Here is a 144179-nt window from a genome sequence, read left to right as displayed (position 1 = left end):
AAGTCCTGGAACGAATTAAACTTAGAGGTACCACTTTGGTTGGTTGTCTCAGCAAGCAAACATATATGGGCCCACTAAATATTTTCATTTAATTTACCTTTAGGCTGTATAACAAATATTTAGTAATTGTGTTTACTGTTGATTAGTTGGAAACAGTGTTGTTAACAACAGCGTTAGAGTGTAACGGCGTTTCTAACATTTTTTTTTTCCAGTCGTAAGTACAGCTATCCCGCACTACTTCACCCTTCAAACTTTCAGTTCATCGCAGATTTTTTTTTCAATTGAAAAAAAAAATACAGATGAGCTGTCCCCAGCCGATCGGGTAGTCTCACCCTTCGTCTCTCCCTCCCTCTCCCTGCTCTTGGTCGATGACAATGCACTGGAATTGCTTATTAAAGTTAACAATGATTGACAGATGTTTAATGTTTGAGCTTGCCAGAGAAGCGAACTTCAAAAGCGCCGCATGCGTCAATCATCGTTTAACTTGTTAAACAATTGCTGTAGCAATTGCATTGTGCGCATTTAATAAAGCCAAGCATTTTTCTGCTTTATTCTTGTTTAAAAATAATTTGGTGGGACAGTAACATGTTTAAAACTCATCTTAATGATTACATTTGAAGTGCTTAAACCATTTATTAAAATATATATATTTATATACATAAAAGTTGTTGTTTTTTTATTATACTTTTTGGAATAAAAGTAAAAAAAAAACACAGCTTCTATGTATCTCTTTCCGATCCTAAATCTGAATAAATACATTGAACACACCAAAAAATAAACAAATAAAAATTGGTTATTTTAGCGCTACTTCACGGTTTTTCATTTCTCGCGGTGGGTTCTGGTCCTCATTAACCGCAAAAAACGAGGGCTCACTGCAATCTAAATTAATTACTTTTCCCATCTTGGCAACGCCGCTTCCGTTATTGAGGATGTGAGGAAGGGCGTTATCAAAATGTGGTTGAATGAATGCGGGTTGTCTGATTTTGTCACAGCTTGCTTAGAGAGAGCAGAGCAGGAGGGGGTGGTGACGCTGTTGCAAACGCGATAATGATTGGCAAGGTGGCTCGGAGTGTTAGCATAGCATTCACGTTCTCGTTAGCATTAGCATTTAGCTTTATCTTAAAATCTCGGACGATTTTTTTTTTTTACATACAGTTCGTGGCATCCAGGTAGGTACAATTAATCAAAAATAATGTCCTATCTTATCTATCTTCCTGCAAAGTGTGCATTATCATCACCAAGTTGGTGTTGTCCTTGTAGATGCTACGATATAATAATAATTTGTTTCTGTTTTTTTTTCTTTACCTAAAATTGTCAAAAAAATTTTCTTGAATGATGTATCCATTCACTTTGTATGATGTGTTTTAATCAAATAACTAGAGCGAAGACGGGACAGGCAGGAGTTTGAGAGCCTCATTTTGGCTATTGAAAAATATATCTATATATATTAGGGGTGTGACGATACACACCAGTCACGGTTCAGTATTTACCTTGGTACGGAGGTTACGGTTAAAAGTTCAAGTTTGTATACACTTACAATCTTATATGGGTGAATTTTTTTTTTTCAAAAAAATGTGTGACCTACATTTTTTAAAATGAGAAAATCATTTCAATTCAATCAGTTAATATAAACATCTTTGATGTGAAAGATTTTAGAGTGTGTAATCTATGAACGAGTAGAACATTAAAAGTAACGTCAGTTACTTTGCTGAGTAACTAATTACTCTTACATTGAGGTAACTCGGTTATTAACTCGATTACTTTTTGGGAGAAGTAATTTGTAACTGTAACTAATTACATTTTTAAAATGAGACTTACAATACTAGTTAGAAATGAGTTCATTTGTTATTAAACAAAGCAGATGAGTTACATTTACAATATAATTGCTTTTTTTGCTTTATATTATACATTTATTATATAATAACATTTTTTTAAAATTTTGTGGTCATTTGAGATGACCTACTTAATACTTAAGAGCCTAATAAATTTTAGTTTTTATGGTAATACACACCCACAAGAGTAGTTGCTGGCTTGCGTGACTAAAGAGATTAAAGAGTGCTTTTCGCCATATGTTTACATATTTAACATTTGAGTTCAAATGCACAAGGAGGCGAAAATCCATTTGGGAGATTATGGAAGAATATTTTGTAATGCCAGCCCTTTAAGCCAAATGTGGTTCATTGGTATTGCTCAGTTTTTGGCAGGTTCCACATCCAAAGCCTGTTTGAAGTAAATCTTTATGAAATAAATGATTCTCATAATTCCCCAAACAATTCTACTTTCTACTCTCACGTCACACGTGTGTGTCTCTCACCTGTTTGCAGTATTTCAAACCTCTCAGGAGCCAGACGTGTACTCCATTCGTACCAAAACGTTCTGTTGTTTTTTTTTTTCAATGTTAAAATCACTTAAAAACCTCAATGGTGAGGTCACAGCTTGGATAAGGCGAACGGAATCCAAAGTTGTTTATCAACCAAAGTGACACCACTTTGTATCTTATGAGCTCGTGCCTGTGGATTCGATGATTCACTGTCAACATTTGCTTAATGATCTTGTGGAAACAGATAAAAATCGCTGAAAATTATTTGAAGGATTATTTGGTTTAGGATTAGCAAGCCGTTTTTGTCATCTTTCTGTGAAATCACAGTGCTGAATGTTCTTTGCAATATTTTGGAAGCACTGTCACTTGACTGGAAAGCTTTTTTTGTGTGTGAATATACAGTATATATATAACACAACCTTGAAAATCAGTGTTGTTTTCGTCTCGTTTTTGTCGATGAAAACTCAGACCAATTTTGTCTGGTTTTAGTCGATGTTTACTCAATATTTTTGTCTGTAAAATTAGGAAGTTTCATTCTGAAGGTTCCAACTACATCTACAAATTTATCATGTGATAATCAGTGTTGGGCATGTTACTTTAAAAAAGTAATTAGTTATAGTTACTGACTACTTCTTCCAAAAAGTAACTGAGTTAGTAACTGAATTACTCTATAGTAAAAGTAACTAGTTACCAGGGAAAGTAACTATTTCCGTTACTTTAAAAGGAAGTTGTTGTTTGTCAAAGAATTTGAAATTTTCTGAGCAGTATTCAAGTCAGTTGAATAGAGAAGAACAGACAGGTAGTTGTGTTATAGAACCTTGTAATATTTATTGCACCCCACTGCCAACAGATTTATCATACATTTGAAGTGCAACAAAAATAAACAGTAAACAATATAATAAAATAACAATCAGCAGTAAACAATATAAAGTGAGTTTAATCAATTAAATCTAACTCTCACAACCTGAGACAACTGGTCAAGTAGACATAGCCTACTTCAAGTATTTTGACTTGAAATAGTGTTTATATCTCCACCTCGTAAAGGACAAATTTTCCTCTGAATGCTCTGCCATCATATCCCTCTGCATCTGTTTTGCGTGTGTCTGTTTGCCGCACGCGCTGTTCCAGTTTGTGTGTGAAAACACTGGCTCTGATTGGCTTACCATGACACATGACTCTAACCCTCAGCCAATCACAATCACTTCCATCGCATCTATCCAGGTGGTGCATTCAGGTAGCCTCGTCCCACTACTCCTCCTGTCACCCTCAAAAATGTCTGCCGTCCTCAATATGGAAGCAGCATTCTTGCTGGCTGATAGTGGGGGATGGGAAAGAGGCTAGCATTCAGGTGTAGCAAACACAGAAACGTTAGCAAGCTTTGGAAAGCATTTTCTAATTGATTTAGCAGGGACAAACAGCCTGGAGTCATAAGAAGTACGTTCTGTAATATTCTGATACAGAATTATCCGAGGCATCTTAAAGTGCACACAGCGCCAATATTGTTTTGCTCACATGATGCGGGAGTGAGTTAGAGACACGGCCTGCCGAGAGCCGTACGTTTGTGTTAATGTTGAAGTTATATGTGCTATTAAAGAAACAGAGTGCCAGCACGTCCTGTGTGGTATATCTTTGCTAAGAAAAAGCACAAAACAAACCACGTGCGCTGTTCCCATGCGCTGTTAGTTATATTACCCCGTTACTGAAAAAAATAACGCCGTAATGTAACGCCGTTATTTATAACAACGTTATTCGCAACACTGTTGATAATACAGTACAGTACATTATCTTCAATTAATTTTACCCACCTGGACACCACGAAACTCTCGGACATACGGTTCAATGTTAAAGAAAAAAAGTAGTTTGTGAGTTTAAGAGGAAGCTCGCCTTTAGCAATAGCCTAATGCTAAAGTGAATGCTATGCTAATGTTACGAATTACATTTACTGTGTGATGATCACTCAGCACAGACCTTTACAATACAGCCATTACTATATAGCATGCAGAAGGACTGCGGATTCAGATGATTTTGCAGATTAATTTGTTTATTTTTTTGCAACACACCAGCCCAATCTGGGGCTTTTGTTTCTGCACCAGGGTGAGGCGAGTGAGCGTTTTTGGTTTTCAGAAAATTCCTGTTCACTGCAGAGTATGGCCAAAACAAGTCCGACAACTGTGGGACCATTGGACCGACGAGGAAGTGAGTAAACTACATGTTTTGTATTATGTCAAATACTGGGATCATGGATCATGTTTTAACAAGGAGGTGGCTTGCATTTTGAGGGTTACAGTACTCCCTGTCCACCGAGAAGGCCAAACGACTTGTCGCACACCCCCCCTTGGCCCTTTTCCCGGCCTACATAGCGGTTTCCTTGGCTTGGCCCCAAGCAGCCCCCCGCTCCGACATCGAACGGTTTGTCCTCCGAGAATGCGCTATTTTCGGCGTTCATTTCCCTCTCTCCCCTCTCTGCCTACCCGCCCGGACCGCAGCAGAGCGACAAGCCGTAACTTGGTCGCGGCCGGGGGCTGGCCGATCGGTGAAGACAATCAACCCGGCCACCGTTTTGTGTGATGTTTCGTTTTCGAAAGATGAGAAAAAGACTTGGACAAGCCGCTCGGTTCGGGTTAGCATGTCAGCTAGCTGTCACGCCTCATGTTTTGTTTGCACTCTTTCCTCCGTCTCTGAAGCCGGGGTACGGAAATGACAAAACCCGGACTAACTGGCAGGTAGGGAGGTGCAAGAAGTCGGCAGTTTTTACCATTATGCAGTAATGTTGCCCTGTTGTACTGAATAAATAAATTTTGAATATTTTATATTCCATTTAGCACAAGACTGTTATTTGTCATGACCATACCATTTATACAACAATTGGGGAAAAAATACTTAGATAAAAAGAACATCCTGTAAAAATATTGGAGGAGAGAGATTGAAACGATCATGACATTTTGCTGCTCTGTCGCATTTTCCTCGTTCTAAATCTTCCCCCTCAATGGGCTGGATTCTAAATCAGCTGAAATTGTTACCCTGCCCACGTCATCACTCAACTGGGGACGCTAGAGCACTATAATGACAGGCGGGGTTAAACGACAGATAAAAAGACTTAATTTCTCGTCATCTGTGCTTAACCAAATTGTTGTATATAGTATTCTGCATTAAAAAAAAAAAATGCTGTCACAGGCACTATAAATGCTAAAGCAACATTGCATAATCTGTGTGTGTCTCAAAACAAGCAATGGGGGGACTGGAGAGGAGGCTAGTCAGTGAATTGTGGGGCGCAGCACGTCACATGAGTGATACAACCAGATGCTGCTACAATGCAGGCTAACTACACATAAAATGTCACACATTATGAATATGTGACGGAAACTGGCCCATTTTGGTCTCGTTCTCAACAAAAACTGGCATTCGTGTGTTATGTTTATGTTTTATGTTTTAGTCTCCCAAGACACGTTTTTAGCTCGTTCACGTCTTGTCATGAAAAAATTGTTTATTGACTAAATATTTTTGTTTTTGTCATCATTATTGAGACCAAAAATAAGTAAACAAGCACCTAGAAATGGTTCAGAATTGGCCAGCAACATGTGGTCAATGCTCAAGAAACGAAAGATTATAAGATTGTGTATTATAATGACTTCTGTGTCTTCTGAAACAACCAAAACAAATGTACCGTATGTAATACTCCTGGTACAGTTGTCGCCATTTAACAGAAAATGTCATGTATACAAAATATTACAGGATAATCACATTGTTAAATTTTATTGTAAAACATCTATGAGTTCAGAATTTTAGTGATACAACTTTTTATTGTTCACATCCCTTTTTAAAATTTCTCACTCCTTGATGTGGAATGTTTTTCGTCATTTATTTACTCACTACTGGTTTGAATTTGTGTCACTGTAATCAATCCAACTAGTTCAAAGACAAGTAAGAAACTGTCCGTACTTTATTTTGTTCCCTAAATGGAATGTACATTGGCAGTGACGTTCACCCTTTTTGAGGTAACCCGTCACGCATATCCATGTCCAGCCCTTGTGGTTTCTCTGCAGGGCTCAAAGAATGAGAAGCAATATCAGCTTTTCTTTCTCTGACACCACAGAGGGAAGCCTTGGCAAACCCTTGACAATCTCCAGACACAAGATGCTACTTTTAAGCAAAGGGGAAACATCCAAAATATCTTTTGTATCACATTTTTTCCTCTTTAGTCCAGTCTCACAAGGCAGACATCGCAGCAATTTGGGGGATTTAAAGCTTTTGAAAAGCTTTTCAGTTGAAATATGTTCAAGTGCACTGTTTTATCAAATAAGCCATGTTATTTTTTGTGAAGAACCAATTTTGTGTTCTGGATGAATATTTGAAGAACACACCTTCCATAACACCAGCGGCAACATGGCTACAAAACACCCAGTCCATGGTAGTAGCACTGGCTTGATTCCACATCTGCCTTCATGAACATGTTGTCCTCCCATGTCGTGATGATGACAGATGGATGCAGTATTTTCAAATTGCCTTTTTTGAGCGATATTGATGTTCGATGCCACTCCAGCTCCACTGTTGTTTTGGATGGAGAAAGTGTAAAACAGTAGTCACGAGGAGAAATGCGGAAGTACCTCGGAAACTTGTCTATAAATGAAGTTGTGCTGAGAAATATATATATATGGCGGAAAACACAGACAAGGCTGAAAAGCAGTTTCTGCTCTTGCTCCCCTCTTTAAAATAAATTGCTGTATTTTAAGCCAAAAGAACTGTTGTGTTTCATAGAACAATGTGCCTATATTCTGCCATAGCAGATTCATGGCGCAATAAGCCCCCAAACTAATTTTACTTTGTCTGTTTTACCCTGGAAACCGCCGTTTACAGACATCGTCCAACCACTTTTGTTTCAACCCAGCCATAAAAAGAAGGTAAGTAATCGTATTTATTATTTGAAATGCCTGTCATTTTTAGTTTATAATCATTAATTGATGTCTAATATTTAGTTTAAAAAAAATACTTTCAAAAATTATTCACTCGCATATTTTAAACTTTTAATCAAATTACGTCACAATGAAAAAATTGGCGTCTGTAAGAAAGTCACGGATATCTACCTCATAACTATTGCGTAATGGTATTTTTTTCGTTACTGTTGCATTTTCCCCAATATTTTAGATGATAAATAATCGACCCAAACAAAGAAAAATGGGGAAAAAACTATATTACCATGTTTCACCCTTAAATTCCCCAAAAATCCGGCTGTGGCCATTCACAGCTGTGTGATGACACTCGGTGATACATGCTACACGGAGTTTTTGGATCGAAACCTCCAGTTAGGGTTTTGGTGTTTATTTTTTTTTTTACTTTTTAAATGCCCTCCTGTTCAAAATTTTTCTTCCCCCGAAAAATTGAGATTTTAAGCTTTCCAATGATGTATCACACATGCATATAGGACAATTTTGAAAGTTGGCCAAATTGGGGGTCTGAGAGCGGTACTTCAAGTCACCTGAGTGTTTTCCGCCATATATACATATATATATATTAGGGCTGTCAAAATTATTGCGTTAACGGGCGGTAATTAATTTTTTTAAATTAATCACGTTAAAATATTTGACGCAATTAACCCACATGCCCCGCTCAAATATTAAAATGACAGCACAGTGAAATGTGTACTTGTTGTGTTTTTCGGAGTTTTGTCGCCCTCTGCTGGAACTTGGGTGCGACTGATTTTATAGGCTTCAGCACTCATGAGCAATTGAGCATTGTGTAAGTAATTATTGGCATCAACAATGGCGGGCTACTAGTTTATTTTTTGATTGAAAATTTTACAAATTTTTTGAAAATGAAAACATTAAGAGGGGATTAAATACAAAATTTCTATAACTTGTACTAACATTTATCTTTTAAGAACTACAAGTCTTTCTGTCCATGGATCACTTTAACAGAATGTTAATAATGGTAATGCCATCTTGTTGATATATTGTTTTAATAAACAAATACAGTACTTATGTGCCGTATGTTGAATGTATATATCCATCTTGTGTCTCATCTTTCCAATCCAACAATAATTTACAGAAAAATATGGCATACTTTATAGATGGTTTGAATTACAATTAATTACGATTAATTAATTTTGAAGCTGTAATTAACTCGATTAAAAATTTTAATCGTTGGACACCCCTAATATATATATATAGATACCATTATTTAAAAATAAATAAAAATAAAACAGACATTGTAAGCAGTTACTCACAATGTTACTCGTTACTTGAGTATTCTTTTCAACTAATACTTTTTTACTCGTACTTGAGTAAATTTTTGGATGTCTGCTTTTCTTTTACTTGAGTAATATTCTTTATAAGTAACGCTAGTCTGACTTGAGTAAAATTTTTAGCTACTCTACCAGAAATAGAGCGATTATGGGCCGGGCCGATTATAGGTGCCAGATTCGGTATCTGCCTTCTTTTTTAATCCAACCGGCCAGTATGAAAAAAATCTATTTTAAAACGTGTTATTTCGGCTCAAATGCAGCCGATTGATGTAATGCAATCATATGTACACATTAAACAGTTACATTTCACCTAAAGCAACAAAAAATACAAATCCATTTTGAGGTATGCAACAATTTTGTCGCTGAAACTTTTTTAATCATTGGAAAGTGTTGATTAATGTTTTGCGTGTTGATTGAGTTCCATTAAATTTTGCTTAATCGATCAATATACAGTTTTGATTCATTTGTCAAAGTCCAATGGGAAAAGTGATGAACTGCTTTAAAAACGTAAGAGTGGATGTATGTTACTGAGTTGTTTCATTGAAATTATTTGTCATTATTTCTCAGAAAGTGATTTTTTCCCCCTAATATGAACAAATCAGTTGTCGATGAAATTATGCCGTTTTTTACACAGCATGGACACTCATTGTAAAGTACTGTTGTAAATTACTCAAACACTTTTTCCATCTTATAATGAATTTAAGTGAATGGGCTAATGAATGCCAAGAGGAGGGTGGGCATGGGGGAAGTGTCACGTGCTGGTGAGTTTTTGTGTGTGTATGTTGGGGTGGGGGGCAAACAAATGACGCCATTGGAAGGTAATTATGTAACTCTACGAGTAGCCCATCACAAACGGGTCACAGTGGCTAAATCTGATTGACAGCTCCCTCCCACCCTGCGGGCCCACTATAAGAAGCTGGAGGAGTGGCTGGGTCCTTCAGTCAGTGGATGTAGTCACTCGGAGAGGGACTCTCCTGCGCTCCTGTACTGGAGGTGCCGCCTGATCATATCTCCCAAACGTTTTTTTTTTTTTTTTTTTTTAAATTTATTATTTATATTTCTTTTCTTCTTTTTTTTTTTACAATAAGGCTGGATTAATTCAACATTTTAAGGTAAGTTTTTTTTTATCACGTGGAGACGAAAATTTATTTTTTAAAAGAGAATTAAATTGCTTTATTCAAGGAATAACTTTGTTTAATTAATATTGTTGAAACTTGTCAAGGTTGTAAACTAATAAGGCAATGTCTGTTGTGTTGAAAGGCATAATGATACTCCGATACTTACTACCATTATCCTTCCTCTTCCTTCACACGTTCGCGCAAGGTAATCATTTTATTTCCATTAAATAGCTCGTTAAAAGTAAGACATGTTAAACGAAAATTTGTGTTGAATACGTAGACGGCGAGCAGGAGGACGACACGTCTTTCGACTTGTTCGAAGTTAGCCGCATAAGCCGCAAGACACTGGGGGCCAAACAGTTCCGAGGCCAGAACTCGGATGCCCCCGCGTACCGCTTCATTCGCTTCGACCACTTGCCCCCTGTGAGCCCCGTCATCCTGGGGCAAATAATTGGCCAGATCCAAAACAACGAGGGCTTCGTGTTCGTGGCCAGTATCCGCCAGGATCGCAGCTCTCGGGGGACCTTGCTGGGCTTCGAGGGTCCCGACGGACAGCGCCAGTTTGAGATCGTCTCCAACGGACGTGCCAACTCCCTGGATCTGGTCTACTGGTTGGAAGGTGCCCAGAACATCGTTTCGTTCGAAGACGTGGACCTGTCCGACTCCCAATGGAAGAACATCACGCTTCAGGTCCACGGGGAGAACGCCAACCTGTACGTAGGCTGCAACCTGGTGGACAGCGTCATCCTGGACGAGCCTTTCTACGAGCACCTGCAGGCAGAGGGTAGCCGCATGTATGTTGCCAAAGGAGCCATCCGGGAGAACCACTTCAGGGTGAGCACTGGTTCTGCATAAGACTTTTGTTTTGGAATTATGGGTTAAGTTTCATTTTAACCAATAGTTAGAGTTTGTACATTCCAGAGCAAGTCATTGTTCCCCATTTAGACTCTAAATTGGCACTTTCCGTGTACCAATGAGTGAACGTGAGTGAAGAGTGCAAGAATGAATACTCCGTTGGTTTAATCAGGCGTGTAGGCATATAGGCAGAGTTTGACTTTTGGGGCATGGGGGGCACAACATGTTGATGACCCCGAAACGTAGTGTCAGCAATAAAATTAACGTACATGAATATTTATAATAATAAGTTGACAATGAGTGTTTTTTGTTGTTGTTGTTGTTTTCCTGCATCATTCTTGAGGGGAATTCTAAATCAGGCTGCTAAGGCAATACTTTTCGCCAAGATGGTCATCCATCGAAAATGGTACGCCCGCCGGTGTCATGCCAATGTAGTTACCCCAGTCAAAAATTGTATCCCCTGGGCGGAGCCTAATGGAGATAGATTTGTGTCTTTAGTATTCAATCAAAAAAAAAAGTTGCTTCCGTCAAAATATATTTTCAACAAATAAAACTCATTTCAATTAAAAAAAAAATGTGTTGAAATGCAAAAATAAATTAGAAACTCATAAAACTAAAAAAATGCATGTGAAAGCTATTTTTTTTTTTTTTTTTTTTTCATTGAAGTCAAGTTTTTTTTTTGATTGAAGCAACTTTTTAGACTGATGTAATGTTAATTTGTGTTTGGGCCACATTTTGGCTAATACATTTTTGTCTTTATTATTCAATCAAAAAATTAGTCGCTTCAAAAAAATATATTTTCAAAAAGAAAAATCGCTTCTATCAACAAAAGAAAAATTTCAATCATAGAAAAAGTTTTTGAATGCAAAAAAATATTTGAGATTGAAAATTTTGCATTTGAACACTTAGTTTTTCCTCGAAAAAGTTTTCTTTGAAGCAATCCTTTTTGTGTTTGGGCCATATTATGGGTAGGACATTTGTGTCTAATACGTTCAATCCCAAAAATAGTTGCTTCAATCAAAAACAATATTTTTTTTAATCTAAGAAAAAAATCATTTTAAAAATAAAATTGCCCTCTCCTAATATATATATATATATATATATATATATATATATATATATATATATATATAATTCTATGCAACGCAAATGACTGTAAGGTGCTAGTCACGAGATCTGGAGATCTGTTCGAAAAATAATTTTGACCCATTAAAAAAATATTTTATTGGTAGGGACGATATAACCTGCATGTACACTATTTGCTGGGGACGGGACATTAATAAAATCAAAACAGATTGGGTGAACGGGGGTCTGGGCTACATTTCTCACCAATATGAACCTCATTTTGAAAACTTCAAGAGTAAATGTCTAGATTTTATTAGCAAATTTAAATTGCAATATTTGAACACAAATTATATTACGTACACAAAACTTGTTAATCATCTCGACTATCCAGGAATGCAAAAAAAAATGTCTTAATACCACTTGAAATTGTCTGTCTAAATAAATTAGATATGACAAAAAAACTTCTTGGTCAGGGAATAACAAAAATAAATAGAAATGGAGCCTTCCTTCAGGGAAAGCACTTCTGTTTTTGTCCACAAGCACAGCCAAAGTCAACAAAAAATGAAAGCTCCTTTGGGCTGCTTTAAGACCACATAAATAAAATTAAAATGAAAACTGGGGAGAAGGGGATAATCCTTGGTTCACTAAATTTTTTACAGTTTAGTTAAAGTTAACAGTAGAAAACGTTAAAAAGGATATTTCTCTCAAAGCAGCTTCTTCCTCATGTTTGAAGAATTCGCACAGATTAATGTTATGCTAACTCTGATGCAGGTCACACTTTCAATAGCAAGATTTGTGGTGCGTTCCCCATCTCCACAACATTGACATTTTTACAATAATTACAGTGGCTGCTGAGGGCGGGAAAAAAATTCTAATATCCCTTCTAATATGTCTTCGAAGGGGGCGGCGAATAAGTGTGGGGTGGGGTGGGGTGGGGGTCAAGTCATCAGCCAATCAAATGTGCGTTTGAGGGAGAAAAATGGACTGGCACATTCAACAAGTGAAAAAGGGTCAATTTAAGTCAATTCTATCCTTACAATATATCGAAACTAAACAATCTAAGTTACCTAGATAACTGAACTCATTATATAATGCAAATAAGGTTGCTTAAAAGTTGGTGGGGACAATTTGAGCATCCTGAAAAGTTGCTCGTGTTATGTCCCTACTGTCCCTTTGCAAACCTATGCTCTTGGCTTTAATACATTTTAGAATGAATTGAAGCGAGACAGAATTTCAACAATGCTGGGTCTATTCTTACTGGCACCCACCCCAGAATTTGAAGGGTGTCATAAGCTCAAACAAAGAAGACCTGGCTCTGAAATTGGAAGGTTAAACTCTTGCTGTCGAAGTGCCCTTGAGCAATTTGTTATAGGCCATGAACGTTACAGTTTTTGATCTCTTTTCCCTGCGTGCTTCTGTGTAATATGAGTTTGAAAGTGCTGTCACCCTTTCGTGCAGTAACTTTTATTAAAGAGCGGGGTTGAAATTGTGTAAAGCCTGTTTTTACTTCATACTATGTCAATTTTCTAAACTTCTAAAAATAAAGACATTTTAAGAAGAAAAAAATCAACATATTCTTTAATTGACATACGGAGCCACCGTTCTGCAAAACCAAATTAGCTGAAATGGACAGATGAAACATTTTTTAATCATAGGTGGAGTTTGACTTTTGTGGCAGGGGGGGGCAAAATGTTGATGACCCCAAAACGCAGTGTCAGCAATAAAATTAACTTACAAGATATATGCTCAGATAGTAGTTTAGCCCATGCTCGTTACTACAAACATCCCAGCTGTGGGCGTGTGTGCGTGTGTGAGCATGCGCGTTCTTCTCTCTTACCTAGTGGAGAAGTAGAGGCTGCATCGTTTTTTGACTGAATATTCCTGCCAGGAACACATATAGCGCTAATAATACATTAAAAAATAGCATTTTTACCCCCTTTCCCTTCATTTTTGAGGGTTAACGTCTTTAATGGAGCAAACTAAAACTCCGCTCACCATTTTGGATGTGCTCTCCGGTACTTCATGGTGCACATCTTCAATCCCTGGTTCTCTCAGATGTTTTTTTTGTTTGTTTTTTTTTTAAATTGGTTAAGCAAAGAAAATGACCGTCTCTAAGGTCCTAGTCACATAATTCGTTTGAAAAATAATTTTAGCCCATTAAAAATATATGTTTTGTTCATTTCATTCATTTTTGTTGTTTGTTTTATTCCTTTACAACTTTTGTAGACAAAATTTTACCGGCAAAGTCTTAATTTTAAATTCATATATTGGAATGCAATGCAATGACATTTTCAACCACCCGGGGGAAGGCTAAAATGAAAGAAAAATGAGCAAGAGAAAATGATATAAACAAACATTTCAAATCTTTTCACTATTTTAAGTTTTGAATGTTGTCTTTAAAAGCTATGGATGGATGGATGGATGGATGGATGGATGGATGGATGGATGGATGGATGGATGGATGGATGGATGGATGGATGGATGGATGGATGGATGGATGGATGGATGGATGGATAATCATTTTATGTCTGTGTCACAAAACAGGGTCTTCTGCAGAATGTTCGTTTCATCTTTGACACCACAATCGAGGATGTCCTGCTGAGTCGAGACTGCGAAGTTTCTAAACAAGGTAAATATTTCTCTTTTCGTTTCTTTATTTTTAACCCCCATTAAAAACTGTACTGTATTTATAGTGGGCGTGAATTCAATAGTGGTTTCTATCTGTGACCTTGAGAAGCTATTTGCACATGTGAGTCAGTCTCTCACGTGCGCCTGTGCAGTGTTAGAACAGAACCGCACTAACTTCCCGCACCAAAGTTTTCATTGCATGCGCTCAGCTGACTCGCCATTAAACTTCCATTTTAAAGTGGGTCAGAGGAATTGCAGATGAGATGTGTGGCAAGATTTCCCAGCATTACTTCCAAGAAAAAAAAGAGTTAATGGCTGAAGTTCATGAAGGTGGTGTGGCCTGCAAAAATGCATGCCCACACTATTATTTCCCCAGCACAGTTACCGAATAAAGCCCTGGGAAAGAAAATACGAAAGGGAATACCACAGTGTGGCGTCTGCCTCGACTTGCAGCTGCACCAATGCACGCACAACCAATGAAGTCACAACGTTGGCTGATTAGGTTTGCGTAACTCAACTCAATCAAATCTCTCTTGAGAAATAGAAGCTGCTGATCTTCAGCTGCTCAAAAAGACTAAATATGTATCTAATCATGTTGCTGGTCACCTGATGTGGATACGGTGGGAGTGAATCCATATGAGGCCTGCTTCACATGACAGTTGCCACAAGCAGAATTCAATTTTTAGAGCTTGCCTTACAAAAATGTCAGTCTTACACTGACAGAGGAAAAAAATGTAACAAACTCATCACTGGCGGCTGGAGGAAAAAATATAGTGAGTGTGTGTGTCTAGGGAGGGAATGGTGTGTGAATCCTTTCATATAGCCATGGACACACAGCCTGAAACCCTCAAAAGATTTGAATGAATCCAGCAGACGAACCAGAAAAGAAAAAACAACTTTTAGCTTGGGCTGATTTGTTGTAGGACTATTTTTGGGTGACTTCTTGATTTAGACTTCGGTCAGTTAATTTATATTCTTGATCAAAAACATTTGCAGCTTTGTTTTTTCAGTCCTGCATTTAAGTCATCATGTCATAACTCCAGTTTTGCGGCTTTAGGAAGAAAAACAATCTTAAACTGGATGGAAGTTAAAGAGGAAAGTTAAAAGCTTAAAATGTCATGTGGTTCATTGCACTGTAAAGATGTCATAAATATGTATGGCATCTATGGTCTTTTTGCTACGGAGGTTCCATGAAGTATTGCAGTTACGTACTATCACAATTTATCTCACCATACTCGCCCCAAGAAATACAGACCAGGGTTTATGCGGGCCATTAAAAGCATTAAAAGTCATTAAATGGAATTTGTCAAAATTCAGGCCCTAAAAAGCATTAAACGAAATATTTGAGGCATTTAAAATTGTAATGTAAATTTGACGGTGAAATTTGAGGTTAAAAACAACTTTTTTTTTTACATTATTTATTAAATTTGTCTGATATTATCGGGTAGCCTTAATAAGTGAACATAAGATTAGATCATTACGGGATAAGAGAGCCGAACCGTAATGAGTGAACATAAGATCATTACGGGATAACAGAGCCGATACTATCTGCTACCTGATAATATCACCCGATAAACGCATTTTAAAATGATATTGGATAATGCCGACATTGATTTTTCATTGTTAGTTTTGGGTCTATATGCATGTTGCCTTCAGCATAAATGCAGAAGCCTTCTGCCTTTGTTTGATGCAGTACAGTGATCCCTTGTCACGTCGCGCTTCAGACATCGTACTCTCGGTCCATCGCAGATTTTTTTCAATCAAAAAAATAAATAAATAAACTTAGATGAGCTGCCCCGATCCGATCACGTAGTCTCACTCTCCCTGTTGCTGCTCTTCTTGGTCAGGCAGTGCATTGGAGTTGCTTATTAAAGTTAATGATGATTGACAAACGTTAAAGTTCGATTTTGCCAGAGATGCTTGGACGCCGAAACTTCAAAGCGCCGCATGCACCAATCATCGTTTAGCTTGTTAAACAGTTGCTGTGGCAACTCATTGTGTGTGAGCAGCTTGAGCGAATTTGAGTGGACGCACTCGATGAAGCATTTAATAAAGACAAGCATTCTTCTACTTTATTCTTGTTTAAAAATATCTCGTTGGGACAGTAACATGTTAAAAACCTATCATAATTAGTACATTTGAAGTGCTTCAAAAGCATTTATTAATACATATATATATATATATATATATATATATATATATATATATATATATATATATATATATATATATATATATATATATATATATATATACTGTATATGTATATACATATAATATACACATATTTATTAGTTTTTTTTTTTTATTATACTTTGGGGGAAAAAGTGAAAAAACATGTCTTATATGTATCTCTTTCCAATGTTAAATCTGAATAAATACATTAAAAACAAAAAAAAACATTTTTTTAAATTTAAAAAAAAAATCTTTGCGGTTTTCCACTTATCATGTTGGGTTCTGGTCCCCATTAACCCCGAAAAACGAGGGATCACTGTATTTCTTAAATAGTGGGGCGTAGAGCAATGTGACCATGTGACCTTGGGAAACATACTTTTTTTTATTTTTTTTGTCGTACTAAAATAAAGTGTAATTGCACATTCACTCAGTGGGTGGCAATGGTGCTCTCATTTTCAGAGTGTGCGCAGTATTTTTCAACCAAACAAGAGCACATACTTTAGCAAAGAGCACTGGAGATACGAAGAGCTAAGACGAGGAAATTTGACGAAACACATGCAGGGTTTGACTTTTGGCTTAATAACCACACAGCATAGCAAATTTTAGGTTTCACTATCAAATGGTCAAAACAATGTACATTGAGTGTATTTTTAGTTTGGATGTGACATTTTTTTCTTTTAATTCAGGCAAATTGATGCGCTTAAAGTCTTCTCTGTTACAAACAAAGCAATGCTCATAAAGTTTATTGTAAGTTGATCTATATTACTTTTTTCCCTTCAATTTGAAAAAGGACACAATGTCATGCAGAGGTGTACTTATAATAATAATGATTTTATAAACAAATGATACTTTTTACATTAGCGGTAGAGGGTTGGGGGGGTGCAAAAGATTTACATCTTCCTGAGGGGGAGGGTAAGAGAAATAAATTGATAAGCATTGGTACAAGGGTTGGTCACAGTTTAGCACAGCTGTAATGCTTATTGACTATTAGATGTCTTCAGACAAAAATGCTTGGGATTTGTTATGTGAGCAGACCATTTGCATTCATGGTGCAAAAATTAAGTGAACAATAAATGATTGAAAAAAAAAAAAAGAATTATAACCTCATTCAAACCCCATTAACTGTACTGAAGTTGTGTGCCTTTATTGTTATTTTGAGCCAGAAGCACTGTGCGAGCCATAAGTGGTATGGCAGTGCCTTATTGGCACTTTGCACTTGAACTTGATCCAAAAAAATGATGTTTGCTCTATTTTAATTTATCCATAAAAATAATGGTGCAGTATAGGCACTTTTCCTATAGCTTCAGATGAAAATGTTATTATTTTTAACAGAATGCCTATTGAAAAACTTAAAAGTTCTCACATTTATCATTATTAAAGTATTTAGTGTGGACTTACAGTACAATTAGCCATAATATGTTAAGTCAACGACCGCATTCATCGGTATCGATTTGATATCAGTATCAGATTTTTGGTGATGGACGATATCGGAATATTGGTTATTGGTTAAAAAATCATTACATTACTAAAACTGTATGTGTGAAACTATCTGCATTTGGGCGTGGGTATCAAATTATTTTAAAGGGGCATTAAAAAGCATTAAATGAGATTTGTTGAAACCTGTAGAAACCCTGCAGACACAATGCAGTATATAACAGTGATTACTAAGTGCCCTTTCTTTGTCAACTGTCTTGGTTGCACTGTGTTAAACCGATATGATGTCACCATTTACTTGGCTGAGATTTATGACAAACATGGTTTTCTCATCACATAAAAGAACACCCACTTTTCAGAGTTCGCTACTGCTGCCCTTGTCCATCTACCTCACCTTTTCCCCCACTCCCCATCAACTAACCTTGCTGTCATCATGCTGTGGAAAGACTAACAGTCTCTCAGAGCTGATGGAGCATCTGTTTTTCAGAACACAATAAACACTATAATACTCACATTGTCGCAATCCTTTTGTACTTGACTTTAGCAGAATTGGGAAATCCTTGTGTACTTCTGTTTTCCATCCCTCTGATGTCTATTCTCTTCCAGATGATGCCAATATTGTGAGCGAGAGCACGGAGATTGTGGACGTGAGTCCTTCCATCACCACCAACATCATAGGCCAGAAAAGAGTTGATGCAGGCTCAGACATGTGCGACCGCTCCTGCGAGGAACTCAGCACCATGTTCCAGGAGCTCAATGGCCTCCGAGTGGTAGTCAGTAACCTCATTGACGGCTTGCAAAAAGTGGTAAGTATCAAAGGATCAAGAGTTGTTGCCACATTCTTTCCTGAATGATATATAGACGAGTATTTGTAATTTTGCAGGAAAGAATCCACTGTGTAAATGTAGGAAGAAGACAATGTCCTGTTATTGTAGGAGGTCAAAGGTTATGAGCTGACCTGTATTGGTTTTAAAGCAAACAGAGAGTGACCACAGCTTTTAAAAAAAAAAAAAAAAATCTATTTGACATAGCTCAAACCTACACAATTCTTGTGATCTGTGGCATTGTGTGTGTCAAACAGATTTTATGACAAGCTACATGTGGATATAGGAAGTGTTCCCCTGGCTGTGTCGGGGTCCAGTCTAATGTCTGCCTGTGTTTAAACAGCCCATGTGTTTCCTTTGAGAGCCTCCTAGCAATAAGAGTCTGGGCATAAAGCTTGGAAAAAAATGACTGCGATGAGAAGGGTCCCTGAGGCTCTTCCAGATCGAGTGGTGTCTTAGATTCTAGCACCGCACGCTACTGACTCCCTCTTCAGCATACAGACACAAAATGTTGGCAGCAGTTTATCGACTGACACTTGCCAAGTGTGCGGGAGTCCAGCCACAGACTTCCTGCTCTCCAATTGGGTTGGAGGTTACAATGAAAATATCTGAACAGTTTGTTATTTATAGTAATTTGAACCGCATTTACAAATATTTACGCTATTTTCATCAATCATTGCTTGTGATCTATTCACCTTTCCTCTGAACTTTTAGATGAGTTAGTTGGTAGAGTTCTTTCTATATAAATTTCCATTTTGGGTCATTATCAATATAAAGTGCCTTTTGGTGTCCTCATCAGAAACACCCAGTTATCATGAAAATGTATACAAATAATTAAAATCTTATGTCATATTATGGGAGAACAAAGATTTTCACACATATCTGGACAACAATATGTCTCTTAAAATCTGTTTCCTTTATTTTATGTGTACATTTTCCATTTGATATACTCCATTTTGGCATGTCCCACACACTGCACTGCTAACTTCAGTGTGTGTAATAAATGGTTAAATGATAAAAAATGAAACGTTTTTACATATTAACTTATTGCCACAGCAAGTTATTTGATAGAATTGGTCATTTTGACCATGCATATCCTTACTTTCATGAAAATATTTAACATTTTCCCCCAAAAATACAATGTCCCTGAAAAAATTGTCCTCCCTGTCATTTAGGGAAAACTGCCTCTTTAGAAAACCTGCTGATTTTTTCAGTGATGTCACAAGACCAATTTTGTCTTCCTTTATCGGTGACTAAAACAGAGGCTAGTTGCTGAGTATGTATTTACACTTATGTTTCGCAATTTATGTCCTATTAGGTGTGTAGTCAGATGTTGTCAAGCTTAACCTGTCCACTCTGTCATTATAAAATATCAATTATTATAAAAACATTTGATATATTTGAAAGCAGTATGTAAATACGTCCACAGTCTGCTTGCTAATTTAACCATTTTGCGCACTGAAGGTCCACCATGTGGTTAATAAATACCAATATTAGACAAAAATCTCCACCCTGTCATTGTCCTCCCTGTCAGCAAAGCTTCCATGACAGGGTGGACAGGGTTCTTAAAAGTTTAAGCCACATACTGATAATGTCAACGTGCTAATATGATAAGAGTTATTACGTACATTTTATAATGGGTCATGCTAGACATGGTAAAAATGGATCAGAGCAGCATTACAGAAAGCCTAGTTTGATTGGGCAAGGCAGATTTACTCCCCGTTAAATTGGTTAAGTTACACTTTTTGTGTTGAAATTTTCAAGGTACGAGATCAAAAGGAGCTAAGACAGTAAGGAGATAATCAGGAAAGTCGTGGTGCTGACACTGAAAGAAGAAGAGAATATCTGGAAAAAGAAAGGGCTTCCAAATGACCCTTCGAAAGACATGATCCCTTGTCAGTCTGGGCCCACCTCGATCCAGTTTTGAAGGTAGTGAGAGAACGACACCTACACGTCACAATAATTTTATCAGTTATGGGCCTGCTATGCGGTATCGACAAAGGACATATAACTTCCCTCTCAGCAAAGCCCTACTAGTATGGATTCAACGAAATGACATGGAATTACTTTGCGGCAAGTCATGGCAAAGGGGCACCAGATGCTGTGGGTGGGGTCCTCAAGAGCTCAGCAGATACAGATATCCCTGATGCTCAGACCTAGTATGACAAGCTGAAAAGCCTTGACACATCTGTCGAGTTGCTCTTCATCTCAGAAAAGGATATTGTATCCAAAAGTGAAGTACCTGCAATAGCTGCCATAAAGGACACCATGAGAATCCACCAAGCATTTAAGAGGTCACTCCTGCTGATTCATCTAACGAGTCCCCATCATGTGGAAAGACATCAGAAAATACTTGGAGACCAAATATGATTGCGGTAAAACACATTGGAAACTGGTGTGTCGTTAATAATGACAATGAAGCATATTCAGATGTCATCAGAGAGGTGTAAGGGCACAGTGTGAAAGTTCAGTGCATGCACCGCCATGGCATAAACAAGTTCTATTGGCCAAGTACCTGGGATGACATTTGTTGGTACCATGACTGGCAGGTACTTTGCCGAATACCAGAACCACAGGGTGTGAACAAGCGCTCTGTACAGATTGAACCATCTTGAGCCATGCCTCTGCAGAAATAAAATTTGTTTATAGATGTGCCTCATTGGTGTTCAGTTATGTTCATTTGTTTCTCTTCAGGTCAATCATTATTCAGCAATTTACCATCTCATTGTACAGTTCAATGTTTGGCTGATTCAGCAGATTCATCCATGGAGTTAAGTTGTAGAATGCCACAATTATGGCTCATTTTGGTGTTTTGGTAGGTTCTGGTAGTTCCATCTGAAGGGGATAGGACCTCTGGTATATATATTTACATTTAAATTATTTGATTCATTCAACGATCTTTCACAATTTGTCCACTCTGTCATGCTAGGTCAACCCTGTCAGTTTACTGTCCACTCTGTTATTTTTTATATTCTAGGAAAATAATGCATTTTTTTCACAAGTTAGCAAACTTTTTGTGCGATTTCTGCATGAACAAGTAAGGGCCTTATAGTATCAGCTGAAAATTTGACCACATATCTTTGTTGACAGATTTTATTAAGAAAAGAATGTAGAATTTTTGCTGATTTTCAGGAAAATCAAATAATTTCCCCTAATTTAATTATTATCCAAATACTTTTCCAATTAAACAAAACATAGGCTGTAGATAAGGACAAAAAACCTTCCTGAAAATATACATTTTATAATCACTATGCAATTAGAATATATTTATTCTGCTTTGAATTTGTCCATGACAGAGTTGACATAATTTGCTGTTTACGTGTACTTTGTCTGCTTGTAGTTATTATTAAAAAAGTGTGGGAGCTTGACCGATGTGCATTCCTAACAGTACAACAGGTAATTGATACTATAAATGTGAAGTTGAATGGAAAATCTCAGCTTTTTTTTGGGCAAGTTGGAAGTTCTCAAAGGCACCGTATATTGATAATGACCCTTTTGCTTGATGGTTTTCTGATGCAAGGGTTAATCATAAGGGTTAATCCTGTTGGAGTATTATTGATCGCTTAATACAATTGCAGATGCCTACTGTAATGAAACAATGCAAGCCTTCAATTAGCATGACTGTGACGTCTCTAAATTCTAACTCATCTGTGCTTGTATGTCAGACAGAGGAGAACACCGTCATGAAGGAGGCCCTCGGAAAGATGAAGAACACCAAAGAGAAGAACATGTGTTGGCAGGATGGCCGACTGTTCGACGACAAGGAAGACTGGGTTGTAGACAGCTGCACCAAATGTACCTGCCAGGTAGAGCCTATTCTAATGCATCCAGAAGCCAGTACAAAGTTATTTGAAAACCTTAAGCACTGTGTTATGTTGATGAAGGATTATTTTTCTAAGAAAATGAGAACAACTGCAGTTCTGTGAGGTCCAATTACTTACACAGCATTAGAGATTGACTGATATGGGTTTTTCAGGACTGATAGAGATATGATTATTAGAAGTTAGAGGGGCCGATAACTGATTTATGGAACCGAAATTCATTTGCAGTAAAAGAGAAAAAAAAATGGATCATGCAAACACTGAACTTCACTGGAATGCCTAAGCATGTTTGTTGAATCACACAAATAGAAAATAATAGCTCCAGAAGTGCCTGAATTTCCTAGACTCAGAAACATCTCTTTTACAGTGGAATAAAAGGTTAAATAAATCGCTCTCGGAAATGTTCCCACAGAAAATACAATACAACAAAAATACAGGCTCAGCAGCATCTCTTGTAAAGTTAAATAAAAACTTAGATAATAGCTCCCTGATTTTTTTTTTCACAATAAATAAAGTAAAATTTCAATAAAACTGAAATAATTTAACTTTGTTTTGACTTCAAACAAAAACAAAAAGTGCAGCAATTCTCAAGCTCAGCATTATTTCTAGTAAAAGCAATTAAAAACTTGCCTCCAGAGTTTTTTTGAAGTAATAGTATACAAACATAAATAAAATTTGCAAAGAAATGTGTCAAATCAATCAGTGGTTGTGGGTTCGATTCTCCGCCCTGATGACCTCGTCTAAGTATCCTTGAGCAAGATACTAAAACCCCACATTACTCCTGGTACTGCATCACCAGTAGGTAGAAGAGGATACACAGAATGCTGAAGCGCTTTGAGGGCCTTAAAAAGGTTGAAAGGCACAATACAAGTTTATAGTATATACAGTACATCAACAATATCCCCAAAATATTGAATCAACACTGCCCCACAAAAATGATATGCATAATGAAAAGGGTAGGGTTTTTATGTCACCGAAATACTACATTTCACAGTTCAATAATATAAAAACCTAAGTGTTAAGGTGACATTAGAAAAACTTCCTAAATAAATGTTTTATACAGCTGTGTGGGAACATTTTACATGACATATCATAAGAATGCCAGTAATTATTGCTGATTTAAATTGTCCTTATTTTGCAATAATTTCATATTTTCTTGATGACAGGAATCCAAAGTAGTGTGTCACCAAATTACCTGCCCCGCAGTGGCCTGTGCCAGCCCTACATTTATTGATGGCGAGTGTTGTCCTGTGTGCCTGCGTAAGTACTCAGCAGCAACTATTGGCCTGAACTCCACTTTCCTGCTGCATACCATTGAAGTAATATGCATTCAATTGAACTTGGTTTCCTGTAGAATTTGTATTTAATAACAACCAAGTATAATAAAAAGGCGTACCAGATTTGATTCATCCACAGTGTTAACAGACTTTGAGTTTCTTTAGAAACTTCAATAACCATATTTTCCGCACTATAAAGCGCATCGGAATATAAGGCCAATGGCCTTTTTAAAAGTTGTTTTCATATACAGTGGTTCCTCGACATACGATCGCTTCGACACACAATCTTTTCAACATCCGACGTAAAATTTGAATCGTCATTTGTTTCTACGTCGCAATTTCATTGTTGTCCCGCAAGACGCACACATGCGGGTGAGTAAAATCAAAGTGGGTTCCAAGAATGTTAAAGCAGGTGGTGAAAAAGGTGAGGCTTACCAATGGAAAAATATGAGCGTGGGGTGTGCGTCTGTGAATTGCTTGACAATGCTCCTCCGACCTCCGTTTGCCAGTCATTAATAGTAAAGGTGACAACCATCACCAAAGAGATCGCCGGCTTCGTCAGGCTTTTAATCATTTATTTCAGAACTTGTGCAAAAAAAAGCGACAAACAGCCCGAAACAATAGGACGTTAAAAGTGAAATTAATATCTCAACTGCATTCTCTCACTCTCCCGTCAGCCCCGCGGTGGGTTCAGGTACACCACACAAAATACGACTGCCGCATTAGAACCCGATTTGTTACATTATTACAGGTTTTATTATAATCATTATTACTATTATTATATTATTATTCTGATTTTTATTCATAATGCATTTGTTTTGCTCTTTGTAATTGCTATTTGCAATAGTAAGAGCAGTATTTATTAAGGATTTGGTGTAGGTTTTCGGGCTGTGGAACGAATTAATGGAATTATAATGTATTCTAATGGGAAAATCCTGCTTGACATACGACCATTTCGACCTACAAACAAGGTCCTGGAACGAATTAACTTTGTATGTAGAGGTACCACTGTATAAGGTGCACCACATTATAGGCCGCAGTCATGGTAGCAGTTGTGGTTGGGGTTGCGTTATGCATCCACTAGATGAAGCTGCGCTAAAGTGACTGTCATGCCATGATTAACTTTCGCCGTGTTATGAGCGAGTTCCTACGCTTTCAACGTAGCCCAGATTTCCGCATAAATCAGAAATAACCCTTTAGGTACCTCTATATACCCCCAAAATCTAAAAAAAACTTTCCAAAAACATATTTTACGGTATACGTCATATTAATAAAGTAAAAAATATAAACGATATTACTTTCCTCTTCCTTCTTACGACTCACATTTATTAATTTGTCACCGTCAAACTATGAACACACTATTAGAAACTAAAATACAATTATGCAAAGATGCTATGGAGTAAATCAATAGAGACATATTTGCTTACAAAAACATACCTTAATGGCTGCACAATAATACCGAAGGAAATAAGGTCCAAATCTTGGGCAATTCAACATGAAAAACGCCAGCTATTAGTTGTACCGGTCCAGCAGTGAAAACGAATGCAGCTCAATAAGCTAGCAAGCTAATAGTGAGCTAACAGGATGGGGGCATCGCCGAGCCCACGCCGTTTACCGTTTCTCTGCCTTCTTGAAATGTTAACTGGTGTTCACCCCCGGTTCTCAACGCGAAAGCAATGCTCGAAACTAACAGAAAATAGCGTGACGTCAAACAAGTCAGAGTGCAACAAAGGAAAGCGGACATCACATATACTGTAGTATAATGTTATACAAGATGTGCATAGCAATTACTATAGAGATCAAGCATTTAGATTAATTAGAGCAAATAAAGAACTAAATTAAATGACAAATAATATACTATACTTACCATCAATGCTGAGAGGTGGCGGACGAGACACGCGACTTAAAAAAAAAAAAAAAAGACTTTAGAAAAAACAGCGAACGAGACACGTGTCGTAAAGTCGAAATCACGTAAATCGGTTACGTCATAACCCGGGGACGACCTGTATATAAGGCACATCGGATTATAAGGTGCACTGTTGAGTGTTGATAAAATTAAAAGCTTTTAGATGCGCCTTATAGTGCAGAAAATACGATACTTCAAAAATCTAAATTTATGACAAAACAGACCCTTCTCAAAAATGCTTACTGTTGTGTTGTGTAATGTAATGTTTAACTTCAAAAAATTTTTGAAACATCATTAAAAAACGTGTTTTATCATGAAAATACATTTTCATGATGCTAATTTGTTGATATCAATTTTTGGGGGAAAGGGTCTTCAGATAGTTTTAATAATGTTAGCGCATAAAAATTTAAGAGTACTGTTGCTTATTGGAGTTGTGCTTCTAATTTATGCAGCTAAAGGCAGTGAACATGGCTGGTCCCCATGGTCTGAGTGGACGGAGTGCACGGTCACTTGCGGGACAGGAACTCAACAGAGGGGAAGGTCTTGTGACGCCACCAGTAACCCCTGTACAGGACCTTCGATCCAAACTCGCAAGTGCAGCCCAGGAAAATGTGACAGTCGTGGTGAGAATATGAATAATCTTTACGATTGTATGTATTTTACCAATGTCCACAAAATGAGAACGAGGGTTGTAATGTAAATTTGATTAAATTGTCCTCCAGATCACCTACAATTAATGTTGTTTAATCACAGTGTGGTTGGGCTTCATGGTTGGTTTGTAGGCTATCATGTAATACTAGTGACTCTAGTCATTTTATATACAATAAATATAATCATTTGAGGATTTTTGCTACATAATGTTGGGTAAAATGAACATATCGACTTCTCAAGAGATTGTAGATTGAGGGATTGTCCTGTTATTGGTTGAGGCTAACATTACATTACACTCCGTTAGTGTGAATGGCTGAGTCAGTCTCACCGCTTGATGATAGCTTACACATTGTGATGTAAACACTGGCGCAAGATCCTTGGAACATCTTTGAAAGTGAGCCACGGCCTCCAACATCACATAATACTATATTTACTTGTGGAAAACGTGGTTGCCATTTTTGTTAAATGTTGGCAGATTAAATTGCTTTTTTTCATTTCCACAAAGAAAATCTTGGAGGATAATGTGCAATACTGCTGCTCGCGTCCTATGTCTGATGTTTTAGTTCGCCAGGATGGAGGATGGAGCTTGTGGTCGCCTTGGTCGTCCTGCTCGGTGACCTGCGGAGATGGCCAGATCACCAGGATACGACACTGTAATGCCCCCATGCCTCAGCTTGGGGGAAAAGACTGTGAAGGCAATGGTCGAGAGACTCAGCTCTGCACTGCAGAGCCTTGTCCGAGTGAGTATCGCAGCAGCGTTACCTCTTTGCACCTTGAAGCTCGCCTGATGCAACATGTGTTTTGGACTAGCCTCTTTCAAGAAATGTTGACCTCAATTTCTTTGTTGAAGTGTTAAGCCTGCAGCTTCCGACTCACTGGCTCACCTACAAGAAACTGGACTTTTTTTTTTAGTTCCCTCAAGCAATTTAATCAAACTTTTTCAGAACATATACAGTGGGGCAAATAAGTATTTAGTCAACCACTAATAGTGCAAGTTCTCCCAATTGAAAATATTAGAGAGGCCTGTAATTGTCAACATGGGTAAACCTCAACCATGAGAGACAGAATGTGGAAAAAAAAGACAGAAAATCACATTGTTCGATTTTTAAAGAGTTTATTTGCAAATCATGGTGGAAAATAAGTATTTGGTCAATACCAAAAGTTCATCTCAATACTTTGTTATGTACCCTTTGTTGGCAATAACAGAGGCTAAACGTTTTCTGTAACTCTTCACAAGCTTTTCACACACTGTTGCTGGTATTTTGGCCCATTCCTCCATGCAGATTTCCTCTAGAGCAGTGATGTTTTGGGGCTGTCGTTGGGCAACATGGACTTTCAACTCCCTCCACACATTTTCTATGGGGTTGAGATCTGGAGACTGGCTAGGCCACTCCAGGACCTTGAAATGCTTCTTACGAAGCCACTCCTTTGTTGCCCTGGTTGTGTGTTGGGATCATGGTCATGTTGAAAGACCCAGCCACGTCTCATCTTCAATGCCCTTGCTGATGGAAGGAGATTTTCACTCAGTATCTCTTAATACATGGCTCCGTTCATTCTTCCCTTTACACAGATCAGTCGTCCTGGTCCCTTTGCAGTAAAACAGACCCAAAGCATGATGTTTCCACCCCCATGCTTCACAGTGGTATGGTGTTCTTCGGATGCAATTCAGTATTCTTTCTCCTCCAAACACGAGAACCTGTGTTTCTACCTAAAAGCTCTATTTTGGTTTCATCTGACCATAACACATTCTCCCAGTCCTCTTCTGGATCATCCAAATGCTCTCTAGCGAACCGCAGACGGGCCTGGACGTGTACTTTCTTCAGCAGGGGGACACGTCTGGCAGTGCAGGATTTGAGTCCCTGGCGGCGCATTGTGTTACTGATAGTAGCCTTTGTTACTGTGGTCCCAGCTCTCTGTAGGTCATTCACTAGGTCCCCCCATGTGGTTCTGGGATTTTTGCTCACCGTTCTTGTTATCATTTTGACACCACGGGGTGAGATCTTGCATGGAGCCCCAGATGGAGGGAGATTATTAGTGGTCTTGTATGTCTTCCATTTTCTAATAATTGCTCCCACAGTTGATTTCTTTACACCAAGCGTTTTACCTATTGCAAATTCAGCCTGGTGCAGGTCTACAATTTTGTCTCTGGTGTCCTTCGACAGCTCTTTGGTCTTGGCCATTGTGGAGTTTGGAGTGTAACTGACTGAGGTTTTGGACAGGTGTCTTTTATACTGATAATGAGTTAAAACAGGTCCCATTAATACAGGTAACGAGTGGAGCCTCGATAGACCTCGTTAGACCTTGTTAGAAGAAGTTAGACCTCTTTGACAGCCAGAAATCTTGCTTGTTTGTAGGTGACCAAATACTTATTTTCCACTCTAATTTGGAAATAAATTCTTTAAAAATCAAACAATGTGATTTTCTTTTTTTTGTTTGTTTTCCACATTCTGTCTCTCATGGTTGAGGTTTACCCATGTTGACAATTACAGGCCTCTCTAATCTTTTCCAGTCGGAGAACTTGCACAATTGGTGGTGGACTGAATACTTATTTGCCCCACTGTATGCACTGTTACAGCTCTCAAAAATCTTTGGAACCTACCTTTTGGAGCCTCCAAATGACATGTTTTTAACTTTTTATTAGCATTATTTTATACTGTGGGAAAACATGCTAACACTGCGTTCTTTATACGGCTTCCAGTCATGGAATTTAATGAAATAAAAGTACCTCATTACTGTATTTAGGTACATTGATTGTATATGTACTTTACTTGAGTACAAATATGAAGTGATACTTTTTACTTCACTACATTTTACAACACATATCTGTACTTTTTACTCCACTACTTTTCAAATTCTTGCCTGCGTTACACATTAGTTAGTTAGTTAGTTTGTTTCCTTGCTTGTTTGTTTGTGAACATTGTGAATTGATATTTTTGTTTTCATTCCTCCGGCACAATCAATAAGCCCTGTGCAACTATACCGTAATTGAGCACTAGAGGCAGCAGCATAAGTTCAAGCAAGATTAGGCCGGTGAACAAGATATTGACTAATAAAAACCAACAGTGAGAGCAGCGCGAGTGCGCTTTCAGATGGGTACTCTACTACTCTTGTACAGTAGGTGGGGGTATGCACCGGATATTTGCTTGCAATCCACCATTAAGCTAAAGAAGAAGAAGAATTATAAGTACAGTGCCTTGCAAAAGTATTCGCCCCCCTTGAACCTTGCGACCTTTCGCCACATTTCAGGCTTCAAACATAAAGATATAAAATTTTAATTTTTTTGTCAAGAATCAACAACAAGTGGGACACAATCGTGAAGTGGAACAAAATTTATTGGATAATTTAAACTTTTTTAACAAATAAAAAACTGAAAAGTGGGGCGTGCAATATTATTCGGCCCCCTTGCATTAATACTTTGTAGCGCCGCCTTTTGCTCCAATTACAGCTGCAAGTCGCTTGGGGTATGTTTCTATCAGTTTTGCACATCAAGAGACCGACATTCTTGCCCATTCTTCCTTGCAAAACAGATCGAGCTCAGTGAGGTTGGATGGAGAGTGTTAGTGAACAGCAGTCTTCAGCTCTTTCCACAGATTCTCGATTGGATTCAGGTCTGGACTTTGACTTGGCCATTCTAACACCTGGATACGTTTATTTTTTAACCATTCCATTGTAGATTTGGCTTTATGTTTTGGATCATTGTCCTTTTGGAAGATAAATCTCCGTCCCAGTCTCAGGTCTTGTGCAGATACCAACAGGTTTTCTTCCAGAATGTTCCTGTATTTGGCTGCATCCATCTTCCCGTCAATTTTAATCATCTTCCCTGTCCCTGCTGAAGAAAAGCAGGCCCAAACCATGATGCTGCTACCACCATGTTTGACAGTGGAGATGGTGTGTTCAGGGTGATGAGCTGTGTTGCTTTTACGTCAAACATATCGTTTTGCATTGTGGCCAAAAAGTTCAATTTTGGTTTCATCTGACCAGAGCACCTTCTTCCACATGTTTGGTGTGTCTCCCAGGTGGCTTGTGGCAAACTTTAAACGAGACTTTTTATGGATGTCTTTGAGAAATGGCTTTCTTCCTGCCACTCTTCTATAAAGGCCAGATTTGTGCAGTGTACGACTGATTGTTGTCCTATGGAAAGACTCTCCCACCTCAGCTGTAGATCTCTGCAGTTCATCCAGAGTGATCATGGGCCTCTTGGCTGCATCTCTGATCAGTTTTCTCCTTGTTTGAGAAGAAAGTTTGGATAGACGGCCGGGTCTTGGTAGATTTGCAGTGGTCTGATGCTCCTTCCATTTCAATATGATGGCTTGCACAGTGCTCCTTGAGATGTTTAAAGCTTGGGAAATCTTTTTGTATCCAAATCCGGCTTTAAACTTCTCCACAACAGTATCTCTGACCTGCCTGGTGTGTTCCTTGGTTTTCATAATGCTCTCTGCACTTTAAACAGAACCCCGAGACTATCGCAGAGCAGGTGCATTTATACGGAGACTTGATTACACACAGGTGGATTCTATTTATCATCATCAGTCATTTAGGACAACATTGGATCATTCAGAGATCCTCACTGAACTTCTGGAGTGAATTTGCTGCACTGAAAGTAAAGGGGCCGAATAATATTGCACGCCCCACTTTTCATTTTTTTATTTGTTAAAAAAGTTTAAATTATCCAATAAATGTTGTTCCACTTCACGATTGTGTCCCACTTGTTGTTGATTCTTGACAAAAAAATTAAATTTCATATCTTTATGTTTGAAGCCTGAAATGTGGCGAAAGGTTGCAAGATTCAAGGGGGCCGAATACTTTTGCAAGGCACTGTACAACTGGTAATCAGCTGAAGAAAGGTCTGACCTGTTTATCAGTTTGCCAGGAGATATTATTTTGTTTAGTTTGGGAGTTTTTTGAGCTTGCTAAGCTTCTGACCTCCAATTTCGCCAAATTTCAAAATTTTCCCATATGCATGTGTGATACATCATTGAAAAGCTTAAAATCTTAATTTTCTGGGGGAAGAAAAAATGTGAACAGGAGGGCATTTAAAAAGAAAAAAAATTAAACAGCAAAACCCTAACTGGAGTTGAAAGCATGAGAGAGCATAATTAAAGACGCCATGATTTTAACGGGATATTATCGCGTACTTACTTCTTTTCGATCTAAAAACTCCATGTGGCGTGTATCACCGAGTGTCAAGAAAGTGCTGTGAATGGCCACAGCCGGATTTTTGGGGGATTTTATGGGTGAAACATGGTAATATAACAAGGGTGGTCAAGATTTTCTTTTTCCTATACGGTATTTACCCTTTTAAATGATTAAAAAAAAATTTTTTTTCTTTGTTTGGATCGATTAATTATCATCTAAAATATTGGGGAAAAGCGACTAACAAAAAAAAAAATAATAATAAATACAATTAAGCAATAGTTATGAGATATCTGTGATTTATTAACAAACACTATTTTTTTCATTGTGACGTAATATGTTTAAAATAAATATTAGACATCAATTAATGATTTTAAGATAAAAATGACAGACATTTTGAATAATAAATATAATTACTTACCTTTTTTTATGGCTAGGTTGAAACAAAAACGGTTGCGCGACATCTGTAAACGGGGGTCTCCAGGGTAAAACGGACAAATTTCAAATAGTTTGCAGGCTTAATGCGCCATGAATCTGCTACGGCAGCATATAGACATAATGTTCTATCAAACACAACATTTCTTTAGGCTTAAAATACAGCAGTTTATTTTAAAGAGGGGTGCAAGAGCAGAAACCGCTTTTCAGCCTTGTCTGTGTTTTCCGCCATATATACTAGTATACTTTTACTTTTTACTTGTAAATTTTAAAGCAAGTTCTTTTGTACTTTTACTTGGGTATTTTTTTTTTTTTACCCTTGTATCTGTACTTTTACTTAAGTCAAAAAAAGTGAGTACTTCATCCATCACTGCTAACTTCTAACATAAAATCTTGTTTTGTTTTATTAGTTGATGGAGGTTGGGGGCCTTGGTCTCCATGGGCAACCTGCTCAGCAACATGTGGTGGTGGAATTAAAAGCAGAAAACGTGAATGCAACAGTCCTTATCCTCAGTATGGCGGCAGGAAGTGTATCGGAGAGGTCAACGACAGAGACAGCTGTAACAAAAAAGACTGTCCTGTTGGTAAGGTCTTGGTTATCGATGGCAGAATCTCTTCTAGATTATGATTTTGCTAATGCCATATACTGTATTTTAATACTTTTAGAATCAGTAATAGTTGTACAATCTGAATTTAATTGACTCAAATCTCAAATTCATCCTGTCTATCCCGTATAGATGGCTGTCTGTCTAACCCATGCTTTGGAGGGGTGGACTGCAACAGTTCTCCAGACGGCTCTTGGGAGTGTGGGCCATGCCCTGCCGGCTTCCGTGGAAATGGTACCTACTGTGAAGATATCAATGAGGTAAATGTTCTATGTACTATGACATAAGCAAATGAGCTGGATGTTTAAGACTAATCAATGTAATGATAATCTTTTTTATTTCTATTGCACCTTTTCCAGTGTGATATGGTTTCTGACATATGCTTCAACGTGGGCGGACAGCAGCGCTGCGTCAACACCGATCCAGGGTTCCATTGCCTGCCTTGCCCTAAACGCTACAAGGGCACCCAACCATTTGGGATGGGAGTGGAGGAAGCCAAGATAAACAAGCAGGTAAGATATAGATCTTGCCTAAAAGTGGCAGAAAATGTTTGCCCATGTATATATTGCTTTATGAAGTATAGTCAACACATTCAAGGAGTGCTGGAAGTCATTCACAACAGAGTGTGCTGGGGATCTTACTTTGTTTTTCCCATGCAAAAACAGCTGTTTCGTTATTATTTCGTCATATTTGTCATGCTCGCACTTTTTCTCCATACAAGGCAGTACACACACATGCTGGATAGTGTGCATACTGCTACTAGGCTACTACAAAGTTCTATTTCACCTACAGTGTGTGTTGGAGTTTTTGTATTGGAAATAAAAACGCCCGTGTATTATAATACAAATCCCCGCAGCTATACGGCACGATGACACGCGAACTCATTTGAAAACTAAAAGGTCCAATAAGCTTCAGTTTAACACTCACATTTCACAACACTCAAATAAATTGCTCACAAATATCCAACAGCGCTCTGAATGGTGGCAGCTCAACAGAAACAACAAACACTAATATGGCTACAATGCAAACTATTTGAAGTTCACCACGGTCTAAATCTGCAGCTAACTTTTCCTCGCTGGGCACTATTATAAACTATCATAATCATCTTTATTTTCAACCTCAAGTTGAATTTTAGAAAATGTTGCTATTATTGTAAAGAAAAAATGGCTAGTTTGTTTTTGCGCTATGTTAACACCTCCTCTGTCAACAGTTAACTTTTCCGTTCCGATATAGAGCTTCATCCAACATGACCTGGTAGCAAGCAAGGTATCAAGTGGTGATTATGTTATTAAGGAAAAAAAAAAAAAATCAACATACTGTATATATTTAATCAGCAAAGTTAAATAGGCTATTGTTTCAATATGTTTTATTGATTCATTTATTATTTTTTTTAAATAAAAAGAATCTACCAAAACACTTTTTTTACTCCCCAACACCAGGGGGTGCTGCAGCACCCTCGGCACCTTACTTCCCGCGCCACTGCTGCATTCCATCTAATAAGGTTAAATTACAAGAGTTGTATTCTATGAACATCTTTTGCACACTTACTCTGAAGTCTTATGTTAAAAAAAAAAAAAAAAAGCTGTTTTGTATATTTTTTCAAACAGCATCGTATTGGAATGTTATTAGCACTAGCTTATTACCCTTGTTCCAGCCATGTAACAGGTGATAAAAAAAATGGTATCGGAACAACACTTTCCGATTACTACTTTGAATAAAAACTAGGGCTGTCAAATTTATCGCGTTAACGGGCGGTAATTATTTTTTTAAAATTAATCACGTTAAAATATTTGACGCAATTTACACATGCACGGAACGACCTGTTCATGCGTTGCCTCAAACAATTTACATTGACGCCGTTTTAGCACAGTGGGAGTGACAAGGCAGAGGAATGCGAGTGGACACAGGCGTTCATTGACGATCAGACCATCTTTTTCTTAACACACTTAATTGAATGTAACGCAGAATATATTGTATACCATTTGCAGCCACTACTGACAGTCATGGTTGCCCAGTTTACCAGCATGCATTTGGGCGAAGAAGGAGATGATCTTTTTCTTGAAACGCATAATTGAACACAACGCAGAACATACTGTACACCATTTGCAGCCACCACTGACATTTATGGTTGCCTAATATCCCATCATGCATTTGGGCATCTTTTTCTTAACATGTTTATATGAACACAACACAGACCATATTGTATACCGTTGGCAGCCACTACTGTCAGTGATGGTTACACATTTTCCCAGCATGCTTTTGGGCGGAAAGGAGACAATCTCTGTTCTTAAAACACTTAATTAAACACAACGCAGGCCATTCTGTATAACATTTGGAGCCACTACTGACAGTCATGGTTGCACAACTTCCCTGCATGCATTTGGGCGGAACTTTTAAGTCGCTACAGTATCATTTAGTGAAAGCACAACAAAAATAATGTTCACAAAAAGAAAAGCGCTCAGTGCAAAGAGAACTGGCATTCCCAATCAAAATAGCTATGCAAAATACACATCAAACTTACTCAGACATTGACTTGGCTAGATCCCTAATTAATTTAAAACTCGGCATTGACACCTTGTGGTGTATTTTCAATTACTACTTTACTTATCTTTCCATTCCAACAATAATTTACAGAAAAATATGGCATATTTTAGAGATGGTATGAATTGCGATTAATTACGATTAATTAATTTTTAAACTGTGATTAACTCGATTAAAAATTTTTATCGTTTGACAGCCCTAATAAAAACATATCTAAAGCTCAGTAATCCACAACTAAAGCAACACATAATTATACTCCTTCTATGACGAAGCTACTTTTTGCCCCTCTACTGGCCTTTGCAGTCGCTCGTCTAAATTGCCATGCCCCAGTCGCAGAATTATTTGATTTGAGGATACTGGAATTGTCTCACCGCTGGCAGTGAATGGTTCCATTTCAGGGTTTTTGATCAAAGGCCTGCTCTTACTGCCACTTTCTACTCTTTGAGCTCATGGAGTAGCTTTCAAAGCCAAGTCATATTTTGGTCCGCCGGTAATGAGTGGCAGCTGTGAGTACCTTATGACGCAGTGTTGAGCCACAGTGGGATGTGTGATGCATTAAGTAGGATTCTATCAAATCAGCAACGCTTTCAAATACTTTGTCCAAAATGTATTTCTTAACCGTTGAGAGCTGCCCATATTTTGAAAAGTGATTTCCAAATAGAACCATAAAAATTTCAGACCATTCCAAGTCTCAACCACATTTGTTTGTAATACAGGTGTGTGAGCCAGAGAATCCCTGCAAGGACAAGACACACAACTGCCATAGATCAGCTGAATGTATATACCTGAGCCATTTCAGTGAGCCTATGTATAAGTGTGAGTGTCGCACCGGTTATGCTGGCGATGGCTATATCTGTGGGGAAGACTCAGACCTTGATGGCTGGCCTAATAACAACCTCGTGTGTGGAGCCAATGCAACCTACCATTGCAAGAAGGTACGCCGCTCGATTTCCTTTCCTTACATCATTTTTTGTTGAAACCAGTTAGTAATTAGAAGTCTTTATTCTCCTTTTTCAGGACAACTGCCCCAACCTGCCCAATTCTGGACAAGAAGACTTCGACAAAGATGGTCAAGGAGATGCTTGTGATAAAGATGACGACAATGACGGGATCCTGGATGAAAGGGTGTGAGATGTTTTTGACATATTAACGTAGCCTTATTCGTCCTCTAGACATGGAGAATCCTCTAACAAGCTTGCTTTTTCAACTTTAGGACAACTGCGCCCTTCTCTACAACCCTCGCCAGTCTGACTTTGATAAAGATGAAGTAGGGGACCGCTGTGATAACTGTCCTTACGAACATAATCCTAACCAGATTGATACGGACCACAATGGGGAAGGGGATGCCTGTGCTATAGACATTGATGGAGATGGTAAATGAACCCTAAAAATGTCAGGATTAATGGGATATGACTGCTGTGTCTTCTACCCACAATCCATATTTGTTTACCGTAGAAATCCTAAATGAGAATGACAACTGCCCTCTTGTATACAATACGGATCAGAAGGACACAGACATGGATGGAGTTGGTGACCAGTGTGATAACTGTCCCCTGCTGCACAATCCTCTGCAGGTACTGTAACACACTGCTCCTGAAAGGTGCCAAAAGTCATCAAACACCTAATTCTTCATCAGGGTTTATGCTGGTCATAAAAAAAAAAAGCATTAAAATTCATTAAATTACAGCTTATCTCAATCAATGGCTTCGGTACGTTTCTCAGATCATAATGGAAATTCTCAAAACTTGTTCAATCCTCTCAACGTGTCGCACAAGTAGCAAAACAACATGGACTACCTGCAAAACGCCAGTTTTTTGTGCAAAATACTTAGTCTATCGCTCAAAATTAAATGTCTGTGTTAATGAACATGTCAGTGCTGTCAGAATGACAAGTTCTAGTTTCATTGTTTACAGACAAGACAGTCAAATTGCTTTGTCATGCTCTCAATTGAACAGTTACTCTGGTGGATGGTTTTGATGCTGAAGGTGGTATACTGTACATAAGTTATGATGAATATTGCAAGTTCCACCTTTCTGTGTGGGAGACTGATTGCAAGAGACTGGAAAAGATTAAGTTTACACATTTACTGTTTTTACAATTTCATGACAAACCATCTCACTGCGATACAGAAAGAAACGAGAAACTGCTTTTTTGATGTGCACAAGTGATACAATGTCGTGAGGATTGAACAAGTAGCTGTTAGAATTTCAATTCCGATCTGAGAAACGTACCAAAGCAATTGAGAAAAACAAATATCCTTTGCAGGTACTTTAACACACTGCTCCTGAAGGATGCCAAAAGCCATCAAATACCTATTCCTTCATCAGTGTTTATGTGGGTCATTAAAAAACATTAAAAGTAAATAAATTAATTTTGTCAAAATTCAGGCCTTAAAAAGCATTAAACTAAATATTCGAGGCCCTAAAAATTTTGCAATTGTAATGTAAAAACTTTTTTTTACATCATTTATTAGAGTTGTCCGATATTATCAGGTAACTGATTATATCGACCGATAAAAGCATTTTAAAATGATATCGGATAATCTTGACATCAGTTTTGATTATTGGTTTTGGGCCGTAATGCATGTTGCCTTCAAAGTGAATGTAGAAGCCTTTGTACAACGGCTGGTCACAGCTTAGCACAACAGTTATGCTTATTGACCATTAGATGTCTCCAAACTAGATCTGTTACGTGAGCGGGCCATCTGCATTCATGGTGCAAAAATTAAATGAACAATAAATGATTGAATAATAATTAATTGTAAAATCATTACATACCTCATTCACTGTACTGAAGCTGAATGCCTATGTTGTTGTTTTTTTGAGCCAGAAGCACTGTGTGAGCCTTATGTGACATGGCAGTGCCTTATTGGTACTTTGCACTTGCACTTGATCCCAAAAAACTGATGTTTGCATTATATAGGTACTTTTTCCATAATTACAGTTGAACTTATTCTGTTGTTTCACATAATGTTTATTGGAAAACCCTGAAGTTGTTGCATTTATCATTATTAAAGTATGCAGTTGGGCATCACAATACAATTAGCCATAATATTTTAAGTCCACGACTGCGTATATCGATATCTGTTTGATATCGGTATCTGATTTTTGGAGTTGCTCAATATCGGTTAAAAACTCATTACCGTACAACTCTACTTTCAATTTGTGCGTGTGAAACTATCTGCAGTTGGGCATCGGCATTAAATTATTTTTAAGTGGCATTAAAAAGGATTAAATGAGATTTGCTGACACCTGTATAAACCCTGTTCATGTTGTCCCAACAGTTGGACATAGACAACGACTTAGTGGGAGATCAATGCGACAATAACCAGGATATCGACGAAGACGGCCATCAGAACAACCAGGACAACTGTCCTTATGTGGCAAATGCCAACCAGGCAGACCATGATAAAGACGGCAAAGGAGACGCATGTGACTTTGATGATGATAATGACGGTATACCTGATGATAAGGACAATTGCAGGCTGACCCCCAACGCAGACCAGCTGGACTCTGACGGTGAGGATCATCAAGTTGTCTGGCTGGTTGTCTGTTTCGGTCATTTTCATTACACATAATGTTAAAAGTATATGAAAGTACCAAAGCACTCACTACATAGTAAATATTATACATTTATACATACAGTTTTAGGGCTGTCCCGCTCCGATCATGTGATCGGAAATCCTTTTTCAGAGGATCGGAATCTGGTGAAAAGGATCGGATTCTTAATTTAAAAAATATATTTATGTTTTTCTGCTTCATGCTCGTACAGCCTCTCATTCTCCATCCTGCTGCTTTTCTTGGTCAGCAGTGCCCTGGAGAATGGTAGCTTTACCATCAAAGCCCCAAATGTGTCAATCATCATTTAGCTTGTTAAACTCTATAGCGGTGTGGCAACTCATTGTGTAAATGAGAGGCTGTTCTCAGCAGCGTGAGCGTCAAAGCGTGAGTGGATTTTAGTGGACTCACTCAGTGAAACATTTAATAAGGACAAGCATTTTCCACGTTATTCTTGTTTATAAATAATTCCCATTTTGAAGGTGGCACGGTGCGACGGTAACATGTTTTTTAAAAATAATATTTTTCTAATAACACTTTTTTCTGTATCAGATCGGGACTCAGTATATAGGTGTGAAAATATCCGATCGGGACATCCCTAATACATATAACATACTGATAACATACTGATTACAAAAGTACTACAATGACTTATTTTGTACCCCACAGAAGGGTATACATCCAATTTATTGTTCAACACGGTCATTTCTATTTTCAGAACTCAGCTTTCAAAGCTGATACTTAAACATACTCTATTAAGCTAATGAGCAATTATTTAACTTTTTATGGATCCCTGTTTTGACGCCATGTATTTAACAAACCTTCAATGTAAAATGGGAAGAACGCAACATTGTCAGAAGTTGGCTAAAGAATAGTTGTCAGTGCTGTGCATTACAAACTGGTTGACATTTGCCCAAAAAATCCAGAGGAGGAAAAACAATGTGTAAATAGATATTAATTAAAAGTACCAAATATGAATACAACTGCTAATAAGCAGAATACAGTATATATATATATTTTATTGTCTGCGATGATAGACTGCAGTTCCTAAACATTATCTGTGGATCTAGTACAGTGGTTCTTAACCTGGGTTCGATCGAACCCCAGGGGTTCGGTGAGGAAGTCTAAGCGGTTCGACAAAGGTTCAGACACACAGGGCCCTGTTTTTGTAAACTGACTAAAGTAAAAGTTTCGTTTTAGATGTTTCGTTTTTTTTAGTTTTCCCCCAATTTACAAGCTTACTGTAATCTTCGGACTATAAGGCGCACCTGACAATAAGCCGCCACCCACCAAATTTTACACAAAATGGCGTTTGTTCATAAATAAGCCGCACCGGACTATAAGCCGCAGCAGTCCTGATTAATGAATACTTATCACAGATCGCATTTCCCGTCATACGGCAAATGGTGTCACTTTTGAATGAATGTAAATCATCTGAGCTGGATATAAATGGAGTTAGTGACAAAATTTATCGGATTGAATGACATCTGTCATAATCATTCATTAATGCCCATGACAGTGGCATGTCATAATGATGACGGTCTTATGACAGTCTTATGACGCCGCTGTCAAATAGTCTTACCTATTAACCCAAATAAATCAACAAATAAGTCGCACTGGACTATAAGCCACAGGATTCAAAATGAGGAAAAAAACTAGCGACTTGGAGTCCGAAAATCACGGTAATTCAATTTCTTTCAACTGCTAGCCCTCTATCTAATGGGAGCAGAAACTGGTTTGCTCAGTGGAAGGTTGACCCGCACTTGGTACGAGGATCACATTTTACACTATGAAAATAGTATGTGATGCGAGAATTCAACACTAAAATGAGAATGTAGACATGAAAATGAAAAAATCATTTTCCAATGTGAAAGTCAACAGCAAAGGGCACGATTATTTGTAGTGTATTTGAAATTTGAAGTAATTTGAATAGGGAATCACTCAGATATTAGCTTTCTATAGCTTAGCTACACTACCATTCAAAAGTTATCATATGGGATTTTTCATTATGTACACTATGGTTGAACGGTAGTGAATATCAGTTTTGAATTTGAAAAAAAATGCCTTACTATTTAGTTCCGAAGGGTTCGTTGTACGCACATGTGAAACTTGTGGGGTTCAGTCCCCTTAGCAAGGTTAAGAATAAGAACCACTGATTTAGTATCTTCAGTGAAACACTCGAAGTTGAATGTAATTATTAAAAGGGAGTCGAAAGGAAAAGTGCAACTTTTGACATCCATCTTGAGAACAATAAAAGAAACTACTGTAGTTACACTTTGTTAATACACAAATCTTGTACAAACTGACAGTTACTGTAGTTACACTTTGTTAATACACAAATCGGGTACAAACTGACAGTTGTGTTTGCACACAACAATCGCACCTGTGATGATGCCAGTCCCGCTCATCTGCTGTTCAAATTTTCCTGATGTTGTGTGTCAAATGTGGCAGTGGAAAGTGTTGAGCTCCGTGTTGGCATGGATGATGTCATTCCACATGACTTCGGTGAGCGGCCCAAATGGGCACATGCCAGCTTGTTAAGCTTTTATTTGTTTTAGCTTAACTCTTGATTAGTTTGCTGTACCAAAATTGCGCAGGGTTACCTGGAGTTTATACAGCTGTGCCTAACTGGAAACAGACTGCTGCGGAAGAAGGCCCTGGTCACCGATGCGTTCACTCTCTTCACAGCATGTCAGATAGTGTTTATTTGACAGAAGTGTAGCTTCGTGTGCCATAACAAACATGATGACAGAAAGCAGCTAGCTACTTCCATGCGGCGGCCTTCATGACTCACGGCAACCTTTCCACTGGGAGTTCCAAGCCTGCTTTCTGGCTCAAGTGGACCTCGGCTATCATCAGTGATAGTTATCACACCATGACAAAAGATGGCTGCTCTAGCTTCAGTCATTTGGGAAATGTGTTTAACTGCACTCATTGTCCACTTCATTAAGTACAACTCAGAAATTTCTCCTATTGTCAGTAGGTCAAGTGACATCCACCAAAGGACCATTCACAAATGTAATTTTGTACCCATCTGTACATTAATAGGGTGTCCCTTATTATTATTTTCAGTGCAAATGAGGTCAAGCTTTTCTCTCTGTCTTTCTTTACCAGGTGATGGACGAGGTGATGCTTGCAAAGATGACTTCGACAACGACAATATCCCAGACATCCTTGATGTGTGCCCAGAGAACAGCGCCATTAGCGTCACAGACTTTAGGAAGTTTCAGATGGTACACTTGGACCCGAAGGGAACCACTCAAATCGACCCCAACTGGGTGGTTAGGCACCAGGGCAAAGAGCTTGTACAAACTGCCAACTCTGACCCGGGCATTGCCGTAGGTGAGCATCACTCAGTAAAACCAGGGAAAATTACATTCAGTCAGGGATGCGTGATGTGCTAAAATTCATGCTTTTCCCTCTCGCCATCAGGCTTTGATGAATTCAGTGCTGTGGACTTTAGTGGCACAATGTACGTGAACACAGACAGGGACGACGACTACGCCGGCTTCGTTTTTGGCTACCAGTCGAGCGGGCGCTTTTATGTAGTGATGTGGAAGCAGATCACACAAACCTACTGGGAGGACAAGCCATCCAAGGCCTTCGGCATCTCTGGTGTGTCACTCAAAGTAGTCAATTCGACCACCGGTACTGGAGAACACCTCAGGAATGCTTTGTGGCACACGGGCAACACTCCCGGAGAGGTAACCTCCATTTCAAACAATTTGTCATCCGCTTTAATAGCTTTGACATTTATTTTCATATTATTAATTCAATATAGGTACGCACTCTTTGGCACGACCCCAAAAACATCGGCTGGAAAGATTACACAGCTTACAGGTGGCACCTCATCCATAGACCAAAAACTGGTTTCATCAGGTAAAAATTTCACTTCATTTTGTTTATAAAAACATACCAATAGAGACACTTAAGACAGGTATTACCGTATTGGCCCGAATATTAGACGATGTTTTTTGCATTGAAATAAGACTGAAAAAGAGGGGGTCGTCTTATATTCGCGGTCTAGACATTATACCCATTCACGACGCTAGATGGCGCCAGATAAAATTGAAGCGATGTTCTGTCATGACAGATCTCAGCTACTCTCCCCATTCACGATGCTAGTTGGCGCCAGATATCATTGAAGCGATGTTCTGTCATGACAGATCTCAGCTACTCTCAAGTTTAACCAGTTTGCATTATTTTATTGCAATGTTTTTTCTTATTCAAATTTGTTTCAAGACTAGTTACAGTTAGACTTCACTTTGATGGTTAATGCAGTTATTGCAATTTTGTTGTTTTATCACAATAGATTGGTTTATTTACATTTCAAAAACCAGAAGCCATTCATTTACAAATGTGATTGCATTTTAGCTTGCATTTTTAAATGTTCAGATATTAAGATTTGAATGAGGCAAAATAACATGCTTTTTCTCTCAAAAATATTGTTATAATCATTTGTTTCGAATGTACTGTAATTATTTTCTGTATAAAAAGTAATTTGGTGTTCAAAAAGTCTTCATTCAAACTTGAGTCTTGAAAAAGAGGGGGTCATCTTATAATCAGGGCAGTCTTATATTCGGGCCAATACGGTAATTTACTCACTGAAAACTCTAATCAGGAAATTAAACATTATTCAATTAATAACTGTGGCATGGTGACAGAGTGGTTAAAACGTCCCCTTCACAGTTCTGAGATCAAGGGTTCAATCCTGGGCTTCAGCCTTCCAGTGTGGAGTTTGCATGTTCTCCCAGTGCCTGTGTGGGTTTTCTCCGGGTACTCCGGTTTCCCCCCACAACCCAAAATCATGCATGGTAGGCAGATTGAACACTCTAAATTGTCCTTAGGTATGAGTGTGTGCGCGAATGGTTGTTCGTCTCCTTGTGCCCTGCGATTGGCTGGCCACCGATTCAGGGTGTATCCTGCCTACTGCCCAAAGTTAGCTGGGATTGGCTCCAGCCCCCCAGTGATCCTCGTGAGGATAATCAGCTTGGAAAATGAATGAATTAATCATTACCTTTCAAATACTTCCCACGTTTTGCTAGACGTGCAAATGTACGTTATAAAGAGCCTTGCAACAGACACAACCAGTGCAATATGTTTACCACGTTGTTTACAGGGTTGTTGTGTACGAGGGTAAACAGATCATGGCTGACTCGGGGCCAGTTTATGACAAGACGTTCGCTGGCGGAAGGTTAGGATTGTTTGTCTTTTCACAAGAACTGGTCTTCTTCTCCGACCTCAAGTATGAGTGCAGAGGTTAGTAGAAACCATTTTCACATATGTTTCATTGTTATATGTACATATTACTTTTACACTTACATTTTCATAACTTGTAGAAAGTCTTTCACAGTCTAAAAGGACAGTGGGTCACATTTAAACCTAAATGGAAATGCGTATCTGGTTTCCAAGGACGTACTGTAGGTTTGGTCTCAACATTGGTAGGGACGATATAACAGCATAACCTTCATGTACTCTTTTTGCTAGGGACGGGACATTAATTAGATCAAACAGATTGGATGAAAGGGGGTCAGGGCAACATTTCATACAAATATGAACCTAACGAATTGATAGGCTAACTGATCAATGCAAAATACATCTGTATTGACTTATACTCACGTTCATGTGTATTGGTTCAGGAGATACACCATTAAATTTAAATCTTCGTTTTCAAAAACTACTACTAAAGAAACATTTTTGAAAACAGAAAAAATGTCTGCATTCTATTAACACATTTAAATTACAATATTTGAACATACAGTAACCTAAATTATATTAGCATAAACAATAAATACAAACCGGTTCATAATCTCTGAACTATCCAGGAATGGAAAAAAAATAAACCTTTGTCTTAAGACCACTCAATTAAAGTTGTTATTTTTATTTTCATGGGAGAAAGTCATTTATTTATTTATTTATTAGCCTACATTGTCCCTCACCACAAGAGTAATACAGTGCTTTAAATAGTTGTCTCTTTCATCGTCTTCTCCTTTATTTTCATCTCTAAAGTGCATCAGTGGGTTGAGCAATTATGAAAAAAATCTAAATCAGGATTATTTCAACTTTTTACCTCAATTATGATTAATATATGATTATCTGAAAAAATGTCTGCATTGAAGAAAAGTATGTTTAAATAAATAATGTATAAAATAAATAAATACATTTTATTTAATAAATAAATGCACTAATAGGTAATTGGTTTCAAAAGTGTAAAGTCACAACATGCACCAGCCTTCTTAACTTCTAAACCAGGCCGTTTATAACACGAAAAGCAGCAGCATGTGTTTTTTTTTTTTTTTTTTTGACTGTCAGCACTTTCCTGTGAAACACGGACTCTCGAGGCAGCTTCCTACTCGAGTTTTGCAGGTTAGCGAGTTCACCCAATTTAATGTTATGCTAACTCTGATGCAAATTTGGACTTTAAGTAGCAAAATTAGTGGTGTGTTCCCCTCCTCCACGACATTGACGTCTTTTTACATTACTTACAGTGGCTACTGCTGCTGCTGGCCGAAAATTTTTTAATATCGCTCCTCTTCGAAGGGGTCGTCGACATGTAATTCTGTCGGGGCTGTGTGGGTGTGCGTGTGTGTGTGTGGGGTGGAGGTGGGTGGTTCAAGTCATCAGCCAATCCAACATGCATTTGAGAGAAAAAAATGGACTGGCACATTCAGCAAGTGAAAACGGGTAATTGTAAGTCTGAACATATTGAAAATACTTCAATTAATAATGGTAGGGTCTATTCTACCCTTACATGGGAAGACAATATAAATTACCTATTTAACTGAACTCATTATATAATGCAAATGAGGTTGCTTTAAAGTTGGTGGGCAGGATTTGAGCATCCTGAAAAGTTGGTAGTGTTATGTCCTTACCGTCCCCTATGCAAACCTACGCCCTTGCTGGTTCCACTTACTTTTTCAGAATCAACATTTTCATGGAAAACCGTGATTCGAAATAATTACACATGTTGACAAGTGATTCCAAAAGATATTTGTCAATGTGAACACACATAGTTAAAGATGATAAGTTCATTCAAGACCATGTTGTAAAAATGCCAATGAAAAGCAGCTATGAATACAATTGGCCCGACGGTGAATGTAATCATCGTAATAATTCTGGAATATGCTCTTGTGTTGACTGAGAACCGATGAAATGTTGTTGTGGATCCAGATCATGGGGTGAATTCAGGATTTGCTTACGTCTTGTTAACATCACAGAACTCGTTTCAACAGAATGGGTGAATATTTTGTTTAAAAACAAGCATATGCAAACTCTCTCTGCCTTCCAAGAAGCCTTCAGTTGTTTAAACAGCTCTATTAAATGGTAAATGGACAGTACTTATGTAGCGCATTTAACTACACGGTTAAAGTGCCTAAAGTGCTTTACATTAAAGGCTCAGTTAAGACTGGCAGGTGTATACTTGCGTATGCAGATTTTGGATATTAGCAGACCTATTTTTTTCATGCTATATGAGAAAATTCTCAAAAGGTCTTCAACATGTCTTTTGATATTCAGATGAGCTGGAGTTGCCGACAAAGTTGACAAGGTAACGTTGTGTGTGTTCAGTGTTGTTTCGTCGGCCAAAGCACGTTTTTTTTTTTTTTTTTTTAAAGTGAATGTCATGCTATGTTTTGCGCTTGTCAGCTTTTTTTGTGTACTATACAATGCACCAGATGCATTGTGGAAGACCTTGTGAGTGTGCGTGTGCGCCTGTGTTTGTACAGTATGTGTTTCAAGGACTTCCAACTTTCTGTCCGGCATTGACGTGCAGAAAACGATGCCCGTGTGCCACGTGCACACATTTGTTTGAGCGCTTTGGACTGCAAGGCTCCCACCCAGCATTTGTGTTGTTGTACATCTTGATTACAAACACGCAACTAATCGCCACTATTTCCTCCGTGTTTCTGCAGATAACTGAATCAAGATGGCAAGCGGGGATCTCAAAGTAAACATCACATCTTCACTGAATGCATTTTCAACGTAAATGAGACTTTCCGTACTCCTCCATTTCTACCTGCTGGAGAGGATAACATGACTATGATTTCATTTTCCGGGTGACTTGTATGTATGCGGTACGTTCCCTTGACTGGAGGGTGCACGGGAGGATGGACATACAGTGAGTGGACGGGTAGCAGAAACTACACAGAATATTTCATTATAACTAATGTAATTATGACTACATTTTTAAAGAATTCATTGTACAACCACTTAGATTCTGTATGTTTTCCTACACTATGTGACCCAAAATGTACTCTGTTTGAGGCTGTTTTTCTTGACGCTTGTACAGTTTGTCATAATAACAGTATCAGTAACCAAAACACTATTTTATTGTTCCAAGTCATTTCTTTGAATCCTGAATGTTTTTAAAAAGAGGACTTTTTGTGAACAACTGTTTTTAAAAAGCCATTTTAGTAAATGCCAAAGATGTTTATACTAAGTCTGTATTATAATTACTTTTGTAAATTATTTATGCTTGTTGCTTGTTTGGGGTATTTTTACTTTTTTTTTTCTTTTTTTTCTAGAGTTTGTAAATATTATTTATTTGTTAACACTGACAAAGCACATAATTGAGAACCATAAATGTCAAGAAGAAATAAGCACATGTTTACATCTGCTCCCATATTGGCAAAGTTTTGAAATGTTCCACCATTTAATTTGTACGTAAAATTGCACCGTTTCCTGAATGCAACTGTAAGACTTGGTGGTAGATTTGACAGTACCATTTGTCTAAACAGTGGTAAAATAATCTAAATATGTGATTTGGAGGCTTCTTTTCACCTTAGTTCTTTGGATAAAAGTTATGGTACGTGCTACACAGTGAGACATTATCACATTATTGGCCAAGAGTCAGAGGAATAATATGCAGCATTTACGGTATGTGCAATGTTTCGTTAACAGAAGAGAAATATTTATCTACGAAGAATATAAGTTCTTCCAGGATATATTTGCAACATGGTCATTCCCTTGCACAAAATGTCAATGTTTTGTACTTGTTTAAGATTGTTCTTTTTCATAAATAAATCACTAGTACACCATTTTGTTCGGAATCTTATTGAAGCAGGACCACGGTGGCATGGGAATTGGGGTGCTTAGGGTACTGAAGCATTCCCTGGTGTTCGTGAGAAAAAAGTGTTTTGGTTGATTTTTTTTGTTTGTTTGTTAGTTAAAAATAAATCAATAAATAAAACATATTGAATCAATAGCGTATCAAATATTTGTGTTGAAAAAGTTTGTTGTTGTTGTTGTTGATAACATGGTCACTGCCTGACACCTTGCTTGCTACCAGTTCACAGTGAATAAGGCGCTACTGGAACGGAAAAATTGTTGACACAGGAGTCGTTAACACAAGGGCATACAGTCATGTGAATAAATTAGGACACCCGAGTAAATATTCAGTTCTTTATTTGTAAATGTTCACATATCAATGACTGATCTTAACACAAGGGCATACAGTCATGTGAATAAATTAGGACACCCGAGTAAATATTCAGTTCTTTATTTGTAAATGTTCACATATCAATGTCCGATCTTGTTTTTCTTTATCTCTGGAAAAGAAAGTGATTTAATTGCATGTATACAACAACAATTAACATGGTTTTACTCATTAAACCAAATATACCAACAAAAATGCATATTCTAACTGAGGAAAAGTTATGACACCCCACCACCTAATAGCTAGTGTTACCCTAATAGCTAGTGTAAGACGCTTTTTGTAGCCATCTACCAGTGTTATGACCCTGTGGGTCAATTGTTCTTTTTTACTGCTTTTCCCACTGTGTGTGTGTGCGTGAGTTGGGTGGCTGATTGAATGAATTAGGTGCAGGTGCTGCTGATTCAACCACTCCTGATTGGTGACCCCTCATTGGCCAAGGTTGGGACTTCCTGGCCTACTAAATAAGCTTGCCACAAGCACTCTGCCTCCTCGCCAGCCAGACCAGCATTCAGAAACGCCAGTTCGTTTGTTCGGTCTTCGGTGATTCCTGCTTCGTTTGCTCTGAGCTGTTCTGTTTTTGCTGGCCTTTCTGGATGACGGTTGGTCGGGAGGAGCTCGCCCCAATCTTAACGTGATTTGGGGGCTCGTCTGTTGCATTTGTCGTCTATCCTGGTGAGTCTGTTTTCTACCTCGATATCTGCTTTTGGTTGGCAGTTTTTTCTTTTTGGTGGTGGCTATGGAGTTTAAAATAAAAAAATTTGTTAGTAATCAGACTGTAGAGGTACTTGGTGAATGTAGAAAGGATGATCTTGTTCTAATTGCACACACTTTTGAGGTGGTTGTGCCTCCTAACATCAGGAAACCTGAACTACGTGAGCTCCTGTTTAATGTGTTAGGGGTTTGTTTGGTGATCCAGCCCCAACAGAGGGGCCAGGTGCTGTGCCTGGTATTCCCCCACTCCATACCTCCACAAGTTAGGCTGCTATGTCGGCTGAGGATAACGCTTTGCATAAAAGCGGTCGAGGTGAGACAAAACGAGTTAGAGGTGGAAGCCATGCATCTGCGGGTGAAAGCTCTGGAGCTAGAGCGTGGTGCGGGTGCTACAGCCGGTCCCACAACCCCACAGTCACCGCTCACAGGTATGCCTTATGAAGGGTATGACGTTAGCCGGCACATTGCATTAGTGCCGCCTTTCAGAGTCTGAAGTGGACTCGTATTTTAATTTGTTCGAACGTGTTGCAGCTACATTGAATTGGCCCAAAAATGTGTGGCCCTTATTGCTTCAATGCAGTTTAGTTGGTAAAGCCCGAGAAGTGTGCGCCTCGCTGTCTTTAGAAGACGGCCTAAATTATGATATTGTGAAAGCCACCATCCTTCGCGCGTATGAGTTAGTGCCAGAGGCATATAGACAAAAATTTTGAAAATGTGGAAAAACTGCCACCCAAACGTTGTGCTGGGGGGGGGGGGTAAATGTCCGATTTTTAGGTGGTGGGGTGTTATGACCCTGTGGGTCAATTTTTTTTTTTTTTTACTGCTTTTCCCACTGTGTATGTGTGCGTGAGTTGGGTGGCTGATTGAATGAATTAGGTGCAGGTGCTGCTGATTCAACCACTCCTGATTGGTGACCCCTCATTGGCCAAGGTTGGGACTTCCTGGCCTACTAAAGAAGCTTGCCACAAGCACTCTGCCCCCTCGCCAACCAGACCAGCATTCAGAAACGCCAGTTCGTGTGTTCGGTTTCCAGCAGTGATTCCTGTTTCGAATAATCTTTGTACATATTCTAAATAGTTGAGCAGTAATGTAGGAGGGAGATGCCTTTTTGTTTTGCAGTTTTCTCCTGTTTTTGGTTGCTAGGAGTTAGGTAAAGGAAATGTCTTTAATTTGACCTTTTTTCTTTTGTTAGGGAAGACAGGGTTTTCATCGGTTGGTTTGTTATTTTGGAGATTGTCTCCCTCTGAGCCAAATAAACTGCTCTTGACTTTTTTTTCATTTTCACTGGCTTTTCTGGGTGAGGGTTTGACGGGAGAAGCACACCCCATGTTGTGTCCTGAAACCCCTAGACCAGGGCGTAACACCAGTCTTTGGCATCGGTCTGAAGAACGTTTGCCCCACTCTTCAATGCAGAATACGTTCAGCTGTGAGATGTTTGAGGGGTTTCTTGCATGTACAGCCAATTTCAAGTCACCCACAGCATCTCAATGGGATTAAGATCTGGGCCTTTACTCGGCCGTTCTAGGACTCTCCATTTCTTCCTTTACAGCCAGTCCTTGGTGAATTTACTGGTGTGTTTTGGGTAGTGATGGCAAACTGAAGCATCATGAAGCAATGAGGCTTTCCATCAAAGTGGTTCGCTCCTGGGCCAAAGCATCATGACGCTTCAATTGTTCTATTGCGCCTTCATGTGGAAAATAAATGTCATGACAGTGATTAAAACGATACCATGGATTTGATGGGGCAGGGAGTTGGGATGTGAATGAACTTGTCTGTGTTACTTGAAAGTAGAGCCTAGATCAGGCCTAAGAAATCCAGCCCGACCCGGCCCGAGCAATTAACTTAACTTGCAGGCCCGAGCCCGAAAAAACCCAAAATTGTATTTTTTATTTGTATCCCCGAGCACGAAAAAAAAGCCGAAATTTTATGTTTTAATTGTGAGAACCCAGAAGGAGGAAATGCGAGGATGCAATGCGTCAGTCAGACCTGGACACAACACTGCTTGGAAAATGGTTGCGTTTTGTGTGATCACATTTGTGACGATGCCTATATGTGCATAATGACAAATTAAAGCCTGTCTTTTGTAACAAATTTTCCCAGTTAAACAAGACTGTAAAATGCACATTCAATAAACATATCTTTTATAAATCTGTGTCTGTTCTATTAGGTGGATAGTTCATGCGTCATTTCCTTGGCAAAATGCAGCAACAGACATTTATTTTAATTTCAAGTTGGCAGAAAAAACGCAATTTTTCTTCATGTTTCAATAGTCTACATATTTTTATGATCATTATAAGTGCATGCACACAATGAAATAACGCTGGATAGGTTTGTTAAATATATTTCTCTGTGTGGGATATTGTGCTCTCATGGACGCACCTCTCTGACAAGGAGAGGAACAGCAGCATATACAAAAATAAACTAAAAATACTTTTAAATAACTTTATTTTAATGACTCGCATCAGAACACGCAAAAGAATAACCTGCCTTAAGGAGCACTGAAACAAAATAACATGTTAAGGAACACCACGAACTCCACGATGTCCTGCTTTGCACGAAGAGGTGCGGCCCTCGAAAACAAATGATCATAAAGATGTTTGACTAATATCATATCCATATCGAAATTCGAAAAGGAAATATCAGTTTGCAGACGTGCGATGAGCCCCAGAGCCTTCATGTGCGCAAACAATGCACTCGCCAGCTGAGGCTCATGTTTGGGATTACCACAGCGCCCTTTCTCTGTTTTATACAATTTATTTATTTTCTAATATGTATTCCTCAGTTTAACATCCATATACAAATATATATATTTTTTTTAAAAAATTAAAAAGCGAAAGAAGAAGTCCGGCCCGACCCGACCCGCCACGAACGAAAATGATTGACATTTTGGGCCTGACACGAGCTCAAGATCTAGGCTCTACTTGAAAGAATGATTGCTGTATTTTAGACATTGACATATAAACAAGGAACAAGACACACCTTTCGTTCATTTTTATTGGGGATAACTAGCATTTCCAAAGTTTTTGGCTTGAAACGGTTTCTTTTTTTTTTTTTTTTTTGATAGAATTTCTCCTGCTTTTGAAAATAGTCTTAAGCAAGGGACGGATGACGCCGGGGTACAATACCTCAAAATAGATGAAGTGTTCTCTTGGTATCCAAGTTCTTTAGAATAAAGTTTACACTTCACCTTTTGAAATATCAGCAAGCAGAAAAAAGACATTAAAACACTGTGTTGTCACAATAATTTACAATATATATTCACACTGGTTATTATACTTTGTACCATTTTAGGAGAGCTCTGCTCAAAATGATCCCAGACAGTGGATGTTCTCTTCTTTTTCGTTGTGGACGGTGTGTCCATTGCAAAACGAATCCGATTGAATTGAGGTTTGAAGATGCGAGTTGGGTGTGTCAGTGTCACCTGTCAGCTCATTGTTGTCTCGGTGCACCATTTTATTTCGAATCACCCGCGAAACCATGTGTTGGCGATGACTAGGAAGCCCGTCTCGCGAGGCTTTGGACGTAGCAACGCAGGTTCCGAGGCTTCGGGCGTGGCCACAAGCGTAATCAACACATGCTTCGGTGCGCGCTTTGCAGATTTTTTTTCCGGTTTACTCGGCACACGCATCGGCGCCTCGGCACAGGAGGGCACATCGCTAGTTTTGGGTCATTGTCATGTTGCAGGGTCAAGTTTCGCTTCAGCTTTAATTTTTACACAGATGATCTCACATGTTCCTCAAGCACCCTCTCATACAAGATAGAATTCATGGTGGATTCTATGATGGTGAGCTGGCCAAGTCCTGCTGCAGTAAATCATCCCCAAACCATGACACGTCCACCCACATGCTTCACAGTTGGTATGAAGTTCTTTTCCTAGAATGCTGTATTGGGTTTACGCCAACCATGTCCTCTGTTCTGGTGTCCAAATAATTTAAATTGATTTATCTGTCCAAAAAACATTATTCCAGAAGCCCTGGTCTTTGTCCACATTCACTCTGGCAAACTTCAGTCTGGCCTTCATGTTCTTCTTGGACAGCAAAGGTTTCCTCCTTGCACACAACCCATGAAGGTTAAACTTGTGAAGTCTCTTTCTGATTGCAGAAGCATGCACTTTCACATCAATAGTAGCAAGAGCGTGCTGTAGGTCTCGTGATGACATTTTAGGGTCTTTGGAGACTTCTTTTAGCATCTTGCGAACTGCTTTCGGGGTGAACTTGCTTGGACGGGCAGACCTGAGCATGTTGGCAGTTGTTTTGAATGTCCTCCACTTGTAGACTATTTTCCGGACATGGGAATGGCTGTTGGCTTTTTATATTCTTTTGAGATCTTTTGAAATCCCTTATCAGACTCAAAGCATCTACAGTCTTCTTTCTGAAGGCCTCAGACAGCTCCTTTAATCTCACCATGGTGTTTTCTCTCACTTCAACAGTCAGGGGCAGACCAAACTAAACGTGGGGTTTAAATAAAGCAAGCCTCCTTCAAAACACTAGGTAATGATGATGTTCAATCATGTGCACCTGATGTGATACCCCTGTGAGTGATTGTAGCCATTTTAAGTGGGATTGAATGTGGTGTCCTAATTTATTCCTCAACAGAAAGTGCATTTAGTTAAAATTACATTTTGCAGCAAGTTATAAAAATTATTTTATTCCGTTTTAAATCTTTAGTTCTATTACTTTAATTTCCTAAAATTGTTCAAATTGATATTAAATATCCATATGACCAAATATGTTAGAAAACAGTCTTCCATATTGTCAAGGAAATTCAACTTTAAACTCCAAGACAAGTGTCAACTCGATAGCTTGATGAGAAATGAATCCGACCAACCAAGGATTGCCAGCTTCAAAGACTTTATACACATGATATATCAAGGGTACCAAATGAGGTGATTCAGCCAGGAGCTGTAATCACCCAGAAGTACAAAGAGGCAACATCGAGCAAGTCTGTATATACTGTATCATTGAAAGGGCGGTGCCGAAGCCCACCGTGAAATGAAACTTACTAAGAAACAAAACTCATGATCTCACAAACCTGGGTATTTTTCCATACAAAAACATCTTTGAGCTGGAACCTTGAGCACTGGTTCCGGCTGGTATAGAGTGAGTCATATCTGATAAGGGGGTCCGCAGACACCAATTGTGGATGTTCAAAGGAATGTTTGGTTCGTGAACAACGTATCATTATGCTATGATACAGTCTCACAAATGAAAATATTATTACACCAGTTATGAGTTTTATAAGCATGAATAAAATGTCTTTCACACATATGGTGTCCTAATTTTGTCACATGACTGATAGGTTTGGGCTCAACATTGGTAGGGACGCTTAACCTGCATGTACACATTTTCTGGGGACGGGACATTAATAAGACCAAACAGATTGAGTGAACGGCAGTCAGGGCTACATTTCTCATTAAAATGAACCTATTTAATTTGTAGGCTAAATGATCAATGCAAAATAAATCTGTATTGACTTATACTAACTTTCATGTGTATTGGTTCAGGTGATACACCGTATAATTTAAACCTTTGTTTTCAAAAACTACTAAAGAAACATTTTGAAAACTTCCCAAATGTCTGGATTTTATTAGAAATTTAAATTGCGATATTTGAACATAAATTATATTAACATACACAATGAATACACACTTGTTAATAATCTCATAACTATCCAGGAATGCAAAAATTAAACATTTGCTTTAAGACCATGCAACGTTGTCTGTCTAAATAAATGAATTAAATAGAATAGAAATGCGTGTCTCAAAATTGATACATTTGGCAGTATACTGTAGTTAATGTGCACTTTGGACTTATCTTTGTTCATTTACCTATGTTAGGCCAGTTATTTATTTCCTCATAATGAAAAAAAAAGTCAGTGTTTGCGTTATCTTCAAAATATATTCCGTTTCACTGTCTATGATGTAAGTCATTTGTAGTTATTTTTGTTTATGTTACTTTTTTAAATAATATATACGTACGTCAATATTTACATTATCTTCAATTTTAATGTACAGTACATCCTATCTTCTTAAGTAGTTAAAATTGAGGGTTTGCACTTAAATGTGAGGATATTAGGGAAAATAAAAATTAGATGGAGAAGGAGGTTGGGGTTACTGTATGGCGTTTTTGTTAACTTTTATTTTGTACATAGTCCAAAAAAATACAGTTTTGAATGAACATCAGTTTCTCATGTATGTATGCCTTGCTACAGTAGGTGTAATGGAGAGCCTAATGCATATGTAAAACCTGTTGTGTTTTATTGTGTGTTATATTCATAACAGCCAAAAGCAGTTTTCCTTGCATTTATGTGGTTTAAAAACAGGGGTCGGGAAACTTTTTGACCAGGAGAGCCAAAAAAACCAAAATATTTTAAAATATCCACGGGAGCCATACAGTTTGTGTATGTGTTTATATACTGTATATCTTATCATGCGGGAGAGTGAGGGCACGCTCAGCTTTTACGAGCAGTCGCCGAGTTGTGATTGAAATAAATCTTTAGAAAACAGTTATTTCTACAACTCTGATTTTTCTCCGATAGAGTGATTGGAACAGATACTTCTTTGTCACAAAAAACATTCATGAAGTTTGGTTCTTTTATGACTTTATTATGGGTTAACAGAAAAATTGATCAAATCTGCTGGGTCAAAAATATGCATACGTGGATCTGAAAAAGCGAATCATTGACTTGAACAAGTCAGGAAAGTCACTTGGAGCCATTTCAAAGCAGCTGCAGGTCCCAAGAGCAACAGTGCAAACAATTGTTTGTAAGTATAAAGTGCATGGCACTGTTTTGTCGCTGCCACGATCAGGAATAAAACGCAAGCTATCACCTGCTGCTGAGAGAAAATTGGTCAGGAGGGTGAAGATTCAACCGAGAATCACCAAAAAGCAGATCTGCCAAGAATTAGAAGCTGCCGGAACACAGGTGTCAGTGTCCACAGTCAAGCGTGTTTTGCATCTCCATGGACTGAGAGGCTGCCGTGCAAGAAGGAAGCCCTTGCTCCAAAAGCGGCACCTTAAGGCTCGACTGAAGTTTGTTGCTGATCACATGGACAAAGATAAGACCTTCTGGAGGAAAGTTCTGTGGTCAGATGAAACAAAAATCGAGCTGTTTGGCCACAATGCCCAGCAATATGTTTGGAGGAGAAAAGGTGAGGCCTTTAACCCCAAGTACACCATGCCTACCGTCAAGCACGGTGGTGGTAGTATTATGCTATGGGGCTGTTTTGCTGCCAATGGAACTGGCGCTTTACAGAGAGTAAATAGGATAATGAAGAAGGAGGATTACCTTCAAATTCATCAAGATAACCTAACGTCATCAGCCCGAAGATTGGGTCTTGGGCGCAGTTGGGTGTTCCAACAGGACAATGACCCCAAACACACATCAAAAGTGGTAATGGAATGGCTAAATCAGGCTAGAATTAAGGTTTTCGAATGGCCTTCCCAAAGTCCGGACTTAAACCCCATTGAGAACTTGTGGACAATGCTGAAGAAACAAGTCCATGTCAGAAAGCCATCAAATTAAAAGGGCAACTGAAGACCTCTCCGGATTTTGGTGTAATTTTACGAATATAAACTTTGGAGGAGTTCGTCAAAACAACCATGACATTATCAACACGTAATTGCAAGGATAATTTGCGTTTTTTTAGTTTCTTTGCACTCCGTTAATGGTCCCTTCGCAAACCCGGAAGTGTGACATAGATTCCCCGACGCAACAGAGAAGACTATCCACAGCTAACATAGCAGCAACAACGATGTCAGTGATATTTCCACCAAAGGTAACCATTCAGGATCGCTCTTTCGTGACACTACCGATGGCAAAGGCTCCCAGGAAAGATGAACTACAATTAATCCCTACATGTTTGAACCTGAGGCGTCAGATGACGGCAATTTACTTGGCACAGCAGATGGCGTCATGACGCCAATTGACAGCTCGACACTTCACGAACGGTAGAGTGAGTGGTAAGTCCAGCATCGTGATTTTTTTATTAGAGAGAATGCGATTACATGGTTGTGTATTTTTCCATACTCTACACATAGCTAAAACTGGATATTAGGTAATGGGACAGCTCCTACCATTCTAAATATAATAAAGCTAGCCCAAATGTGGCTTAATGAATGATATGTTATTGATATTTCAAAATAAATGACAAAACGATTTTATTTTCCGGGTGTTGCTGTAAACCGTCAAGTAATTACCCTTCCAAGAGTATGCTTGTGTCGTCAGGAGATCCCAGACGTGAGAGCCAAACTTGAGGAGGCTGAAGCACTGACAGGGGCATGAATTACATTAAAAAAATAAAACCATAAATTGTAAAAAACATTGACACATTTTGTTGACTGTTTAATGTATTCTATTGGTATATAATATATTGTAATTGTATTACATTCTGAAAAAATATTCAATTGGCCACACTAATAAATGATACCAGATTTATGTTGAATCAGCATCAGCTTTCGCTGTCAGATTGTGACACAACATATAAGATAAGTTATAACAAGCACACACTGGCACACATCAAAGAGCATAATTTTAGTAAGCAACACAAAAGTTAGGATAGCAACGGACTAGCGCAGCATTGAAAAATGATAATGGCAGTGGGAAATATGTATTTACTCTTTTCTGTAGCATGAAGTGTTCTCTATACAAAGATAATGCATTATCATTAAAATATGAAGGTAACTAGATTTTTCTTTTAAAAAATGTGTACTGTATATATGACTAGTTTATGATTTCATGTCATCAAAATTTGCTACATCTATTTCTCCTAAGTCATCGTCATCTGATGTCGCAGACAGAAGAAATTCAGCATCTGGCAGGCCTCATAGGATCTCTTCAGTCGTCATCGCTGGACACCGCATCACTTGGGTCATCATATGACTCGACCCACTCTCTCTTGATTTTGGGAAACCGGGTGGTGACTGACTTGCAACGCTTTTTTCATCGTGTTGAGGGTTTCTGCCGCTTAAATTTTTATGTTTGGCTTCCTGGAGAAAAAAAAATCATAGCAGCATGAAAATATTGGATTTTTTACATTTTAATTTAATAATAATTTCTTGGTGATCAAATAATAATGCCCTAGTCAAAGCAGCATCTATTTGATGCTATTGTTCCCTCTTCAAATAGGCAGACCTTGATGTTGAAGTATAATAGTTATTGTTTTATTGAGATGTATTTGATGCATTAGGCATTGCTTTGTATATAGGCTTTATATTTACCCTGTGACAGGCCAAAAAACAACAAGCCAAGGACCTATTTGGTGCTGGGAACATTTGAATTTACATAATACCTATTGATATAGTAATAAAATCACATGAGTAGATGACATGTCAGCCAACCTATCTACTTATGACAGGCCAACAGCAACAACAACAAAAATGTGGCACTTCAACAAACAGGCAGTAGGAGTCCCCCTCGTTTATCAAAAAAACCTAGTAATGTTCTACTTACGTCTTTGTAAAACCAAGGTTGCATTATTGTAGGTTTTCAAAGCTGTCGTCGCTGAAATGAGGAAAATAATGAGCCGATTGGGGACCTGTATGCATACTCACAAAAATGGTCCAAACCTTTGCAGGAGAAGTTTTTTTGGACCACTCCTAGAGTATCGAGTCTTCCTGTGCGCAATTTATCGCTACACATCGAGATGGCATGACGAATCCCGCGAGTAAAACCCAGAAAATGTTTGCAATATATGGCGAGGATAGCGTGGTGCTATATTTCCGTGTTCAGAGTGGTGGCGAGGCTTCCTGGAAGTTACGTCATGAGGTAGCGGTCGGCAGGACAGCGCGTCCCTTGTTGCTACGGTGTTGCTATGGCCATAACTCAAAAACTACGCGGTCAATTATTATTTTTTTTTTTTAATGTGACTTTTTGAGACAGCGAATGATGCATTTAATACAATTCAACTGAGTAAAACACTCAAGAGCGAAATCCGAAAAGCTCTTCAGTTGCCCTAACTGCACCAATTCTGTCAAGAGGAGTGGTCAAAGATTCAACAAGAACCTTGCCAGAAGCTTGTGGATGGCTACCAAAAGCGCCTAATTGAAGTGAAAATGGCCAAGGGACATGTTACCAAATATTAGCGCTGCTGTATGTATATTTTTGACCTAGCAGATTTGATCACTTTTTTCTGTTCACCCATAATAAAGTCATAAAAGAACCAAACTTCATGAATGTTTTTTGTGACAAAGAAGTATCTGTTCCAATCACTCTATCAGAGAAAAATCAGAGTTGTAGAAATAACTGGAAACTCAAGAGAGCCATGACATTATGTTCTTCACAAGTGTATGTAAACTTTTGACCACAACTGTATATACTAACAATGGAACTGTTTCTTCTATAGAATTTTTGATATGCCCTCACAGAGTCACGTGCAGGCCTTCAATGATGAAGTGTAAATTATGTCCTCTGATTGGTCAACTTCGACTAGAAACAAACACGTGCAGCCATCTGCACAGTACATTTAAAAATTAGCATCACAAGCAAGTATTTTATTTTGTTGTTTTGTCACATTTAGAGGAATATTTATCACAGACTTCTCAAGGAGATGCTCGACACATGTTGTTTGCTTTTATTTGGTGTGTTTGTATAGTATTGATTATTTCTACTAATGTGATGGTGGTCTTTAGAGGCGGAATTCACCCCTGCTGATGGCCTAGAAACCAAATTCACAGTCTAACACAGGACTGATGTTGATGTAACGATGTCCCCGTATGCATTGGGATTCATTATTCATCTGATGTAATTCTGCCTACAGTCCTGGAGAAAACATTCAACAAAGAATATTTACGCAGTTCACCAAAGAGGCTTTTGTCACTATGAATGCATTGATTCATTTATTTTCTGTAGCTTAGTGCAATTCTATCTGTCCTACAGAGGAGTAGAGGGATAAGTAGTGGAGATCAAGCCAGGAAAATAGCGTGCGTCTGGGGAAAATAGGGAAGTCAACATTCAAGTAGTGTGGCATGCAGAGAATATTTAGGTTGAGGCTTTTGGAAAGGTCCACGTGGCTTGTGCACACAAAACATGGGCTTCCATAGCTCCTGGCAATGAACTGCTGCTTTGCTGTTTTGAATGAGTTCGTTCCAGCCATGTTGGTTTGGTGGTCTCTGCCAGAGGATGTCAATGTGTGACCCAGTGAGCCGGCGGTTTCTGCTGAGACACCCCAATCAAACATCCTTGAGTAATGGGCCTTCACTTTTATCGGCGTTCACGACCTCAACACAGATAGACAGATGATAGAAATAGTGCTTGTTATCTCGAAAATCCAGAAATGGCGCTCGGCACCATCTTGCCACTTCTAACAGCATTGAGAAAAATACATAAAACGGAGAGTGACTACGCAACGCTCTCATTTAAACACAAGTTTGATGTTCCACTTTGCTCAGAGAGGTGTGAAATACCAACCAGCGATTCCCGGTTGCTTCAAATAATATTCTACCGACAGAAGTTCTCGTCTTAATGTTACATTTCCGTTTTCCGTCGTTTTTCCCACCATTGTGCAGTGCTCATTGAGTAACCACATGAAACTTTCACAAACAAAAATAGTTTTCAGGCAACAAAGCAATATGAAATATACATACAGTAGTAGTTGTAGGGTTTGATCATTTAAAGGGAATCACGGATAGAAAGACATGTAGTTCTTAAAAGATAAATGTTAGTACAAGTTATACTAATTTGATATTAAAACCTCTCTTAATGTTTTCGTTTTAATAAAATTTGTAAAATCATTTTAACTAGTAGGTCGCCATTGTTGTTGACGTCACAGGGCATTGACGTCGCATGGGTACGCTGCCGGACTTCCACAGTGTCACTCTTTAAGTACATATAAATGTCGTCTGTTCTGCCCTTCCAATTTGAACCTGAGTGGAATACGAATGGGAAGGACAGCCCTGTCGATACTTCACAAAATGAGCAGCAAAAGCAAAATGAACAGGAAAGACGGGATGAGACGAGTAGCTGCACCTGTCAAGTTCGCTAGTGACAGATAGCACTCTCTTGCTCTAGTGACGGAGCACGAGAGTGATGTCAAAAAATGTTTGCAGATCTTGACGGTAAACTATTGGGTGATCCAACCTATTCCAATATTATTATGGAGGTAGTTACCATCCAGAGCTGTCGTGTGCTTTACATATGATTAGGGTATACAGTGAAACACAGCAGTTTAATTATTTTTAGTATCACACAAAAACATTGATGCAGTTTGCCCTACTGAGACGTCTAATGACGGCTTACCTTATTTTTGTCACGTAAAACAGCTGTCCATGTCAATGATCATCCTGATCATCCAAACTAAAGTATTGTATTATAAAAGTGATTTAGGGAAAAAATAATGAAAAAAAGATATCAAAGGACCGATCTACATCTGACGCATACCCTAAGACTTGAACCAAGGCACTCTCATAAAATTCTGATGTGTGATTTAATTTCACAGATTTTTTTTTCATGTCAGTTCATTTTCAAGTTCATGTCAGTGTCCCCCTGCAGTGGACCCATTCTTGGATAGCTCTCCTTTTTAAAATAAAGGTACTTGCTCTCTGAAACCACCACGTTCCATTACCGTAATGCACATGATGCAAACAATGATCCAAATGAGGGACGGCTAGCTTGACTTCGTTGTTCCTTGTGTAAGATGATCTGACCGCAGTAGTTTTGCAGGTAAGCAAGTTCACACAGTTTAATGTTAATTCTGATGCAGGTCGGACTTTTAGTAGCAAAATTAGTGGTGTTTCCCCCATTTCCACAACATTGACGTCTTTTTAAATTACTTACAGTTACTGCTGCTGGCCGAAAATCCCTCTAACATCCTTCCTCATTGAAGGGGGCTGAGGAGGTGGCATGTTGTCGACATGAATCTGTTGGGGCTGTGTGAGTGTGCGTCTGTGTGGCAGGAGGGGGAGGAGGGGTCAAGTCATACAACATATGGGAAGACAATCTAAATTACCTATATAACTGAACTGACGATTTGACCATCCTGAAAAGTGGATAGTGTTATTTTCTTACCGTCCATCTGCAAACCTCTGCCCTTGAATATATATACAGTGCCTTGCAAAAGTATTCGGCCCCCTTGAACCTTGCAACCTTTTGCCACATTTCAGGCTTCAAACATAAAGATATAAAATTTGAATTTTTTGTCAAGAATCAACAACAAGTGGGACACAATCGTGAAGTGGAACAAAATTTATTGGATAATTTCAACTTTTTTAACAAATAAAAAACTGAAAAGTGGGGCGTGCAATATTATTCGGCCCCCTTGCGTTAATACTTTGTAGCGCCACCTTTTGCAAGTCGCTTGGGGTATGTTTCTATCAGTTTTGCACATCGAGAGACTGACATTCTTGCCCATTCTTCCTTGCAAAACAGCTCGAGCTCAGTGAGGTTGGATGGAGAGTGTTTGTGAACAGCAGTCTTCAGCTCTTTCCACAGATTCTCGATTGGATTCAGGTCTGGACTTTGACTTGGCCATTCTAACACCTGGATACGTTTATTTTTGAACCATTCCAGGTTTTCTTCCAGAATTTTCCTGTATTTGGCTGCATCCATCTTCCCGTCAATTGTAACCATCTTCCCTGTCCCTGCTGAAGAAAAGCAGGCCCAAACCATGATGCTGCCACCACCATGTTTGACAGTGGGGATGGTGTGTTCAGGGTGATGAGCTGTGTTGCTTTTACGCCAAACATATCGTTTTGCATTGTGGCCAAAAAGTTCAATTTTGGTTTCATCTGACCAGAGCACCTTCTTCCACATGTTTGGTGTGTCTCCCAGGTGGCTTGTGGCAAACTTTAAACGAGACTTTTTATGGATATCTTTGAGAAATGGCTTTCTTCTTGCCACTCTTCCATAAAGGCCAGATTTGTGCAGTGTACGACTGATTTTTGTCCTATGGACAGACTCTCCCACCTCAGCTGTAGATCTCTGCAGTTCATCCAAAGTGATCATGGGCCTCTTGGCTGCATCTCTGATCAGTTTTCTCCTTGTTTGAGAAGAAAGTTTGGAAGGACGGCCGGGTCTTGGTAGATTTGCAGTGGTCTGATGCTCCTTCCATTTCAATATGATGGCTTACACAGTGCTCCTTGAGATGTTTAAAGCTTGGGAAATCTTTTTGTATCCAAATCCGGCTTTAAACTTCTCCACAACAGTATCTCGGACCTGCCTGGTGTGTTCCTTGGTTTTCATAATGCTCTCTGCACTTTAAACAGAACCCTGAGACTATCACAGAGCAGGTGCATTTATACGGAGACTTGATTACACACAGGTGGATTCTATTTATCATCATCGGTCATTTAGGACAACATCGGATCATTCAGAGATCCTCACTGAACTTCTGGAGTGAGTTTGCTGCACTGAAAGTAAAGGGGCCGAATAATATTGCACGCCCCACTTTTCAGTTTTTTATTTGTTAAAAAAGTTTAAATGATCCAATAATTGTTGTTCCACTTCACAATTGTGTCCCACTTGTTGTTGATTCTTGACAAAAAAATTAAATTTCATATCTTTATGTTTGAAGCCTGAAATGTGGCGAAAGGTTGCAAGATTCAAGGGGGCCGAATACTTTTGCAAGGCACTGTATATGTTGAGAAAGGCTTTTTTTTTTTTTTTTTTTTTTTTTTTTTTGTTGTGTTATTAACATGATCACCACCTTGTACCGGGTCATATTGAATGAGGCGCTACTGGGTATGTTAACTGTTGACAGAGTAGGCTTTAACATGGCACAAAAACGAATTAGCCATTTTTTTGTTTACAAAAACAGAGAAATTTTCTAAAAATCAATTTGAGGTCAAAAATGAAGATGATTATGATGATAGTTCTACCTTTGGATATTCGTGTGCAATTTAATTGGAAAATTGTGCTTTATTTGTAGAACAATTGTATACTCGTATGGTACTTTTCAAGAATATGTAGGGCTTACCCCTTTCTGACCAATGAGCTGACAGACTAATGACAATCCCGCTCATCTCATTGGTCGAGAAGGAAAACGAAAGATAACATAAGAGTATGGGAGATAAGAGGTTTAGGTGAAGCGCGTTCAAGCATGTTCAAAATGATGTTCATTTGTTTTCTTGCGCTCCTCTGCGTACTTTATTTTCACTTTTTGTATTATATTTTTGTATTCTGTCAATTTCGTTTGCGTTTTCAAAATATGTTTGAGGGATCATTTGCAAAACTTATTACTGACGGGGAATTTGAACTTACTCATAATAAAAATAACAATATTAATAATAATTTAAACAGCCAAAAACACACACACAAACACAGAAAAAGGCTCAGGACATTAAGGGTTAAATTATACAATTTAAATTTTAGCATGGCAGATGTTAATTTTATTCCAGTATTTTTTTGTATTAAAAATACTTTGGCGATAATTATTGTTTTTCATGTTTTTAAATCAGTCAAATATATACCTAAACAATTCAGCTTTGAGTAAAATTATCATAATATTATAATGAAAATAAAATTCACTTTTCACATGCAAAAAAAAAAAAATTATAGGCACACCTCACTGGTAGAACCCCCCCATTATTTAATGTAGTGATAAAAAACTTTTTGCCCTCCCAGTCCAAGTTTCATGGAAATGGGTTAAGTACATCTTGTGTAATCCCACAAACTGACACACAAACCAGACAAAAAGGTGATGAAAGTGTCTTGGTTCAAGTAAACCATGAAAAAAAAGCTTATATAATTGATAAATCAATAGCTAGCTTTGCATAACAGTCATCACTCTTCTCCTGCGCTGGGACATTATTTGTATGAAAGCGGCAGAGCACTCACTCATGGGAAGAGCTGCATTTTCCTGTTTCACAGAATCTGAGTGAAATCAGAATTTACTGTTCCCACTGGCTGCCTTAACGAGTCGACCATTGCCGCCACTGAACAAAGTGACTCCTACGCCTGCCAAGGCAAAGAAGTGGATATGTCACTTGGAATCAAGTAAGTCATTTATTTCAGGGCAAGAGTTTCTGTAGTCAGTGGGAAAATATCCATTCCTTATGCCAGTCTTTGGTCGCCTGACAAACCAGAGTTGTCAAAATTTTGGACCGCAAGCTATGCTCCAGCAACACAGAGAAAGTCAACTTTTAAGACATGACAAATGCTGTTAAGTGGTGGGTGTTCGGTTTAAGTCGAAGCAAATGAGGAAGGAATTTCCCAACAACGTTTTGAACAAACCTTTGCTCATTTTGATAGTATAAAAAAGAACAACGTCTTGGGCCTCCATTCAATTGCATAGTAGTTTTAAAAGTACGAGTCAACATACTGCTTGACCTCAAATTTGTTCATTTGACCTCTAAAAAAAGTTTTGATAATGAATGCAGGAAAGGTAAACTTCCTGGATAAGTTCATATGATGAAAAAACTACACCATCGAAAAACAATGAAATGGAACATTTTGTCCTTATGAACAAAGTTGTTTTCCTACAACACTATGTATTGCCTTATCTGCTAATAGTAAGATTCATTAATGTTTAGTATATTTTTAAAGGTGAATTTGAAATTGCAATTACATTATAAAAATTTTCAGAATCTTGCCATTTGAACAGGACTGTGAAAATGCCAACGTGCCCAGTGATTGTACTGCTGATTAGAAGTACAGTTATAAACTAGGCCTACAAGCAGCATTGAACGGGCCCTCACAGTTTAGTGCAACTCGGACGGCACGCAGGTCAGAGTGGTGGCAGATCGTCCCCCTCTTATTATCTCATTAGAACCTAACATGCTCGAAACTTGCCTCTTTTCTTGGAATCAGAAATACATTCACACACCTAGGGGAAAAAAATCCCTTTTGAAGCGGGGTCCTACAAAAAAGGAGGTGCTATTGAGATGGGCAGCCAAGCCCTTATTCAAAACCAAAATCAATCTTCTAATTGGGCCAATTCCACCGTGTCAAATTTTGTGGCTCTATAAGCTGCCTAAGTCCCTGAAGAAATCTACTTCCTTTTCCTACTTCCTTTTAATGGTGAACAAAGGATGGTCATGGCAACAGAAACATGTGGACATGGGCCTTAAAATGGAGAATTACAAAAGGTTTTGTAACTATAATGACCAACCTGAAAAGAACTGGACATGTATAAGTAAAATGAGTGCCTTTTTGTTGCTACTAGTTGGCACTGCAGGACCCCTAAGGGTACAACTATCACCAAGCACAGGAAGTTTGGCGCAGATATGTTGTATGTCTGCCAAGTTTTGACCGTTAAAAATTTGTGGTGAGACAAAATGGCGACAGTATTTTTTACTTACCGGTTTGGACCCCTCTGCTTCAACGAAACCTCAATACTTTTCATCAGGCACCTGAACACATGTCTTAAAGCTCCCCTGATGCAGTTTTGAGATCAATCGATTTTTTTTTTCCCTTGGAGGAGCCTGTCTTGTTCAAAAGTGTGTTTCCTGTTCCCAGCAGGGGGCACCAGGCATAATGGGTAATATTTTAATGCAGGGAGTGTCCTGTTCCCAACAGGGGTGCCAGGCGTAATGGGTAATATTTTAATGCAGTCGTGTTCAGGCTGAGATACCTCGCATACATGCCAGATATGAAAAACACTGAACCTTGTATCAGGGAGTCATTAACTGAATTTGGCATTTTGCTCCACAAAAAAAGGCCAAATTTGGCAACCCGCCCAGGCCAGGCCCGTGAATGGAAACTCATCATTTTGATAACTTAAGATCTCATATGTCTCATAAACAGTCTCACCAATTTTGAAGAGGAGTCAACTAACTCTCTTGGCGCCACGGTCTCAAACGTGCACCCTGTATATCGACTAATTTTGCATATTTTTTCACATTCAATCCAAAATACTCGATTTCCTGTTGAGTTTGGAATATGGGTGCAAGAGATTTTTTGGAGCAGTTTTGCACAAGGTATTGATTCCCCAAATTTCATCGCTGTACAGTATGTTGAAAAAACCTAATAGGAGAGGCATTTTTGAAAATTTCAAGGGGGCGCCATTGAGCCATTTTTTAAATGTTTTTTGCAAAGTCGCAAAATTAGCTAAATTTATGCCAAATGTGCAAATTTTGAGTTTTCATGCATGTTAAGGCCTCCAAATTGGCCATTTTCATTTGCCATAAAAAAAAAAGATAATAATCCTTTGCATTACAAGAGGGCTCTCACGCCAGTTGGTGCTCGGGCCCTAATAAGAATTAGAAAGTATGCTTGATTAAAGCCTGTGATGAGCTTGGAATCAGTTTACGGTGTACCCTGCCACCTGCTCACAGTCAACCGGAATATGCCCCAGCACCCCGCAGCCTTCATGGGGATAAATGGTTCAGTATGAATTATTCCATGAAACAAGGTAACGTCAAACGGAGGCTTGTTGCCTCTTAGGTTTGTGTGCAACAGAGAGCAGATATATTTGTTCTCATTAAATCAGTTAGTGAAGTCTTGGCCTTACAGTAACCTCGCAGAAAACCAAACCAGACAGTGTGCAAAGCTGCAAACCCTTTTAATATCAGATTTATCTGACATTAAGCTTGAAAACAGGATTACATTATATGCAGCATGTGTCGAAGTCAACTTTCCACTTACACTGAAATTCTAAATGAGCTGTTGAAATTCAAATGGACTGACGCGCTTCACATTGACAATTTTACACAAAGTGCACAAGTGCATTTGGTTGTGCTGACCTCTGGAGTGACCAAACCTTTTGGCTGAAGTGAACAATTTACCACGGCACTATACAGCACAGTTGATGTAGCCTCTTGATTTAGTACTCGGTCATTAGAAAACAGTCAAGGTACAGTATTTAACCCTTTATTGCCAAACGTTATCACATTTGATACACCTAAAATTTCATAATTTTGAGACTAATTCAGAATGTTGCCAATTCTTTTTGTAAAAAAAATGATGGATGCAAGTCAACACATGCATCTGCAGGTTCCATGAGAAAACCAAACAGGATTTAGCAAGGGTTATAGATATCAGAGCGCTTATTACACATATTCATTTTGACTTTTCATTTTACAAATTTGAAAAAAAAAAAAGGTTTCATTAAGACCTTATTTTTCAAATTTTGGGATTCTCCGATAATTGCTTCATGTTGCAGGTATTTAAGGGCTAATCAGCAAACCATGCTGTAGGAAGCAGACACATTCCCAGATTGAGTGTCACCTGCTGAATCTGGTATATGTACCATAAGGGTTTTCACATTGGAACATGACATGCCTGTACTGTCGTCATAGAACCATTATATAGAAATGTTATCATTGCCATCTGGATAGCACAAATTCCTGTTGTTCCCACTCATGTACAATGACCAGCATTAAGCTCTGTGCGCATGTAAACCAATGTTGAACCACTTGCCCCCTACCTAGGTAAATCCCAATTTTGGCATGTTTCAAAGGGAACAATATTGCAGAACCAGGCTGTTTTCTTCTGTACCTAGGTCAAAGGATTACCATATTTTAAATACACTAAAGATGTTCTGGCTGTTGTAAGTCAAAGAGCATGCGATACAAATGAGTGTCCAGCACCAATTAGCACAAAGTGAGGCCCACATCAGTATTTCTAGAAGGATTGGGCTTTGGTGCGAAGTCCCCTGTTAGAGATACTTCAGAATCTCACTTTGGCTTTATTAGACTTATACATGATGTCAAATGAAGTTTAAGCCCAAGGTTTTGTTGTCATAATTTCATATGTGTACATTTTTTTAATACGTCTAAGCTGCATTCAGAAAAAGTGAGCACATCCTCTTGCTTGATGATGTTTAAACAATCACTGTCAAAAATGCCATATTAAGATTTCACGCCTGATTTACTGATGTTCGCATGAATAAGTACACGTTTCCATGTTCTTGCCTAATTTGTGCAGGTCACTCACACTAAAGTTGAATGTGCCTCAATTAATTAGCGTTAAATGTTTTTTCCAATTGGGGTTTTCTGTCCTAGAACACTACTGTGCTCTGCTTTACTGTACTGTATCTATGTCCGTCTCACTGACTTTCATCTAATAAGCTCATCTATGAAAAAAAGATTAATTTTGTGGTACAGCTCTTTGTTAAAGAACAAGAACCTGTAGAGGTAATAAAACTTTGAACAGTTTTGAAACATGCATTCAAGTTTATTGGAGATTGATAAATTAAAACTCTGCAGGTTACAGTGCATTTTAGGGACATCCTGAAATTTCACCCAAAAATTCAAATGCAGGTATTCCCCGGGTTACAAACTAGTTCCGACGTGACCCGAATTTCCATCACAATTTACCATTTAAGTACCCCTAAATACCCTCTAAATCTTAAAATAACTATCCAAAAACTTGCATTGTACTGTCCTCGCCAAGACTTTGGAGCCAAATCCTAGCTAGACAGCGAGCTGAAGGAGTACCTTTTCTCGTTGGCACCGTCTAACTGTTTGTATTACTTTAACACACCCAATATAAAATAAATAGCACTTTACCATAGTTCAAGCAAAAACAAGCAGAATATAGGGCATAAAAGATAGGCCTACACGACGCCTCCTTATCACGGAAGCCCAACGTGTGCGTCATGAGCAAGAATGATGCACCAACTCTCGCAATCAGTTCTCCCGGCGGGACGCTCTGTACCAACACAAGGAGCACCGGAGAACGCCCGTTATCAAACTGATAACACGACTGACAAGACTCCAAGAGCCCCTTTGATGCTGAGGTGGCAAAATCCACAACTCTCGTTGCCCGGACAACAATAACTCTCGAATTCTCCTGTCCAATCCACAGACAATAATCCCAAACACATCCTTCTTCCTGCCCTCGGCCCGCCCTGCGAGAGCCTTCAAAAGACTGAATGTTTAACAAAGTGTTGTCATTTTTCTCAGGTACCTTTTGTTGACTTCTAATATGGTTACCTTGGAATGAGTTTGCCTCCTCCTCCTCGCCTGAGTGTTTCTGTTTCGCCTTGCCGTTTTGATCTCCGTCGACCTGAATAAAATGTCGTCTTGTTTAAGGGGTTAACACTGAGGTGAACGCGTGGAGTTTGCCCTTATGGCCGGATTACCGGGGTCCTGCCGTCCCGGCTCGTTGGGTCTGCGCCAGCACGGGATTCTGGTGGTCTGGCTAGAAGGTCAGATTCCTTCAGAGCTAAGCTCCGAAATGACGATGTCAGACGTCCATGTGTTTGCTGACTGTATTCAGCTGCTAATGACATTAACACTTGCAGAATTAAATTAAAATATAATTAATAATTAAATCAGTTTCATCTTTAATAACAGCAATTCAAAGTTGCGTTTATAACTCGCTGCTGATACAGCAATAACAATCCACACAAACGATTAGCATGTATCAGTTAGCATCCGTACATCATCAAAAACAATCACATAAACTCGCCCCAAGTATTCGACCACAATTGAAAACGCACAATAAACAGTACAAAAGGTGTTATATACAGATGCGCAGGCTTGCAGCTTTAATGTTTCCCCTCTCTCTCCCACTCAGCTACGTGACTTCTTCATGGGAGCAAATGCGCTCTTTTTGGTGTGCGCAAATACCTTCTTCTTTGTGTGTACATGCGTTCTTACTTGCGAGCAAAATTACTACCTGCCTTATGCTTCCTGCACCAAAATAAAAGCATGCATCACAAACAAAAGTTGACACAAAATGGCGGACGAGACTCCGGCGTCGTAAAATCGAAGTCGGGTACGTCGTAACCCGGGGACTACCTGTAAACACCTTCCTTTTCCTGGGGACTGTATCAATTTTTTCTGACATTAGGTTGTTTGTCAGACATAGGTTGTAATTCAATCAAAAGTCCCTCAGCCACCTCGTGCATTCGATGTAGCTTGACTTGAACTTCTAGACATAATCAACCAACAATCAGTTCCACACAAATAACAGTGTTCTTCTCCATTATGTAAACATTCAATAGGATAGTATGATCATCCCTAGGTTGAACTTTAAAATTAAAAACAACAAGTATTTTTGCATAGGACAGATTTACAATAAAATGGGAATTAATGTTACCAATTTTGAATTAGGCTTTTGGTTAATCTAGAGTGGTTAGACCAATGTTGGATAAAGTTGATAGAGTCTATTAACACATACTTGTGCAGTGAAGTCAAATCCTCACAGTGCTCTTAAGAGATCACACTCATCCAACTTCACTCCTGTGATGCAGTGCCAAAATGATACATCTTCCTGGCTTTGGCTCTAAGATGTTGGCTGTGGGCAATCACATCAGGATTATTGTGAAAAATGTCTGCTGCCGACATTTTACAAGGGTTATACATTCCTTTCAGGGAAAGCATAAAAGAGGACTTAATGTCTAAGTAAAATATATTTTCCCTGGACACTGAATAGGCTGACAAAGGAGAGAGAGGCTTAACAATACCTCAATTATGCTTTTCTCCATCTTCTCACCAGATGTTTCACGTAACATTAAAGATCACCAATAACCAAATACACAAAAACAAAAAACGATTTTATCACTCAGTACATATTACACGCGTCACTTGGTTTTAAGAACGGGGGGCTTAAACCCCAGGAGTTGACCAGGAGTGAACGTAGCATACAAAAACAAAACTTCACCAACAGCTTACAAAGACTGATAATTTATTCATTATTATAATAATAATTGTTGTTGTTTTAGTCTTATTTTTTCAATGCAGTGGAACAAGGGAAATATGGCTACAATTGCAAGTTACTTGGTAAATGGAAGCATCAAAGAAAACTGTTTGTTTTTAAGGGTGGCAAATCGGTCAATCGCTCTGCTCTGACACCTCAAAAAGGTGGTGAAGCGATTATTACTAGTATATTATTATGACTATCCACTGTTGATAATCATATGTGAATGAGCTCAGCTCCTGTACTCATCTTTGCGTAAAGTGAGAAACACAGCTGATACTCCAGAAGGAAGTCACCCCAAAGATAGTGGTAAAAAGAGTGCACACTTAACTATATAAACAACCAGGACCTTCACAATGCATTTCAGAATAACTACAGTGCTGGCCAAAAGTATTTGCAGCCATGCAATACTGTCAGATACTGCTCAATTTCTCCCAGAAAATGATTGCAGTTACAAATGCTTTGGTAGTAATATCTTCATTTACTTTGCTTGCAATGAAATAACACAAAAGAGAATGGGGAAAAAATAAAATCATTATTATTTTACACAAAACTCCAAAAATGGCCCGGAAAAAAGTATTGGCACCCTTTGGAAAATCATGTGATGCTTCTCTAATTTGTGTAATTAACAGCACCTGTTACTTACCTTTGGCAATCAACAGTTGGTGGCAATAACTAAATCACACTTGCAGCCAGTTAAAATGGATTAAATTTGATTCAACCTTTGTCCTGTCTCCTTTTGTGTACCACATTGAGCATGGAGAAAAGAAAGAAGACCAGAGAACTGTCTGAGGACTTGAGAAGCAAAATTGTGAGGAAGCATGGGCAATCTCAAGGGTACGAGTCCATCTCCAAAGACCTGAATGTTCCGGTGTCTACCGTGCGCAGTGTCATCAATAAGTGCAAAGCCCACGGCTCTGTGGCTAGATGTGGATGGAAAAGAAAAATTGACGAGAGATTTCAACGAAAGATTGTGCGGACGGTGGATAAGGAACCTCGACTAACATCCAAACAAGTTCAAGCTGACCTGCACTCCGAGGGTACAACAGTGTCAACCTCTACTATTTGTCGGCGTCTGAATGAAAAGATGGTAGGGTACCCAGGGAGACCCCACTTCTGACCCAGAGCCATAAAAAAGCCAGGCTGGAGTCTCCCAAAATTTACCTGAGGAAGCCAAAACGTTTTGAAAGAATGTTCTCTGGTCAGATGAGACAAATGTAGAGCTTTTTGGGAAAAGGCAACAGCATAGAGTTTACAGGTTAAAAAAAAACAAAAAAAAACGAGGCCTTTAAAGATAAGAACACAGTCCCTACAGACCGAGGTTCCCTGATGTTTTGGGGTTGCTTTCCTACCTATGGCACAGGACGGCTTGACCGTGTTAATGGCATTATGAAGTCTGAAGACTACCAACAAATTTTGCAGCATAATGTAGGGCCCAGTGTAATAAAGCTGGGTCTCCCTCAGAGGTCATGGGTCTTCCAGCAGGACAATGACCCAAAACACACTTAAAAAAGCACTAGAAAATGGTTTGAGAGAAAGCACTGGAGACTTCTAAAGTGACCAGAAATGAGTCCAGACCTGAGTCCCATAGAACACCTGTGGAGAGATTTGAAAATGGCAGTTTGGAGAAGGCACCCTTCAAATCCCAGAGACCTGGAGCAGTTGGCTAAAGAAGAATGGTCTGAAATTCCAGCAGAGCATTTTAATAATCTCATTGATTAATACTGGAAGCGGTTGTTTGCAGTTATTTTGTCCAAAGATTGTGCTATCAAGTATTAGGCTGAGGGTGCCAATACTTTTGTCCTGCCCATTTTTGGAGTTTTGTGTAAAATTATAATGATTTGATTTTTTCCCCCCATTCTCTTGTGTGTTTTTTCATTGCAAGCATAATAAATGAAGATATTACTACCAAAGCATTTGTAATTGCAATCATTTTGTGGGAGAAATTGAGCATTATCTGACACAATTGCAGGGTTGCCAATACTTTTGGCCAGCACTGTAGCTAGGAGCAGCTAAGTAGCAGAGTTATTTTAGAGCTGAGATGTAACTTATGACCGCAAAACAGCAAATGTAAGACGTGCGGTGTGATTGTCTGTAGTGAGCAAGTACAGTTTTTATTTGTCAAACACGGAGTAGGTGGTTTATTAATTACATACAGTGCCTTGCAAAAGTATTCAGCCCCCTTGAATCTTGCAACCTTTCGCCACATTTCAGGCTTCAAACATAAAGATATGAAATTTAATTTTTTTGTCAAGAATCAACAACAAGTGGGACACAATCGTGAAGTGGAACAACATTTATTGGATAATTTAAACTTTTTTAACAAATAAAAAACTGAAAAGTGGGGCGTGCAATATTATTCGGCCCCTTTACTTTCAGTGCAGCAAACTCACTCCAGAAGTTCAGTGAGGATCTCTGAATGATCCAATGTTGTCCTAAATGACCGATGATGATAAATAGAATCCACCTGTCTGTAATCAAGTCTCCGTATAAATGCACCTGCTCTGTGATAGTCTCAGGGTTCTGTTTAAAGTGCAGAGAGCATTATGAAAACCAAGGAACACACCAGGCAGGTCCGAGATACTGTTGTGGAGAAGTTTAAAGCCGGATTTGGATGCAAAAAGATTTCCCAAGCTTTAAACATCTCAAGGAGCACTGTGCAAGCCATCATATTGAAATGGAAGGAGGAAACTTTCTTCTCAAACAAGGAGAAAACTGATCAGAGATGCAGCCAAGAGGCCCATGATCACTCTGGATGAACTGCAGAGATCTACAGCTGAGGTGGGAGAGTCTGTCCATAGGACAACAATCAGTCGTACACTGCACAAATCTGGCCTTTATGGAAGAGTGGCAAGAAGAAAGCCATTTCTCAAAGATATCCATAAAAAGTCTCGTTTAAAGTTTGCCACAAGCCACCTGGGAGACACACCAAACATGTGGAAGAAGGTGCTCTGGTCAGATGAAACCAAAATTGAACTTTTTGGCCACAATGCAAAACGATATGTTTGGCGTAAAAGCAACACAGCTCATCACCCTGAACACACCATCCCCACTGTCAAACATGGTGGTGGCAGCATCATGGTTTGGGCCTGCTTTTCTTCAGCAGGGACAGGGAAGATGGTTAAAATTGACGGGAAGATGGATGCAGCCAAATACAGGAACATTCTGGAAGAAAACCTGTTGGTATCTGCACAAGACCTGAGACTGGGACGGAGATTCATCTTCCAACAGGACAATGATCCAAAACATAAAGCCAAATCTACAATGGAATGGTTAAAAAATAAACGTATCCAGGTGTTAGAATGGCCAAGTCAAAGTCCAGACCTGAATCCAATCGAGAGTCTGTGGAAAGAGCTGAAGACTGCTGTTCACAAACACTCTCCATCCAACCTCACTGAGCTCGAGCTGTTTTGCAAGGAAGAATGGGCAAGAATGTCAGTCTCTCGATGTGCAAAACTGATAGAAACATACCCCAAGCGACTTGCAGCTGTAATTGGAGCAATAGGTGGCGCTACAAAGTATTAACGCAAGGGGGCCGAATAATATTGCACGCCCCACTTTTCAGTTTTTTATTTGTTAAAAAAGTTTAAATTATCCAATAAATTTTGTTCCACTTCACGATTGTGTCCCACTTGTTGTTGATTCTTGACAAAAAAATTTTAATTTTATATCTTTATGTTTGAAGCCTGAAATGTGGCAAAAGGTTGCAAGGTTCAAGGGGGCCAATACTTTTGCAAGGCACTGTAGTACCATACCTGTCAACCCGAGACTGTTGGCAATCTTACAAATAGTGACGTATGCCCTTACAAATTGGTGACTAATCTTAAAACGTCGTATATCGCGTCCAATATGAAACAAAAATAAAACCCAGTTTTTAAAATAATATGAATTTGGCGTGCTGGGGGGCTGCGGCGGCGGCTCGTGGCCCGGGTGGGCGGACGGGGTTGGGGACGGGCGTGGGGTTGGTGGTGAGTCCCCTCTTGCCATCCCCCCGGGCCCGCCCTCCCTCCCGGGCTGGCTGGGTGGGGGCCGTTGCCCTGTGTCGGCGCCCGCGTGGCGTCTCCGCTCGTCTGCGTGGCTGCTGCGTGCCCGGCAGGGCTCGCGTGCGGCTGGATGTTATTGGGCGAACTCGGGCGGGGGGTCCCGGTGCCAGGATTGGCGATGGGGTGGCGTAGGGTCGGTCGCCAACGGGTTTACACTCACAAGGGATTCACACAATTACTGGGTTTTAGATCACAGAGATGATTTGTGTACACTCTACCCCTTTCTATCACTTAGCTTAAAGACTCCCCCACCTTCTTCCCCCTCTTTCCCTGGTCAACAGGCCCCCCACATGGTGTCAACCGGAAATACATTTAGCTGACGATAGCACCAACATATTGGTAGTTAGTGTAGTTAGGCGTTCAATGTATTTCTTGTTGTTGTTTGTGTTTCTTCTCTTTCTTCTCTTGTGTTTCTTTTCTTCTGTTCCCCCATACCCCCTTCCTGTTCGCTGTTTTGTCACAATAAATTAGGTATGTTGAATGATCACAAAGGGAGTCTGTCAGACTCTCAATGTGAAACATTAAAACTGTTCAGACTATCCTTAGACTTAGACTTGCATTCTCTGTGTCAAACAGCTGAACAGGACAGGCTTAAAATAAATAAATAAATAAATAAATAAATAAATAAATAAATAAATAAAATAATATGAATGTATTGGTAATTTTGTAAAATATAACCTGGTGCAATCAAAGAACAATCAATATCTTCAGCTACATCATGATTACTAAAATTTAACAGTGACTTTTGTTATAATTGTTTGTAGCACTTTTGGCCATTTCTATCATGTCTTTTGATGGCTGCACTTCATGGCACTTCAGCTCGCAATTCAGTTTGACTTGAAGGTAGTTCGTTAGTGTGCCCAATTATAAATTAAAAAGGTCAATTGATAAAATTAACTTACCAATGCAATCTTTGAGTCAGGGAACATTTCTTTTGCTAATTCTGAGAAGTGATCACCAATAGTTGCGGGCAAATTGTGTTCGGCAACAAATTGGCAGAATAAAATCTCCGCTTTCGTCACTTTTCATTCTGCAGACCTTATCTTTATGTCTTGTTAATCCTACTTTTAAAAAGTAATTAATTACAGTTATAAATGACTTTTCCCAAAAAATTATTGAGATAGTAACTCAGTTACCTGAATGTAAGAGTAATTAGTTACTTGGCAAAGTAACTGGTGTTACCTTTCATGTTTTTTTTTTCATTTTTTCATTAAAAAAAACAAAAAACAAACAAAACATAGTAACCTTTGCTATGTTTGGAAGTCATTTATTGTTGTGAACCAACCGTTAAGGTTTTTGCATTAGTTCCCTTCGACATGTGAAAGTTTCAAAACTGTTTCATCATGGATGGATGGATGGATGGATGGATGGATGGATGGATGGATGGATGGATGGATGGATGGATAGATTAGAATTTGCCGATTTAGGAGTATTTTAGATAAAAAGTTACTTAGGTTAGCAAGGAAGGGTTACTACAACAGAGCCTTTCTGAGAAGTCTACTACTTTAAAATGGCAGCTGTTTACCAACGCCTCCGAGTCTGTCATTTCGCATGTAGTTCTATATGCATTTGATATCTGGGCGTAGATTGTAGTCTGTCGGCTACAGTCAGGAAATATTGGAGCCCCCTAGCCTAGCATCGCGTTTGCCACAGCGTCACAACAAACACTCTTCTCTCTCGGTGTCTCTGACTTTTCTCGTGTCATTCAACAAACGTAACGCATAGTAACGCACATTGTCTCGTTGCCTAAACGGTGACAACATCAGAATGGAGAAAAAACCTGTAATGCACGAAAAATGTACAGATTTTAAACGTACGGCGTACACATTTAAAAATCAGTGCTCACTTGTACTAATTACACAGAAACCGTACAACTTGACAGGTATGTGGTACTTTCTGTAGCTAGTCGGGAGCTGGAGCTAACTGTTTCTACCAGCAGTGATATATGCTCACTTTTTTGCAAAACCTTCTTATTTCCATCCTTCATCCGTCTAGTCACGCTCTGCTCTGTGTCAGAGGTACACAGACACATGCTGCCTGTACCACTGTTGTTAATCTTACTTTAAAAAAGTAAATAGCTACAGTTACAAATTACTTGTTCCAAAAGTAATTGAGTTAGTAACAGTTACCTCATTGTAAGGGAAATTAGTTACTCAGCAAAGTAAATGGCGTTACATTTCATGTACTACATGTTTTTACATTATGCATTCTATAACATCTTTCACAACAAATGTGTTTAATTAACTGATTGAATTGAAATGTTTCTTTCACCCCCCCCCCCAAAAAAACGCCGAAGGTAACAGTTTTTACTTTTACTTTTTTTTTTTTTTTTTACCTATACAAGAATGTAGCAGTACAAACTTTAACTTTCAAATGCTGTGAGAAACAAAGCTCCTGTTTGTTCTGTTGTACTGAACCTGCACCGCACGTACATACTGAACCGTGTCCGTGACTTGTGTGTAGGCATGTGCCGGTATGAGATTTTGACGGTATGATAACCTTAAGCAAAAATGCTGCTGTTTCATAGTATCATGGTATTGCAATTATAGCTATAAAATGTGTTATTTTAAGATGTATGGGTTAAAAAAAAAAACATTTTTCCACTTAACAGGATTTTTTAAAAAATAAATAAATTTCACAACATATTTGCAAATTGGCAGATGTTTACAATGGCGGAAGACTTTACGAAAGTAGGCTAATGGTAGAGAGGAAACTAGCTAGCCGTCTAGGCATGTGAACTAACCACGTTACTTGCCTCGTTAACAAGCTTACATTATAGTATTCGTTTTATCATCGCTACACAATCTAAACCAGCTTGAGTGAACTCTCGTAGCTGGTGGGAAATGTTCACGACAGCGTTTACATACCTTAAATTTTATGTAAAGTGACGGATGATACTCACGTAAATGTGAAATCATGTTGGAGGTGTCGTCTGCACGTCGGCTGACCTTCCTCCTCTATGCCGCGGGAGTCTGTTTTTTTTTCGGTCGCCGAAGTACTCCACTACTAGCGACTTTGTCTACTTGGGAAAAAACTACTTGGAAAAAAACCCAGGTGTAGCATCACTGACAGACACAGGACAGAGCAACAATTGGAAGGGGATGGGTGTGCACTGCCGTTCCAAGCCACGAATTTCTCGTTACATTTTTGGGACCTCAAAAATGGCTAATACCGTAACTACGGTATGATGGAAAATTTTAGTACATTTTCATAACATGGTATACCTTGAAACCGGTAGCCGGCAAATGCCTACTTGTGTGTATCGTCACACGCCTAATATTCATAGCGGAAAACACTCAGGTGACTTGAAGTTGCGCTCTGAAACCCCCAATTTAGCCAACTTTCAAAATTGGCCGATATGCATGTGTCATACAAACTTTTGAGGAGGAGGGCATTTTTTGAAAAAAAAAAGTTTTTTAAACAGCAAAACCCTATCTGGAGGTGAGCGAACGCGAGAGCCATTACAGACGCCATGACTTTAACGAGATACTATCGCGTACTTACCTTGTTTAGATCCAAAAACTCCATGTAGCATGTATCACTGAGTGTTAAGACACAGATGTGAATGGCCACAGCTGGATTTTTTGGGGATTTTATGGGTGAAACATGGTAATATAACAAGCGTCGCAATGCAGAAATCGCGGACATCAAGGAGTGGTCAAGATTTTCTTTTTCATATATTTCCCCTTATAAACTTTTTTTTTCCATTTGTCTTTGTTTGGATCTATTATTTATCATCTAACATATTGGAGAAAATGCGACAGTAAAAAAAAAATACAATTAAGCGATAGTTATGAGGCAGATATCTGTGACTTTTTTACAGACGCCATTTTTTTTTCATTTTGACATAAGTTGTTTAAAAGTTTAAAATATGTGAGTAAATAATTTGAAAGTCGTTTCTCTTTTTAAATGAAATATGAGACATCAATTAATGATTCTAAGCTAGAAACGACAGACATTTTGAATAATAAATACAATCATTTACCTTCGTTTTATGGCTGGGTTGAAACAAAAGCGGTTGCGCAACGTCTGTAAACGGGGGTTTTCAGGGTAAAACGGACAAGTTAAAACTAGTTCGGGGGCTTAATGCGCCATGAATCTGCTATGGCAGCATATAGACATATTGTTTTATCAAACACAACAGTTCTTTTGGCTTAAAATACAGCAGTTTCTTTTAAAGAGGAGTGCAAGAACAGAAACTGCTTTTTCAGTCTTGTCTGTGTTTTCCGCCATATAGTTATATTTTTCAATATGCAGGTGAGGCTCTGAATCTCCTGTCGTTGCTCTAGTTGTTTTGATTAAAAACATCGCAGAGGGTTCATGAATACGTCATTCAAGAAAAGTTTAGGGCAAGTGACTATTTTTGGTAATAATAATGAAATATATACTGTATACATATATAATATCATTATTATTATATTGTAGCGTCTACAATGCAAAGCTAACTTGGTGATGATAATGCACACTCAGCAGGAAAACAGCACATTATTTTCAATTAATTGTACTCACCTGGAAGCAACGAACTGTATGTAAAAAAAAAAAGATGCCCGAGAACTTAAGATACCACGCTAAATGCTAATGCTAACGAGAATGTTAATATGATGCTAAAGCTCCGAGCCAACAATCATCATCATTGCGTTTGCAACGATGTCACCACCCGCTTCCCTCCTGCCCCCTCCCGCTCTGCTCTATCCAAACAGCTGTCAAAATCGGACAACTCGCCTTTTATACAACCAAATTGTAGAAACGTGCCCCTTCACATCCTCAGTAACGGTAACGGCGTTACAAAGATGGGCAAAGTTATTATTTAGATTACTCACAACTGAAAAAAAAAAAAAAACGTTGTTATACGCTAACGCCAGCCCGGTACTGACTCCAAGCAATGTTACAGGGAAAACGCAGTGAGGATTTTTTTAGTGATGTGGGCATTCTCTATATGAACAAGTGGAATGGATTGGATAATTACGCACTGAAGGGCTCTCTCTACCTTACTCTATGAATTGAGGGGAAACTGACAGATTTATGGTCATATTTAAGTTAATAATGTTAGGTTATATGATTATTTATTTAAACTAATATTCTGTCAACTTCATTGTTAATATGTCAGCATATTTTTGTAGTTTTTTTTGTGTGTGTTTTAAAAAAAACAACACCAAATTATTTAGGGGGGCTTGAGAATATTTTAGGGGGGCTTCGCCTAACAATGATAATGGTAAAACTTGGACTTTTGTTCACTCAAACTATTGAGCAGGGATAAAGACCCGTTTAAACACGTGGAACGTGTGAGCATAGTAATGTCGATTATTAGAGAGAATTGTGTATGTGTGTGTGTGTGTGTGTGTGTGTGTGTGTGTGTGTGTGTGTGTGTGTGTGTGTGTGCACGCGGGGATGCGCGTGTTTGTGTGTGTGTGGGGCTGCGTGCGTGTGCAAGCTCATTTATACTGTAGTGTTGCACTGACATTTGCGGTAGTGGAGACTCATCTTGTCTGTCGCACATTGAAGATGTAAATACAAGTCAAATAAGGACACCGTATGTTGTGCATTTTTCATGTTTATATTCTCTCCACAATCTATTTAGCTGCCAGCAAGGAAGCTTTTTTCACATCACATTTAATACCCTTGATTTATTGTATATGTTTAATATTAAACAGCAGTGGAATGTCATTTGTACTCATGAAACCCAATGTCAGCTGTATGTTATAAAATGTTAATAAAATAGAATACGGTGATTTGCACTTTTTTGACCTATATTGAGTTGTTTTTTTTTTTTTTTTTTGCAAATATGCTCTAATTTTGAATATAATGCATGCAACAAGTTCCCCAAAAAGCTGGCAAAGGGACAATGCAAGACTGGGAAAGTGGAGGGCTGGTTTAAAACCAAGCACACACACGCACATAAAAAAAAGTAATTGTTAGGAAGTTTTATTTAAAGTACAGTATTTAGACCTGCGCGATCAGCATGCACGTGCATTGGGGGTCAGCTGCCCCTTTCCCCCTACATGCCCAAAGTGCCCCTTTTGACCGGGCTTTCCTTTTTTTTTGTATGTACAGTGGGGCAAATAAGTATTTATTCAACCACCAATTGCGCAAGTTCTCCTACTTGAAAAGATTAGAGAGGCCTGTAATTGTCAACTTGGGTAAACCTCAACCATGAGAGACAGAATGTGAAAAAAAAACAACAGAAAATCACATAGTTTGATTTTTAAAGAATTTATTTCCAAATTAGAGTGGAAAATATGTATTTGGTCACCTACAAACAAGCAAGATTTCTGGCTTTCAAAGAGGTCTAACTTCTTCTTCCACTCGTTACCTGTATTAATGGGACCTGTTTTAACTCATTATCGGTATAAAAGACACCTGTCCAAAACCTCAGTCAGTCACACTCCAAACTCCACTATGGCCAAGACCAAAGAGCTGTCGAAGGGCACCAGAGACAAAATTGTAGACTTGCACCAGGCTGGGAAGACTGAATCTGCAATAGGTAAAACGCTTAGTGTAAAGAAATCAACTGTGGGAGCAATTATTAGAAAATGGAAGACAAGACCACTGATAATTTCCCTCGATCTTGGGCTCCATGCAAGATCTCACCCCGTGGTGTCAAAATGATAACAAGAACGGTGAGCAAAAATCCCAGAACCACACGGGGGGACCTAGTGAATGACCTACAGAGAGCTGGGACCACAGTAACAAAGGCTACTATCAGTAACACAGTGCGCCGCCAGGAACTCAAATCCTGCACTGGCAGGCGTGTCCCCCTGCTGAAGCCAGTACACATCCAGGCCGGTCTGCGGTTCGCTAGAGAGCATTTGGATGATCCAGAAGAGGACTGGGAGAATGTGTTATGGTCAGATGAAACTAAAATAGAACTTTTTGGTAGAAACACAGGTTCTCGTGTTTGGAGGAGATAGAATACTGAATTGCATCCGAAGAACACCATACCCACTGTGAAGCATGGGGGTGGAAACATCATGCTTTGGGGCTGTTTTTCTGCAAAGTGACCAGGACGACTGGTCTGTGTAAAGAAAAGAATGAATGGGGCCATGTATTGAGAGATTTTGAGTGAAAATCTCCTTGGATCAGCAAGGGCATTGAAGATGAGACGCGTCTGGGTCTTTCAGCATTACAATGATCCCAAACACACAGCCAGGGCAACAAAGGAGTGGCTTCGTAAGAAGCATTTCAAGGTCCTGGAGTGGCCTAGCCAGTCTCCAAATCTCAATCCCATAGAAAATCTGTGGAGGGAGTTGAAAGTCCGTGTTGCCCAACGACAGCCCCAAAACATCACTGCTCTAGAAGAGATCTGCATGGAGGAATGGGCCAAAATACCAGCAACAGTGTGTGAAAAGCTTGTGAAGAGTTACAGAAAACATTTGGCCTCCGTTAGTGGTTGACTAAATACTTATTTGCCCCACTGTATGTGTGTGCTGGCCGACTGCGCAGGCACGCCACCGCGTACTTTACTTGAACACCGAAAACACATTTTAAAAAAAATGTTTTTTAAAAAGTCGTCTGTGTGCCGCTCAATCGGCGCATAACAAGCCCCCTCCTCCCCTTGCTTCCTCTGTGATCTGGGTGTGTAGTGAGGGGTCTGAGGACATCTGGTGGTTGAAAACAGTGTTACCCTTGCCTGGCACGGCCAGACTGTTCTCCCTGTATTTTTCAAACACTGTGAGAATATTCTGAGACCCAGCCCATTAACGGCCTCTCGAACACTTACAAAATCAACCGTCCAATCAGATTCGTTTATTTGCATGACGTGTTTTGAACGAGCAACGTCACTCTTCAGCGTCGGACGTCATCTCCAAAACAACACAGATGGCGAACAGGAGAGCCGAGAATATGTTCCAATCCACGGTAAAATCAGTTTTAAATGACCGAAAACACATCGACACGAGTCATTGACAACAGTCTGTCTCACACTAGCCATGTTGAATAAACTCCGCTCTCCTCATATGTTTACTTCGGCGCGCAAGTCCCTCGTCCTGCTCTCGTTGCTTTACTAATGTCACGTCCACCCGTTGCTGATTGTTCCACTCCGCTGTCTGTTTGCTGTGGCTTGCTCCGCCCTGGAAATTCGCTGAATGCTATCCGCTGAATGGTGGCCAGACTCAATAGCTGGAACAAGGTGAGTCTGGTGTACCAGGCTAGTGTTACCCTATTGAACCGTGTTTGAGCAAATACTGCAGTGAACATTCTTACAACAGGTTTATTGTGGGGATTTTTAAAAATAATAATTTGTAATTTTCTCTTATATTATTTTCTACTTTAAAAATGAATCACCCCCCACCCCAAGGCTATTTCGATCCGTGTGTCTCTACTCTCTATAGGCAACCATATTTCTCTTCACAACATTATCTAGAAAGGTACACATCTTTAACTCATTCACTCGCAGCCATTTTCACCAGAGCAAGGCCCTTCGCTCCCGGCCGTTTTTCTGGATTTTGACTGATTTTGCAAGGCCCACAGAAAATTCTGTTCTATTGGTATATAAACATGGAACCCACCAAAGAAAGATTAGACTCTCTTCTTTCAGCAGAAAAAAAAGTAAGTTCATATCTTTTTCCATTCTTTAGAAATCAACATTAGAAAATAGCTTAGTTTGAGCAATTTTCCAGTTTCTGATGAAAAAACGGAGAAAAAAAGCTTTTTGTAAACGCATACATTTTAAACATAACTTGACTTTAACACAGCTATTTTTTGCATTAGTTACATCCCAAACCTCTGAATAATGCTTTCCTTTTACAAAATATCATAATGAACAAGACAAATAGAGCTTTTGATTGCAAAGTAACAATTTATTTACACATGACTACTGAGAGATGAGGCCTGTTGTCGCCGAGATGACGCCGTTGTCGCCGCGTCTGCCGTGTAAACTTTTCCCTCATCGTTATCCGTCTCACAAAGATGGATTATTTTTTAATCTCTGCGGAGTCTGCTTGGCGAGCCCGCTGCACGGTGGTCTCAGTTGTTTTGCTCCGTCGTCCAGTGCCTGGCATTCCAGGCGTCCTCTCGGTTGTTTTGTTCGGTCGTCCGCCGCCTGGCATACTGCCGCAGGCGCTCCGACCGTGCTGCCAGGCCTTTCAATGCTGTTGAATCGGGTTGCGGGTCTTTACAAAATGCGCTACTGCCCTCCAGTGGCCAGTTTTATTGCTTTAAAATGGGTTTGGAGCCTTGTTTTTTGTTTCTCAGATAGATCGTAAGCTATAGATTCTTCTTGTAAAAAATTTTTTTTAAAAACGCAAAAGAAAAATAAATACGTTTTTGGGACAATGAAGCATTAAAAAATAGAACGTATTTATACGTTTCTGGGAGAAAATGAGTTAAGTTCTCTAATAATGAAAAAAAGTTTTGAAAAAACTGTCTGATGGTGGCTCGGTTAACATCTAATTGGGTTTGTTCAAAGATGAACAACAAATTGAGAAAGGAAGTTTTGATATAGAGGTTGAAGGAAGAAATGAGGCAAAGACTGACTGAGTCCCAGTCAGAAAGTGTTGATGACAGTGTTGATTTCTTTTTACTGTTCCCCCCTCCCAATTTAAGTCTGTCAAAGTCACAGCTAATTGTACTGTAAGGCTGGTTAAACTGTAAGTTATGTTGTTGTAAGGTGTATTCAATTTTTGTTCATGTGCCCCTTTTGATCTACCAGCACCTCCCCCTCCATCGGTCTCTGCACGACCCTGGCGATGACCATAACCATTGGCATTTTTTTCATTTATTGAGCTGCAGTACATAGATAAACTCTGAATGATCTTGTGGAATGAAAAATGACAACGTTTTTGAGCACCACAAAAACCTCCAGCATGGAGGCCTCAGGCACTTCGCGTTTCCCTCGCAGCCGCCCGAAGCTCACTATTTTCGGGCAGAAGGACAGGGAGGATCTGGGTGAAATCCACGTTCAGACAAATCGTAACTTTCATTTTTTAACTCAAAATGTGGCACTCTGAGGTGGATTGACTAGTGAAACCCATTTCACATTTCATTGTTTTGACATTTTTATTTAATAAATAATAATTAAAGCAATGATAAAAAAATTACATCTTTAATGAAAGTATATATGTAGATAGTCCCCGGGTTACGAACCAGTTCCGTTCCTACACTGGCGATGTAACCCGAATTTCAGCGTAAATCGGCATTAACCCTTTAAGTACCCCTATAAACCCCCTGAATCTCAAAATAACTATCCAAAAACATGTATTATACGTTACATTAATAAAATAAAGTAAAAAATAAGATACTGTGAGGCGCATTGTGTTAAATGCAGGTATATTTAATGACAATTCGGCTTTACTTGCAAGTGAGTCTCCTTGTTGAGAGAAAAGGGAGCTGTGGAACGAGTAGGACGGCGATAGAGGGGGGATATATCAAAGCTGCTCAGGTCGCCAGCGTCGCCTCTCTCATCACAAGCCCGCCATCTGAACTCAAAAGAACGAATAAGGACTCGCAAGAGGAGTTGGCGCCGGTGGAGAAGCAGCAGCAGCATGAGAACAAGGAAGTGGGTCCTGGCGCTGTCAAGAACTGCAGGACGGTGGCGACCCTGCTTGGGGAGGAGGGGATCCTGACATGAAGAATGACAACATTTTAAAGTACTAACGCAATAATTTATTTCTGTACAATAATTCTTATGAGAAATGAACATGAGAAGAAAATGTATTTCATGGAGTTTTATGTTGAGTTCAATATGGACGCCAGGACTAGCCACCAGTTTCTCCTGCCGCCTGGGAACAGCATTATCTGATTTTATAGTAGGCTTTAAAATTTTAAACAAAAATACTAAAAATAATAGCCACCAGATTATTTATACCGGCCGCACAATATACGTTTTGAAAAAGCATTGCCAATTTCAAAAACGGGTGGGAACACAGACAACATGATTATCTTTCCCGATTATCCGAACAGGTAAAAGAGTCATTTTTGGCCAGTTGTATTCCCTGCCCATACAGCATAGGCTATTTCTGAAGCCCATTAATGAAGTGCCATATTCAGCAATGCCAGAATATGGTTTGGAGTATCATCATCATCATCATCATCGGCGGTCACTCGTGGTCGAGTATGACTATCCTCCTTCTTGGTTCTTGTGGGTCTTCAGGTGGGCATAGAGGCCGATTCTGGACCCGATTATTCGCTGCAGTGTGGGCAGGGGAAATTAGTTGTGGTGGGATTGGGTTGGTCCTGTGTGGAGGTCGCTCTCTCCATCCTGAGTCTACGTTTGTCTTGATCAGCACGATGGAGGTCAGCATTGTACTGTGCAGCACCCTCACGGACGATGTTTCTCCAGGATGACCTGTCAGCTGCCATGTCTTCCCAGCCTTTTACGTCAGTGTTGCACTTCTTTAGGTTTGTTTTTATGTTGTCCTTAAACCTCTTCTTCTGGCCTCCAGGAGCCTGCTACCCTTCAGCAAGCTGTAAGAAGAGGACTTTTGGGAGGTGAGAGTCAGGCATTCGGACAACATAGCCAGTCCATCTCAGCTGGTTTTGTGCAATAATGGCAGTGATGGTGGAAATATGTGCTTACTCCAAGACGCTGATGTTGGTGCATCTGTCCATCTAGCTGATCTTAAGAATTTTCCAAAGGCATCTTTGATGGTGTGCCTTAAGTGCCTTTAAGTGCCTGCTGTACGTGGTCCAGGTCTCTGATCCATATAAGAGAGTTGGGAGTACCACTGCTTTATAGACCAGTATTTTTGTTGTTGCATACGTGGAAAGCGGAGAACGGAGATGTTTATTCAACATGGCTAGCGCGAGACAGACTGTTGTTTTTAGCGACACAATGTGTTTTTGGTCATTTAAAACTGATTTTACCGCGGATAGGAACATATTCTTTGCCGTTCGCCATCTGTGTTGTTGTGGGGACGACTTCCTTGCAAGAGTGACGTTGTTCATTAAGAACACGTCACGCAAATAAAATAATCTAATTGCACGGAGGAGCTGGGTCCCAGACTCTATTGCTGGCACAGCGGTGAGTCTGGAGTTCTAGGCTAGGCTCATGCAGCCTGTGTGTGTATGTTTATTTGAGATGAGTTATGTTTGTAGGATTATATATATCTATATACTTGATGTATTTTCTTTTTATGCATGGTGCATCCTCAGACTTGCTTCAGGTGGAAATTTCATTGAAAGTTCCACCCTTGATTTTATGCATTCCTGTACTCGTCGTAAACTTTGATAAATGTATATAATTTAAATAAAATGTGCAGCTGTATCCTCTACTATGTATCTGTGAGTGCTGATTCTCTTCGTATGGTTATCAGCACATTTTCCTCTTTGCCCACAGTGGAGTGACATAAATTTGTGTTGCCATTAAATATGCAAAAGTATCTTTTGAGTTTTCATATTTTTTGTCAGAATATTGTGAGCTTTTCACACACAAATACCTTCCCGTTATTGGGTGTTAAAGAGTAGAGCAGTAAAGCAGCGTGATGCCAGTATTAACGATCTTGTAAACTAATGAGGACTAAACAGATTTGTGGTGGATATTATTGGCCTCCTTTTAGTGATCTGCCAACCTAGACTTTGTGCTGTTTTTAACAGCCTTAAGAAAAAAAAAAGAAAAAAAGAAAAAAAAAGTCTAAATCAGGAGCCAAGTTCGTATCCTTGCAAAATACAAAAAAATACAAGACGGAGATCTATCTAGTTTAGCCATTAGATTCAAAACAATCTCTCAATCCATCTTTGTTGCCCTCTGGTGTTAGAAAGAGGTATTTTTGAATTTTCCTGTACAGAACTGAATATACCAGGGGTCCCCAAACTTTTTCCTGTGAGGGCCACATAACTTTTCCCTTCTCTGATGAGGGGCTGGGGACAGTTTGTAACAGAAAAAGTGTGACAATTGCAGGAGTGCCTAAATGTAAAAATTTATTGTTTTTTAAAAAGCCACAATAAAATAACACTTTCTGGATTCTTCACGGAACAAAAGTAAATAAAATAAAATTAATAATATCATATCATATCATATCATATCATATAATAATACCAAATAATCCTCTCTGGGTTCTTCACAGAAAAAAGCCAGGAAATAAATAACACCATTGAAAAAAAAAAAAAAAAAAAAAAAATCAAAATGCTCTCTGGTATTCTTCAGGGGACCCCTGGTATAGACCTATGGAGCTTGCTCAAGGTACCAAACCCCTTGAGCTTCACACATGCATTAAGTGAACCCTTTGGAATTCGACGAATCTTTTTTTTTTTTTTTTTTTTCAAAAAATCAAAATTGATATATCTAAGGCAAAAATACCAAGCTAAAAGCCCAAGTGAATTTCAATCCAATTTTCCTTTCATTTAGACAGCATGTTTTGAAACAGAACAAAATGTATGTTTTTATCTTTATGCCTGCAGCATCATCAGACCACTAAACCAATACTGACCTAAAGCGCATATCCTAGACCAGGGGTTTTCAACCCAGTCCTCAAGGCACACTGTGGGTCCTGGTTTTTGTTCCAGCCGATCCAGCAGAGACAGTTGAACCAATGAGGCTTCTGCTAAAACAAGCCACACCTGACTGCAATCAACTGATTGCACTTGTAAAACACCAGATTGGGGAAAAAGTGTTGTCATCTTGTTTGGTAAGAATGAAATCCTGCACCCACAGTGTGCCTTAGTGGAATAGGTTGGGGACCCCTGTCCTAGACCACAATTGTCAAACCGATTCCAGAAAGGGCCAAGTGGGTACTGGATTTTGTTCCAACCGATACCGTGCATAGAGTTTAACCAATGAACTTCCTACTGAAACAAGCAGCACCTGACAAAGTTTAACTGATTACACATGTAAAAGATCTGATTGGTGAAAAGGTGTCCTCTTCATTGGTTGGAAAGCAAACCTGCACCCACTTGGCCCTTTCTGGAATTGGTTTGACACCTACAGTGCCTTGCAAAAGTATTCGGTCCCCTTGAACCTTGCAACCTTTCGCCACATTTCAGGCTTCAAACATAAAGATATAAAATTTTAATTTTTTGTCAAGAATCAACAACAAGTGGGACACAATCGTGAAGTGGAACAAAATTTATTGGATAATTTAAACTTTTTTAACAAATAAAAAACTGAAAAGTGGGGCGTGCAATATTATTAGGCCTCCTTGCGTTAATACTTTGTAGCGCCACCTTTTGCTCCAATTACAGCTGCAAGTCGCTTGGGGTATGTTTCTATCGGTTTTGCACATCGAGAGACTGACATTCTTGCCCATTCTTCCTTGCAAAACAGCTCGAGCTCAGTGAGGTTGGATGGAGAGTGTTTGTGAACAGCAGTCCTCAGCTCTTTCCACAGATTCTCGATTGGATTCAGGTCTGGACTTTGACTTGGCCATTCTAACACCTGGATACGTTTATTTTTGAACCATTCCATTGTAGATTTGGCTTTATGTTTTGGATCATTGTCCTGTTGGAAGATAAATCTCCATCCCAGTCTCAGGTCTTGTGCAGATACCAACAGGTTTTCTTCCAGAATGTTCCTGTATTTGGCTGCATCCATCTTCCCGTCAATTTTAACCATCTTCCCTGTCCCTGCTGAAGAAAAGCAGGCCCAAACCATGATGCTGCCACCACCATGTTTGACAGTGGGGATGGTGTGTTCAGGGTGATGAGCTGTGTTGCTTTTACGCCAAACATATCGTTTTGCATTGTGGCCAAAAAGTTCAATTTTGGTTTCATCTGACCAGAGCACCTTCTTCCACATGTTTGGTGTGTCTCCCAGGTGGCTTGTGGCAAACTTTAAACGAGACTTTTTATGGATATCTTTGAGAAATGGCTTTCTTCTTGCCACTTCCATAAAGGCCAGATTTGTGCAGTGTACGACTGATTGTTGTCCTATGGACAGACTCTCCCGCTTCAGCTGTAGATCTCTGCAGTTCATCCAGAGTGATCATGGGCCTCTTGGCTGCATCTCTGATCAGTTTTCTCCTTGTTTGAGAAGAAAGTTTGGAAGGACGGCCGGGTCTTGGTAGATTTGCAGTGGTCTGATGCTCCTTCCATTTCAATATGATGGCTTGCACAGTGCTCCTTGAGATGTTTAAAGCTTGGGAAGTCTTTTTGTATCCAAATCCGGCTTTAAACTTCTCCACAACAGTATCTCGGACCTGCCTGGTGTGTTCCTTGGTTTTCATAATGCTCTCTGCACTTTAAACAGAACCCTGAGACTATCACAGAGCAGGTGCATTTATACGGAGACTTGATTACACACAGGTAGATTCTATTTATCATCATCGGTCATTTAGGACAACATTGGATCATTCAGAGATCCTCACTGAACTTCTGGAGTGAGTTTGCTGCACTGAAAGTAAATTGAGTAAACTGAATAATATTGCACGCCCCACTTTTCAGTTTTTTATTCGTTAAAAAAGTTTAAATGATCCAATAAATGTTGTTCCACTTCACGATTGTGTCCCACTTGTTGTTGATTCTTGACAAAAAAATTAAATTTCATATCTTTATGTTTGAAGCCTGAAATGTGGCGAAAGGTTGCAAGATTCAAGGGGGCCGAATACTTTTGCAAGGCACTGTATGTCCTAGAGTTTTTCATTTAAATTTGGATGAATACGTATATCTTAAATTCTTCAACATTAAACCTGCTTAGTTGCATTAACCTTGATCGTGCAGTTTCTGTCATGTTTGTGGGTGGGTGGATGGATGGATGGATGGATGGATGGATGGATGGATGGATGGATGGATGGATGGATGGATGGATGGATGGATGGATGGATGGATGGATGGATGGATGGATGGATGGATGGATGTTTAGCCTTTTAATTAATTAGGTTCATATTAGTGAGAGATGTAGCCCCGACCCCCGTTCACCCAATTTGTTTAGTCTTATTAATGTACTGCCCCCAGCAAAAAGTGTATATGCAGGTTATGCTGTTATATCGTCCCTTCCAATGTTGAGACCAAACCTATGCCTTTGCAGTTCAGCTGTATTTGACTTGTACTTTTTTTAAGTACAGAACAACACATTTGCATTTAATCTTGAATTCTCTAATCCAAAGGAATATTTGTTTGTCTATGTCCAAGTACATTTTGTTATTCTCATATTAATGTGCAATATTGGTGTCCAAACTGTTTTTTCAGGTTTGAGTGGTATAAAATAATGAACATACACTACACTAAGTTTGGGGTCGTTGGGGCCATTATGAATAAAACATCTATGGGGCGCCGTTTGTAAAGCAGCACATGCTGAAAATTACAACAACATTTTCTCACATTTAGCGCCACACATTGTTGAAAACGTGGTGTGAATTTTTTGAGTCACTTTTTTTTTTGCACATTTACCAAATTATTTAGTAACTTAAATATTCATTTTTAGATAAGAGGTTTTTTACCTGAATGTTTAAATCCAGAACTAAATATTTAATTAAAACGTAAACAGACAGTCTGAGCTGCTCCACCAGCTTTTATTTTGTTACTTCCGATCTCCAGTCATTTGAATTTGAGTATTAAGCTAAATATTTATTTTAGAACGTTACCTGATTTGACAATTAGGATATAGGATATGAATTTAAGATTTAAATTAAATATTTAGTTCTGGATTTAAAGAATCAGGTCCAAAACTTCTTATTCAAAAACAAATATTTAAGTTGCTAAATAATGTTGTAAATGTGCAAAAAAAAAAAAAAAGTGACTCTAAAAATTTCACACCATTTAAACACTGTGTGGCGCTAAATGTGAGAAAATGTCGTAATTTTCAGCATGTGCTGCTTTAAAAACAGCGCCCCATAAACATCTGCCTGATTATGATGACCACTTGGGTCTGTTAGGCCACTGTATTTTATTGTCGGTCCCTTGGGGTTACTCGGAAAGCAACGTGTTTTTGAGTCCACCATTGGAGGTCACTGTTTTCCAACAATTACACTGTTGCCATCCAAAGCAGCACTTTGACAAATGTTTAGTCTTGGAAAGAAATTACAAACTTATAAAAAAAAATTAAAAAATTTAAAAATCAAAAAGCAACTCGTCTTTTTAGGTTTCAAATCAAGGTAATTACCATAGTAAATTAAAGTACAGTAGTTAAAAACGACCTGTATTGCGCATGCGCCTCATTACGTTCAACAAAGTATGTATCCTTTTACCAAAATACGCCAAAGCAGCGACCAATGAGATGTGAGAAAATAAAGATCAATTCATATTTGAGCGTACATGGACTGCTTGGGCGTTACTGTATTTTTTGCAAGCCCAGAACAGTGTAACTGGAAGCTCAACTTGAATGTTATATTAAAGTCGTTTTTTTTGACCGGGAAGTTTGGGTTTCAACTTAAATCGAAGTAACTCCACTGAGTCATATCTGTACATTTGCTCTAGGCGCGGCTGCGAAATGGGTGTGGTGGGAAGAGGAACTTTGACGCTGGCAGAGAAGAGCTGTGAAGTCACACCTACACGCCCACGCTAAACGAACGTGCAGAAAAAGAAGAAGAACAAGATATTCAAGCACGATGCACCTCTAATACACACTGTTGTTATTATTATTATTTTTTATTTCTAAAGCTTGGAAGGTGTGGAGGCAGCTTTCTGGTGTACGGAACAAGGTACAGTTAAGTTTGTTGACTGACGTGGGTGGAATCATTGTTTCCCTCGCAAATGCTTTACTTGAATGTGTGGTGATATTTCCGTTTCCTTATCAATTGAGTTGAATTGACCAGACTCAGTGCTCTCACCTTGCTGCTAAAGTTATTTTACTCCGTTTTTTTGCAATCCAACATAAGGGTCTTACTGTCTGGCATAGACATAAACGCCACATTGTTCAGCTTTCAAAATAAAATAATGCATTGAGCAATTGACACGTTGTAACGGTGCTTTGTATGGGCGATGGGTGCAGTCATAGCACACGCTGTTACTTGACACGACTACAGAGATTGTTCAAATATTCCAGAACAATGAGCCTGGTGCAGCTGCTGAGAAGCCACATCTTTGGCCATCTGATCATCTGCTACGTGTTCCTGGTCAGCGGCATCATCATCAACGTGCTGCAGTTATGCACCCTACCTCTGTGGCCGCTCAACAAACAACTGGCCCGAAAGGTCAACTGCAGACTCGCGTACTGCATCAGCAGCCGTAGGTCCTGAAATCGTGCGGGTGGCATAAGGCAGCCAAACTAATGAATTTTCAATATCTTCTCTTAGAGATGGTAGCAGTTTTGGAGTGGTGGTCTGGAACGGAATGCATCCTCTATACTGACCCAAAGACATACCCTTTGTATGGAAAAGAAAATGCAATTGTGGTTCTCAACCACAGTTTTGAGATAGACTTTCTGTGTGGCTGGACCTTCTGTGAGCGATTGGGAGTTCTCGGGGTAAGACAGTTTAAAGTGCATACGACAGGATAAAAGAAAGTCTTGAATAGCATTATTATGTGAATTAGAATCATATTTTGAGACGATTCGACTATATACAACAATTTGGCAAAGCGCAGATGACGAGAAATGACCTTTTAGCCACGCCTACCATTATAGACCCTACCCACCGACGTCACAAAACCACGTGCTCGCTGTGTCGTTCCGCCCACTTGTCCGTCATTTTGTCTCTGTATTAGCATTGTTTTCAATTGATCGAGGAATTTAAAATGCATTTCATGGAAGACCCGGTGCTTTCTGATGCCGTAAACTCACTGGATGTGTTGCATAAAAGGCGTTATGTGGAAAAGCTTCGTTCTATACAGTCGCCAGATCCATATTTGATGCCCAAATCGATGTTTTTCGACCCACTGTCTTCGCCCTGTCTGCCTGACATCTGCTACGCTGATAATTACAATTATCTTGTCCACACAAAATCAGCCTATTCCCACGAAAATTTGAAAAACTTCAAGAGCTTGGAGGCTTATAAATACTTCGTTGCTGGTTGGGTGAAACAGGTCCTCGTTCGGCAGGAAAGGTGAGTTACGAAATTTTCAATTCAAAATCTTTTGTTATTGCTAACATCCACTGTCAAGTCTAATGTATTTCATGTCGTTTGTCAATGGAGTTAAGGCTTTTAATGTTTATATGGTTTAGCGATAGCACTCTCACTACATACATACGTGTATGTTGTCGGCGATTAGCCTAGCAATGATCTTAATTGTGGTTATTTGTCAGCCCCGTAGACGAGGCCAGTTTCTTTCACTTGGTACCAGCTAAATATTATTCAAAAAATAACGATGGTGGAAGAAAGGGAAGTCACAAACATCTTGAATTTGAAACTATGCCGTACTACGTCGTATGTTGTCGGCGATTAGCCTCGCAATGATCTTAATTGTGGTTATTTGTCAGCTCCGTAGACGAGGCCAGTTTCTTTCACTTGGTACCAGCTAAATATTATTCAAAAAATAACGATGGTGGAAGAAAGGGAAGTCACAAACATCTTGAATTTGAAACTATGTCGTACTACGTCGTATGTTGTCAGCGATTAGCCTCGCAATGATCTTAATTGTGGTTATTTGTCAGCCCCGTAGACGAGGCCAGTTTCTTTCACTTGGTACCAGCTAAATATTATTCAAAAAATAACGATGGTGGAAGAAAGGGAAGTCACAAACATCTTGAATTTGAAACTATGTCGTACTACGTCGTATGTTGTCAGCGATTAGCCTCGCAATGATCTTAATTGTGGTTATTTGTCAGCCCAAAACCCTCTAAGTATATCTTAAATGCATCTTACCGTATATAAAATGACTACTACATAGTCTGTGGTGATTTTTTTGGTGCCCAGTTTTCACGTCGAATTGCAGCCGTCCATTTCGCTCTCCTCTTTGGATCCCTCGGAATACGGTAAAACTTCAAGTCTCTCCTTCCATCTTCTCTGTTAGTGCAACTAACAGCCACACACGCCTTCACCATTTTGATTATTAATGTTAAGGAGCAGAAAAACACGCCGTAAATAGGAGAAATGTACGTAGCCGTAACAGGTTAACACTATGTTTTGACGGACTAGTGGGCGGTACCATTCAGGAGAGCGGAGTTGTGACGTCACGTGGGTAGGGTCTATAGGGCTCTAGCGTCCCCAACAGGAGGATGACGTCGGCAGGGTTATGGTTTAATCTGATTTAGAATTGAACCCATTGAGGGGGAATTATTCAGAACGAGGAAAATGCGACGAAGAGAGTCGCAAAATGTCATTGTTTCAGTCTCTCTACGCCAATATTTTTACTGAATATTCTTTTTATCGAAGTATGTTTCCCCAATTGCTAAATAAATAGTATGGTTATGACAAATAACAGTCTTGTGCTAAATGGAATATGAAATAATGAAAATGTATTTATTCAGTACGACATGGCAAAATTACTCCATAATGGTCAAAACTGTCAACTTCACCTTTACTGTCGTACCCACCGAACCATATTTTATGCCATTGTAGTTAGTCAGGCTTTTGTCATTTCCCTGCTTCAGACAATGTAAACAAACCAAGAGGCATGACAGCTAGCAGACATGCTAACCTGAACCGAGTGACGTCTGAAAGTCTTATTTTCGCTTTTCAAAGCGAAAAATCACACAAAACTAGCCCGGATCAATTCACACGGCGGCGGGGTTGCCGCTTGTCTTCGCCGATCGGTAACCCGCCCGGCGGCGAGCAAGTTACAGCTCATGTCCCTGCTACAGACAGGAGGGCTCGCAGGGGAAGCAGCTGGAGAGTACCGCCGTACAAACCGGCAGACGTTGGAGGAGCGCGTAGCTGCCACATGGTCAACACGATGGTGTAAAATAATGCTTTACTACACGGCGAAGACGTAAACAGAGAGTGGCGTGCAGTTGTTGTGCAGCTAACATAGCAGGATGTGTCTGAGGAGAACTTTTCTACATGTCTCTCCATAATCAAACATAAGGAAATCATCCTTTATTTATAAAAGGTTTTTTAGTGTTTACTTTGTAATCGCTGTACTCGCGCCCATTTTTAACTCAAAGTTGCAATTTCTGTTGGGGTTGAAAATAAGCCAAGGATAGCGCTCTCCCGGCCGCCTGGGGGGGGGTGTTGGCTGGGTTGGTGCGACAAGCCGTCGGCCAAGTGGCATTTTCAGTGGACAATCAGCCACAAAATGCAAGCCACCTCCGTATTAAAACGTATGCCATGATCAAAGTATTTGACATAATAAAAAATACGATGTTTACTCACTTCCTCGTAAATTCAATAGTCCCACAGTAGTAGGACTTGTTTTGGCCAATATCCGCGGTGAACGGGAACCTTTTGAAACCCAAAAAGGCTCACACGCCTCTCCATGGTGCAGCAACAATTTTCTGCAGCCGTTTGCCTGGCGTGATGTGAAAAATAAACAATTTAATCCGCCAAATGCTCTAAAGCAAAGCTGTGTTGTGAGATGCTGACCCGGATGACGTCACGTTCGCAATCGTCCTAAACCCGTGACTGAAGCCGGAAGTCACTCATTTTCATTGGGCGGGATTCAAAAATTACATTTATAAAACAATCGCTTCCACCCACATCCAAGCAGTTCTTTTCATTCAGGGGCATAAAATACCACGTGAAATATGAAATAAACATGCTTTTTGGTGTCATACGCACTTTAATGCAGTGCTTCTCTATTATTTTCTGTTATGCCCACCCCCAGGAAGACGTGAGAAATGTTTCGCGCCCCTAATATGTAATGTAAATAGTATCATTTGTCTATAGAATTAGTGTGCACAATGGCAGTACATACACATGCTGGATAGATTACATACTTCCGGGTATGTTGTCCCGGGCCTCAGGACCATAGGGGCCCCTGAATAACCTTTAATTTATTTTACTTTACACCATTTGTTTGTGTAGGGGTGGGGGGGCTGATGACTGATTAAAAAGAGACGTTATTAGGCGAGGTGGACCGTACACAATCAGCAATGTGAGGTGTAGAACCAAGTATTAAGTGAATCACTTGTCATTTTGAATATGATGACATCCTATTCTATGCTACCTGATCACTAATCCTGACACTGATAGTTTCTTTTCATGAGTGTGTCTAATTGCGCCCACTCGTGAATCCCATCAGATTTGTAATAGTCCTTCAGACAAGTGGAAATGCTGCGCGGTGGCCGCCCCAAGGCCACAGTCCTTCCCCAGCCAATGAGGGGATGAGCCAGTGCAGCCCATCCCTCCTCTTGCAGCTCCGGCAAGGGGGCCACCGCCATCCCCCTGGACCCAGGGTGGTCCCCCGTACCATCTGCGCCCCTATTAACTGGCCTTCAGGGAAGGGATAAGGGAATACGCCACCTTCCCCACGACAGCCCCCACCCCCGTACCAACCACCACCGCAATCCCCAACCTACACGGCACACCATGGGACCCCCACTGCCCGCTAGGCACAGAGCAGGATAGGATCCCCACCCAGAGTTGGTCACACCCCGCCAACCCACCAGCACTCAGACGGCGACCCACGCCGGGGCCCAAGGAAGATACCCGAGTAGACAAGAGAGTGGAAGGTGAAAACAGCAGAGAGCTAAGAAGCCGCATGGGGGCGGCGCAGGACCAGACCCAACCCTCCCTAACCCCGCCACTGGCGGCACAGGCGAAAAGGAGCCCCGCCTCCGGATCCACGCAATGAGGAAAAGTGTGTGACCCACCTACCACCCTATTACTGTGGTTGCCAGGTCCCCAACTGGCAGCCATTACCCAGCACGAATAGGATTGTGTGGGGACGGTAGTGCAGTGTATGCATTAAAACAGGAGAGCCCAGCTGAGGGCAGTGGGACCGCCGCATGGGAGTTCTTCCCAGCCGCACATCCCACCGCCCCTCGTCAAAGCTCCTCAGTTGGGTTATAATGTATGTGTTGCGTTGAAAGAGGTGCGGTAATGGCAGGGCCGGCAGCGGGGAGGCAACTGTCACGTCACCCACCTACCCAACCGGTCCCAGCTGCCCCACATCCTCGGTGTATGATACATTAAAATAAAGGGGGAGCCGGCCTGGGACCGTATGGCCCTGTTCCGACTCACCCTGAAGACCTGAATGAGTGTGTAGGAGCCAAAGGTGAAATATATTTACAGTGCAAAGGTTAAGAGTCTAAGAGGTAAGGCTCCCGCAGGCGGGGCCCCGCCTGCCAGAACCACCGGTCGCAGGGTGAGAGAAACACCAGGGCCCCGACCACTCCCTGCTACAGACCACCCCCAACGCACCCCTCTCAGGAACCAACCCTGCATCCCCGAACGGGCGCCACACCACACACTGGTGACCAGGGGACAGCCACCTTCCCAGCAGGGGACAACAAGCCCCACCCCAGATCCCACGGACCGTTGGAGGGCCTGGCGATGACCCCGCCAACAGAAGAGCGGCAACGGCCTCCGCAGGCCCGGAGAGGTGGGTGGAGCTGGAGACAGGCCCAAGGAAAGGAGGAGCATTCAATGCCATCCATCTCAGTTAAAATTCATTGTCAAATTGATGTCAATGGCAATAAATGTACTAAGCCAGATTAACATTTTTTTCCTGTTTGTCAAGCAGAAACAACTTTCTTATAAAGAATCTTCAATGTAATTTTAATGTTTGTTAGAGTTCCAAAGTACTTGCCAAAAAGGAGTTGGCTTACGTACCTGTCATTGGTTGGATGTGGTACTTCCTGGAAATCGTGTTCTGCAAGAGAAAATGGGAAGAGGACAGAAAGACAGTGGCTCAAAGTCTTCAGAACCTAAGGGACTACCCTGAAAACTATTGGGTATGTGTGAGAGTTGTCTGTCATTATTGTCGTCGAATAACACCGTTGAAAAATAATTTTTTGGGTGCTAGTTTTTGCTTTACTGCGAAGGAACTCGATTCACACCAAAGAAGCATGAGATCAGCATGCAGGTAGCAGAAACCAAAGGTTTGCCTAAACTTAAGTATCATCTTCTACCAAGAACCAAAGGCTTCTGGGTCACAGTTCAAAATCTCAGAGGAACCGGTGAGTTTCAGTCACCATCAGTACTACACATCGCTTACTGCATGCTTCTTGTCAGTCAGTGCACATTTAAAACCCTTGTGTTTGTCTGCATAGTCAAAGCGGTGTATGACTCTACACTTAACTTCAGAAACAACGAAACACCAACTCTGCTTGGAATTCTAAGCGGAAGGAAATACCATGCAGATTTATATGTGAGGTATTGCATTTTGCTGGTGTAGTGTGCTTTCACTTACCAGTCAAAGTAACATATGTATTTATTCATCCTGTTTTTGAAAGCTGCTTTGGCTTACTTCCAGGAGAATCCCACTTGACGTCATTCCAGAAGATGAATCTGAGTGTGCTGATTGGCTCCACAAACTCTACCAGGAAAAGGTGACAAGTGCTTTTAAAATGTAGGAGGTTAGGCGTAACACTTAATGAATTAATATGGAACTTAATGAATTAATATGGAAATACCATACAGCCATGTGTATGTTTTGTACCAGAACGCCGCATACTGTATCTTAATAATTAAATTAATAACAGACCTCTGCGAATTTCAAACTCTCATTCTCTCTGTGCGAAGCATGATGTAGGATGATGTACCCGTGACATTTTATATGATGAGGCAGACTGTTGTTCCACTGACCTAGTCTAAAGAGGAAATAACTTTTTTATTATTCCTTTCTTCTCCTTTATGTTTAAATGTGCAGGATCATTTTCAAGAGGGCTACATGCAGACGGGGAAGTACCCCGGTCCTATAGTGAACGCTCCACGCCGCCCCTGGTCCTTGATCAACTGGTTGTTCTGGTCCTGCCTGGTCCTGTATCCACTTGGCCTGCTCTTAGTACAGCTCATCATTTCAGGATCAGTGGGGACCATCTTGGTTTCGACAGCGCTCTGCATTGCAGGTTGGTTTCACGCAACATAAACTGCAGCGACATTACCCTGTCATGAGGGTTTTACAGATCCTTCTTGCATTTAAGCTACTCCTCTTTGTTTTACGTGGCAGCAGATTTTACACCTGGTGATATAAATTCCATGGTTTTCTACTTAACCTTAGAGATATAAATTCGGCTGAGCACAGAGAGGTTTCAAAGTCCCTCTCCCAAGTAAGAATATTTATCAGGCAGTCTTATGTGCATTCGGATTAAATTTTATATAGTATACTGTAGTACAGGTAATCCCCGGATGACGAACGAGTTCCGTTTCTACGCTGGCGATGTAACCCGAAATTACCCGTAAAAGGAAATTTCCCTTTACGTACCCCTAAATACCCTCAAAATCTCAAAATACCTATCTAAAACATGTCATTGTACTGTTCTCGCCAAGATGTTGGAGCTAAATCGTAGCTAGACAGTGAGCTAAGCTCCGAAATGACAATGTCAGATGTCCATGTAGTTTGCTGACTTCATTCAGCTGCTGATGACATCAGCACTTGCAGTATTTAACTAAAATGAAAATGAAATGTATATCTTCCTTAACAGCAATTCAAATTTGCGTTCATAACTAGCTGCTGATACAACAATAACAATCCACACAAAAGATCAGCATCTATCAGTTAGCGTCCGTACATCCGTCCATACCCCCCACCTCTTCAATCTCTGCAGCAATGCTGATAGCACCCCTGCGACGATCTTTCAAAGAAAGCATTTGGATGTGACGCTCAGCACGTGCGCTCAGTTTCTTTGGACGACTAACCCGAGGCCTGTTCAGAGTGGACCCTTCTCTGCTGGATGATCTTAGCCACTGTGTTGCAGCTCAGTTTCAGGGTGTTGGCAATCTTCTTGTAGCCTTGGCCATCTTCATGTAGCGCAACAATACGTCTTTTAAGATCCTCAGAGAGTTCTTTGCCATGTGGTGCCATGATGGAACTTTCAGTGACCAGTATGATAGAGTGTGAGAGCTGCACTACAAATTTGAACACACCTGCTCCCTATGCACACCTGGACCTAGTAACACTAACGAGTCATTTTGGAGGGAAAATGACAAGCAGTACTCAATTTGGACATTTAGGGATGTAGTTTATAAGAGGTGTACTCACTTTTGTTGCCAGGGGTTTAGATATCAATGGCTATATTTTTTGTTATTTTAAGGGGTTATTAAATTATCTATTACATAAGCTGCACACAGAGTCACAGACTACTTTTCATTGTGTCAAAGTGTCATTTTGTCAGTGTTGTCCCATGAAAACATATACTTAAATATCTGCAGAAATGCAGAGGGTGTACTCACTTTTGTGATACACTGTATAATTACATTTGACATTTGAAGTATATGAGTAGATAAGAATACACAGTTTTAACAGTAGCGTTTTTAGCCCTGACTTAAAGGAGCTAACGGTTTGAGCTCACTTCAGTGCATCAGCTAACTTGTTCCAGAAGTGAGGAACATAGTAACTAAATGCTGCCTCACTCTTTTTGGGTAGAGTATTCCATGATAGTTGCTTTGCTTTGTTTCTTTGTAATAGTTTACAGCACAAAGGGAGATGAGGATGGAGAAAATGAAAGATCAAACAGATGGGAACATGCAGGTGGTCAAGACCATAATAATGATAATAGTAATAATGCTAATGGACAGTATATCGTGTACAATAAAAACTTTATGAAGGTATATGTCACTTCCATATTCCAATCTCAGCAAAAACAGTCATAGTTGTGAAAATCTTTTTTTTTTTTTTTTTTTTTTTTAAACAGTTAACAGTCTATAGTTTACAGTCAGAAGAAGCAATGTTTATATGTAGCCAATAACCGTTTGAAATGTGTGGTCTTGGCAGTAACAAGATTACGCACTGTCATATAAGCATGTTCAAAGTTCTGGCCATTTTTTAGGACGGCTATCACGATATTACCTTTGAAAGGAGCATTCATAAGGAGCATTCATTTGTGTTCTGTTCCCACGCTATTCTCATTTTGATGTTTTGAGTACAAGATTTTTTTTTTTTATGTGCAATAGCCGAAAAGCGTTTGGTGTGACAACTCATGACTTCGTTAGTGTTATGAAAAAGTTGATTCTTGTCTTTTATTGAGGGTAGTAAGGGATAGCAAGACTCATCTTAGATCCACCAGAACGCGAGCGAAAAGTTCAAAGAAGCGCGGTTCAGCAGAAATGACATGATCTCTTTGTGTGTGACAATTATTGCATTGGAGTTTGAATCACAGTACAACCCTGTGAACACATGATTCCAATGGTGTTAAAAAATGAACATTGACCTTAACCCGAAAATTCTCTTCCATTTAATCATTCCTTCATGCAAACGGTCTTTCTATTCTTTTGTAAATTGTGGTTTATAACTCCTCTTAGCTCGAACTTCCATCTATTTGCTCAGAGATGAACAGCATAGTAACTGAATAGGTCACGCAATCTTGCAACGGACAACAGGAAATTTATGGGTATACATTACATTTACAACCGTGTTGTCTTATTACTCAAATGAAAAGGTTATGTAACACATGAGTCTTCTTTAAAAGAACTTGAGACTTGCCAAAATGTGCTTATTCTTTTCCTCTGGGAAATATTGTACTAATAGGTTTAACTTGCGGTAAACTGTCTATTATCAAAGGTCTTTGCTTTTATGGCAATAAAACAAACTGAATAAAATGTACAATGTACTAGATAGCTGTATAAACAAATTTATTATTATTATTATGTATTATTAATTGTAGGAATATTCACACTTCCAGGTCACTAGGTTCAACGTCTCCTAACAGACGCACTATCACGTCATGTAGCGGCTTTGAAAAAATATTTTAAAATATATTACGTGACATGGGATGACAGGAAGACCTCAGTGTTTATAGCCGGACCTCACTTTACCATCATATAAAGGTTGAACTATCGGCCTTTTGTTTTTTTTGTTTTTTTGTTTGTTTTTTTCTTTTGCGGCTTTTTTTTTGTGACGGTAATCTCAAAATGAACATGCAAAGAGAACAGGATTAAAACCACTGTGATACAAGTGAAAAAGGAAGTATGCGTAATCACAAAGTCGTATAAACACTACCGAGATATCTGAACACTTAAGTTAGTGAAGTGAACGTAGTGTATGACATATTTTTGCCCTTTTCGGAATGTTGTTTGAAATACTGTGTTACCTAAGTCTTTGACAATGAAATAGATTTTGACTATTTCTAGTGGGAAAGTTTGTTTCCAGCAGAAAAGTTAGTTTGACTTCCAGGTTGGACTGTGCTGTATAGTTTTGCCCTTGGAGGAGTTTTAACAGCATGCCATCATGACGAGCATATGCTACTTTTACGATAATAAGTATACCTATGTTTTCAACTCTTACTTCACACTTACTATACTTTAAATGTACAATTAATATTTTCCTCACAGGTTCAGTGGGAGTTCGTTGGATGATTGGCCAGACTGAGATTAACAGATCTTCAAACTATGGGAGCAAGACAGCTACTCAGAACAACAACCGAGAAAACCAAAATGCACTTGTAGATGCGTCATAACCTAGTTCCTGCAAATTGAAGAATTTATGACTCCACTTCTGTTTTCTAAAGCACAATGCAGCAGTGTACTCCTGAGGATGATGTGGCGAGTGCTTGAAAGAATGTTTTTTAGTTTGCTTGGAAAAATGTCATTTTTGAGCAAGCATACGTAATACTGTATGACTTACGTAATACTGTATGACTTTCAAATTAAAAGTCACAGCAAGCTCAGCAACTACTTCAAATGATGTAAAATAAACAAATAACCATAACAATGTTAAATCACATATGAATAAAAACAACTATATTATGTTTGGAATAGTTCCATTAAATGACTACTTTTAAGTTTATATTACTGTTGACTTCTAATAGGGTATAATATGTTACCCTAATTGTAAAATGACGGTACAGTATACAGTATGTTTGACAATCATCCACCACAAGCACACTTTGTCTCTGGGAAATTATTTAATAATCCACATTTTGTATTGAATTACTGTGCAAATACTATAATGTATCTAATAATCCTCCATCTTGCTTCCAAGCAACCTTTTTTTTCTTGTGAATAGAATAGGAATGATCAAAGAGTCTGTATCATTATTTGACATTTTTCCCTTATTTCCAGATATTTTTCTGAAAGCTGTAAGAAAGCTTTTAACAAGAAATAATTGATATTCATTGAGGAAGTTCGAGAAAGAAATTCAAGCTTTAACCGATACAGATACCCTACATGTATAGTTGTGAACAGTAAACTATGCACTGGTCATATCCTCACAGAAATGTGATAGGAAGTCCTTAATTGTTGCTATCAGATACCGAATGTTTGCAGTTGTACTATTTATATTATATTCAATATGACTAATTTAATACCATTATTTGAACACTGCCCTACCACCAGAGGGGGGTAGAGTAGCCACAAAGTGCTCAAGCAAGAGCAGCGTTACTTCAAAATAATATTACCTAAGTACAAGTAGAAGGTATTTGGTGAAAAGAATACTCAAGAAATTAGTAACATTGTGAGTAATTGCTTAAGATGTTAGATTTTTTTAAAAAAATTTTATATAAATACAATGCTAATTTTTTTTTTCAGCACAAAGTTAGCTATATGACGCTAACGCGGACAATCAACCGTGCCATGACATTCTCCCTCTGCTTCTTCCGGAAAATCGTGAAGGCGTTAGGTGTCTCTTTATTGTACATGTTTTCATCATCTCTGCCTTTGTTTCCTTTTTTATTTGAAGAAAAAAAAAGCTAAACAAACCAAAACATCAAAATTGACTTGGCATAAGTGAACTCTTTCTACTTTTCCTCTTTAAGCATACCTGAATGTTGAGACCTTTCTCGTAGGGGAATCAGAATCTGTGATGCTCCTAAAAAAAAAAAAAAAGACACAAAGCAAAGGTGATATAGCAATAGTCTTTGTATTAATTAGAGGTGGGTAGAGTAGCCAAAAATTTTACTCAAGTAGGAGTAGCGTTACTTCAAAATAATATTACAGTACTCAAAAAAAAAGAGTAAAAGTAGTCATCCAAAAATAAAAATGTATTTGGTTAAAAGAATATTCAAGTTATGGGTAACATTGTGAGTAACTGCCTAAGATGTGAGGTTTTTTTTGTTTTTTTTTTAAACAATGGCATTTTTATCTCAGCACAAAGTTATCTATTTGAACTGTGATTATTACACTGTACTATAACATATTACATAACCACATTAAGCCAAAGAAATGCGAGAAAAAAAAAAAAAAAACAACAACAATGAACTCCGGCGTGGAAAAAAAAAAAAATCTGTGAACCACTATTCATCCAAAGAGCATGAGTGCCCTCTAGTGGAGAAAACATATTTCCTATTATGAAACTAAAAGGATAGTATCTCCGGGTTTCCGAGGTCAATCGGTGCCAAATAAAAACAGGGAGGGAGATTAAAATCAGCACTTTGGAGTCATGTTGACGATGTCAAATACTACATTTTTTACCGTGCATTAAATTAGACGCCACATAATTGAACAGGCTGGCGTGATCATAGAGCAGCAAACTTAGAATAATGGAGTCATGTGAGTATTGTTGCGTCTCTGGCACAAAAAGACAAGTAAAATCTAATATGTAGTATAAAGAGGAAAAATGTAACGACTAGTGTATCCCTAAGTAGCGGAGAAAGAGTAGCAATACTTCTCCACATTTTTTCTCAAAAGGTTACTCAAGTAAATGTAACAGAGTAAATGTAACACATTACTACCCACCTCTGCTTACAACCCATGTCTTTTAAGATCACAGGGGAGTTGACTTTGAGCAACAATAGCCGAGGAGTCAAAGGGCAACTCAACGACAAGAACAATTTCATTTATTTTTTATTGTTGCACAAGAAACCTGTGACTTTTATTAGTTGGGTCAAAGGGCAACAAAATGGCAAGCACGAATGCATTTATTTTCAATTGTTATACAAGAAAGCTGCGGCTTATAATTGGGGTCAGGGGTTAAGGGTTATCAAGGCGCAATCATTTAAACAACTATTCACACTGAGGGCCAATTTAAAGCATCGACAGCATTGTAATGTGTGAGGAAGTCAAAAGCACCCCTCATTTTAACCCATTTGTGCAAATATAGTTAGGATTTCCTTCATCATTATGGCATATGTTAATGGTCACAATGTAACAGTATGTCATTACAAAGTGTAATATCTTACAGTGTTGCAAATATTTTTTTTTAATTTAAAACATATATTTTGTATCTCACAAATTCAAGATTAACTCCTAAAATATTGTCATTACAATGTACAATACATTATAAAGTGTGTTAGAAATATATTTTTTAATTAAAACACACGTTATATCTGACTAATTCAAGATTTAACTCCTCACAACTAAATTCATTTCACTGACAGTATTTCCTATATTTGAGACAATTCTGTGAAAACTGGGCAAATCATTTCATCTTGTAGTAAACTTTTTTTTTTTTTATTATTGAAATGCTTCAAATATTACTCCGTATATTTGTCATAAAATAAAATGTCCTGATCGTTGAAATCGCAAAAAAAAAAAAAAGACCGAAATGGACACATATCAACATAATATACTTTTTAAATTATTATTATTATTATTATTTTCAATAATAGCACAATTCTCATATTCTAATAGATTACGGATGTTTTACAGTCACCGTTTTTCTTTGTTCATTTTCACTTTTCTACTCGTCCCTGGTTTCTGCAACAAGTTTCTCATTACCTCTTGTCTGCGTGATTTTTAACCTGTAAAATGAACAACTGTGTAAATCGTTTTGTTTAAACGACCTCAAAGTTACATTGATAAACACCAAAGACAAAGCATACATATAGCAGCCTACAGCTGCGGTTGTTAAACTCGCTTTTTGTATAGAGTACCTTTCTTCTCTCTTTTTTTAATAAATACATAAATGCGCTACTTACAGCGAAACGTTGGCTTTATTGTTTTGGAAAGATGCCCTATTTTTAACCAAAAGAATTGATCAAAGAGAATGTGGACGTGAACGACGCGGCGCACACTGAAGATGCGCACGAACGTAACTCTAAAAACAAGAAACGTGACAAAGATGTTCTTTGAAAACACGTGACAAACGGCGTTCACCATATGCTTCTTGGTAGTTCGCCTAACGATGTGCATGGGCACAATCTGTACCACTAGTGTACTTTCACGATCTACATGTACACATGCTGTTCTCCTGTTCATTTAATATTGTGTTAATTTATTAGCCACGCTTGGTGAGTATTGACGTGATTTTGCCTATCAAATAATTCATGGAAGTCTTCAAACCCACGCAAAATTATGGATTAATATATACCGCTAATGCATCAAATGAATTATTAAAGAATTGGAATGTGTAACAAACGCATTGTAATGTATTGCTACATTTTATTGATATTTGAAAATGTTTTAAATTTAGGCAAATTTATTGTTGTAGCACAAATCAACACGCTTGACATCACATGAAAATAATAACAAAAAATTTTGCATTAAAAAATCCCCATTTAATCATCAAGATGTTAAAACAAAAGAACGAGAAATAAAGCAAAAAACAAATGAATAATGAAAAACAAAAGTCTTGAAACTTGGAAGTTTGAACTATTTGGGCAATGGTAAACAATATTTAAAGGAGCTAATGCTTTATGCAAACTTGAGCGATTCAGGTAACTTGTTGTGGAGGTGAGGGGCATAGTACCTGAATGCTGCCTTACTGTGCTTGGGTAGATTATTACTTTTACACTTAAAAAAAAAAAAAAAAATTAATTAAATAGATAAATAGCTGGAGTTGTTCTTTTACCCAAGGGTCAGCGCCGCGGCTCGATATCCTGCTACGACTGCTCACTGTCGAAGTGCCCTTGGGCAAGGCACTGAACCCTAATTTGCCCCCAATGGGTTGGCAGCGCCTTGCATGACAGCAGCACCATACGTGTGTGAATGTGTGTGTGAACGGGTAAATGTGTTGTAATGTAAACCACTTTGGGCATGGTAACCTTGTTGATAAATGTGCTGTATAAGTACTGTCCATTTACCATAAAATTGATTTCTTAGCAGGGAATATGGCAGAAAAATAATTTTAATTAGAATCTTATAAAATGTATTTCCTGTAAGAAAGTGCTGACATCAACACCAAATAGGAAAACAGAAAGTAGAGCCATTAGTCAAATTTTGATTATTTTATAAACACGTTTTTTTTTTTTTTTTAACGCAGTCCTGAATATTTAACTTTAACCCTGCTTCATTAGCTCAATGGCTGAGTCTTAATTTTGCTCCCCAAAAATTAACGATAACATAGTGCATTGTGCAAGTGTCTAAAAATGGGATGTTGTCATTTGAGTATCAGTAGTGCATTGTGCAAGTGTCTAAAAATGGGATGTTGTCATTTGAGTATCAGAGTAATTGTTTTATAGGAAGTATTGTGGATAAAAATGTAACCTAATTCTTTCATTGACTATGATGACTGATTGACCTCTCATTATCTTTTAACTCTGTCATAAAACCTAACAGTTCACAATTTTCGATGTTCAAAATTTAACATAGCTTATTTGCATATTTAAAAAGGCATACCAATTTAAAAAGAGACAAAACTACTGGAAGTGAATTAAACTTGAAATGTGTCGTTCAGGAATCTCTATTTTTGCAGTAAAATGGAACCGATGCCAAGTGGGACTTTGGTGGAGGGGATGAAGTGGTATGAGCTTCTTCAGCCTATTTATGAGCCCCAGGAAGATACAGACGACCAGGGCAAAGCTCACACCCTACCTCCTCCCACACCCACTGACCCCACCAACAACACCCAGCCCATGTTCACTGGCCATCAGAATACCTTGCCATCTGACAATTCCATCCACGGAGACAATGTGATGAACATGGGCCACATAGCTTCGCTGGATCATGGTCCCATGCATCCAGCTCAGCTGAACATTGGACCAGCTGGTGATGCCACCAACGAGGTGCGCATTCATTATATTGTACTTACAGAGGAGGTAATAATTAAGGTAATAATTCATACCATACTGAAATTGTAAGTTTACTCACTCAAAGAATTGTTATCTTTGTATGCATTATTGTCGTAGACAGAATATCACAAATGACCAAGGCCTATCTCGAGGCCTGTCATGTTGGGGAATGAAAACAAATGAGTATTGGCCCAAAGAACCTCATTGTGTGCAGCAAACCTGGTGGCTACGAATACGAAACAGCTCATCTGTGAGTGCATAGGTCAAGTTTGGTTTTGCATAGGGATCAAATATTTAATGTATTTCTTACAATAAAATGCACCACATAACCTTAATAATGTTCATTTTCTGTATCACTGATCCTGGTAAGGGTTACTTGTGTGCTCGAGCGTATCTTAGTTAACTATGCAGGAGGCAGGGTGCACCCTGAAATAGCTGACATAGACAATCACACCTGAATGTGGAGTTTCCAATCAGCATACCTTATGTTTTTGGGATACGAAGGAAAACAGGCAGTTTTGTGCATAAACGTGTTCAATGAACGATTGTTCATATTTTGGGCAAACGTGAACTGAACGCATCATATTTTTGTCTCCTGAACATTACTCTGAACTTGCGGTTGTGAGCAGCGTTCATAACCTCGTTAATTTCAAGTACTGGTGTTGTGCTGCAAAGAACATAGCGACTACTGCAGTATATGTGATGTCGACTCTTTTTTATGCACCGTAAGTCTCGCACACATCTCACTAGATATCATATAACACTGTGTGAACCCAGGGTAATCATGGGACACGCAGGCCGTATACCACATTCATGAACTGCTTGGGGCTGTCACGGGTATGTTGTTTTAGCAAATATGGCAGCTTATGCTCCCGATGGGGTGAATAACCATTCTTTTACATTGAGTTAAACTTGCATCATAAACATACTTCTGCAACATGAATACGGCGTAAATAACCAAACGAAAGTACATAGAAAGTTTTCGGTGTTTACTTTGGAATCGCTACATTCAAAGTCGTTTGTAATGTTGCGCACATGTGCAGAACCGCAAAATTGCAATTTCTGGCCCAGTACCAACATTTAAGTGAGTTTTACGAACAGCTCAGGGCCAACACAGATTTGAAATTAAATATGAAGATGAATCTGACACATTTTTGGTGTTTAAGTGGAGAAAATAATTGCTGTTTTCGGTTCTAATATCAACTCTGTCATTAATAGTTCACAGCAGTTTTTGGGGAGAAGAACTACAAAAGTAAAAAAAAAATAATAATAATAATAATAAATAAATTAGAAAAAAAAATAACTACAATAGAACAACAAAAGTTCATTTTTTGAACCATGACCTTTAGTTCAAAATTTTGAACTATGAACTGAACAGTTCATTTTAAAATTTGTGAACTGCAATTTGAACTAGTTCATGCAGAAAATGAACTCCACGCAGAAATGTTGGCCCCTGAGATTCAACCCTTAATGTCATAATTGTGAGGCGGACATGCTTATTACGGTACTTTTCTGCTGTGCGGCTACCTCAATATTTTCTTTTTACACAAATTTTGATTTGGTGTTCCGTCTTTTATTATAAGCAAACAGTATCTAAATACTGTAGTTCGTTTTTTCAATCTGTGAACTACAAAATCAGCAGTGAATCAAATAATTCCCCTACTTAATACAATATTTTTGGGAACAGTAGGAAGACAAGGAAGTCGAAATGGGATGTCAGGAAAATCCAAAAATAAATTTTTAAAAAATCCAAGCTCAATGCGCATGCAATATATGGAGCATAATCAAGCCCTAAATAGTAACTGTGGTTAAAATAAATAAATAAATAAATAATACAGGTAGTTCCCAGTTTGACGGACTTGATTTACATGATTTCGACGTGACGATGCTGGAGTCTCATCCGCCATTTTTTCTACAGTCGTTTTTTTTTTTTTTTTTTTTTGTCAGTAACAGTGTCTTTTCCACAGTTTTATCACCAGTCGTGATCTTATTTTTTTACATTATCTTAATATTATGACGGATAATCCACGTTTTTAGGTAGTTATTTTGAGATATAGGGGGTCTTTAGGGGTACTTAAAGGGTTAATTCTGACTTGCGTATGTATAAAGTACGAAACGGGTTACGTCGCCAGCGTACTCGTAACCCAGGGACTACCTGTAATCATAAATTCTACAGATGTAATCAGGTAACTTGTAGCAGCCACTGCAAAGAATGTGTTATGAAGGGAAAAAATAGGTAATACGTATTTTGTAATGAAAAGCTACTCTTTCTGCAGTATATGAACAATCAGCACAAATCGTTCGAGTGGCCTGTCAATGACCCAATCGGTCCTTCTCCTCTGGTGAGAAAACACACTGGACAACAACAAAAAAACACATCCTAAAGGAAAATAATTTATAATACGTTTTTGTAATGAACGGCTACTCTTTCAATGGCATCTGAACAATCAGCGCCTACACTTTGAGCGGCCTGTCAATGAAACGAATGCTCCTACCACTCTCGTAAGAACACAGACAGTGAACAAAACTCTTTTGCAGAAAAATTACAGATGTGTCAAATGTTGGGTCATTCCACAATTAGGGCATTTTACATCCCACTCATCAAATTAACCTAAAATGCATCTTTTTGAAATGTGTGAGGAAACCAAAGCACCTTTCATTTTAACCCATTTGCACCAATATAGCAATGATTTGCTTCATGAATATGACATTGGTAAATGCTCACAATATAACAGTATAATGCTATTTTTAAAAAATATAATACCTTATAGTGTGCTGCAAATAATATATTGAATTATATTGTTTGTTAGTATTACTGATAATATAATTAAAGGCCTCTTACAGTAGTCATAAATGCAACCACTCACAGCTAGATTAATTTCACTGACAGTAATTATCGAGACAATTGTATAAAAATTGGGCAAAATTCTTCATCAAGTGGTTACTTATTTCAGTTATATATTCCTTTGTTACTTACAGTGAGGGAAATACGCATTTGAACACGTGGCAGTTGTCCTACTTAAAATGAGGCCGGGTTTGAAATTTGCATAGTAGATGCAGGTCCACCGTGAGAGACAATTTAAAGACAGAAAAAAAAATCAAAAAATCAGAAATCACAGTGTATGTTTTTTTTTAAACCAATTATTTGTATTATACTGATGAAAATAAGTATTTGAACATCTGAGAAAATAAATTTCAATATTTGGAACAGTAGCCTTTGTACAATTTATTTGTATTATACTGCTGCAAATAAGTATTTGAACACCTGAGAAAATCAATGTTAGTATTTGGTACAGTAGCCTTTGTTTACAATTACAGAGGTCAAACATTTCCTTTAACTTTTCACCAGGTTTGCACAGACTGTCGCAGGGATTTTGCGCCACACAGATCTTTTCCAGATCTATTAGGTTTCTGGGCTGTCACTGAGAAATATGGAGTTTGAGCTTCCTCCAAGGGTTTTCTATTGGGTTAGGTCTGGAGACTGGCTTGGCCCTTCCATAACCTTTATATGCTTTTTACGAAAAACTCCTTGGTTATTCTGACTGTCTGCTTCATGCCATTGTCATGTTGGAAGACCAAATCACGACCCATTTTCAATGATCCGAGGGAAGGAGGTTATTCCCTAAAATCTCACAATGCATGGCCCTCATCATCATTATCTCCTGAATAGAGTGCAGTCATCCAGTCCCATGTGCAGAGAAAAAAAAAACCAAAGCATGATGCTACCATAGGCGGATTATGGGTAGCATATGGCAGAAAAGTGTCATTGCATGTAATTGACTTTCCTATTGGCTAATAGGCTATATGATTTTAATATATAGTTTTCCTGTAAAATATTGTCTATAAAAGTTGCAAAGCATTAACACAAACAACTAAAATGAATGAAATGAACAAAAAAATATATTTTTTATAATGGGTCAAAATTTGTATGAGCCATATTCCTGATTTGTCTTATTATTGTCATTTTACTCCTTGCCACTAGGGGCTGCTTTCCACTGAGCTGGAGTCAGCCCCGGTACACTTAAAATGACAACTAATCATGACACGGGATGGTAGGAGGGCAGAACAGTTTTTGACTGTGGCTTAGTGCATTGTGCTCGAAAGGAATGCACTAATTTTGTTTAGTCCGTTGTGAATACGTTTTTGAGTCTTTTGGTTTGTTACTTTTATTTGGTTAAACAGCATTTGAGAATTTCAACATTTAAACAACAATAATTGAGTGTGCAAAAGTAACGTTGATTCAACGATGTAAGCTCGATAGCGGAATGTTGATCAAACATCTTTTCAATGTCGTTCCGCTATCTGGGTTGGCAGGCCACCAGCGGGCGTACCATATTCAATGGATGACAATCTTGGCAAAAAGTATTGCTGTCCCAAGGGTATTATTATATTTTTGTAAGATAATTCTATTGCTGACACTGCGTTTCGAGGTCATCAACATGTTGTGCCCCCCTGCCCAAAAAGTCAAAATCAGCCTATGGATGCTACCACCCCCATGCTTCAAAGTAGGGATGGTGTTCTTGGGATGGAACTCCTCATTCTTCTTTCAAACACTAATAGTGGAATTAAGACCAAAAAGTTCAATTTTGATCACATATGATTGGCAAACTTAAAACGGGCCTGGACATGTGCTGGTTTAAAAAGGGGAACCTTCCGTGCCATGCATCATTTTAAACCATGACGCCTTAGTGTATTATCGTCAGTAACTTAGGAAATAGTTGTCCCAGCTCCTTTCAGGTCAATGACCAGATGCTCCTGTGTAGTTCTTGGCTGATTCCTCATCATTCTTAGGATCAATGAGACCCTACGAGGGAGATTGACAGTCATGTTTAGCTTCTTCTATTTTCTAATAATTGCTCCAGAGGTGGATCTTAATCACCAAGCTGCTTGGCAATTGCCCCGTAACCCTTTCCAGCCTTGTATAGGTCTACAATTCTGTGTCTGGATAGCTCTTTGGCCTCCTTGGCCATGTTGGTCACTGGAGTCTTCTGGATTTTATGGGGTGGACAGGTGTTTATGTGCAGCTAACCGCCCCAAACAGGTCAAAAAGTCAGACGTTTGGACTTTTTAAAGGCAACTAACAGGTCTCTGAGCATACACATCACTATTGACGTTTCACGTCGTCATTTTTTGTGTGACGCCTTATCAGAGGGGGCCGAGCTTCATTTAGTAATGGCCGAAGACGGCACACGCTCATGTCGGATTTAACCTTAGATTTACTTACGATTGGATTTAACTACGAAAGTTGTACCGCATACAAGAGGAGTTATTTGTTCGAGGATTATTATAGGAGGAATATTATATTTTTCGTACCGTGCATGCGTGATTGAAGCATTTATTCGCAGGAATTTTCTTCTTTGTTTACACATGGAGGCGGCTAATTTTTGTAACTGACTAGCCTCATAGTTTACTTTTAACCAAGAATCGACTGTTTTATGTCCATATCTATAAAGTAGGGCTGTCAAACGATTAAAAATTTTAATCGAGTTAATTACAGCTTAAAAATTAATTAATCGTAATTAATTGCAATTAATTGCAATTCAAACCATCTATAAAATATGCCATATTTTTCTGTAAATTACTGTTGGAATGGAAAGATAAGACACAAGATGGATATATACATTCAACATACGGTACATAAGGACTGTATTTGTTTATTGTAACAATAAATCAACAAGATGGCATTAACATTAACATTCTGTTAAAGCGATCCATGGATAGAAAGACTTGTAGTTCTTAAAAGAAAAATGTTAGTACGAGTTATAGAAATTTTATATTAAAACCCCTCTTAATGTTTTCGTTTTAATAAAATTTGTAAAATTTTCAGTCAAAAAATAAACTAGTAGCATGCCATTGTTGATGTTAATAATTACTTACACAATGCTCATGGGTGCTGAAAACCTATAAAATCAGCCGCACCCAAGCACCAGCAGAGGGCGGCAAAACTCCATAAAACACAATTAACAAGTGAGCGTTTCACTGGACTGTCATTTAAATTTGTCTGAGCGGGGCATCTGCGTTAATTGCGTCAAATATTTTAATGTGATTAATTAAGAAAATAATTAGCGCCCGTTAACGCGATAATTATGACAGCCCTACTATAAAGATTTCAGGGATTGAAGCATTTATTCACAAGATTTTTCACCACAAAAGCTGTTTACGCCAGGCGGCCGCTAGCCTCATTCGCTAACATAGTAGCATAGTATTTCGTCAATATATGTAAAATAAATGCTAACTGCACGGTTTCTTTGCTTTTGACCAAGAATCGAGACTGTTTTACGTCCATATCTATGAAGAATTCAGGGATTTAGGCATTTATTCACAATAATTTTCGCCAGAAAAGCTCCTTTTATGCCAGGCGGCCACTAGCCTCATTCGCTAACACTATATAGTGTATAATGATAATACAGGGCTATTCTATCTAGTTATGATTGTACATAGAATTTATTAATAATCTATTTACATTTTATTTATAATTGATTCTGCATGTTTTCCTCAAGTATTAAGTTTCTTATGTTAAATTGAGTGATTTATCAGCTGTTGAAAACTTGCAAAAAGTAAAATATGATATGTTAAATATTGCAATTGATCCTGAAAATGTAGGTGATTATCTCTGCATTTGGTGATTTTTGTGCATCTGGTGTAAAATCTGAGACTGTTATAGCCATTTTAAGTTGTGTTATACTTGTATAAAAATAATCGGGATTTTATAAGGGAACGACTTTGAATTTTTTGATGCCGCGCTGCTCATGGAGACTCATATCTAAGGTATCTCTAAGGTAGGTGCTTATTTTGGTTTTAGGTCAGTAGCAGCTTTGGTTTTGTAAATATTTGAATTTAAGAATTGGCCCCGTTTCCTGTGTCATGTCAATAGGTTATGAAGTCTATGCCCTGAGGCTCACAATTCTAGCTAATAGACAGGTGTTCAAATACTTATTTGCAGCAGTATCATAAAAAAATGTTTTAAAAAAAAATCATACACCGCGATTCCTGGATTTTTTTTTTTAACCTGTCCTGTTCAGCTTTTTGACACGGAGAATGGAAGTTAAGTCCCCGGTTGGTCTGAACAGTTTTTTTTTTTTTTAACCTGTCCTGTCCAGCTTTTTGACACGGAGAATGGAAGTTAAGTCCCCGGTTGGTCTGAACAGTTTTAATAAAGTTTATAGTAATAAGTTTATTATGACAAAGCAGTTAACAGGAAGGGGTTATTGGGGAACAGAAGAAAAGAAACATAAGAGAAGAAAGAAAGGAAACACAAACAAACAACAACAAGCAATACATTTGAACATCTACACTAACTACTAATATGTTGGTGCTATCGTCAGCTAGATGTATTTCTGATTGACATAATGTGGGGCGCCTGTTGACCAGGGAAAGAGGGGGACAGGGGTGGGGGAGTCTACAGTCCCTGACAAAAGTCTTGTCGCTTGTCCATTTTGTAGAAACAATTGCTAATAACCTGACTTTTAATTATTCAATTGGTTTCAGAAATGGCTCATATGAAAGCTAAGACCCTCCCAAATGATGTTGAATATACAAAAACATATTTGTATAACTGAAAAAAGATTGATCATTTAATGAAGACATAAAGGTCAAATTTTGGCAAGACAAAAGTTTTGTCGCCTAAAGAAAGTAGTGTGAAAATTGAACAAAAAATGTACTTCAAATACAAAAATATGTTACATAACATAAGCAAATTAAGTAGTGCTGGAACCCAGTAATCGTGTGAATCTCATGTGAGTGTGAGCCCGTTGGTGACCGACCCTACCCCGCCACTCCTGGCACCGGATCCCCCCACCCGAGCTTGCCCTGTCACATCCAGCCGCATGCGAGCCCCACCAAGCGCGCGACAGCCACGCGGACCAGCGGAGACGCGCCAACCCAGGGATGGCACGAGGGGACGCACCACAAACCCCAAATTTCAGACCCCCACATGATTTCTAAGTGGGAGTTGGCTACTTGTAAAATCGCAGGGTGTTCAAATACTTATTTTTCTCACTGTATGTCATAAAATATCCTCTTAGCTTTTAATAAAACGAAAATGAACACTTCGATTAACATTTTATAGACTATTAATTGAATTATTATTTTCAATAAATGCTCAATACTCTACTCATATTTTGTTAGACTGCGGATGTTTTAGTCACTATTTTCCTGTCTGTATTTTTACATTTTTTACTTGTTTCTGGTGTCTGCAATAAGCTTCTCTTTACCTGTTGTGTGTGTAATGATAAAGCTGTAAAGTGAACAATTGTGTAACTCGTTTTAGTTAGAACGTGTTGTTGAAAAATAATTGTCATTTTCATTAGTACACGTTGAACTTGCTACCTGCTGTGATATTCACAAATTAAATCATAATCAATTATCATACTGGAAGAACTGCAACTAATTGAGGATATTCTGTTTATCCTGTATAAATGCCTCCCGGTGGTGCTTCTAAATCCATGGATGAACACCGAAGATTCCGCAGTAAGTATATTTAAACTCCTACTATCATTTATCTGGAATACTCGCGTTTGCTAACTATAGCAGCTAATGTTAGAGCAGTTGCTCAACTAGCTTTCTGTATGTTGACTTTCCCCTTTTTCTTTTTTCCACTCTTTTTTTTTTAATTGCGCCACCTACAGCGGAAGGCTGACTTTAATGTTTTGGAAAGATGCCCGATTTTGAACTAAAGAGCTGATCAAAGAAAATGCAGACGTCAGCAACGCAGAGCATACTGAAGATTAGCTCGAACGTAACCATGGCAACACGAAACGTGACAAAGATATTCTTTGACAACACGCGGTAAACTGCGTTCACCATAAGATGCTTCTAGGTAGTTCTCCAAGTGTAGTTAACGATCTTCATGTGCACACACTGTTCTCATGCTAGCTAGCACATAAATTTATTAGCCACCCTTGGTGAGTATTGACATAATTTCCTGGAATTTGAGAAGCACTACGTTCACTTTCTAGTACACCATTTGAACGCATAAAGTTTATCCAGCATTGTTTTGAATAAGTTGCACTTCATATCAAGTCAAGCTTCTTTCAGGTAATTTATGAATGAGAACTGGAAATGTAATTTACGAAATGCATTTTACGCTGACATTTTATTGATATTTAAAAATAAGCTTGAGATTCATTATTTTATTAATATATATATTTTTTGATTTTTTTTTTTTTTTTAAATGCATTTTAAATTAACAATACCAAACCACTCCCAAAACACAGCAAGGAAGGGGCGGTAGGGAAATAACACTACCGAGCAAATGCCAAAAATAAACATTTGTCTTAAGAACACTCGACATTGCCCAAAAAAAAATACATATAATGTATTTTTCGGACCAGAAGTTGCACCTGAGTATAAGTCGCACCAGCCCAAAAATACGTAATGAAGAGGGAAAAAAAAACATAAGTCGCACAGGAGTATAAGTCGCATTTTGGCGGGAAATTTACTTGATAAAATTCAACACATAGAACAGATATGTCATCCTGAAAGGCAATTTAAAATAAAAATACAATAGAGAACAACATGCTGAATATGAATTTATTTTTGCCGTTTCAGGATGCTCACATTGTCCCCACCAACTTTTAACCAACCTTATTTGCATTAAACAGGGGTATTCAAAAAGAATACCAAAATCATCATGCATTTACTCATTTTGAAATTATTGAAATTCACTGAATTATTAAATAATTACTATTAATTAGTAAATGTTTTAATACAAATTAAAAGTCATATCGGCTTGATGTTGTCCGTGCCGCTTATGGTAGTCACATTGAGCATTTGTAAAAGATGAATTAAAAACTTAAAATGATATACAATACTTGTATCCAGCTAGTTATTTATTGTTTTTTTTTTTTTATTGTAATTTTTAAATATACCGCAATGGTTTTGGCACATTGTTTTTGAATCACCCTGTATAATGACTTCGCTTATATAGATAGGTCATTTAGATTGTCTTCCCATATGTTTTTATTATTAAGTGAATTATTTTTCGAATGTTCAGATCGTAATTTACCCTTTTTCACTTGCTGAATGTGCCATTTTTCCTCTCAAATGCACATTTGATTGGCTGATGACTATTTCAAATGTATTAATATTCTACAGTATTTCAAAATACTTTTATTTGCGCCAGTGCATTTTTTCCAGATTAACTTACATTAATCAGAGACGAGGTATAAAGTTTTTTGTTGAGTTGAGCTGTGCTTGTGGACAAAAACTTTACATTAATGAAGGCTCTGTTTTCATGTATTTTTGTTATACCCTGAAGTGCCGTATTTGTCGGACTATAAGTCACAGTTTTTCTCTTAGTTTGGCTGGGGGTGTGATTTATACTCTGGAGCGATTTATGTGTGAAATTATTAACACATTATTAAATCATTTCACATGTTATTTTGGTGTTTTGGAGTGAACACTGATGGTTTGGTAAACTTGTTAGCATGTTCTTTATGCTATAGTTATCTGAATAACTCTTAATAGCTATGTTACGTTAACATACCGGCCACGTTCGCATTTCGTTGTTCATGCATCATGTAACATTATCGTACTGTACACTTATTCAGCATGTTGTTCTCTATGTATTTTCATTTTAAATTGCCTTTCAAAATGACATATCTGGTCTATGTGTTGGATTTTATCAAGTAAATTTCCCGCAAAAAGGTGACTTATACTCCTGTGCGACTTATGTTTTTTTTTTTCCCTCTTCAGTACGCATTTTTTGGGCTGGTGCGACCCATACTCAGGTGCAACTTATAGTCCGAAAAATACGCTGTATTTAATTTTTTTTAGACAATGTCGAGTGTTCTTAGGACAAATGTTTATTTTTGGCATTCTTGGATAGTTAAGAGATTATAAACAAGTTTGTATTTATTTTGTATGTTAATATAATTTATGTTCAAATATTGCCATATAAGTTTGCTAATAAAATCCAGACATTTGTTTTGGAAATTTAAAATGTTTCATTTCTAGATTTTGAAAAGAAAGGTTTGAAAGGTGTATCACACATGAAAGTTGGTATAAGTCAATCCATATTTATTTTGCATTGATAATTTAGCCTATCTATTAATTGAGAAATGTAGCCCTGAACCCCGTTATGTTATGTCTTATTAGTGTCTTGTCCCCAGCAAAAAGTGTACATGCAGGTTATGTGCTGTTATATCGTCCCTACCAATGTTGAGACCAAACCTACACCCTTGGTTGTTTCGGCACTGGTTTTGCGAGTTCAGAAACCAGCATATGCTGGATTGAATAGCAGGGAATATGGCGGAAAAATAATTTTAATCAGAAGCCTGTAAAACAAGTTGCTGTAAGAAATTGATGGAATTCACACTAAATAGATAAACAGAGTTATGAGTCAAATTTTGACTATTTTGAAAATGTTTCTTTTAATGCAGTTCTGAATATTTTACAAACATTAATCCTGCTTTATCAGTCTTCATGACTCACACTTGTTTCCCAAAAGTTGATGAGAGGCTGTACATACAGTGCTGGCCAAAGGTATTGGCACCCCTGCACTTCTGTCAGATATTGCTCAATTTCTTCCAGAAAATGATTGCAATTACAAATGCTGCAAAAAGAGAATGAAAAAAAAAAATCATAATCATTTTACACAAAACTCCAAAAATGGACCGGACAAAAGTATTGGCACCCTCAGCCTAATACTTGGTAGCACAACCTTTAGACAAAATAACCGCGAACAACTGCTTCCTGTACCCATCAATGAGATTCTTACAATGCTGGAATTTTATACCATTCTTTTTTGGCCAACTGCTGTAGGTCTCTGAGATTTTAAGAGTGCCCTCTCCAAACTGCCATTTTCAGATCTCTCCACAGGTGTTCTGTGGGATTCATTGCTGGCCACTGCTTTATCTCAAACCATTTTCTAGTGCTTTTTGAAGTGTGTGTTTAGGTCATTGTCCTGCTGAAAGACCCCTGACCTCTGAGAGAGACCCAGCTTTCTCACACTGGGCCCTACATTATGCTGCAAAATGTGTTGGTAGTCTTTAGACTTCATAATGACATGCACACGGTCAAGCAGTCCAGTGCCAGAGGCAGCAAACCAACCCCAAAACATCAGGGAACCTCCGCCTTGTTTGACTGTAGGGACCATGTTCTTTTCTTTGAAGGCATTGTTTTGTTTTCCTGTATGTTGTATGTTTTTCCTCTATGCTGATGCCCTTCCCCAAAAAGCTCTGCTTTTGTCTTGTCTGACCAGTGAACATTCTTTCAAAACGTTTTTGGCTTTCTCAGGTAAGTTTTGGCAAACTCCAGCCTGGCTTTTTTATGTCTCTGGGTCAGAAGTGGGGTCTTCCTGGGTATCCTACCATAGAGTCCCTTTTCATTCAGATGCCGACAGATAGTACGGGTTGACACTGTTGTACCCTCGGACTGCAGGACAGCTTGAACTTGTTTGGATGTTAGTCAAGGTTCTCTATCCACCATCCACACAATCTTCCGTTGAAATCTCTCGTCAATTTTTCTTTTCCGCCCACTTCTAGGTAGGTTAGCCACAGTGCCATGGGCTTTACACTTATTGATGACACTGCGCATGGTAGACACAGGAACATTCAGGTCTTAGGAGATGGACTTGTAGCCTTGAGATTGCCCATGCTTCATCACAATTTGGCTTCTCAAGTCCTCAGACAGTTCTTTGGTCTTCTTTCTTTTCTCCATGCTCAATGTGGTATATACATTGGGGCAAATAAGTATTTAGTCAACCACTAATTGTGCACGTTCTCCCACTTGAAAATATTAGAGAGGCCTGTAATTGTCAACATGGGTAAACCTCAAGGCCTCTCTAATATTTTCAAGTGGGAGAACGTGCACAATTAGTGGTTGACTAAATACTTATTTGCCCCACTGTACAAGGACACAGGACAGAGGTTGAGTCAATTTTGATCCATTTTCACTGGCTGCAAGTGTGATTTAGTTATTGCCACCACCTGTTATGTGCCACAGGTAAGAAACAGGTGCTGTTAATTACACAAATTAGAGAAGCATCACATGATTTTCCAAAAGGTGCCAATACTTTATTTCCGGGCCATTTTTGGAGTTTTGTGTAAAATAATAATGATTAAAAAAAATGTCCATTCTCTTGTGCGTTTTTTTCATTGCAATCAAAGTAAATGAAGATTTTACTACCAAAGCATTTCTAATTGCACTCCTTTTCTGGGAGAAATTGAGCAGTATCTGAGAGAATTGCACAGGTGCCATTACTTTTGGCCAGCACTGTAGTGCTTGGCATGAATAAAAAAAATCAGTTTTTGTCTTTAACTTGTTTTGGATAGAGTCAAAAAATGACTGATTTGAATGTAAAAGAGTGTAGCATTTAACATTTTATTTTCATATTTGAAAATGTACTAACAGTTTAAAAAGTTTGAAAACAGAGGCTACAGTAGTGAATTAAAACTGAAAGGTGTATTTCAAGAATCCCAATTTTTGCAGTGAAATGGAACCAACGTCAAGAGGTGTGGAGGACAAGTGGCACGAGCTCCTTACGCCTCCTTACGAGTCCCAGGACGAAATGAGCTACCTGGGCAATGCTGACTCCCAACCACCCCCCACACCCACTGACCCAACCAACGTGCCGGTGTCCAGCGTGCTCGACACCCCGCCCGGGTTCACAGGACCTCAGTATTCTTGGTCATTCAACAGTTTCATCCATGGAGACAATGTGATGAACATGGGCTTCAGAACTCAGCTGCATCAGGGTCACGTGCAACCATCTCAGCTGAACATTGGACCAGCTGGTGATGCGACCAACCAGGTGCGCATTCATTATGATATTGCACTAACAGCGGAGATGATAATTGATACCCTACTGAAATGATGGGTTTACTCACGTTCAAAGAATTGTTTTCTTTTTTTATTGTAGTAGACAGAATAGAAAAAATATATCTCCAGGCCCGTCATTTTAGTGGAGTGAAAACAAATGAGTATGGCCCAAAGAACCGCATTATGTGCAAACCTGTTGACTAATAATAGGGCTCGAAAAGCGCTATATAAGTATAACACTATTTACCATCTGTGAGTGCAAAGGGTCAACTTTGGTTTTCTATAGGTGTCAAACAGTTAGATTTATTTCCTTCAATAAAATGCACCACATAATGTTGGTTTTCTGTAAAACTGATCCTCGTAAGGGTTACACGTGTGCTGTGGAGAATGTGCAGTGTCCAGTCAGCCTACCATGTATGTTTTTGGGATATGGGAGGAAACGGGAGTACCAGCATACACAGGGAGAACAAGCAAACTCCACACAGGAAGTCTGCCGCCTGAGATTCAACCCTTGCTGTCATAACTGTAAGGCGGACGTGCTTATTACTCTTACACCGTGCCGCTACCTCAATATTTCGCATAAATTTTGATTGGTGTTCTATCTTTACTATAATCAAACAATACATAGTTTTTCTTGAGTCAGCAGTTAATACACTGCTTTACTGGATACAAAATCGCTGGGAACAGTAAGCAGATATCGCAAGTGAAAATTGCATGTCAATTAAAATGGTTTTAAAAATTACCAGGCCAAATGTGCATGCAAATATGGAAGGCCCTAAAATGTAAAACCATCTACGGACGTATTGGCACATTGCATCAGCCACTGCTCAAAAACATGAACTATAACCTGTGCAATTCAATTGAAACTGCAAAGAATGTGTTATGAAGGGAAAATATAATATACATTTGTAATGAATGGCCACTCTTTCAGCAGTATATGAACAATCAGCAATCAATCACCTATGAGTGGCCTGTCAATGACGCGAATGCTCCTACTCCTCTGGTAAGAACACACGCACTGAACAAAACAAAGAAGGGAAAAACTTATATGTATTTTGTATATTCCTTCAGTATATAAACAATCAGCACCTAGCCTTCGAGTGGCCTGTTAATGAACCGAATGCTCCTACTATGGTAAGAATACATGCAGTAAATAAAGCACATTTTGAAGGAAAAAATATATTTTGTAATGAACGGCTACTCTTTCAGCATTATATGAACAATCAGCACCTACCCTACGAGTGGCATGTCAATGAACTGAATGCTCCTACTCATCTGCACGCAGTAAATAAAACACATCTTGAAGGAAAATAATAAGTATGCTGTAATGAACGCCTACTCTTTCAGCAGTATATCAACAATCAGCACCTACCCCTCGAGTGGCCTGTCAGTGATCCGAATGCTCCTGCTCCTCTGGTAAGAATACACGCAATGAACAAAGCACATCTTAAGCAGAGAAACTACAAATGTGTCAAATGATGGATCATTCCAGAGTTGGATGTTATTTTACATCCCAGCCATCGAATTAACCTAAAATGCATGCTTTTTTAATGTGTGAGATGTTTCAAAGAACCCTTCATTTCAAAGTTTGGCCTCCCTGCAATTCTGTCACATAATGCTCAGTTTTTCCCAGAAAATGATTGCAACTATAAATGCTTTGGTGGTAATATCTTCATTTATATTGCTTGCAATGAAAAAACACAAAAGAGAATGGGGGGAAAAATCATTATCATTTTACACAAAACTGGGCCTAATAAAAGGATTGGAAAAGGATTCTGGCAAAAATTCTTGTGTTAACAGCACCTGTTACTTACCTGTGGCACATAACAGGAGGTGGCAATAACTAAATCACACTTGCAGCCAGTTAAAATGGATTAAGATTGACTCAACCTCTGTCCTGTGACCTTTTGTGTACCACATTGAGCTTGGAAAAAAGAAAGAAGACCAAAGAACTGTCTGAGAACTTTAGAAGCAAAACTGTGAGGAAGCATGGGCAATCTCAAGGCTACAAGTCCATCTCCATTGACCTGAATGTTTGTGTCTACCGTGAGCAGTGTCATCAATAAGTGTAAATGTACCTTGGCACTGTGGCTAACCTCAATAGATGTGGACGTAAAAGAAAAAGTGACAGGAGATTTCAACAAAGATTGTGCGGATGGTTGCTAAATAACCTCGACTAACATCCAAACAAGTTCAAGCTGTCCTGCAGTCCGAGGGTACAACAGTGTCAACCCGTACTATCTGAATGAAAAGGGACTCTATGTTAGGATACCCAGGAAGACCCCACCTCTGTCCCAGGGACATAAAAGCCAGGCTGGAGTTTGCCAAAACTTAACCGAGAAAGCCAAAACGTTTTGGAAGAATGTTCTCTGGTCAGATGACACAAAATTAGAGCTTTTTGGGAAAAGGCATCAACATATAATTTACAGGGAAAAAAACAAGGCTTTCAAAGAAAAGAACACGGTCCCCACAGTCAAACATGACAGAGGTTTTCCTGGTGTTTTGGGGTTGCTTTGCTTCCTCTGGCACTGTACTATTTGACCATGTGCATGGCATTAGGAAGTCTGAAGACTAACAACAAATTTTGCAGCATAATGTAGAGCCCAGTGTGAGAAAAGGTGGGTCTTCCTCAGAGGTCATGGGTCTTCCAGCAGGACAATGACCCAAAACACACTTAAAAAAGCACTAGAAAATGGTTTCAGAGAAAGCACTGGAGACTTCTAAAGTGGCCAGCAATGAGTCCAGACCTCAATCCCATTGAACACCTGTGGAGAGATCTGAAAATGGCAGTTTGGAGAAGGCGCCCTTTCAATCTGGAGCAGTTGGCCAAAGAAGAATGGTCTAAAATTCCAGCAGAGCGTTGTAAGAAACTCATTGATGGATACCGGAAGCGGTTGTTCGCAGTTATTTTGTCTAAAGGTTGTGCTGCCTAGTATTAGGCTGAGGGTGCCAATACTTTTGTCTGGCCCTTTTCTGTAAAATTATGATTTTTTTTTTTTTTTTTTTTTCATTCTCTTTTGTAGTTTTTTATTAAAAGCAAAATAAATGAAGATATTACAGCATTTGTAATTGCAATCATTTTCTGGGAGAAATTGAGCATTATCTGACAGAATTGGAGGGGTGCCAATACTTTTGGCCAGCAGTGTACGGTCAGTTGTCACAATATTATGGTAAATTGTCATTATTACAACGTATAATACCTTATAGAGTTGCAAATAATTGTCAATTTAATGCAATATCACTATAATATATAATTCAAGGCCTACAATATTCATTTTAATAATTTTAATATAAATGAGCACATCAATCAACATAGACAAGTTTTTAATTTTTTTTTTTTTTTCTTCATAGTGCAATACTCTACTCATATCCTGGTTGTTCCTGTTATTATTTTTCAATTTTCTACTCATCCCTGGTTACTGCAATACAATTTTAACCTGTAAAGTGAATTATTGTGTAAATTGTTTTGTTTGTAAATAGTGTTGAAGTTAAACTGCACCTAATTGAGGATATTTCTTCTTTTGCTGTTTAAATACTTCTCGATGATGCTCCTACCATGGATGAATACCAAAGGTTCAGCAGTAAGTGTCTGTATATTATCTTCCCCCCCCCCCCCCCCCCCCATCCCCCTTTTTTATTGCACTGCCTACAACGAAAGGTTGACTTTATTGGTTTGGATAGATGCCCTACTATAAACTAAAATAATTGATCAGGAAACGATTAGCTCAAACATGGCAATACGAAACGTGGCAAGGCAGCTCATTGACAAAACGTGACAGCATTCACCATCAGATGCTTCTACTGCAATAGTTTCTACTGCAGCACTCCTCATATAATCTACATTTGCACAAAAATGTACATTACAACCTGTTGCTAATGCGGAAATCTGCATCACAATTCGAATGTAGAAGTTTAATAAACCATTTGAACGCAGTCAACCCGTACTTACCAACAAGCGAAATGTATTTTCTTTTTACATTTGACTTATATTTAAGGGTGATTGAATTTTTTTTTACTTTTACATCTTTTATTTTTTAAAGCATTTTTAAGCAACATGACCATACCAATACCAACAAATCCAGCAAAATTCTACTCCATTTGCTGTGTTGCACTGGTTTTGCTAGTCCAGAAACCAGCATATGCTGGATTTTTTGGCGGGGAATATGTCAGTAAAAATAGATTCCTCAGGGATAGACAATAGGGGAAATTAGCCTTTGAAGTTCAATGGCCCAACTATCAAAACCACTGGCCCAGGTCAACACGCCAGTTATTGATCCCAATAATCACAAAAAAGAACAATTTGCTTAAATAACATGAATAACATTTTTTTTTAGGTAAATTTAATGAAACGTGCAGCAAAACGGTGCAAAAACATGAATCTAGTGCAAATAATCCTATTCCAATTCCATAATCGCCATTATCACTCCAGTATACATGAATAAACACAAATCGAATTCACTGACCACTTACACATATTTCAATGTTTTCTGGAGACACAAAAAAATATTCTTTCTTGGGAGCTCCAGGTGGATGCGGGCCCGAGCGGGCTCGTTTTGATGCTAATTTCTCCATAGTCACGGAGGATGAATTATCACGTATAATCATACCACAGGTTTCATACTCATTAACTTTTCTCCAACTTACTTGTCTGCGTATGTTTCTTCTTCCTGCGTTCGACGGGGGCGGACGTGTTTCCTCCCTGCTCCTGCTGCTTCTGCTGCTATCTTCGATGCTTTTTTTGTATTTCCTCTGTGGATCAACTGTTGCTGGTGTCTCATACGAAAAAGGATCTGATTAGTTGGTCTCTCTGCGCAATTGACAAGATTTTTTTCAACAAGACACGGTGCACCAGGAGAGCCTTCCTGCCCAGATGGTACCTTAGCCGCTGGTTACGTGAGAGATTCATGGGATCACTGGAAGCCAGCGTGTCTTACTGTCCTATCTGTGGAAGATATAGAGGATATTTGGCTGTTTGGCATGACGGTCGTGGGGTTCCTTCTGCTTGGCTTAGGAGGAGCCCTGCTCTACCGGAAAGTTTCCAAGACGGCAGCTTTCAAGGAAATCAACAAATTGACCACGGATCAAACGGTACGATTCAAGGCATTGGAGGACCGCGTCGAGGCTCGGATCAAGAATTGGTTCCATGGACTCACGGTTCGGTCCGAGGAAGGATGGAGAAAAGTGGATGTTACCTTGCGCCAGGTGACAGAATTGTCAAGACAGACCGCGACTATTGGCAATGACTTAAGGGACCGGAGGTCTCACCTACACCCTGAGGAGCGCGAATTTGAAGACCAACTGTATTTGGACATATCACTTATTCGGCTTAATTCAATTATAATTTTCCTTTCCCTTTCTCGAACACCCTTACACCCCCCCCCCCCCCCCCCCCCCTTCTCCTGGAGAGAGCCGCGGCCATCTTTTGCTCTTGATTCCCTTCCCTAGGCCGGTCGCAGGGCCCTGTGACTCTTATTTTGTCTACAGACACATACAGATACTGATACACTTGTGCATACACACACTCACGCACAACCTCCACCCTCCAGTCCGCCACCGCCTTTTTCTTACTATCACCGCCCCCCTCCTCCTCCTCCAGCCATGACTGGTAGTTCTCCTTTTTTTCCTACAAAAAAAATCCCTGCACGTGACCTGTGCGTTGTGTCATATCCCTTCTTTGTTGCATGATATATGTGTGTCCTGTAATGTCTGTAACTGCAATACTTGTAACTTGCTCTGTAATTTCTGGAGAGAGAAGTTGGCGTCGCGGAACGTCTGGAGTGGCCCGATGCTCACTCATCGAATGGAATGGTTGTCATCTGTTGTCATCTTGTGAGAGCTGGTGTCAATGACAAATAAATCTCTGAATCTGAATCTATATAGGTATTGATCTGCTCACCACACAGTAAACAATTTTTGTCTCAACTTAGCCGAGCCAATTCCAGCGGTCTTGCCACTGGGGCTGAAACTTTCTCTCCCTTTTCTTTTCATATTGGATTTTGCTTTCCCTCAACTCTTCCGATGACTATTTCATTCTTGAGTGGTCTTTTTTCCCCACCCAGTACTTAGCTGGGAGCTGGGGGTTTCAGAAACAGGTCGTCTTGTAGTATAACGTGAGATGGGTACTGAGATGCTGATAATCAGCAGCAGTAATCAGGTTGCGCAAGTTCGCGAGCGAGCGGATGAGGTGTTTTTACGCTCCACGGAGAACAACTGCTCCCTGCATAGACTATAAGGTTGTCTTTGACTGGGATAGCGTAACGTCATCAAAACACAGAACCACTGGTAGTTAATGTGAAATGAGATTTTTTTTTTTTTTTAATCGACGCATTATCGGGCCAGTCATTGGAGCATACTGGTAGGCCTGACGGTTTTTAGAAGTACGTCCGGGCTATTTATATTGTCGACCCCAGATCCCTGTAGAACTAGTTGCTGTAAGAAAAGAAGAAAAGAAATTTGGATCACTTTTAGAAACAATGTTTTTTATGCAGTCCTGAAAATTTTACAAACATTGATTTAATGGTGATTCACTCTTTCACTGACAGTCTAAATTTGTTCCACAAAAGTAGACGAGAATCTGTACATAGTGTAGGGCATGCCAAAAGATGCTTTTTTGTCTTTAACCTGTTTTGGATAGTGCCAAAAAGTGATGTTGCCATTTGAATATAAAAAAGTAGTTGTTCTGTGGCAACCATTTTTTCTGTACCATTTAATCTTTGTAAATGGTCTATCAGTTTAAGAAATTTAAAAACCAAAACTATAGTAGTGAATTAATATTGAAAGGTGTATCTCGTTTTTTTTTTTTTTTGCAGTGAAATGGAACCGATTCCAAGAGGGACTTGTGTGGAGGAGGGAAAGTGGCACGAAGTTCTCTCACCGCTTTATGAGCCCCTAGCAGATATGAGCTACATGGGCAATGCTGGCCCCAAACCTCCTACCACACCCATCGACCCAACCAAACAGCTCGACTGCCAGCTCGGGTTCACAGGACCACAGTATTCTTGGTCATTTGACAATTTTATCCGTGGAGACAATGTGATGAACATGTGCTACAGACCCCTGCTGGATCAGGGCCACATGCAGCCAGCTCAGCTGAACATTGTGCCAGACGGTGATGCCACCAACCACTTGCGCATGCATTATGATAATGAAGGGCTACTTTTTCAACAGTATGTGAACTATCAGCAGCTTTCTTATGAGTGGCCTGCCACTGACCGGAATGCTCCTACTACTCCTACCTCTCAGGTAAGAACACAAACAAACAACATCTTAATTTTAGCATAAAAATTGCCAATTGTTGGGTCATTTCATCCAGAATTGGAAGACGTTTTACGTCCCACACATGAAATTTTAAAATACTAAAATATGCCGTTTCAGTTCCGTTATTTTGTAAACTGATATAATCAAGAATTTGATGGGTTTCTTTAACCTGTTACTGATTAATACACAGCAAATGTCCTCAATTTTTGAACTGATCATGTATACTATATGGGCGATTATGTGTACTGCCACCTGATGGATACGCAGCATCATTGCCAGAGGCGATTCCTCTAAGGAGCTGTTTATATGGCAACGCTCCAAGAATAAGACAAATTTCATGTTTGCATTTACATGATTCCGTCTGGTTCGCGTCTTCAATTGAAAGATGTCGCAATTCCAAGTGAAAACAATGTAGTATTCATGCCGGGCCCTAGAAGGCAGTGCAGTTTTACAGGGCGATGGCCAATGATGAACTTGATTGACGACAACCTCCTCAGCCCGGAAGACAACATACACGGCTACTCCGAGCAATGACTTAATTCCCCCCCCCACCTTTAATTTTGCAGTTATGTTCACGTTTTTTTCTCCATATTAAAATTTCTCATATTTCTTGTCCATTTGCTGTTCTTTACAAGTTTAAATGATGGTATACCATTGCTTGTCAATAGTAAAAAACAATCTCGAAGCAATGGCGTCAATGCGTTTTTTCTCTTGCTTCAAAGGGCACAAAAACGCGAGAATAAAATATATTTCAATTGAAAATGTCGCAAAAACAGTAAATTAAAGCCGCCGCTGCACCATGTTTGCTGTTTTAAATGTTCACTAGCAACGACTGTGCATGCCCAAAGTGGCGAGTGTGAGCAGTCATCGGCCATTCATATGGCACGACATTAATATATGGGCCGGATATGGCACAGATGTTACCCAATCTGGGCCAAATTTGTATCAAAACCATTTTCAATATTACATTTTGAGTCAATTTTGTTCAATGTATCATACTGTGATGTGTTATATTGCAAATTAAATCTGTCTACTAAAAGCAATAATGACAAAACTTTATTTTCATGCCATTTATTAATGCGAACATATTGATGCAACATACAACATAACAATATAACACTGTTTTTTCACAAAATATTTTAATTGGAACAAGCAACTTAACCATTAAAAATGACCCATTTTTAAGTCAGTAAACTACATATTGAATTTGTTAAGGTGGGGTAACGGGGGACCTAATTCATCGATGATGAGAGGGAGTGGTAGATAGTGTCCAAAGAATTCAGTGAGCAGTTTAGTGATCGAGCAGGTAAACGGGCAGGTAGGCTTTTTCCCAGACAAGCAGTACAGGATCTTGGGGGGGGGGGGGGGGGGGGGGTGTCACAAAAAACAGCTCAGTATCAGGATTACAAGATTCTTTGTTAGCTGAAAGTCACATACCTGTAGGTGAGTTGTTGATCTTGCAATGATGTCAGGCCAAAGACCGGTTTAAGTAAGCTGATGATGATGATCAGCAGCACCTGGTCCCAGGCTAACCCATCTGTGCAATCAAGGCGACAATTAAGGCAAAACTGTCATAGTACTGATCCAGTAAGCTGATGATGATGATCAGCGACACCTGGTCCCAGGATCACCCATCTGTACAATCAAGGCGACAATTAAGGCAAAACTGTGATAGTGCTGATCCAGGCCGCATCTGGCGCAATGACGTTAAGCAGGAGTTTGAGCACATCCTGTGCGTGATCATTTGGACTGTCATAGTGCTGATCCGGGTCGCATCTGATGCACTGACCTTAAGTGGGTGTGATAGCTATGCGGATCTGGCGAGCTGAGGCCGGATCCGGCATGCAGTCGCCTATTATTGAGGTGGTTACGATGCAGCTTGCTTTTGATTCATTCGCGGAGCTTCTTAGTTGTTTAAACAGCGTGGACACCGTGTGTCTCCAGAGTTGAGCGTGCATTGTTCCACTACAGCGAAACGAGATGAGCCATTGGCTGGGTTTATCTTGCCCATCAGACGCTGCGCGTCTCCGGGGGTCTATAGCCAGTGGATGGCGCTCGGATGCTCTGCTTCTCTGAATGATGATTGAATGAGCTGTCTGATTTTTGGTTGACAGCGAAATGAGCGAATCAGTGATGTTGTCATATTAACATCCACGGGAATCATTTTTCTATTTTCATTCTACTGTTATGAGTTGAACTACAGACTTTCATAATCGTCCTAGTGACCGTTGCTTTGATAAAAACTAGTAGCGAAAATTAAGCTGTTTGGAGACTTGACTACTGGCACTCTGGTTTCTTTCCCTACCGACTAGCGGGTGCCACTGAGCCCCTCCACCATCGCAAAGCACTCACAGACGGACACACTTTGAGCTTCCCCTCATTGAAAGACCAGCATCCGTCACTGTTCATGCATCTTATGTTTTTATGCGTTTTTTTTTTTTTTTTTTTTGGGTGTGTGTGTGCAGTTCCATGAAGAACCCATGATGATTCTGCCAGAAAGTGAAACATTGCCTCCCGCAGAGATGCTGTAAGTAAACCCATTCACATAAAGTCACATCTTAGTAAATTTGAATATTGTGGAAAAAAATCCATTTGTTCGCGATTAGCTAGAAACCAGCACAAGGTGTACTTCACTGCTTCAATAGTTTTTATTAAATAAAGAATATATTATACCAGAGGTAGCTAGTAACACGTTACAATTACTCTGTTACATTTACTTGAGTAACTTTTTGAGTAGTTTTACTAAGCCATACTTTTTACTTTTATGTATGTAGATTTGTTAAGAAGAAACTACTTTGGGATACACTAGTCGATACATTTTCCTCTTTATTTCACATATTGGATTTTACTTTTTTTGTTGTTGCCAGAAACACCAACAGTGGCTCAACCAGTTTCACCAATTAGACGCTGCAACAATAGTCACATGACGCCATTAAACCAATCAGACTCAAGCTTGCTGTTATATGATCACGCCAGCCTGTTCAATCACGTGGTGTCTTTAAAGAACCGTAAAAAAATTTTGTGTTGGACATTAAGCGTCGCTGTCAACATGACTCGAAAGCGCGGATTTTAATCTCTCTCCCAGTTTTTATTTGGTTCCGATTGAGCGCGGAAAACTGGAGATAATTATGTTTTCGCCACGAGAGGGCACTCATGCTGTTTGGAAGAATAATGCTTGATTTCTGTATTTTTTTTCTCTCGCCGGAATTCAATGTTTTGTAATTCTCTGGTTTAATGTGGTTATGTAATATGTTACAGTACAGTATAATAAACGCTCATATAGATAACGGTATTTTTTTTCTCAGCACATAGTTGTTTAAAAAATAAAAAATAAAACATCTTAAGCAGTTACTCACAATGTAACTCATCACCTAAGTATTCTTTTTACCAAATACCTTTTTTACTTATACTTGAGTACATTTTGTGGATGACTGCTTTTACTTTAGTAATATTATTTTGAAGTAACCGTACTCTTAAGTAAAATCTTTGGCTATTCTACTAGAGGTGTGCATCGGCACTGCCCTCACGATTCGATTCGATTACGATTCGGAGGGCCACGATTCGATTCGATTCAGAGGGTCACGATTTGATTCGGTTCGATTCGGCAATGCATCGCGATGCATTAAAGCCTGGGATGCATTAAAATTCTAAAGCAAAGCATATTTTTTGTGAATCATGAGGCAACACAAGCGGTCAGACATTAAACAACTTTTTACTGGCTCTTGTGTCACTCCTGGTTGAAGTCAAATGAAAATAGTATACTTTCAGATATATAAATTAAAAAAAAAAAAAATCACAGCATTTAATTTGTGCTTTGAATGAGACCAGGGCTTTCTCTTTTTTTTTTTACACACAGTAGCACTCCCTCTTTCTCCGCTTCAGCCATTGTTATGTTATGTCCTCTCTTTCTGCTCCCTCGATTGCAACTGCACGTTACTCCAGTGAGGAAGCGGATTTGGGTTCCTCGTCCCCCCTGCATTGCTTTGAATGTAAAGTAGCTTCCTCTACAGGTAAACATGAGAATAATAATACAAATGGGGAAACCAAATCCGTTGCATCACCGGAATTGCGCAGGGAAGATTTTTTAACGTACTCAGGCCATTTGGGGGCCCTAAGCAAAATAATGCAAAGGGGCCCATATTTTTGGCCCACCATTTCGTCACAGTGTACTGTGAAACCCATACATGCAATCCAACCCATACGTCCATATTTTGTATATCAATCAGATTTTGTTGCACTGCATACTTCAAACTTCTCACCCCATATGATTGTCAGTACTTACAGTAGATAGCGCCAAACCTTTTTCTAAAAGAGGAAAGAAAAGTTAAGGAAGAACTTTTTTTTTTAAGCTTGTAATCAAGTATCAAAACTCACAAAAGTTAGGAAACAAAATAGAATATAAATTAAACAATTGCCAGATTGGGGGCCCCCTAGTGTTCAGGGGCCCTAAGCAGCTGCATAGTCTGCCTATAGGCTGGGCCGGCCCTGAACGTACTTATATTAGAGCCTAGTTCGGGACTAAAAAATCCAGCCCGACCCGACCCGGCCTGAGCAATTAACTTACCTTGCAGGCCCGTCCCCGAAAAAACCCGAAATTTCATTTTTTATTTGTATGCCCGAGTCCGAAAACCCCCGAAGTTTTAAGTTTTATTTGTAGGCCCGCACCCAGAACCCCCCCCGAAAATGTAAGTTTTATTCGTAGGCCCGAGCCCGTTTTATTTGTGAGGACTGAGGTGGAGGAGGAAATGCGGGAATGCGATGTGTGGTTGCGTTTTTTGTGACAATGCCATGTGCATAATGATAACAAATTAAAGCCCGTCTTTTGTAGCAAATTCTCCCAGTTAAACAAGACTGTAAGATGCATATTCAATAAACATTTATATCTTTTTTTTGTGTCTGTTTTATCAGGTGGATAGTTCATGTGTCATTTCCTCGGCAAAATGCAATAGAAATCTATTTTAATTTCTTCGAGTTGGCAGAAAAAAACGCAGGTTTTCTTAATGTTTAAATAGTCTACCTATTTTTCTGATCATTATAAATCCATTTACACAACGAAATAACGCTGGAAAGGTTTGTTAAATATATTTCTGTGCGGGATATTTTGCTCACTATGCGCCTCTATGACAATGAGAGGACAAATGAGATACAGTGAGATACAAAAATAAACTAAAAGACTTATAAACAACATTCTTTATTTTAATGACTCGCATTAGAACACATAAAAGAACAACCAGCCTTAAGGAACACTGAAACAAAATAAATAATAACATTTAAAGGAACACCACGATGTCCTTTTTAGCACGAAGAGGTGCAGGCCTCGAAACAAATGATAATAACGATGTTTGACTAATATCATCTTTTAGGCAAGTACAGTTTTTAAAATGCCTGCTCAGCGTCAAGGTGCCAGTCTTTCTGCTCTCGTAAGCAAAGCGCCACATTTGTTGCATTCGGCAAGGCCGACACGGTTTTCTGTAGCATCTTCCACTATCGATTTAAATCCTTTCCACACACCACTCGTGGATTCTTGCCTTTTCAATCCCCCAGTCTTTATTTTGCTTTTCACCTCTTGCTGCTCTATATCGAAATTCGAAAAGGAAATACGAGGATGCAGTTGCAGACTCGCGGAGAGGCCAAAGCGCGAGGGGAAGATTAAAAGGAGGGCGGGGCCACGGCGTTCATGTGCGCAAACAATGCACTGGCTCTGCTGCTGCTCATGTTTGGGATTACCAAAGCGCCTTCTCTCTGTTTTATCCAATTTATTCATTTTTATAACTCATATTCCTTAGTTTAACATCCATACATCGTTTTAGTATACAAATATATATTTATTAAAAAAAAAAAAAGCATAGCGAGTAGTCCGGCCCGACCCGACCAGAACGTAAATCACTGACATTTTGGGCCAGAAATTCGGGTCGGGTTCGGGCTCAAGATCTAGGCATTAGTCTTATATATTTTAAAATGCGCTGAATCAATTCGGCTTGTTGGCCGCATCGAATCGAATCGTCCATGCCCCGCATCGGGATGCATCGCCGCATCGATTATTGTGGACACTAGTATATTTTACCCACTTCTGAATATTATACAGACTCACTGTTTCATCAACTTTGCTTTGTGTCTGTTGATTTAGGAGCAATGCAGATTCTGTCTCCCCTACGAGAAAGGTCTCGACATTCAGGTATGTTTAAAGAGGAAAATGGGAAAGAGTTCACTTATGCCAAGTCAGTTTTAATGTTTTAGTTTGTTTAGCTTTTTTATTTTTCAACAGAAAAAGGAAACGCGAAGGCAGAGATGATGAAGAGGTGTACATAAAAAAGCCACCTAACGCCTTCATGATATTCCGGAAGGAGCAGAGGGAGAATGTCATGGCACAGTTGAACATCCGCGACAGTGCTATGGCCAATAAAGCACTGGGTCGCATGGTGAGTCACTCATAAATAATACTGTACATCGTATCTGTTAAACTGACTTGTGGTAGAGTGGGCAAAACGGGTTGATGACTCTGAAACGCAGTGTCAGCAATAACATATATAATGTAATATATGGGCTTGGACAAAATAATGGAAACACCTAACATTTTGGCATCATAATCATTGAACATCATTTTTAAAGAATGGCATGAGGAACATTCTAATGAGGTTGAGCATCTTGTATGGACGGCACAATCCCCAGACCCCAACATTATTGAGCATTTATGGTCAGTTTAAATTATTAAGAGATTCAATTTAGGCATCAATTTCCACTGCCATCGTCTCTAAAAGAGTTAGAGAGTATACTAACTGAAGAATAGCTTAAAATTCCTTTGGAAACAATACCTCTGAGAATTGAGGCTATAATTGCCGCAAAAGATGGATCTACACCTATTAGTTTTTGTTGATTTTTTAAGGCGTTTCCATTATTTTGTCCAGCTCCTTGTGTGTATCTTGACACCGTTCGTGTTCAGTCCTCGGTCCAAGCTCACTTGTTGAAGCTTTTGAAAGCTTAGGTTTAAAGAATGAATACATATCTATCTTGCCTCCTCAGGTGTAGCTTTGCAAAGCAATGGACCATCGCTGAGGTGCTAGTCACATGATCTGTTCGAAGTAATAGTAATAGTTTTGACCCATTAAGAAACACCCCAAATTCCGCCTATGCCGTTAATACTAGGGCTGCAACTAACGATTATTTTTTCTGTAATCGTTTAATCGGATAATTACTTAAAGAATTTGAAGTTATTTTAGGCATGTTGTAACAGTGTAGACAAAATGGATGACTTTCCTTCGAGAAATATCTTATTACAGCTTCCTGACTTAACTGTACTGTAGTCTACAATTGTACTGTACTGTATTCTACAATTGTAGTTTTTTAAGTAAATAAAACTTGCTAAAGTTTTTAATAAGAGTTCTGTGTAAAACATAAAAAGAATTTCTTTGTATACAAATCAGACTAAAGTCCTGTTCTTTCAAAAAATTGCTGCTGATTGAATTTTTTTCTCATGGGCGAAGTGCCGATATAAATTGTGTCACTGACTCATATATTTTCTTTAAGCAAAATAAGCACAAAAAAAATAAATAAGGAGGAGGCAGACTGTAATTAATCAGTATTCTTTATTGAACAGTTGTTCATTAATACAATCCAAATCCAATTTCATAGCACGCTCTCTTGTATGACAACGTACAGTTTGAATGGGAGTTTGTGTTGAAAAGAGACTCTAAGCTTTTATGTGAATGAGTTTATGTGTGTGGTTTCTTTACTTTACTATCGAACAATAACTCAAGTCTCCAAAACACAATACAAACGACACTTAAGACACTAATTAGCATAATCGCTAACTAGCTTAGCGCTCCATGCTAAGTGGTAACGTCTCATCAATAAAGAATACAAATGACACAATTGGCTTCATTTACTCACCTCTGACGGAGGCACACTGGATCTATTAACGCAAAAGACAATCTAATTCTCGTCACTTCGTAATATTATTGATTCGGCAACCCAACATCAGCAGCAGCAATGAACTCTCTCTCTTGTTCTAATCACTGGTGCTCGAGCGTAGTTTCACATTACACTCAAACAAGTACCCAAACGGGACTGCTCATAGCTGCCGGCAAAAATCGATTATCAAATTAGTTGCCAACTAATTTGTTAATCAATTTTAATAGATTAGTTTTTACAGCCTTAGTTAATCATATACTTTAAAGAGCATACTTTGCTGAACTGTATTTTCTTTGTGAAGCTATAAGGTACATTTCCTTTAACTCATTGGCTGCCATTGACTGTGAAAGACGCCCAATCCATTTAAACAAAGAAGGGGCTGGCAGCCCTACCTGTCCAAATGGATTAGGTTTCTGTCGCCGTCAGTGGCAGGCAAAGTTAACTCGGGGTCAAAATGGTAAAGTTAATGAGTGCTCTCTTGTGTCCACAGTGGAAATCCCTATCAGAGAAAGAGCAGGAAAAGTATTACGAGCTCGCTGACGCTGAAAAACGTCTCCACACCCAACTACACCCCAACTGGTCCTGCACAGATAATTACGTAATTTGACTCCAGCCTCCTAATGCTGGTACAAAGTGGAATGTCCTTTGTATATAAACTGTATATAATGAATATGTGTGTGTGTGTGTGTGTTCAGGGCCGAAAGAGGAGAAAGCAGAGAGGCGACTGAGTCCCCAGAGCAACCTTCTAACCAAACTGCTGAAGCTCGTACTGTTACGTAACTTTCAGTGTTATTTTTTTTTTTTAGCTTGTGAAGAGATCTTTACCATCTGCTAAGTGGTAATTACAAGTGCATCCTGTTCATGTGCTTTCGTTGTCTTCCAAATTAAACTTGGCAGACACGTACTTCATTTTTGTTTGTTGCGTGGGCAAAACCGTTTGACTCACTTGTTCATCGCCTCTGTGAAGTTGGCCCCCTATCAGATGCAAATTTATAGAAAAAATTTGTCATTCGTTTGTGCCGCTATGTTTTTTAGATATTAACACTTCTTTTATAGAGCAATCGGAGGTCAACCAGCCCCCCATTTTGATTAAAAATGGCTAAAAATAGTAATATACAGTGGGGAGGACAAGTATTTGATACACTGCCGATTTTGCTGGTTTTCCCACTTACAAAGCATGTAGAGGTCTGTAATTTGTATCATAAGTTCTCTTCAACTGTGAGGGGCGAAATGTAATACAAAAAAACAGAAAATCACGTTGTATGATTTTTAAATAATACATTTGCATTTAATTGCATGAAATAAGTATTTGATACAACACAAAAATCGAACATAATATTTGGTACAGAAACCTTTGTTTGCTATTACAGATACCAAACATTTCCTGTAGTCCTTGACAAGGTTTGCACACACTGCAGCAGGGATTTTGTCCCACTCCTCCATGCAGATCTTCTCCAGAGCCTTCAGGTTTCGGGGCTGCTGCCGGGCAACACGGACTTTCAGCTCCCTCCATAGATTTTCTATCGGGTTCAGATCTGGTGACTGGCTAGGCCACTCCAGGACCTTAAGATGCTTCTTACGGAGCCACTCTTTAGTTGCCTTGGCCCAGCCACGACCCATCTTTAGGGCTCTCACTGTAGGAAGGAGGTTGTCAGCCAAGATCTGGCAATACATAGCCCCATCCATCCTCCCCTCAATACGGTGCAGTCGTCCTGTACTCTTGGCAGAGAAGCAGCCCCCAAAAATGATGTTTCCTCCTCCATGTTTCACGGTTGGGATGGTGTTCTTGGGGTTGTACTCATCCTTCTTTTTTTCCAAACACGACGAGCCGAGTTTAGACCAAAAAGTTTTGGTCTCATCCGACCACATGACCTTCTCCCATTGTTCCTCTGGATCATCCAGATGGTCAGTGGCAAACTTCAGACGTGTCTGGACATGCACTGGCTTCAGCAGCGGGACCTTGCGTGGGCTGTAGGATTTTAATCCATGACGGTGTAATGTGTTTCCGATGGTTTTCTTCGAGACTGTGGTTCCAGCTCTCTTCAGGTCATTGACCAGGTCCTGCCGTGTAGTTCTGGGCTGATCCCTCACCTTCCTCATGATCAGTGATGCCCCACGAGGTGAGATCTTGCATGGAGCCCCAGAACGAGGCAGATTGACTGTCAACTTGAACTTATTCCATTTTCTAATAATCGCTCCAACGGTGCCTTCTCACCAAGCTGCTTGCTTATTTTCCTGTAGCCCATCCCAGCCTTGTGCAGGTCTATTATTGTATCCCTGATGTCCTTACACAGCTCTTTGGTCTTGGCCATTGTGGAGAGGTTGGAGTTTGTTTCTTTGAGCATGTGAACAGGTGTCTTTTATACAGGTAACAAGTTCAAACAGGTGCAGTTACTTTCGGTAATGAGTGGAGAACAGGAGGGGTTCTTAAAAAAGAACTAAGAGCCGAAATATTTACTAGTTGGTAATGTATCAAATACTTATTTCATGCAGTTAAATACAAATGTATTATTTAAAAATTATACAATGTGATTTTCTGGATTTTTGTATTAGATTCCGTCCCACACAGTTGAAGAGAACTTATTATACAAATTACAGACCTCTACATGGCTTGCAAGTGGGAAAACCAGCAAAATCGGCAGTGTATCAAATACTTGTTCTCCCCACTGTACTGTAGCACAAACGATTGACACCATTTTTAGTTATTTTTAAACAGGCTGGCTGACCTCTGATTGACCTATAAAAGAAGTGTTAATATCTAAAAAACGATAGTAGCACAAATGAATGACATAATTTTTCAGTACATTTGCATCTGATAGGGAGCCAACTTCACCCCCAACCACCTCCACCATCCATTACGGTACATTTGCTCGGTACAGTGAACTGCCTTCAGCCAACTGTCCTGGGTGTACCATTTGTAGAGCAATAAAAATCTTGAAACATTTTTTAGTTGATGTATCAGCACTTGCGTACAGTAGTTTATCCACACTGGTATGGAAATGTGGGTCCACATGCAATGTGTTGTCTCCTCAGCCGTCTCTGGGTCCCCATAAATCATGCTGTCAATGGCATATAGCCTACTGTAAACGATTACATGTAGACTGCTAACCAGTGTCTGTTTAGCTTTGTAAAACTACAAACTCGCAAACACTTGGTCAAAAATTGACTATAAATCTTAAAATTTAGTGTCTTCCCTTGTTCGCTGTACCTCATTCTGAAAGGTAAACGGTCTCATCTAGGAAAATGGAGTCATCCCAGTCTTCCAGTAGAATATACGATTTGAGGGGACTTTCACTTGCAATTTTCGACTCAAATGGCTTTTTTACGTAAGGCTGCATTAGACTTAGTCATCTGATGTTCTATTGGGAAGCTTTTGACTGAGCTGGAAAGCGCTTGCGTCCTGTGTGGAAAAGTACTATGACCACAAATCAAAAGCAGTAGCCAAGAAACATGCTAAAAAGCTGAGCGCTAAATGACATAACATCAAAAAAGTTTTAAAACAATGCTTTATCGTTGGTTTCTTTTTGTCAAATTTTATACGTTCATTAAATAAACTGAAAACATTACGAGAGTCAGACTGCATCTCACTGATGGTTTTTGGATAAATTATTTTGCGTATGTGTGTGCGCCTTAATCTTCACCATGTTTAGTACACTCCTCTAAAAAATAAAAACCCATAAAATGGTGCAGAACTGAATGAATGGAATAATTTTCATTAAATATTTATTTCTATAGTTCAATGTGCTGACAAAGTCACATAAAAATGATCAATGAAAATCAAATATATCAACTAAAGATTCACCGATACCAGAATCGGCAAGGGGGCCAATACGGGTGGTGGTGTCGGTATCGGCGAGTACCAACAAAGAGCTTGCCGATACCATTTGCCAGTCCAGTATTCTACACTCACGACACTCTGTTGTGTGATAACACGTGATCACTTTGCATGCCAAGCAGCTATCGCTATTGGCCTGCTCCAGTGAGTGCTCCAATGAGAGCGAGCCAATAGCCGCTCTTAACCAATGCTGGAGCAGCTTTTTCATATAGAGGAAAAACAAACTACGAGAGGAAATGTTGGCGGTCTGGAAATATTGCAGTTTATAATCTCCGTCGCGTACAACGGCTGCATGCAAAATTTGCGGCCTGAAAGTTTCGAGAGGTGGATTTAAATCAGCCAGTTTCAATACCTCGAACTTGACAAAACATTTGAAGATGAAACGTGAACAAACACAAAAGAGTTTGAGGCTACAACAGCAGCAACTGTTATCAAGAGAAAGGGGGCAACAACAAACCCTGGTCAGCTAACTTTGTCTACTTTTATTGACTTTTACTGGAAGAAATGCCGCAGTACTTTGAGACCTGTTTCAAAAGTAGGGTTGCCACCTTTTAGAAATAGAAATAAAGGATGCCTCCCTCGCAGCCAAAGCCATACAAGGGACGAAAAAAAGGGACATCCCAAAAACTCTAAGCTAAGTGGCTAAGTGTGTGTTGCTGCTGGTGCACAGAGAGGGAGACTAATAGAGAGACAGGATGCTGGGGTGAATTATTAAAATTGCACTGGTTGGCCTTTGAGAGCCAAAACTTCGGGTTTAAAAAAGTTCATTATACGTTCATTGTATTTTTACTTTCTTACTGTCGGGCAGGTTTTATACATGTTTTTAATTTCATGTATTTAGCACCATTTTGGCCTTTGAGAGTCAAAGGTTTAACTAATTTGTCATATACAGCAAGTATGCGATAAAGAGTTCTAATGGTTTCACTTTGTATACGGCGGAAAGTTCTGCTCTGGAACCCCCAATTTGGCCAAATTTCAAAATTGTTCGACATGCATTCGTGATGCATTATTGGAAAGCCTAAAATCTCAATTTTCTGGGGGAGGAAAACATTTCAAAAGGAGGGCATTTAATTTTTTTATTTTTCATTTTTTTAAACAGCAAAACCCTAACTGGAGGTGACAGCATTAAACAGCACAGCATACTTAAAGACGCCATGATTTTAACAAGATTATCGCGTACTTACCTTGTTTCGATCCAAAAACTCCATGTAGCATGTGTCACCGAGTGTCAAGCCACAGCTGTGAATGGCCACAGCCAGATTTTTGGGGGGATTTTTTGAGTGAAACATAATATAACAAGGATCGCGATGCAGAAATTGCAGACATCAAGGAGTGGTCGAGATTTTCTTTCATATATTACCCTTTCAAATTTTTTTTCCCCAATTTTTCTTTGCTTGGATCAATTATTTATCATCTAACATATCTGAGAAAATGCGACTAACACAAAAAATACAATTAAGCGATAGTAATGAGGTAGATAGCCGTGACTTATTTACAGACACTTTTTATTCATTTTGACGTAATTTGTTTAAAAGTTTAAAATATGTGAGTGAATAATTTTTTAAAGTAGTTTTGTTTTTTTAAACTAAATATTACACATCAATTAATGATTCTTAGCTAAATATGACATTTTGGATACTAAATACCTTTTTATGGCTGGGTTGAAACAAAAGCAGTTGCGCGAATTCTGAAAACGGGGGTTTCCAGGGTAAAACGGACAAATTAAAAATAGTTTGGGGGCTTAATGCACAATGAATCTGCTATGGCAGCATAGAAACATATTGTTCTATCAAACACAGCAGTTCTTTTGGCTTAAAATACAGCAGTTTATTTCAAAGAGGGGAACGATACATCCTTTGCTGGGCTGCGGGAGGCTGATAGTACAAGTTATAGTAATTTTATATTAAAAGCCCTCTTGTTGTTTTCATTTTAATAAGATTAGTAAAAATTTTCAATCAAAAAAATAAACTAGTAGCTCACCATTGTTGACGTCGCCGAGCGGTGACATCACATGGGCTCCTTGCCGTTGTTCCACAGTGTCTTTAACTACGAAAGGTAGTGATTGAAATACACCACAAGGTGTCAATGTGGAGTTTTAAATTACTTAGAAATCAAGCCAATGAGAGCGTTTTGTGCCTCGATTAACGCTGTAGTTCCCCGTTTCCATTGTACTTCACGTCATTTGAGTGCTGGCTTCACAACATACGAGACCTCTGATAGTTTGTATATTGTGACTAAATATTGTCATCCAGTGTATTTGTTGAGCTAAACTATTGAAGCGCTTTTTTGAGAGATAGGAATATTATTTTTGTTGTGCTTTCACTAAATGATACTTATGTTTGTTGTGAAGGAGTGGCCGAAGCTTATGCCAATAAACGGCGCGGTCCAATGAACGCCTGTGTCCACTCGCCTTTCTCTGCCTCTTAGCTCTCAATGTGCAAAAAACAGCATCATTGTAATCTGTTT

At 39.0% G+C, this 144179-nt stretch overlaps 5 protein-coding genes across 28 annotated transcripts; 4 read left to right on the top strand and 1 right to left on the bottom strand.

Annotated features, from left to right (window-relative positions):
- Positions 1 to 9520: 9520 nt before the first annotated feature.
- Positions 9521 to 47722, top strand: thbs2a (thrombospondin 2a). 3 transcript variants are annotated; one of them, XM_057848491.1, is made up of 23 exons: positions 9522 to 9670; positions 9819 to 9881; positions 9957 to 10510; positions 14141 to 14225; positions 18440 to 18639; positions 22323 to 22463; positions 23645 to 23738; positions 26114 to 26284; positions 26876 to 27052; positions 32291 to 32464; positions 32618 to 32745; positions 32845 to 32997; positions 35743 to 35961; positions 36044 to 36151; positions 36240 to 36399; positions 36482 to 36600; positions 38310 to 38544; positions 41698 to 41925; positions 42016 to 42287; positions 42365 to 42462; positions 43703 to 43842; positions 46099 to 46129; positions 46494 to 47721. In XM_057848491.1, the coding sequence occupies exons 2-23, from the start codon at positions 9824 to 9826 to the stop codon at positions 46495 to 46497; spliced, it is 3549 nt and encodes a 1182-aa protein (XP_057704474.1). In that variant the 5' UTR covers positions 9522 to 9670; positions 9819 to 9823; the 3' UTR covers positions 46498 to 47721. The 3 variants fall into 3 exon arrangements, with proteins under 3 accessions (XP_057704476.1, XP_057704474.1, XP_057704475.1); XM_057848492.1 differs by lacking the exon at positions 46099 to 46129; XM_057848493.1 differs by lacking the exons at positions 43703 to 43842; positions 46099 to 46129 and having other exon boundaries at positions 9521 to 9670; positions 46494 to 47722.
- A 16702-nt stretch (positions 47723 to 64424) lies between these two features.
- Positions 64425 to 104084, top strand: agpat4 (1-acylglycerol-3-phosphate O-acyltransferase 4 (lysophosphatidic acid acyltransferase, delta)). 5 transcript variants are annotated; one of them, XM_057847462.1, is made up of 10 exons: positions 64428 to 64654; positions 86667 to 86712; positions 92569 to 93318; positions 93387 to 93556; positions 98702 to 98863; positions 98935 to 99088; positions 99182 to 99284; positions 99385 to 99460; positions 99781 to 99979; positions 103401 to 104084. In XM_057847462.1, the coding sequence occupies exons 3-10, from the start codon at positions 93066 to 93068 to the stop codon at positions 103523 to 103525; spliced, it is 1242 nt and encodes a 413-aa protein (XP_057703445.1). In that variant the 5' UTR covers positions 64428 to 64654; positions 86667 to 86712; positions 92569 to 93065; the 3' UTR covers positions 103526 to 104084. The 5 variants fall into 5 exon arrangements, with proteins under 5 accessions (XP_057703448.1, XP_057703445.1, XP_057703444.1 ...); XM_057847464.1 differs by lacking the exon at positions 86667 to 86712 and having other exon boundaries at positions 64429 to 64654; positions 92569 to 92792; positions 93137 to 93284; XM_057847463.1 differs by lacking the exon at positions 86667 to 86712 and having other exon boundaries at positions 64429 to 64654; positions 92569 to 92792; positions 93137 to 93318.
- Positions 68808 to 107037, bottom strand: LOC130922611 (uncharacterized). Of its 8 annotated transcripts, none has more exons than XR_009064549.1 (6): positions 106922 to 106986; positions 106722 to 106744; positions 104827 to 104874; positions 99322 to 99447; positions 98742 to 98781; positions 82124 to 85843 (listed from the first exon to the last, which is right to left on the bottom strand). XR_009064549.1 is itself a non-coding variant. In XM_057847479.1 (3 exons), exons 1-3 carry the CDS (start codon positions 98746 to 98748, stop codon positions 69074 to 69076), a joined length of 681 nt encoding a protein of 226 aa, XP_057703462.1. In that variant the 5' UTR covers positions 98749 to 99315; the 3' UTR covers positions 68808 to 69073. The 8 variants fall into 8 exon arrangements, 1 of the variants encoding a protein (XP_057703462.1); XR_009064550.1 differs by having other exon boundaries at positions 106657 to 106744; positions 106922 to 106951; XR_009064547.1 differs by lacking the exons at positions 82124 to 85843; positions 106722 to 106744 and adding exons at positions 85850 to 86702; positions 86801 to 86918 and having other exon boundaries at positions 106922 to 107037.
- A 32-nt stretch (positions 107038 to 107069) lies between these two features.
- On the top strand, positions 107070 to 124539 carry LOC130922608 (uncharacterized). 11 transcript variants are annotated; one of them, XM_057847470.1, is made up of 8 exons: positions 107070 to 107233; positions 108637 to 108946; positions 109074 to 109202; positions 122384 to 122705; positions 123645 to 123716; positions 123785 to 123847; positions 123923 to 123997; positions 124061 to 124537. In XM_057847470.1, exons 3-8 carry the CDS (start codon positions 109132 to 109134, stop codon positions 124190 to 124192), a joined length of 735 nt encoding a protein of 244 aa, XP_057703453.1. In that variant the 5' UTR covers positions 107070 to 107233; positions 108637 to 108946; positions 109074 to 109131; the 3' UTR covers positions 124193 to 124537. The 11 variants fall into 11 exon arrangements, with proteins under 11 accessions (XP_057703453.1, XP_057703455.1, XP_057703454.1 ...); XM_057847472.1 differs by having other exon boundaries at positions 109070 to 109202; XM_057847471.1 differs by having other exon boundaries at positions 108637 to 108979; positions 109070 to 109202.
- Positions 124540 to 129522: 4983 nt separating this feature from the next.
- LOC130922607 (transcription factor 7-like 1-D) lies at positions 129523 to 140497 on the top strand. Its single transcript, XM_057847466.1, has 6 exons — positions 129523 to 129955; positions 132436 to 132497; positions 136098 to 136145; positions 136236 to 136389; positions 138369 to 138476; positions 138574 to 140497. Exons 1-6 carry the CDS (start codon positions 129527 to 129529, stop codon positions 138604 to 138606), a joined length of 834 nt encoding a protein of 277 aa, XP_057703449.1. The 5' UTR covers positions 129523 to 129526; the 3' UTR covers positions 138607 to 140497.
- The last annotated feature ends 3682 nt before the right edge of the window (positions 140498 to 144179 follow it).

Source organism: Corythoichthys intestinalis, chromosome 10, assembly GCF_030265065.1.
Source record: "Corythoichthys intestinalis isolate RoL2023-P3 chromosome 10, ASM3026506v1, whole genome shotgun sequence".
NCBI lineage: Eukaryota > Metazoa > Chordata > Actinopteri > Syngnathiformes > Syngnathidae > Corythoichthys > Corythoichthys intestinalis.
The sequence above is the reverse complement of the archived record's forward strand: the minus strand, read 5'-3'. Positions and strand labels throughout refer to the sequence as shown.

What these genes read in the sequence shown, in the direction of transcription:
- agpat4 (XM_057847461.1), top strand. Translation starts at nt 93,066, where the DNA reads ATGGGCGATGGGTGCAGTCATAGCACACGCTGTTACTTGACACGACTA. An exon ending in CGCGTACTGCATCAGCAGCC is followed by an intron (nt 93,319 to 93,386) that starts GTAGGTCCTGAA and finishes ATCTTCTCTTAG; the next exon opens with AGATGGTAGCAGTTTTGGAG. An exon ending in TCAAAATCTCAGAGGAACCG is followed by an intron (nt 99,089 to 99,181) that starts GTGAGTTTCAGT and finishes TTGTCTGCATAG; the next exon opens with TCAAAGCGGTGTATGACTCT.
- thbs2a (XM_057848491.1), top strand. Translation starts at nt 9,824, where the DNA reads ATGATACTCCGATACTTACTACCATTATCCTTCCTCTTCCTTCACACG. An exon ending in TTGACGGCTTGCAAAAAGTG is followed by an intron (nt 18,640 to 22,322) that starts GTAAGTATCAAA and finishes CTTGTATGTCAG; the next exon opens with ACAGAGGAGAACACCGTCAT. An exon ending in CGGGCAACACTCCCGGAGAG is followed by an intron (nt 42,288 to 42,364) that starts GTAACCTCCATT and finishes AATTCAATATAG; the next exon opens with GTACGCACTCTTTGGCACGA.
- LOC130922608 (XM_057847470.1), top strand. Translation starts at nt 109,132, where the DNA reads ATGAGTATTGGCCCAAAGAACCTCATTGTGTGCAGCAAACCTGGTGGC. An exon ending in CGAATGCTCCTACTCCTCTG is followed by an intron (nt 123,717 to 123,784) that starts GTAAGAACACAC and finishes ATATTCCTTCAG; the next exon opens with TATATAAACAATCAGCACCT. An exon ending in CTCCTACTCATCTGCACGCA is followed by an intron (nt 123,998 to 124,060) that starts GTAAATAAAACA and finishes CTACTCTTTCAG; the next exon opens with CAGTATATCAACAATCAGCA.
- LOC130922611 (XM_057847479.1), bottom strand. An exon ending in GCCGGGACGGCAGGACCCCG is followed by an intron (nt 69,608 to 69,683) that starts GTAATCCGGCCA and finishes CATTTTATTCAG; the next exon opens with GTCGACGGAGATCAAAACGG.
- LOC130922607 (XM_057847466.1), top strand. Translation starts at nt 129,527, where the DNA reads ATGGAACCGATTCCAAGAGGGACTTGTGTGGAGGAGGGAAAGTGGCAC. An exon ending in CTACTACTCCTACCTCTCAG is followed by an intron (nt 129,956 to 132,435) that starts GTAAGAACACAA and finishes GTGTGTGTGCAG; the next exon opens with TTCCATGAAGAACCCATGAT. An exon ending in AGAAAGGTCTCGACATTCAG is followed by an intron (nt 136,146 to 136,235) that starts GTATGTTTAAAG and finishes ATTTTTCAACAG; the next exon opens with AAAAAGGAAACGCGAAGGCA.